This window comes from Archocentrus centrarchus, chromosome 23 (assembly GCF_007364275.1).
Source record: "Archocentrus centrarchus isolate MPI-CPG fArcCen1 chromosome 23, fArcCen1, whole genome shotgun sequence".
NCBI lineage: Eukaryota > Metazoa > Chordata > Actinopteri > Cichliformes > Cichlidae > Archocentrus > Archocentrus centrarchus.
Window position 1 is genome coordinate 9678357 of NC_044368.1, and position 144179 is coordinate 9822535.

At 41.5% G+C, this 144179-nt stretch overlaps 4 protein-coding genes across 11 annotated transcripts; 2 read left to right on the plus strand and 2 right to left on the minus strand.

Moving 5' to 3' along the window:
• The first annotated feature begins 3438 nt into the window (after nt 1–3438).
• impdh1b (IMP (inosine 5'-monophosphate) dehydrogenase 1b) lies at nt 3439–22137 on the plus strand. 7 transcript variants are annotated; one of them, XM_030719991.1, is made up of 16 exons: nt 3439–3980; nt 11603–11701; nt 11887–11964; nt 14880–14928; nt 16094–16195; nt 16282–16356; nt 16741–16947; nt 17061–17148; nt 17241–17440; nt 17754–17844; nt 17974–18069; nt 18541–18684; nt 18813–18957; nt 19056–19199; nt 19294–19377; nt 20273–22137. In XM_030719991.1, exons 1-16 carry the CDS (start codon nt 3769–3771, stop codon nt 20292–20294), a joined length of 1836 nt encoding a protein of 611 aa, XP_030575851.1. In that variant the 5' UTR covers nt 3439–3768; the 3' UTR covers nt 20295–22137. The 7 variants fall into 7 exon arrangements, with proteins under 7 accessions (XP_030575851.1, XP_030575853.1, XP_030575852.1 ...); XM_030719994.1 differs by lacking the exon at nt 3439–3980 and adding an exon at nt 9518–9770; XM_030719995.1 differs by lacking the exon at nt 3439–3980 and adding an exon at nt 10448–10649.
• Nucleotides 22138–22550: 413 nt separating this feature from the next.
• prrt4b (proline rich transmembrane protein 4b) lies at nt 22551–43680 on the minus strand. Of its 2 annotated transcripts, XM_030720250.1 has the most exons (5): nt 43585–43638; nt 39472–39550; nt 37024–38168; nt 31868–31993; nt 22551–25150 (listed from the first exon to the last, which is right to left on the minus strand). In XM_030720250.1, coding segments are annotated over exons 2-5 (3297 nt in total). In that variant the 5' UTR covers nt 39474–39550; nt 43585–43638; the 3' UTR covers nt 22551–23126. The 2 variants fall into 2 exon arrangements, with proteins under 2 accessions (XP_030576110.1, XP_030576112.1); XM_030720252.1 differs by lacking the exon at nt 39472–39550 and having other exon boundaries at nt 43585–43680.
• Nucleotides 43681–53656: 9976 nt separating this feature from the next.
• Nucleotides 53657–56948, plus strand: LOC115773703 (uncharacterized). Its single transcript, XM_030720579.1, has 3 exons — nt 53657–53806; nt 54817–55442; nt 56333–56948. The coding sequence occupies exons 1-3, from the start codon at nt 53781–53783 to the stop codon at nt 56692–56694; spliced, it is 1014 nt and encodes a 337-aa protein (XP_030576439.1). The 5' UTR covers nt 53657–53780; the 3' UTR covers nt 56695–56948.
• Nucleotides 56949–62719: 5771 nt separating this feature from the next.
• Nucleotides 62720–63323, minus strand: lepb (leptin b). The gene is made up of 2 exons (XM_030720468.1): nt 63174–63323; nt 62720–63037 (listed from the first exon to the last, which is right to left on the minus strand). Exons 1-2 carry the CDS (start codon nt 63321–63323, stop codon nt 62720–62722), a joined length of 468 nt encoding a protein of 155 aa, XP_030576328.1.
• Nucleotides 63324–144179: the final 80856 nt, after the last annotated feature.

A 144179-nucleotide genomic window follows, 5' to 3' on the forward strand; every position in this document is an offset into this window, starting at 1 on the left:
AGGGTGTATCTGTCCAGGGTGTACCCTGCCTCTCAACCTATGACCCTTTTGATTTTGTGTTTTATAAATAAAACTGAATTAAATGAAATAGTCTGCCTCTGGTGCAAGCTTTAAAATGCAAAATGGTTACAAATTAAGGACATGGAGTGTGAACATTAGTTATTTTTTGTCTTTTTGTTTAGCCATGCCTTATTTACCACCTGATCAGTTACTCTAGCCACAATACTGCTCTGTCTCTCCTGGAAAAGCTGTTCATTTATAATTTGTAGGAAAATCCTCTGAGACAAATTTTGGATTTTCAATGCATGAAAATAACTTTACTCCATTCATATAAGGTCAGCAGTTTGAAGTAATGCACATCATAGTGTTTCATAGAGTAGTTGCTCATGTGTTCAGTCTTATGACTCTCATTTATTGCAGCCAGTCAATGACTATCCACACTGTGCACATGATATCCATTATGATAAATGTAATCAAATGAGGGACAACTTAAAGTCATGCACATGTGAGATTAAGAGTGTGATCCTTCTAGTTCTTCAGCAACCCTTTAATGCCAGATTCCACATGGTAACAAATTTCCACTTTCTTGTTTTTGAGTTTAAACAATGTTTTGATAGTTTGTTTACATGTACAGAACTTTCTCAAAACTTTGCTTTTGTGGTTCAGACAATGATTTCATAAATTTGTAATTTTCCCATATGATGCCAGTCACTAGTGGTTTTCATTTAGCTTTTAACATTTTTCAAGCTGGTTTCTCTTCAAAAATGCCTTTTAAGAATGGTAAAAATGTTCAATGTAAAAGGAAAAAAAGCAATAAACTGATATAACAAAAATTCAATTTGATCAAATCTTAAACTGTTCAGATCAAACACAAAATTTTTGAGTTTAGAAGAATTTGCAACTAAACACTCTGAGACAATGTAGCTCTTTGGGGACAATAAACCATTCTAAAATCCACAAAAGCAAAGTATGACATGAATAATGGACATTTTCTATTGTTTTACAATAAAAAAAAGTTAGAAAATAACACTTGGTTGTCAAAGATAAACATCTTGTTACATACTGTAGTGTTATATAAATTTCAGGCACTAAAGCACCTATGCACTACACTCAAAGAGGGCAGCAGGATCGCTGCACAAATCCATTCAGAATGCAAACCAATTATGTTTAACTTGTGTCCATCATTCTGAAAGTCAGTTTGCTGATTTGTTTGGGTGGTCTGAGAGGAAGTATTCACCATGTGCTGAAGATGAGTGTGAATTGTAAACGGGGGATTTACAAGAGCCTCAGAGAACAGGCTAAGAGGATTTTCCATCTTAATGTCTCACCAACTGTCACAAACAGTCAGTCACCTGGAGGTGATCCTTTGAGGAGAGTGACTGCCTCCGTGTGTGTTTGGTCCAGGTGTAATTCATGTTGAGTGGACCTAAGACTGTTTATACATTCACATTATGGAGTTATCTTCATAAAGACAAAATCTTGAGTAAACTCAGCAACACTGGCATTTAGAATATATCTTTAGATTTAGAATATACAGTAGTAATTTCAATGTTTTATATATTGTGTCTCTGCTGCTATAAGACATTAAAAGTACTACGGTCATGTGAAAAAAGTTTTTTACAACCTTACCCCTTCCATAGCAATTAAGAGCCGAGTGCTACTGAGCACCAGCAAACGTGACTATCTCTATGAAAGCAGAAGTTCTGACAGTTTACTCTTCTCAAACATCAGATAAACTGCAAAAATAAACCTTAAGAGCTACAGCTCAGACTCTACAGGTCATGACTTGTTTGGAAGAGAAAGCCTCTGCTCTCTAAAAAGAACATAGCAGCATGGCTTAGTTTTGCAAGGTTGCATCTGAACAAACCGCAAGACTTCGAGAACAATGCCCTTAGGACAGATGAGACAGAAGTGGAAATGTTTGGCCATAATACACAGCGGCCATGTTTGGCTAAAAGCAACCACAGAACCTGGACATCCTTCAGTCTTTGAATACTTCACAAAGGAGATCATGGTCGACTCAAAGCATGAGGCCATCTGTCCAACAGCTAAAACTTAAGACAAAATTGGATCTTGCAGCAGAACAATGATCCCAAGCACCAGAATGACTGAAAAAGAGAAGAATAAAGATGTCGCAGTGGCCCAAAGTGCAGACCTTAATCTGACTGAATGCTGTGGTGGGACCTTAAGAGCGCTGTGCATAAACATAAACACTGCTTCATTTCAAAGAAGTGAAGCAGTGTGGGCTCCTGTGAAAACATCATTATCACATGACTGTATATTCTTTATTGCAATTTCTGACAATTTTGCTCACCTACTTTTTTTTTTTGCTTGTTTGTTTAAAGGGTCAGCACCCATCACAGTTTTAATGAGATTTTTGATTTGAGCAGTTGAAGCAGACATGAGGCAAGTCCCCATAAGATACAAATCACACAGTTTAAGGTGGTCATGTTAGGGTTAGGTTAGGGCTAGGAAAGAAGTGGTCATGTTATTGTTAATGTTATGTTAATGCCCTCTGAAGTCATGGATAAAGGAGTTTTACAAAGGTTTCACCAGATACACAACATTTAGATTGGACTATGCACGTGACACAAAATTTATTTGAGATCCACCCTTTGCTATTTGAAAAACGACCAACTTCATAGTGGCAAGACAAACCTAATGCACTTGCAGCTATGTGGGATAATGATTTGAAAGCAATATACTTCTGAAACCATTCAGAGCAATTATGCAACACTTAAACTTGTGCAATCTATGCTCTGCAGTGTTCAGGTACAAATAAATGTTGGTTTATATTGCTAGTCTGACCTCGGTCTGACTATTTTTTTTTTTTTTTTTTTTAGCAAGGAGAATGATTACACAGAAGCTTTTTTTTTATATACAGACTGATAGCTCTGGAATGCAAACTATTACCTTCTATGAGGCTGTCTGTGCCAAACATTTCCATAAATGTTGCTGTGTGTTTGCGTTTTTACAGAATGTGTTGCTCTCTTTGCCAAGCAATTCGCTCTAGTGCTGTTCAGTCTAATTCTGAAATCCTCTTTGTGAACGTGACGTGGTGCCGCTGATAGAAAGCAGTATTAACCAGTGCATAGAGTGAGCAAGACTTAAAGAGAGCTCCACGGAGCACTCAGCAGGACAGTACCACTCATTCCATTCAACCTGTATTCAATGCTCAGGGCAATGACTGGGCAATCCCAGACATGAGGACAGTGCGGGGCTGTCACTGTGCTCTTCCATAATGTCCACTGCCCTCCTCCCCGATGACAGAAAATCTCCAGTAAGATTTCGAAGACCTTTGCGCAACAGCCACTCCACAACAAAGTGCTGCTTCTGGCATCATTTCCACAGCAACACCCTCTCAGCGGGAGAATCTCCAAGGTGACGCCCTCTATTGACACGCCTAGAGGTGGCTGGAGCCTTTTTGTAGGCAGGTGCATTTAGTTCACAGACAGATGGTGTAGTCTGAGAAGGATTTTTCTGTTTTTACCTCTGTGGGAATACCTATATCCAGATTCATATCATGGCTGGAAAGCAGCATTCCAGAAAATGGAGCAGACACAATGGAATTCAGAATAAATTATTTCGAAACAAATGAAGAATTGGCATTTGGAACTCCTTAAATTTACTAAACTTGGGTGATGACATTCACATAAATTCAGGGTGTTTTGGCCTAAATGTTACCTTCAACTCTTGGATATCTTCTCTGATACTGTAAGTTAAAGTTAATCGCAAGGCTGTTGTTCTGAATCTGACCTTGGACAAATAATGGAGGGGTTTGGGTATGAGCACTTTCGAGAAGGAGAGAACGAGAGCCAGCAGGTAGACTATCAAAGACTTGTAGGAGACACTCAGTGCTCATGTACAAATGTTTCATCCCGGGAAGGGGAACGTTATGTCCGGCAAAGCTCGCACGGTCATGAAACGGCAGCTCAGAGATACAAAGCCACACGGATCCAAGCTGGCCTAGGCCCAGAGAGGTAAGTAACTGGGAAAGAATTGGAGGGGGGGGCACCTTCAGGTAAAAACTAGACAGTATTTTAATTAAAATACAACTATTTTTTATGTTTATAATAAGGTTTACTTATATTAATGTTTATATTGCTATTTGTTATTGCACATTTCTCTTCTGCAAGAGAAAAATGACATTTTAGTTACAGTTACCCTTAGTGTCATAGAAAATCAAAAAGATAATGTGGCTTCCGTTCACTTTCACAGGCTGCATGCTTCCAAGGTTACCAATGTAAATTACCTTCATGTAGCTGGGTCAGTTTACATGTCCACACACACTTTGCAAATGTATTTGAAGTTAAATCCTGTGCTTTGAATGATGAAGGCCATGTAGATAACATTGAATTTATGAGCAGGCTCTAAGACAACGAAAATGGCTTGTCATAAGTTTTCAGATGCTATTTTTAACCTGGTCCTTCTGCCCCTCGTATACACACACACACACACACACACAGACAGACAATTCTTTGATGCACCGTCAAAGCAGGCGTGAGCAGCATGCTGCGGAGAGGATAAACAAGGCTAAAGCAAGTGCTTAGAATAGCCACAGAGCGTAAAAGAACCACTGACCCATATCTGTAATGACCCACATTTAATTTACACAAACACAGAGTGGGAAATGGATCCCCCTGAGTCACCTTGGCACTAAAATCTAGCAACCCTCATCTTAGATTAACATAGGACAAAGGAGGACTGTGGATTTCAGGCAATGCCACGCGATTCTGTATTGTTTATTGATATCTGTCTGTCTCTGTAAATATTCTGTGAATGTGAAATATCTACACAGTGGTGCTTTAAACTTTTTCAACCTTTTTTCTGTATTTCTGCATGAATAAATTGAATAGTTTTGCAGTTTGTGGCTACAGATTGCTCTCTGCTCATCCCTCCTGGCTGATTTTTCTCTTGTTTTGCTTTTATTTACTTTTATTATTTATTATTGGTTCCTTCAGGTTACACAACTAGTCCAGCTCCTCCAGGATGACACACCCATAAATGTCGTCACAAGAAGGTTTGCTGTGTCTCCCTACACAGTGTGGAAGTGATACTTGGCTGTTACACAAGAAAAGCTGTATAAGGCCTTAAAAGGGCTTCGACCCATGGCTCCTATGTGCGAGGAGGAGCACTGTCAGTTCTGCACAGTGCTGGGCTGTGGGCACAGGTGCTGCTAAAGGACATCAGAACCTCGTGCCATGCTGGAGGTCATTTTGTAGGTCTCTGGCAATGCTCCTCCTGTTCCTCCTCACAGAAAACAACAGATAGCAGCCTGCAGCTGGGTTTAAGCCATTCTGTGGCCCTGTCCAGCACTCGTGTAGTGGCTTGTCTCCTGGTATACACTCTTGAGACTATGCTGGAAGACACAGCAAGCATTCTTGTGATGGTATGTATGGATGTGTCATCGTGGACGAGCTGGACTATGGGTGCAACTTGAAGGGGCTCCATTTTATGCTACCAGTATGACAAGGACACTGGCAAAAAAGCAAAACTAGAGAAAAATCAATCCGTTTTTGAGAGTTGTTGCCCTTTCAAATTGTGAGCTTCACAACATGTTTTTAGGATTGTATCTTTACATAAACATGAGTTTGAGGACTTATAAAAAAAAAAAAAAAATTCTTTAAACTCATCAGGTTGGAAAAAGTTTTAGAGCAATCTCTATAGTGGCTGGACTCCACCAATCAACAGCAGGACACATGGAGGACAAATGAAGGAAATTTAGGGCCATTGTTCACCACCCCCGGGAATAGTTGTCCAGCAAATATTGCTCCAAGAATAAGGTGTTTAAATGGTAAATGGACTAGCTCTTATATAGTGCTTTTCTACTCAGTATGAGCACTCAAAGCGCTATTACAACATGTTTACATTCACCCATGCACTCCCATTCATACAAGCACTTCCATGTTTTGCTAAGCTAAGTGCTTTTTAATTAACTATCATTCACACACATTCATACTCCGATGGGACGGTCGGAGAGCAACTTGGGGTTAAGTATCTTGCCCAAGGATACATTGGCATGTAGCCTGGAGTAGCCAGGAATTGAACCGCTGACCTTCTGATCAGTAGGTGACCTGCTCTACCTACTGAGCTACATCACAAAGGAACTCAGGATCATTTTAAACTTCTAAAGCCCTATCTCACATTTGCTTATTTTAATGTTCATGAGTCCACTATTGGGAGAACACTGAACAACAATAGTGTGCATGGCAGGGCAACAAAGATAAAGTGATTAGCACTCTGCAGTGTTTGTTTTTTAAGACCAAAGATGACACAGACAAGCCATACACTATTAGAGTAATGTTGTATGAATAGAATTTTTATTTTTTGTGATTTAAATGAGAAATTGTAGGTTTTTAGAGGACAGAATACTGCACACTTTGTGAAACACAATGTGGGAGTGTCATTGTTTGGGCCTGATTTGGCTGCTCTGTTTAGCTGCAGCATGTTTTCACTGATGGAAGAATGAACGTAAGGACATCTGAATGGAATCTCGACAGAATGAGGCACACACAGCAAGACGACAACCAGTTCTAAAAAACAGTCAGACGAGAAGAAAGTTAATGATACGGAACAGTCGAGTCAAAATCCTCATCTCAAGCAAACAGAAATGTTTGGGGAGGCTCCTAAAGTTAAAGGCAACCCCAAAAATCCCAATTCTGAAGCTATTGGTACAGAGGAATATGGAGGAATCCCTTTAAACTGATGTGCAGTACTAATCAACAATTACTGCAAACATTCAGTTGTAGCTATTGTTGCACAAGAGTCACACGACCAAATGCTAAAAGCAAAGGTTCACATTCTTTTGATAAATTCTTTTAATCGGGCTCTTTTCATCCACTTATCTGAAGATTTAGTTCACATTTGTACAGAAATAGAGACATTTCTGCAGGCTTCACAAAGTTTGTAAGAACTGCTGTAGGCTTGACTTATGTAAACATGCATGTAACACACACCGCCGCTATGTTGAATGCACAAGTTTAAAATGAATGAACCACTAACTTCTGACATACAGTTCTATCACCCAGTTATAGACGATTAGCCGCATATTTGGCTGTCGGGTGCATAAGTGCCAGCAACAAGTGCTTAAAGTGATCATAATTCGGTATTGTACACTGTTTACTGAATGTCTGGGATACATTCAATAATAATAATAATAAGTTGACACATTCTAGAGGCTGGTGAAGTCATGTATGGGCAAAATGTTTTGACTGCACCAGACCTGTGTTGGGTTACTGTAAAATGTTTCCTTCTTCCCTTTCAGAGCATACAAGATAATTACATATATGTCATATATTTAAGTGTGCAAAAGTGATTTCATGCCAAACATTCATGCTGCTGGCTTGATGGTGCCACATTACTTTAAAACTGAGTAACGTGAATGTACACAGGTTTATTAAGCTGCTTAGAGCAGCTTAATTTCCTACTTCTGAGTAGGACATCCTCCCATACTAGCTGAACTTGCTTTTCTTCTTGGAACTGAAAGCAGCTAGGTACACTATGTATACACACTTCATGTCTACTTTTTAATATTACATTGCATACAATAAGGTATTAGAAAAGAGAGTGAATTTTTGCAAGCATTAGAATTTTGCATTCCTTAATAATAAATACGGAAAGATCATTTCATAAGCACAAAAAGGGCCTTTCCTTAAGTCAGCATAGCCAGCCTGAGCTACAGTCTGTTGAAGTACATGCCGTTTGTTCGTACACTTCCTAAAAATGCTATCATGTGAACAAAGTGTGGTTTGTGCTGGTCTTTCAGTGCACTTAATTCTGTTAAGAACCTTTACATGTGACCAAAATGTAGCCAGTGTTGCTGCTTATATTCAACAAAATGTTTCACTAAGTTGAGGACATTAAGGCATTAAAAGTCTTGATTTAGGGACTCAGTGTACTCATTTGTGATTTCAAACTAAAGAACTGCCTAGCCACCTGACTTTCACTTTTACGTCGTTGAATTTCATAAGCACGCACTACTGAGAATCCTTCACCATTCAGGGTTCTCTGGCTGCATAATTCTGCCATGTAGCTGCAACAATTAGTAGGTAACAGATGGAAATGGTGTACAAATGCGCTATATTTTGCTAATTACACACAACTACTTTTAGGAAACATAATATTTGTTTCCACTGTTTTGCTGACGACATCCAGGTGTATATGCCCATCAAACTGAACAGCAGAGATCCATGGGAACCCCTGCTGAACTGTCTAAGTGACATCAAGTCCTGGATGAGAAACAATTTCCTAAATCTTAATGAAAGCAAAACCGAGGTCATATGCTTTGGTAAATTTGACCCCTCAAGCTACTCCTCTGGCACTCCGAGTCATTTGGCTCCTCACTGTCGTGATGCTGTGAAAAATCTGGGTGTCATTTTAGATAGTAGTTTTAAAATGGAGAAGCAAGTAAGTGCTGTTACCAAAATCAGTTTTTACCAACTCAGAGTTATTGCCAAGGTAAAACCTTATCTCCCGCAGCAGGACCTGGAAAAAGTTATTCATGCTTTTATTACTTCCCGCCTGGACTACTGTAATTCTCTGTACTTTGGCATAGATCAATCATCTGTGCGCCGCCTGCAGGTAGTCCAGAATGCGGCAGCTCGTCTTTTAACCGGTTTAAAAAAGCATGAACACATTACCCCAGTCCTGTCATCCCTTCACTGGCTCCCTGTCCGTTTTAGAATCGATTTTAAGATTTTATTGCTTACTTTTAAAGCCTTAAACGGACTGGCACCTTTGTATCTGTCTGAGCTGCTTCACTGTCACACCCCTGTAAGAGCTCTGAGGTCATCGAACCAGCTGCTCTTACAGAGGCCTAAAACTAGACTAAAACAGAGAGGTGATCGAGCTTTTGCAGCAGCAGCACCAAAGCTATGGAACGATCTACCTCTCCATATCCGCACAGCTCAGACGATACACACATTTAAATCTCTATTAAAAACACATTTCTTTTCCTTGGCATTTGGCTGCAGTGCTACCTCCTTTTAGATGATTGTTTTATGGTATTTTATGGTACTTGTTTTAAACGTTTTAATTTTTAATTTTCTTATGTTATTTATTGTTCTTAATGTTTTTATTTATTTATTTTTATTTTATTATTTTATTTATTTATTTATATATTTTTATTTTTATTTAGTATAGTCCTTGGGGTTACAGATCTTGTACAGCACTTTGGTCAACGTCGTTGTTTTAAATGTGCTTTATAAATAAACTTGACTTGACTTGACTTGATTTTGCAAGCAATACAAAAAATTGGGTTCTTTTAGGGGATGGTTTTTACACTTAATTTTAAACACTGTCACGCAGTGTTTAAAATTTTGTTGGGAGCAGACTGACAAACTTAGTGATAACAGAACAGTCTGATTGCATTTCAGTATAGTAAAGCTGTCACGTGATAAGAAAAAGAAGACGAAAACTTTTGACTCCAGTGGTCCTGGTTTCAGGGTCCCAGGATATAGAGGGTTAAACCCGCCTGTAGGGGAGAGGGGATGTGACGCCACTGCTAATATAAAACACCAACACGCACTGGTTGAAGACCGCGACAGGCAATCACTTCTTGTTTGGCTTCACTACTGACTTTTACATCTTGGAGCCACAAAAGGCTGCTGTTTTATTGTATTTTATTTATTTATTTTTTATTTTAAATCCTGTTTATCCTTCGAGGTAACGGGAATAAGCTGCATCTGTCGCCGCTTTCTGTTTAAATTTCTCTCGGTCCACAGCTGGAAAGTTGCCTCCTTTTTGGTCGGCGTGGGCATCCGCTCAATGAGGTAGCTAGATAACTGTATCTAGGAAAAGATGTTAACCTTAGCAAAGAAGGTGCATTGCTTAAATCGCTTTCAAAATATAAAAAGCTTGGTTTTTAGAGTGCCGGGAGACTTTTTTTCCATGAGCGAAGCCAAAAAAGCCGAACAGCTAATGCTAAATGCTAACGGTTTCCCCCACATGTCTGCAACGTATGGTCTTTGATGCCGTGAAAACTTCGGGTTGCGTTATTTTTATTAACACGCAGTTTTATTGTTTAGTGAGCAGGATACCTACTTGTTCACGCAAACGTAATTTTCATGAGGCAACATTAAAATCCATGAGAGTACCTAAAATTAATTGTGACGCTTGGGAAAACATCACTTTAACGACTGATTTAGTCACTGTTGTTTAGTATATGTGCAAGCTGGCTGTGAAAACACTCGTGGTTATAAGACTTAGACTAGTTGGTGCTATTTTACTATTACTCCAAGCTAATAGTTTTACTCGACAGACTAGCTAACGTTGAGTGACTGTGAACATGTTAAATAATAACCGCGTTATTCCTATAACTTTAATATGGTTAGTGGTAATTAGCTGCAAGTACACAACTCAACTTTACGTTTCTGAAAATGTTAGATATGGTCTTACAATCTTCATGCACTCGCATGCTTTTGGAAGATATCGCAGCATATATTACTGAGCACCAAACTCGCTTCAAAAGTCAGCCAAAAAGGCATCGCTTCTCTTGACAGAAAGGGGTATATATTGGATATAGGAATTAGACTATTTACCACATATGAGGACCAGTCTTTGATTCGGCGTGGTTTAACCACGCTTTTGGCCACCCTTTAGAGTCACATTTCCCGTCGGTTTACCTGTTAGCTAACGTTTGCTAAGTCTTGGTGAGTACATACTTGAAACTAATTCTTGTAACACTTGTTAAATACTGTGATATGGATGGTCGAGTGTTAAAATGCATTAATCAAGTGATTAATGCATTTAACCATGCTTCTGAAAATTAAGAGATGCGTGGGGCTTATTAGCATGGATAAAATTACACGGATGCTGCGTGGCCGCATCTCTATACAAACAAAGGCAGGTCTGGCATGCTATGTTTTTGCTAACTGGTGTGCAGCATGAGTAGCTAATGTTTGCTAGCAGCTGATAATGTAGGTCACTAGGGGAGTAAACGCTACTGCTCGAGTAGAGATGGCACTTTAGTTTGAGGCGCCTCTGACATTTAATCCAGAACTTTTAACTCTACTATATTTGCATGTAATTCCTGAAAAATCAAAAGTGTCCATGATTAGCTAAGGTACAGCGGTTATATGTTAGTGGGTCACTCGGCCATGTTTTTCTTCTTACGCGGTCGTGTGGGGACTAAAGCACCGTTACCTGCTTTGTGTTATTCCCCTGTGCGCTTTATTTGGTATTAAAAAAATAACAGATTTAATATTTGTAATACAGAAAAAAAAATGCTTTTTCTCCAGCACAAATTATTTCTACACATGCGAGCTTTATTAAAATTGTGGTATTTCCCTTATCAGTAGCGTGGGTTTAAAAAGTGATCTTAAATAGGTCCAGCAAGGTTGTAGGTTTAGTTCAGGGTTATTTATGGAGGAAACGGATGTATTTTCCACTTGTCACGCAGGCGCGCTGACCCGAGGCTTGCGGGGGATGTTGATGTTGCTATGGTTATGCCTTCCTGTGAGAAGGTCACCAAAAGCTCTACCTGCACTGTGGATGTGCAGCCTTCCTGCAGAGCATCATTACACCTTCCCTAGATAATCATAATGTTTAGTGTTGTCTTGAAAACAGCTGATTGAGTTTGCCTATTTTTTTTGTCATTTGGCAGCATGGCGGATTACCTGATAAGTGGTGGCACAGGTTACGTCCCTGATGATGGGCTCTCGGCACAGCAGCTCTTCTCTACTGGAGGTGGTCTTACATACAAGTAAGTTTCCCTTCATTGCAAATGTTTTTGTTTTGGTTTTTTTGGTTTTTTTTAATGTTTTTTTTCTTGAAAATACCTGAATTAATTTCAAAGTACAGTTTCCTCATTTTTAAATCCTCTGCAAAGTGGTGGGTGGAGTGTAAGCACCAGTGCTTTGTAATGGCCAACGCATTTTGAACCGGCAGATCTGACCAACAGTGTGTTGTCTCCGATGGTCAAACGGCTGAAGAGCTATGCTCTAAAGGAGATGGGTTGACTTACAAGTGAGTAAAAAAAAAAAAAGTCACCTTCGAACTGAAAGTCCTTAATCTCTCTAAATGGTGAATTCATAAAGGGGAAGCAAATGATTGTCCTTCTACAGCAAATTTATTTTGACTGCAACAAACCATACCAAAACTCTCATGAACTGAGGTGCATGAAGGCAGAAGGTAGATATAGGGCTTTGTGAAATTCTTAACTTGATTTGGGTCATGGGAATGAAATTTGCCTCCAGGGGACATGGCTGCATTATTAACTTCAACCAATCAAGGTGCACGACCTGTCAGCTTGTGCACTTTAGCACAGATACTTTTGATAAAAGTGCTATTTTTTAACCTCTTGCAGTTCTCTCCCCTGCTTGGCATTCTGATGACAGGCTGTATAGATGAGCTCATGCTGCATTTTTCCTGTTTTTTTACAGTACTGTGCTTTTACCTTTTTAAAAAATCTATATTAGTCGTTAGAACCACTGCGTTATAAGCAGGAATATTACATGTGCAGGGAAAGGTTGCAAATGTGACTGCCTGAATTGATATGTGAATTTCAGGGGTAATTGGTGAGGACAAAATTCAGATTAGTCATTTAACCTCCTAATAAATGCAGTACAGACAGATGCTGATTCAACATTTATAGTTCCCCATGTGTAAAATATTTGATTACAAACTGCAGATGTTTTCTTGGAGAAAATAGTCACGCAAAAAAACTGATACACAGGTGCAGGAAGACAGAATCAGCTTTTTTGAGTAGCAGCTTCCTGCTCTACAAGATGCAGCAATCTTGCTCTGAACAAGACATGAAAGAGATTTTTAGATTCAGACACTATTCAATACGTCAGATTCATTTCTGTACACGTCTGTGTTCCAGTGCAGGTTTCTGACACAAACGGGCTGTTTGCTGTGGTTAAATATGAGGCCACTGCCATTTAGACAGAACTGTAGGCCTTAATTAAACCACATAATTAAAGCTATATAAATGTGTGTACTTTTGTCAGTTGGAGTGGAGTGCATACTTTCAAAATCTTTCCATTTGCGAATTTAGTCTCTAAATCACCACAAAACCCTAAGACTGTAAATATTAAAACTGGTAAGGAGAACTTGTATGGCAGCATTCTCCCGCAGCCTGATAATGGAGTAAATTTAACTAGTAGTCACTGTTACCCCCCAGGTGAATCAGCCAAATTGTGGAAATGTTGTAAGCACGATGACATGATCTTCAGATAATGACATGTTGTATTGTATTTTATTTTATTTTATTTTTTTGCTTGACAGTTTTAATAAAGGGAGGTGACTCAGATAAACAGATGTTACCTGTAACAAATCCTTTTTAATATAACAGGTGTTCCCTTTTAATATAATAGATGTTTTTGGGTGTTGGCACAGAGTACTGTAAGTACTTTTGTACCGAACAGGGTTATTATAGTTAATTAAAGCTATTGAATAAAAAACAGTCATTCATGTAGTTTTTCGTGGACATACTATTATAACTTTTCACTGAAATATAAGGAACAGTGATTAAATAAAACTTGACTGATATAAAAATTTTTATCTGTCACGCTGTATTTTTTTTTTTTCTCAAATTGGTGCACGTGTTTGAGACAGAGTTGCGTTTGCAAATCCTTGTTTCACAATGTCTAATCTTGTAGGTTCTTCTGATTCCAAATTCCCCAAACATAAAAGCAACCCGTATGATGGCAGAGAGTAATACTGAAACCGATGAAACAAAACAGCAAATGAGTTGTGAAATCGAACTGAAGCAAAATCTTTTCAGGCCAAACCTGAAAACAAAGACTTAAAAATGTGATGCAGATAAATTCTATGATGATACAACTGTATAATAACTTCAGTGCTGGGGGAAAGAGCTGGCAGGTGAAGACCAATTGTGGTTTTGCTTTGAAAGACTCCCATTAGCATCACAGATTTGTTTACATTTAACATTCAAATGAAACCCATAAGGTATGACTGAGCCATTGTTTTCTTTAGGAGTCAAAGACAACACAGCAGTCCCTAGTTACTGCTGACCCCAAGTCAGAAGGTGTAGTCTGTTTGCTGCAGCTGAGGTTTGTGGCTCCTGCTAAATGATAGCAGATGTGCCTTGGACTTTTTGCTTGTGGGATTTGCGCTCTTGAACGAGGGCAGGCAAAGCCCTCTACCCTCATACTCCTGTTCCCATTTAGACTCACTTTACTTGTTTCATTTATTCTTGCCTCATAGTTTCCTTCAGCATTCACTGGATGTATAAAGCTTTACTTATTCCTCCATATTTCCATTTGTCCCCTGCACTTTTTTTTTTCCCCCCACACAGATCTCTAAAAACCCCAGAAAATACAGACAGACTCAAGCTGAAAAATAAACACATCATGTCTGGCGCTCACTGCTTCACTCGTCTTTGTTTCTTATTGTGTTTATACAGGCCAGGAGCTGAAAAGAGGTCAGCAGTAGCTTTTTTACCAAGTAGAGTACGCACCCAGCTGCACTTGGTGTCTGTACTCAGCCACAGTGCCACTTTGTAATTTTCTGGAAGCCATGATGAGGTGCAAGAGTGTCCAAAAATGGGCTTTAAACTGCAGGGTTGTCCTTGCTGAAAATATTACACAGAATGAAAGGAGTAATTCTGAAATCACCAACTAAAAAAAAAAACATATTTGGATTATTATAAGACATGATCTTATTCACATTCTTTGCTAATCTAAATAGTTCTGTTATCTCTACCACTTAAAATTTTAGCCCATCTTTGTTCAGTACACCCTGTTTGTGTTGAGATACTCCTTAAAATTGTGAAATCTTTTAATTACCCTGGTTTTCTTGGGCATACTATTATGGATCTTCACTAAAATATGTGGGTCACTGTTTCTTGGAAATTTTTATTTTTTTTATGAAGTGTGGTGTTTTAGACCTCAAAATGCATTTTGCTTCTCTTTCAGCGATTTCCTGATTTTACCTGGCTTCATTGACTTTACCTCAGACGAAGTGGTGAGTAGAGTACACGTGTGAAGGAGGTGCACTTTGAGTCATGTTTTTGCCCTTTAAAACTGTCCGCATCATTTGGTCTCTTGCTATTTTTGCCCAATGTGGTTACCCACTGGCTGCTCCCTCACCCTTGTGTTTACATTTGTGTCTGGTTAGTTGCTCATCTAGCAGCAGATGATGGGAGAGTTAATCTCGTGGCTTCAGAGGAAATCCCTCTCTCCTGCTTCGTCCATTTCTGAGGGATTTAATTTAGTTTATCACTAATCTTTCTGTTTCTTTGAGAGTTAGAGGTATTTGCCTGCCTGCCATGTTGTGTTGGGCTACTTGTCTTCTCCGCAGAGTCTTGGTCTGCCCTAGTTTTTCCTCAGGATAGTAAGCCTATTCAAGCTTAAATGATACAAATGCTTGCACAACCTTGAATAGTAAATGAGCCTGAATACTTTTTGAGGGATAGGAACATGAAGTAGTGTGGGTGGGTGGGTGGTGGTTTGGGACATTCTTTGAGGTCGTGGTATTTCTGACATGCTTTTCTGCCTCTCTGTTGAATTTAGCAGGTTAGTGCAGTTGTGCTCTTTAAATGGTGATGTGGTGTGAGGTCTTTTCTCTGGCCTTCACCAACCTCTGAGAAACAAAGCAAGCAGTCTTTATAGTTTATGTCTGTGTCAGATATTGTTGAGCTAATTTGCTGGTTTTCCCATGTGCAAGGAATGTTATTATTGTCAGTCTGTCAGTGGACAGAAACAGAATGTGCTGGCTGTTGTGGGAACTGGTGATAAGTAAAGGTAAACCTGGTCATTAGAGACTGTAGTGTGGCTCATCTCCATTTTTCCAGACAGTGTCTGGTTTCTACCCCTGATAAGAACAACATAGTTTCAGTCCATCAGACTTTCAGTATTGGTACAGTAAATCATAAAGTGTATATTTTAATTTAGAGGCATTTCATATCCTGCATGAACTAAATCTAAAGCTCAAGTTGTTATATATATTTTTTAACTTAAAATTTTCTCCATTGGTTACAACTGTTATAAACATTTGCTTAAATTAACATTATGTCCTTTTGGTGGCAGATCTGGAAGGTTAGAAACAGTGGGAGCATAGGAACTTGGGTCATTCTGCCCCCTGGTGGACCACAAGCAAAACGTCAAATCCCCCGTTTCTTGTCTTTCAGGACCTGACGTCTGCACTGACCAGGAAGATCACATTGAAAACCCCTCTCATTTCATCCCCCATGGACACTGTCACAGAGTCAGCCATGGCAATTGCTATGGCGGTAAGAAACTTAACATCTTTTTTTTTTTTTTTTTGCAAATTGTTTATTTGAAAAGCCAAATCTAATTTGTTTTCTCAATTTGCTAGCTAATGGGAGGCATTGGCATTATTCACCACAACTGCACACCAGAATTCCAAGCCAATGAGGTCCGCAAGGTCAAGGTAAACCATCACTGTGTACAAATAATTATTCAAATTAAAGGGACTACAGTACTAACCTTAACCAACTTAATTCACCTGTCATGTGAGCCATACCCCTTGACTCTTCTTGTTGTCTCATCTTGTCCCTATGTAGGCTATGGTAATGGTGTTGTGTGTGTGTGTGTGTGTGTGTGTGTGTGTGTGTGTGTGTGTGTGTGTGTGTGTGTGTGTGTGTGTGTGTGTGTGTGCTTTTGTTAATTTTCTTTTTTTTTTTTTTTTTGTGCTGCTGCTGCTTATTTCCTTTTCTTTTTTGTGTGTGGTGATCTGGGCTTGTGCTGCTTTTGCTGCATTACAGAAATACTTTGTAAAGTAACAATTGCTATTTTGGTTTCTTTTGGTTTCCAGAGGTTTGAACAGGGTTTTATTACAGACCCAGTTGTTATGAGTCCACGCCACACAGTTGGGGATGTGTTTGAGGCCAAAGTAAGACACGGTTTCTCTGGTATTCCTGTCACAGAGACAGGAAAAATGGGCAGCAAACTGGTGGGCATTGTCACCTCCAGAGATATTGACTTCCTTTCTGAGAAAGACCATGGCAAACCTTTGGAGGAGGTGTGTATTCTCATAATTTTTAAGAAACTGTTATTTAAAAAAACAAAAAAAAAAAACTGTTGCACTGCCATTACTCACTTGATTATATTTCCCTTGACCTTCTCTTCTCTCAGGCTATGACTAAGAGGGAGGAGCTGGTAGTGGCTCCTGCTGGTGTTACACTAAAAGAAGCCAATGATATTTTGCAGCGCAGCAAAAAAGGTGAATTATAGAAAAAGTATTTGATTAGATTTTGGACTTCTTTCTCTTTTAATGTATTTCTATACCCTGACTGCTGCTTTCTCTGTAACCAGGCAAGCTTCCCATTGTAAATGATAATGATGAGCTAGTGGCAATTATTGCCAGAACAGACCTAAAGAAGAACAGGGAGTACCCTTTAGCCTCCAAAGACTCACGCAAACAGCTACTCTGTGGCGCTGCTATTGGCACCAGGGAGGATGACAAATACAGACTGGACCTGCTAGTGCAAGCTGGAGTGGATGTCGTCGTACTGGTTGGTGTTTTTATTTATTTATTTATTTTTTTTATAGTTGGAATTTGGTTGATGCATTAAAACTGGTCACATTTTGACCCCATCCTGCAATAGCAAAGCGTAATTTCTTGAATAAGTTTGGTTGTTTTCATCTAGTTTTTGTCAGTCTTACTTATGAGAAAGTATTTAAGTTTATGTTTTAGGGGTTTTATTTACTAAAGATTTAGATTACTTCACTACAGATTGTAAAACTAAAATTTGTGAATTATTAATATTCACAAATTTAAATAAAGGGTACAACAAACAACTTTTTTTTTTTTTTTTTTAATTGTAGGACTCTTCACAAGGCAACTCAGTGTATCAGATTGGCATGATACATTATATTAAGCAGAAGTATCCAGACTTACAAGTGGTGGGAGGAAATGGTGAGTCTGTTGGGAAGGGGAGTGAGTATTATGTTGCTGTTCCTTCATAAACACTTACATAAACAACACAATAAACTAGAATTTTGCACACATTTCATGACTGTTTTCACTCTTGCGTCTTTCCTACAGTGGTTACAGCAGCCCAGGCCAAGAATCTGATTGATGCTGGTGTGGATGCTCTGAGAGTCGGCATGGGCTGTGGCTCCATCTGCATCACACAAGAAGGTAGATCACTTTCCCTGTTTATTCAGTGCAGTGACCAAGAAAATAATATTGGGACCATGATAGAATGATACAACTTCACTGTAGTGGCAATAATTGTGATTTAAAAAAAAAAAAAAAAAAAAAATCACTGCTTGCTATACCTGTTCTTTTTCTGGCTGTGCGCTAATGCCAAGAGGAAAAAAGGCCATCAGTTGCTAGTGGAAACAAATACCCTGAGACCACTCCTAGTTGTCATGGTGATTTGCCAAGGCCTCTGTTCTGTGTTGCCATGGGGACTGGTCTCATGTTCAGACTGGGTCATGTTTATACCAAAAACAAACGATTAAAAAAAACAAAACAAAAAAAACAACAGAGGTGTGTTGCAGCATTTTGGCCAGTTTGTGTCCCAAATTGTGCATCATCATCATCATCTGTGTTTTTTTAATATGATCTAACAGTCATGTTGGATACGTTTATTTTCCTTTTTGTCAGTCATGGCATGCGGACGACCCCAGGGGACCTCTGTGTACAAGGTGGCAGAGTATGCTAGGCGTTTTGGTGTGCCAGTCATTGCTGATGGTGGCATTCAGACTGTGGGCCATGTGGTGAAGGCTCTAGCTCTTGGCGCATCAACTGGTGAGATTAAAGAGATGGTGACATGCATTTTTGCTGAAGCTAAGATTTCATACAGGGCTTTAGAAATATCAAGACTTCATTGCAGTAGAGCTGTCTGTCACAACAAAGATGATTCGCTCTCATTCCAGTTATGATGGGCTCCTTGCTAGCGGCCACGACTGAGGCTCCTGGAGAATACTTCTTCGCAGATGGTGTGCGGCTGAAAAAGTATCGTGGCATGGGCTCCCTGGATGCAATGGAGAAAAGCACTAGCAGTCAGAAACGCTATTTTAGGTATGTATGAGGTCATTAAAAGCACATTTACAAGTGCAGCTGCTGTAATCTTGTGATCCAGTTGGCTGAATATTAATTGGGTGATGTGCTGTTCACAGTGAGGGTGACAAGGTGAAGGTAGCCCAGGGTGTGTCAGGCTCAGTTCAGGACAAGGGCTCCATCCACAAGTTTGCACCTTACCTGATAGCAGGAATCCAACATGGGTGCCAGGACATTGGGGCAAAGAGTCTCTCTGTCCTCCGGTGAGTACACATGTTTGTGTGTCTGTGTTATAAGGTTATGATACAGATGCTTTTATGTTCTTTATGTGTGACAGTGCTTCTATGTTCTTGTCAGTTCCATGATGTACTCTGGAGAGCTGAAGTTTGAGAAGCGTACCTTATCTGCACAGGTGGAGGGTGGTGTTCATGGACTCCATTCGTAAGTAAAAAACCCACAGGAGAATGTCTTTGCTGCATCTAGTTATATTTGGTTACTTCCTGTGACCACTGTGTTGGAGTATAAACTGTGTAAAAGAGAGGCAGCGCTTCCTTAAACTTTCGTTCTTGTTAAGGAGCAGCAGACAGCAAAAATTTACGTAGCATGTAGGATGCTGCTGCTCAAACATTTTTCTAATGAGTTTGATTTCAGTCACTTGGGAGTTTGTGTAGTATTAAAAAATTAAAGAGGAACACTTTTAAATCAGTATAGCATCAAGTCAATTAAACTTCTGGGATATTGATCTGGTCAGTTCAATAGCAGAGAGGGTTGTTAATCAGTTTTAGCTGCTTTGGTATTAATGTAATTAACAACAGGTGCACTGAGGGGGGAGGGGGGTGTGTGTGAAACAACCCCCTAAACAGGAATGGTTATACAGGTGAAGGCTGCTGACATTTTTCCCCTCCTCATCTTTTGTGACTTTTTCACTAGTTTTGCATTTGGCTTGGGGTCAGTGTCACTACTGGTAGCATGAGGTGATACCTGGACTGCACAGAGTTTGCACAGGTAGTCCCAACTCCTCCAGGATGGTGCATCAGTACATGCCATTGCTGGAAGGTTTGCTGTGTCTCCCAGCATACACCTACACCTACTGAGTACCATTTTGAATTGCTGCAAGTCCAGCATATTTCTTTTTCCTATCGAGATCTGATGAAGTGTTCCTTTTTTTTTTTTTTTTTTTTTGAGCAGTGTAAGCGATCCCATTAAGAAAAAAATGGGACGCTAAAGCATGATTGACAAGAAGCTACTGCCATGTCCTCAGTTTCTCAGTCACCCCAACTTATCATGAACTGGTTTCCATTTGCTGATTTGATGTTTTTCTTTTTTGCCTCCGCAGATTCGAGAAGCGGCTTTACTGAACAGGGGTGGTGTGTGTGTGTGTGTGTGTGTGTGTGTGTGTGTGTGTGTGTGTGTGGATCACCCGGTGCACAGGACATACTGAATCTCAAAGTGACCAAATCTTAACTCACCACTTCTGTTAGAATACACACCACCAACCACACTCTCTCTGCCCCCTGCAGCGCCATATCCACTGTTGCTCTCTTTCTGATCTCAACTGGTTGATGTGGGGGGGGGTATTGTAGTGAAGTGAGAATCTTCACAGTGACACCTAATTCTCCAAACACATTGGATTTTGCACTTAAGAAGTGGAGCATCAGGGTTTTTGGAATAACATACCCACCTGTATCACAAGTATGCAGACCAATCCCAGTTTTGTGTGCGTGTTGATGGTAGTGAGTGAAAAGAGTGGATGAATTAAGAGTAGTGTGCTTGAATTTGTGAGATATGTGTGTGTGTGTGTGTGTGTGTGTGTGTGTGTGAGGACAAAGAAAGTGAAGGTGCATTATGTTTGTCCTGTTACTATTAGTTGACAACACCCATTGTGCAGGCCCCATCAGCATCCCTTTTGCCCCCCTCCCCTCCCCTCTTTTTTTTTTTTTATTTTTTTTTTATTTATATATTTTTTTTGAGGTCTACCAGCAACCTGTGAGTTGCCTCAAACATCCCACTTACTAAACAGACTAGGTCATGTGTGCAGGGAACAAGACAAACACTTGTCTGTGTAGTGTGCCAGTCAATCGCAGCAAACATCATCACAGGTATACGCTACATGAAGTAGCCTCTTACAGTTCAGCATTTGTTTAAGTGTATTGTGAAGTCACAATATTGGCCATGGTAGTCATCTTGTCAACTTTGTCTCCTTCAACGTCAGCAGTAGATGGAGCTCAGACCTCCCAACATTTTATCTTCATGGATACTCATACTGACAGACTGAGCCAAATAGCCAGTTTCCCATCTCCATGTGTAGTGTTAATGTGTTGAGCAAGGAAGGGACCAAAATCTGAAGATCAGGTATATTTAAGAGAGAAGACATTAAAATGTGTCAATCAAAAATAGTCTGACAATTTCTTTGCCCATAGTTTGAATACTTTTAGATAAAACAGCTTTATATTAAACCTGTATAGACTGGGGGGGGGGGGGCTTTTAAATTGAGCATGAAGGGTTTTTGATATGCATTTTTTTTTCCTTTTTCACTAAGCCAGAGATGGCTGTATTTATATTCTGCTTTAATTGCATACATACTGCCGAGTGTATTTACACTTCCTTTGACACTCTTCTTTTGTAAGTTAAAAACCAAAATTGGTGCAACAAGTCACTCCTCAGTTTTTTTTTCATTCCTACTCTCTTCACGTTGTGGCATAGTTTCTCTGTGAGTTTATAGCATCTGATTTAAGTGTCTTTTCACCGGAGATATGCCTTGAAATGGGGATGGATAACAGCTGCAGTGTGACTAAGTGAAATTGCATTGAAATGCATAATGTTACAGACCTTCTTGACTCCTTTTCTTAATTTAAAACGGTATTGTTGTTATTTAGCTTATGTAGTAGTAGGCTTTTCTAACACTTTCATACAGGATGTCCTCCCCATTCCCCCCCCAATAAGATGTCCTGGATTGTAAGAGTTGCTTTCTTTAATATGCTAATGTACAACACCCACACAGGGTTCACTGACAAAGATCTTGCAGCTGGGCTGAATTGCAAGATAATGTAAGTGAAAGTATATGGAGGATTATATACCTGTAGTTGGAAATGACTGCTGCTGGTTTTCAGTTTCCTCACCTTAACATTGTAATTCAGGTTTATAAACTGTCTTAAGTTGTCAAGTACTGAGTCCTGTTGGTCCATCTAAAAAAAAAAAAAACATAAATGCAGATATTTGTGAAATGTTTTTTGCCTTTTCAGCATGAGTTGCCAAAACACAGCAGTAACTTCTGCAACCACCGATCCAAATAGTAAAACTCCTTTTTATTTTATTTTTAGATGGACTGAAAAGACTCAGTATGTAGTAAATCTGTTTGGGGAATTTGAGGACTGTCATGTCAGAACATGTTTACAGTAAAACACTCAAGAGAGGAAAGTTGCTTTTGCTGTTCAATATGGTCAAATAAATAAATTAAATCAAATATGGTCTTTGTATGTTTTTGTTTTTTTTGTATGAGATGCAAGCTTCAAGATATCACTTTGAACTTCAAAGAGAAGAAGCCAGATTACTATAAAAACAAACTTTATTAAACAATAGGTTGACAAAGTTATATTAAAACATAAATAAGTTAGTAAGTTGGTCATTAAGATACTGTCTGGATTGTTTATATAGAAGCATGTGCTAAATTGTGCATAATACCAGTAGAGGGCACTGCTGCATAACTGCAAATAAGATGTGTAGCTTATTGGTATGAAGTTCTTTTTGTTTTTTTTAAGCTTGAGAAACTTTATTTAAATCCCACTCATGTAACATTAGGTTTTTGTAGAATTTGAAACCATATGAGCTCAGTAGTATGTAATAAGTGCTTAATTCACTCACAGTACTAGCTATCGGAATGTTGGAATGCAAGAAAATTGTTTGTACAAATCAGTTCTTGTTACGTTACCACTCAATAGACGACTATGTATCAAACTTCACTTGCTTTTATCAAACATGTAAAAGTTACAAATTACTGTTTGGCTTTAGACATTCTTGGCACTTAAACCCTCACTGACTTTTACCACATAAGAAAGCCTTTTGAAAACTTTATTTTGGCAGCTGTAGATCTTCATACACCATCGATTTGTAAAATCCTTGACAGTCAGCTTGCTGCACATAGTAGTCACCCTAAAGTCCTCAGTATAACCCTTGATTGACCAGACTCTCTTTTATAAATCAATAGTCTCACTGCAGATGCTCAAAGCGTCGATTTGTCGGCAAACACTGATGAATTCCTCCTGAACAGATCGGTCTGCGTCAGTCGACACGTCTAGGTCCAGGCTCTCTTGTGAGGCTGCTCCCAATGTGTGATAGTGCCTCTGCAGGTTTGCCTGGGCCTGGTGGCCAGAGGATGCCACATTACCCGTGCCGCCTTGTTGGAAAAGCTGTCGTGCATGTCCCTCTGGGCTTGTGCAGAGGATCAGCGAGCTTCCAAGAGAGGCTCGGTAGAGGGAAGAGGAGGAAGAGCTGTCCCTCCAATGGTCCGGTGATGAACAGCTGGAAGAAGAGCTCAGGGAGGGAGATGGTGGAGCACCTTCAACACCCTGAGATTCAGGTGGCTGGGGTTGAGAGGCTATCTCCACGCAGGAGGAGGTCCGATAAAGGCCAGGGTCAGTTGAGACAGGATCACAGAGGCTATTGCTGGGAAGTGTCCAGTGCTTGTTAACTGATTGGTCACTGCACTGAAAAGGCCTAGCTGGGCTGAAGAGGCTCATGGGAAACAGGGCCTCACTGAAGAGTGCCTCATCTATGCTGCGACGCAGGTTGATAGGTGAAGGTGGGCGAAGGTCTGCGGTGGAGTCACTGGTGAATGAAGATGCCCCCGAGGGCTCTCTGCCTCCTGTATCTTCAGGTTTTTCTGAACTCTGCAAACCCAAGTCCAGGTCTCGGTAAGCCAAGGCCCGGTTACTGTGGTAGAGAAGGTCCAGGCCATTCAGACTACTGCCAAGCCTTTCGTCCATCAGAGTGTAAAGAGGGAGGCTCTCGGTCTCTCCGAGTCCAACAGTGTCAACAATAGCAAGCTTCTCTTGCTGACTCAGAGTCCACTGGTAGCTCCCAGGCAGGATGGGTGACTTGGATGCCAACAGTTCAGTCCAACAACTTCCAGCAGCTGGAAGGTGGTCAGAACAATAAACTGGCTGTGCAACCACTAAGGCCAAGGTGAGACAAACCCCAAGCTCGCAAAGTCTGCAGCTAAACTGAAACGCCCACCATGGCCAAGGGTGGAAGACCTCCTCTCCACCTGCAACGCCCATTGCATTGAGCATTGCATATAACTGAAGTCCTGCACACGCCAAAGAAAACAATGCTGAAAGACACACCGTTACAGCAGCTCGATCCCACTCGCGGCTTTCAGCAAAGGGGCAGCGGTTGTAGCGCTCAGCTGGTGTTGGAGATGTATTATTTAGGTGATAGATGTGCTTTGAGTCTGCCCGCACGTAGATATAGAAGACAAAATAAGCAGTTGATAGAAAAGTTGCCAGTGCCACAAAGGCTCCCCGGGAGATGAGTGAAAGAAAGAGGCACAGAGGAGGCTTTTGCCGGTAGAACTTTAGTAATGTAACTGGGCCGAATGCAGCGGCAAAATGCAGGACAACCAGGCAGGCCAGGAAACAGGGTCTCTGGAAGGCTGAATAGGAAAGCTGCATCCTTGAGCGCATGGAAAGGAGAAGGAAAACCAGACCGAAAGCTGCAGTGAGGCAGGGAAAAGGTGCTTCGTAGAGCATCAGCGAAGCCTCTGTGGAGGGTAAACGGTCTTCGTGGCCATAGGCATCATACAGGAGTGAGAAGGACCTGGTACAGCCAGCAGCTAATAGGAACAGGCTTACCAGAGCAAAGTAGCCACAACCAGATGGGCATCGCAGTGGTAAGCAGAGCAGATTGAGTGCTGAGGCTAGTGTAAGCATTGCAAAGATGCAACCAGCGCCGTAAACATGCGCCTCCCAGGCCAGGCCCCACGTGGCCATGGCACTGTTCCAGTCCGTGTACAAGGGCACCAACATCGGTGGAGCTGGCATCAGAAAGGGGCTGTTTGACTGGTTTGTGGCAGTGGTGTTTTCTGTGGGCCTAACATCTGAGTAGGTTGTGGAATCCCACGTGGTGGAGAGGTTACAGTGTTTTTTAATGACGTCTGTAGAGGAGGTCATCCAGTCTTCAGTATACAGAAGTATATGTGGAGTTTCAGAGGGAATGTCTACAGGATAAAAAAAACAAAGAAAAAAAAAGGATAACATGATTTTTATCAACTTTATTTTGAACAGCTGGTAGAAAGGCTAATATTTGAGTGAATACTTGGAACGACAGGAAAAGAAGACATAGCAGTAGCTGTAAACATGCACTTTTACACTCTCATATCACTTGAAAATGTGCTAATAGTCCTCCCATGAAAACACCCAGAAGCATTTAGTCATAAAACCATCTGAATCAGAAAACAAATGGCTCTGGTCCAGGATGGTGAAAGACTGATGTTCTCCTAATGTGCTAATCCTGTATAAAAGCTTGTAAGCAGTTCAAACCAAGCGAGACCCAAAAGAAGAGGTATGCATGTGTGGCTAAGTGTGGGGGTGTGTGTGTGTGTGTGTGTGTGAGTGAGATCAGCCCACTCAGAACCGCAGAGCTAGTTCTTGCGTTACGTAAGCCATCTGGAGTTTCCATGCAGCTACAGTTAATTATGATTTTGTTAGACATGTTTTAGCACTGCAGAGGAAGTGGCTTGGCTTTGGAAATTAAGGAGTAGCCAAGCGTATGTGTATTCGTGTGAAATTCAGAGACGTCTGCAAAGCTCATCTACCCTGTACATGTTTATGCACTTCAATTACTTGAATGAGATGTACACAAGGCACTTAACACAGCATAATGTCTCACAGATGGGCAATAAGACAAACATTTTTCAGTCTTCTAGTCTCTACATCACTGAGTTTCACATCCTGGTGCTTGTTCTTTTTCATAAAACATCACCAACCCCACGTGCATGCTACAAAAAAGGACCCTTTCTAACACTGGCAGCTTATAAGGAATATGTATTCTAATGCAGCTGAAGAGAAACAGCTTCTAACTGCATATCTGGGATTTACACACACACACACACACACACAGGATCATTAGTCATTCTGCTGCAGGCTTATCAGAGACAATAACTCCACCATAAAAAGCCAGGTGCTAAAAGAGACCACAGAGACAAACAGGTAGATTAAACTGACAGCATATTAAATCACACAGCAGGCAGATTTAATGAAGTGTACACTCATAAATATATTTTGGAATCATTTACATGTCAGAAAGTAATGTTATTATTGATTAAAAATTGGCTAAATACAGATAAAAGGCACTCCCATTACTTTTGTCTGCAACAGTAATTGAAATGGATCTAGCGTTAACTGGAGAATACATCATATATGGCGGTAATTTTACGTGCCTGTTTAAGAACATGAATGTGTAGACGTCAGAGCCACAAAACCCCCAAATCTTTGCTTATAGGCCAAAGATGTCTAATTTTTTTCCTGAGTGAAAATAAAAGTGGAATTCATGTGGTTTTGCATTTTTCTTTTAAGTCTTTTATGGGTTATATTCTTGTGTTTCCCATCCCACCCTGTCCCGGTCACCTAATTCGCGCTTTTGTTTTCGATTTCGCTTTGACTCCTGGCTTCAGAAGGGGAAACTCCCATAGGTGGGCTTGTTATTTTTGAGCGGAGACAGTTTTCGCTTTGACAGCCCTGAGCTTTACAAGTCTCTTCCCATGCTTTATGTTTTGTGCTTTTCCTGGTCATTTTCCAAGTGTATAGACCCAATGTATGGCAGCTGCAGCTTCCAGATGGAAAGAGAATGGTTGACAGTTTTTTTTAAAAAAAAAAAACTTCTCTCATTATTTTTTTCTTATTTTTTCCATAAAGTCTGTGCCTAGGTGTGTTCATTTTGGTGTGTGTATTCTTGCATTTACATGGATTTGTAATCAACTTGTGAACAAAGCCATCGTCAGATCCTCATGAGTAGAAGAGGAGTTTCTACTCGTGAGGATCCACTTGGGCTGATTCAAAAGCACCTCTCTGCTGCTCGCCTGTGTTTGTTTTGTCATTTATCTCCTGACCTCAGAGCTGAATCGCAGCCCAAGGCTCTGATGAAAACATCAAGCTTGAGGAAATCCAAGCTGGCTCTGCAGGCTCCCCATGCATCTCTAAGTGTGATGCAGCAGTTTTATTTCATGCTCTGAGCTGTTCCTGAGCAGCGGGAGGAAAAAACAAGGATTGATTTTTTTTATGAGTGGCTTTATTTTTTGCCCTGATGCACTGTTTTTTTTTTCTTTTTCTTAATTAAGACTTGGTGAATCTTTAATAGCAACATTCAGGATGGCTCCCTTACACGTCTCTCTCATGATGATCATTCAGGATCGGTATCATGCTGTATTGTTAAGAGCAGGAAAGAGATGTAAACGTACAAGTCAGCAGTCAGCACAGTCACATTTACCACACATTCACACAATTCTGCTCTGCTAAGTACACGCTGTGCAGCCATTAAGTCAGTTAAGCAAAAGGACTAAACATCCTGTTCCGTTCTCACATTTAATTTGCCAGGAAAAAATAAACTGAATTATAAACACAGAGTCCTGATGTGTGTGGAAAATAAACCACCTCTGTGACAAATAGAGCACCTTTGGACTGCTAGTCTGACAAAATGAGAAAGCTAAAGATGCAAAAGTCAACCTCATGATGCCATGATTGGAAAAGTCAGAGCTCACCAGTGTCATTAGAAGTCATTGTCTGGGAATGTGTGATGTCTGTAACACAATATTCTAGTCTGGACAAATAGAGCAGACTGACAAGCACTGCTAGTGCAGTGCAGCAAGCACAACTAAAAATCAAAAGCTCAATCAAGGCCAGCAATAATTCTTTCTCCACTACAATGAAATAATATATAATGCTAATAATGTAACTGGTTAATTCAAAGTCTACATTGCATCAGTGCAAAATGCAATAAATTAATCTCAGTCTCATTATTCTCAAATAAAAATAAACTAGAATTATGTTGTGAAATTAATGGCACTAGTAGCATAGAAAGGGTCTATGTGCTCTCAAAAACCTGCACCACAAGAGTCCGACTGTGTCATCTTTTAATAGCAGACAGTAGCTGTGTGGGAATGTGGTTTGAGTATTAAACAAACACACAGCTGCAGACATTTTGAATGTGGGGGCCACTGATAAAGTAGGTGTAGTCCACTATATGCATTGTTTCAATGATCTGTCTGCCCACTTGTTTGCTTTCCAGGGCAGTGACTTGGATTCCAGTGAAGCAGACCAAGTGGAAAATGTGATGGGTATTGAATGATTGCCCTGTTTTCTTTCCTCATGTCAATAAGTGTCCCATCTGAGCTGCTGTCCAACTGAACATCCTCAATGGGGTTTGGTATGTGCTGGTGGCTTTGACACTTGCTCCACCACTGATTATCTGACACACTCTAGCCTTTCATGTTGGTAACTTTTTAGACAGGCAGACCAGAAGAGGGCTTTTTGTGGACTCAGAGGTCATAACTATCGTTACAAACAAAATACAATCTCATGAAAGTTGTTTGCATCGCAGATACAAAACGAGCCGCTCTGTGAGACATATGATGGTGCTTTGAGCTCACTGCTAACAGCGGCATGCTGCCGTAAAATGCTTGCAGTGGCAGTACTCACATATTTTACAATTCAGCATTTTTGTGTTAGCATGCTAACATTCAGTAATAAAGACATGTCACTGCTGAGGCTGGGAACAGCAGCTGTCTTGGACATGCCAAAATAATGCCCAGCGTAAGCAGCAGGATTTGGGGCTCAGTGAGGCAACTTCATAGTGAACTCTGGCTTTACAGTGTTGCAGAGGTGGTTTCTTACCATTCTGCCTCACCATGTTAACTTATGCTACAGACCTAACCAGCTATGGATCAGGGTATGCTTAAAAACTATACACCATCTTATTACTTGTGCATCAAGGTCCAAGTGGGTCCTCTGTGAATGGTGATACTATTTTCCAGAAAACCGATTGGCCAGCAGGAGGTAGTTTCATATCCGTTGATCTTAAGGAGGCTCTTAATTTTTTGCCTCTCTCTATTGAGCATCAGTGAAAAATATTGATCCTTAGGAATATTCTTATTCCTCACTTTTTCCTTCTGGTTGTAATTTTAAATCAATTTAATTGTGGCAAGCCTCAACTTAATTTAATCTTTTTATTTCTTTGCTTGCTCTCAGAGTCTTTAACACCACCAGGGTTGCATCTGAAACTCCATTAAAAAACATCTAAGCATCACATTAATTTAATGGAATACAAAATTGTAATTGCAGTCAGGTCTTCCCATGTATTAATAATGAGGTTGTGTCTGTTGACTTCCAGCCTGTATTTTGTCCAGCATTCCTTCCTGAGTTTCATTGCTTTATTTCAAGAGTTTATTGATATAGCCCTTTTGCAATCAAAGCATGAAAAGCACACACACATCCACAGCATAACCGCACTCATAACTCATACGTGCCAATTGGTGGGACTAGACTGGCCTGAAACAACCCACTTGAAGCTCAGATAGAACCTCCACACGAAGACATCAAATCTGAATGAATGGGTAATTTTCACATCTTCTCTTCATTATATGACGCTTATGTAACAATAATTAGTTGTCTTCACTGAAGTAGCAGAAGCAGATTTTTGTAAATGTGGCCACAGCAAGCTGTTTGCAGTTAGCAATAGATTGCATTTTGAATATACTGTGAAACGGGGCAGGTTGCTTATGGTTTTCACAAGACAGTGCCACAAGGGAGGAGAAAGTTTAGATTTATTTGCCCTGCTCTCACCCGAGCTCTAGTGGGAGAGGCTTACACTCAGGATTATACGCAACAAAAGTGCTTAAATCATCCAATATGTTTTCAAATCCACAGATGGGAACCTCTTGGTCAGGCTTAGGAAAATGTAGGGGAAAGTCACCAAAGTTTAGAGGATTCATCCTTTGTAGACTAGAAATATTTCATTCAGAAGCTGCTAAGATATTTCAGTCAGATCCAAAGTGGTCAGCTGACCAATCTACTGACTGGCATCACTGTAGCCTATATCAGGGCCTCCACTGATTTCAAGTTAAACCCTCTTTTGCTGCAGTTAATATATAATTACTAACAGCACTTTAAGCTGGATAAAATAAAAAAGCCAAAAGCCAAATCAATCAGCAAACCCACAGTGGAAACACTATTAGTACACAGGACTGTGTTTATGTCTTCATTGCTTTCAGCCTTACTAATAAATCCTCAAAGGTCTCACCTGAGGCACCTCACATGTATCCCGGCTAAGATAATAAAGTAGAGAGGGTTATTCTGGTGCTACATGGACTACAACAGCCCCACACCCATCTTTAATTGGCCGCATGTTGTTTCTGTATCATTAAACTAAGGGATCCGTGTAGTTTTCATCTGATTGCCTTCATCTTCAATTTGGCTCACTTCAGAAAAAGCAATTTAGTTGGAGCTCGTGGAGAAATCGGATCATGCATACTAAGGAAGGGCCAGTTGTGCTGAGGCATTTAACGCTGGGGATTCTGTCGCTTACTGAAACAGTTCCACACGATGCCGTGGGCCTGTTTACGTAAACAGAATAGGTTTTATGACAACAGTAAACGGTTTATGTGCAGCAGATAGTCTCAGCAGCACATGATTTATTATTTTTTTTTACCCATTTTGCTTTTGGGAGAACACAATCAAATATTAGATCTATAGACTAGTAACATTATTATTTAATTTACTTACTCGCACAGCCATAATCAGCAGGTGGCACATTTGAAGTCTATTTTTGAAAATCACTTGACAGTATCTGCTATTCTGGGTGAGGTAATCTGGGTTACAGCTGCTTCATGAAGTGGGCTGACAGTGAATCTCTTTACCAAACATCTGACTAGAAATCAGTTTTATTATGATTGACTAATAATTAGGAGACTAATATATGCATTTTACATTTATACCGTGCCACACTTTTATAATAATAGATGTGATTTTTTTTTTGTCAGTGTCAACAGATGCAATGAAAAGGGCTTTGATCCTGTTGCAGTGTGTTCTCTAAGCATTCTTATTGTTAGTGTTGCTATTATTTTGATCTTCTTTGCCAAGCAGCTTCATTAAAAGCATCTCAGTGACCTGCACTGCTGCATTTCCTAGCAGTAATTAATGGCTAGTCCACATATATTCCCCAAAATGCTTTTAGTGTTTACAAAAGTCAGACTTCACATTTTTGAGCTGTAAAGATTCATGCCATTAATAAAATCCAATGAGGCGTGGAAAGCTTTGAAATAGAAACAGATGTTTCTAATTTATTTTTTGAAGAGATTTGTTGACAGCATAGTTCCATACATATGTAGCACAAATTACTTAAAAAAAATCTATAATATATACAAAGTGGAGTGCAAATAATGCTTTTTTTTTTTTTTTTTTTTGCATTACCATTATGTAAAGAGCTGCGTTGCTTTGTAACATTTCCAGAAAGCATCTTTTGCATTAGACCAATGCAAAAGATGAGTAACAACAATAATCACTGGTCAGCAGAATCCATACTACTGTGTGTTTTAATTTGTGTAATTGAAGATATTATCATTGGATCAATAATTATTTATTTGAAAAATATCTGTTCAGTGGTTGGGCATTGGTCCCTATCTGTTCTGCTCTCAGGTTGGATGAGCACTTTTCTTCTCCATTTGGAAGCAATTAGCTTCAGGCAAGAGATAATTGTTTCTCCCAGTCTTCTGACAGATTCATACATACTCAAACAGTTACAGGACAGCTTCTCAAACTAACAGCATGCAGTCTTTTTGCTTGTCCTCCCAACAGTATGGCAGTGCAAACACGTGCTTCTAGAATGGATTGGAGTTTGAAGCAAGTTGGTGTTTGTTTACATCTCAAGGGATGTGTTTGCTCACCTGTGGTCTGTCGTAGAAGCTTAGTGGATGGTGTGGAAATCCCTGCCAAACTCATTTCAGCGTCATCATGTGTAGCTGAAGGAAGCACACCTATCTCATCCTCCTTATCCTCTTTGCTTGGCAGATCTGGGGAGACACGTGCAGTTTAACCTAGGAGTGATCTCAAAGTGGTCAATTTAATTTAAATAGCATCGGCATCTCTAAAGTAGTCTGAGTTAGAGAGATTAGCAAATCTGGAGCTTACCCAAAGGAAACTTAACCCTCTCTGTTCTCTGCTCACAGCACATCTGAGGTTTAACACGGTAGAAAATGAAGAACTATATTTCTTAACCCAGTTCTGTCAGAGATCGGCCTATCACCCACTTAGTTGTAGCCAGCCATCCATAGCACAGCACAGTAGAATAGGCCTCTGTGGTCTAATTATATTGGCATCCTTATGTGTGTGTGTATGGGTGTGTCCTGGTCTACTGCAAATCCAGACTGTTCCTAGAGCTACTAAGTTCCTTGAAAAAAAAAAAGCAAAGATGCAATAAAGATGGCAAGAGATAGAGAATGTTAATAACTACCCAGCAAGGCCATATCATTCTTTTCCCTTCAGTTCAGAATGGTTGACTCATGAAATGTTTTCATAGTTAGCCACCCACACAGGAATTGCGTGTTACAGCACAGTGCAACAGTCACAAAGGCACAAGAAAGGATTTGGGGCACTGAATGAATCAGTTGGGAAAAACTGATGCACTGACTGTGTAATGAAGCATGGGATACCAGGTACAGTTTTAGGCTACAACTTTGGAATTAATATTAATGAAAATTACTAAATAAAGTGGAGGATAATGAGTTATGAAAACTCAGAACAGCTACAAGTAGGCGATGCAAGCTTCTATCTTAGAAACTAATCTAGGTCAAGTAGATAGTACCCGAGTCAGCTGTTAGTTTAAAAAGTCTCTAACGATAAATCTGTTGCTTCACTGTTCTGCACAGCGAGAGCTAAAGGAGATAGAGAGTAATGAAAAAGGCACATATTGCACCACAAATTCATATTTCAAGTATTTGAGCTCTGGACAAAGGAATCAGTAGAATAAAAAAATTTGAAGAGGACCTATTAAACATTTCTTTTTACATCATTACATTCTGTCACTATGTTTGATGTTAATATTTAACATGAGCACTATTTAAAATAATGATGTAAAGGTCTGTAAAAGTAGTCCTTGTGAACTAAAACCTAAGGCTCCAGGCTCTAGATGCTGGTTTGTGTGCAGGTTTTCCCCAGATGAGCAGAGCTGTGTCTCTGGCTGTGACTGAAATGAGGAGCAAGACTTCACAAGAGCCGGGTTCTGTTTTTGGAAGCCAGGCAAGGGGCAGCCAGTCAAAAGAAAGCAATCTGTTAAGGATGGAAGTGTTAAAGAGATGTAAACTGAAAGGCCTCATTTCAGTGGATTTGTCACACTTACATGTGACATCAAAAACATTTTAATATTAGAGAGAGATACAGTTTCTATGTATGTGGAAAAGTCATATTTTTTTACTCTTACTATACATTTATTTAGGAAGATAATTTTATCTTATGTGTACACCATGGCCCAAATCACTACAGATCTGCAGTACAGACAGCAGTGCAGACGCCTGTAGCAATAGATTACATTACAACATCAAATAAGATCTGCCACAAATAAGACAGAGTTAAGAGAGAGTGCACTCACTCACTCACTCACTCACTCACTCATTTCTGTAGCTCATCGCAAACATTACTGATGACCAGCTTTTTACAGAGACTGCTGAAAGTGCAAAATAAAAACAAGGACAGTTGAGAGGGAGGCATGAGCTAAATATGGAAATGCTAAATCTCCACTTTACTTATTGAACAGCTCAACCTTCCACATTAGTGCTGAGTTATCATTTATGCCTCCACCTAATTAGTACATCCATAATTTCTGGTCTTCATGACCTTGAAGTCTCAAGCAATTGTTTTTCAGTCACAGTAGACAAGGATGTCTCAGTGCCTTCCTCACCACAGGGTACAGCTCGATATAGCTCAATTTATTTATGTGCAACCAAAATGAAAATAAACACAATTAGCAGTAGTGTCGATTTTAGTGTGCCACAGTTACACAGTCTGCAGTGATGCAGGAGCTCCCCATCATCCTTGGCTACCAGAAATGATAAACAGATGACAATATTGCGCTCCATTGCTCCCTACTTATCTATGAAAGCCTTGCGTGAGTTGATGAAAAGAATAAGTGCACTGGTTTGTACAAATACACTGATAATTAGTTTCATAATAGTGGCATAATAAAGTTGTTCATCTCGATTTTTGCTTCTAATGTAGCTTGCGCAAAATTTCATCATGCTGCTGCTAATTTGGTTCATCTTTAATACAGTTACACAGGAATTCGGAGCATCTCTTACTTTAAAATCAGTCCGGGTTAGAGTATTAAATGAATCTCATTGCTGAATACATCTTCATCAGTCAGTTCTTTTTGTAAGGTTTATTATTATTGTGTGTCAAATCCTAAAAACAAACCAGGCTGGTAAAGCCCGTATTGTGAGAAGATTAGCATGATATTTAAGCCCTAGCCGTGTTCTCTATTTGCACTAAAGCCCATTTTCCATGTAAAATCCATAAAAGGGCATCAGATATTCATGTCACATGCTCTGTATCCATTTCCATAATCAATTACTCTGTCATTGGCCACGCTTTAGCTGTTGGGTACAGTGCTTGGATCACAGAGACAATATATCCTTGCAGGTATTAATGGAGTGTGCTGAGGGTCTAGTCTCGCCAATGTCTATTAGTACAGGATAGAGTAATGGAAAGAAAGCAGGATAAAGGACAGCTTTTTGGATGAAAATTTGCAGCAGCGGCTTTAGAAAACCAACATTTTCAACCCCCAGTTCTCTTCCACTCTTTTTTTTTCCACTCTCTCTTCTCATAATTGACCTTGCTATTGCTGTTGCATTGCTGTTTTATTTTTATACCTGACAGCCTCCTCAAGGACAATGCTCCCTGGATCAATGTAAAAACCCACCCCTTTTTTGTGGTAAAGGTGTCCAACACCTGAAACAATTCACCCTGTGCAGCTTTCAGATAAATTACCTCATACAGATAATGTGTGATGATATAGGGTTGCTGTGCTTTCCGTTTCATATTAATTTCCACCCGTATCCTTTGGCAGTGTGTAATCATTTAAAAACTGCATTGCTCCAGTTCAATCCCACATCAAGCAGACTTATTTTACTGCTTTCCATTTCTCCACGAATGATCAGAAGCTTCTCCCATCCCTGTCGGGACATTTTCAACCTTTTAAGCAGCCGCAGCCGACATTTCTATCCATGAAACAAAGTGACAGGGGTTTCTTTTTGTACAGAGAAAAAAAAAAGGCAAAAAAGAGGAGGGAGACATGGAGGAGACTAAATGGCAAGAAGCATGTTCAGCATCCATGAACAGCGACTGGCGAGCGGATGGTCCCACAGGAGAGGTGGTGGTTTCGCTGAGAGTGCGCTTAGAATACTGATACATGAACATGGCAGCCCTCCCCACCCACCTCCTGTGCTGTATCCCACCACACCATGCACAGCTGAAAACAAGTGCAGACAACACTGATCACCGCAGACAAAACATAATAACTGTCAGTTTCAATACCCGCAGCCAAAGCAAGACTGGGTGATACAAGATTGTGAAGGGTTGCATTCCAACACTGCTGTTGCAGGGAAAAAAAAAAAATCATGGAGGAACTCTGATCTCGAGATTTTTGCCAAAATAAGACTGCAAACTGCAAATATCACGATGAAGCTCAAAAATCTTTTCTCGGTTTTGTAAACAGCACAGAAACAACTGCGTTTCAAGGTCAAAGGCTGATTTTGACCTTTTGAACACGAACAATGAGGCTTTGAAGTGCTCAGAAATGAAAACATTTACAATTTTGTTTTTAATGTTATAACTGCTTTGCCTAATTGATGAAAAAAAAATACTTGTGGGCTAAAATCATTTTGTACTTTACATAAAGATTAAAAAATTACATTTGAAGTATATCAAAGTATAATCTCATCTATATGCGCAAACAGAAAAGGGTTATGCCCTACACAAGCTAGGACACTGCTGTATGTATACATCCACATCCACAACTGCTGAGAATAATCGACTCATCATTTCCTGGCCCGACCTTTGACCCCACATGATGAATGTGTCTGTACTTGGAAGAGGATCTCCCTCCTAGGACTCGTTAAGTATTCAGACACCAGACTGCCACCAGTGGTTGGGGGATGGGCAAGGGATAAGGCGGTATTGCCTCAGTGTTGTGTCAGGGTCTCCTGCAACATAAAGGCTACCAGAAGCTGCTTTAGATCATCTTTCCTTTTTTTGTGCATGTGGAAAGACCTCCACCCAGCCCCCACCCAGCCAGCAACCCTCGTAACATTTAAACAAAATACCCTCTGCTTCCATTTTCCAGCTTAAACGTAAGCACTGGTGAACTTGATCTGCTGATGAAAACACATCATAGGTGGCTAAAGGGATAGTTAGAGGGATAGATAATTATTTTGTAGTAGGGTGGCCCAAATTACTCACTGGATGCAATTGTGCAATGTAAAATTAACTTAGGGTATGGATGGAAACAGTAAACAACATCCCAGCACTTAAAATATCATTTTAACCACCCACAACATATTACTCAACACATTCTGATGTTTCTTTCTCCTTTGATGCCTTGGAAAGATAATAAAGATGTGTCATTTTGTCAATGGTTTCAACATTTTTTGGATCGCTTTACTTGCAAAGCAGTTCCCATTTCTCAAGACCACCATCCCACTGGAAATTAGATTCAGCAACCTAATATTAATCCACTTACTAAATACTGAATAATATCATGTGATGTACCTACCTGGTAATGCATTTTAATATACCTTTTCCTTCTTCTGTGTCCTAAATTTAACATTGAGTTCTGCCTTGTATTGATTGATTGTTCACAGGGATTCATCTGGATCTGAGTTGTATGCAAATTTCTGACCTTTGACTTCTTACCATGTCAGACACATCATCGATCAAGTCAAACTGTCTGCAGCCTTTTGACAGCTATTTATTGAACACTAACGACCTGTCTGCACATGATTGATCACATCTATCGAGTCAATCCAGCCACTATAGATTTAACTTTGCTTACCTCCTATTGGAAAGTTAACCTTTTGGATCTGAGTTGTGGATTCCAGGACTAGTTTATGATCGGTCCCCGGGGCAGTAGACATTACCCCTTGCTTTTCCACCGTGTCCCATGACCTGCTCTCTGAGAAGCCCAGCTCAGTCCGGCTCTGAGTGCTGTGGGCTTCTGATGTAGCAAACTCTCCAGTTTGGAGGGTATTGCTAACTGATGAATCTTGTGGTTCTGTGATAAATATTGTTTCTGGGGTAGCAGGGTGAGTAGCAGGCCCCAGAGTGTGTCTGCTGGTCAGTGCGGTCTCTACAAATCCTGGGTTTGGTGTTGTGGTTTGGGCTACTGCCCATGTCAAGGCAGTGGGGACTGTAGTTTCTGGTGCTATTGTTGAATAGACCTCTGGAGAAAAATCTTGAGTTGCTCGATGATCGCTGTGTTCCTCTTGAAGGTGTTGTGCAGTGGCACTCATACTGGGCTCAGCTGCCCATGTTGTGTCCCGTGGTGGGTGGGTATGTGTTGCATTTTGTTCAGGAGCCTTAGTGCTGGTGGGACTGTTGGTGAACAGAGTGTTTCTGATAGAGATGCTTGTGGGAGAGTAGGAGTCGGAAACAAGAGTATCATTGTTGCTCAGAATTACGCCGCTGTGTGGAGAATCTGATGTCCCTGTGGGAGGTGATTCACTTCTTATCTTTGTCACGCTTGTTAGGAGCCCCTGAGTTAAAGTGGTGGGTGACGGAGACGCTTCAAAAATGCTCCCTTCTCCTGATCCTGAGTCTTCTTGGATGTGATCACTTGATTCTGTCAGCCCCTTGGCAGCTGTGGTCACTGCAGCTACCTCGCCTTTACTATCTGAACCCCCATAAAGGGAGATACCGAACGGCAGTTTGGGAAGGGAAGGGAGCTTCGGCAGAGATGGGACCCACCAATACGAACTGGCTTTATTTTCAGGTGGGTTTTCACTTGATACCGTTGATCCCCAGGCGGCCTCTTCATCAGCCACAGCCTGTCTGTGAAGTAGCAAAAAATACCAAAAGAAGAAGGCCAAGGTCCAGTGGAGGCGAAGCATGCTGTCAACAGTGGTGCACAGATCGGTCACATGTTGTTCTTCATTCTCCTGCTCCCTGAGATGGGTTTGGAGGGCTTGCCAGCAAAACGGCCTAGAAGACAAGAACACACAGGACACCAGTGACACACTTTTCATCCGCTCTTTGACAGCTAAATTTGAGTTGATGAAAACTTGATAGAATTTGCATCTGTTCACATTTTTGGAAGGCTGAGGTTTTGTTTCTTAGAGCATGACCTGCTTTTTTAGCTCTTTTTCCAGATTGTAAAGCAAAAAAAAAGTACAGAAATGATGCCACCCATTACAGGGGACTGCTGAAGTTAGCAGGCTTAAAAAATATGTCAGCCACCACAAATCACAACAAGCGCTTACGTATTATGGACACCCCACAATTAGTGGTGTTCTGTCAAATGTGGTGGTCAGTATTTATGCCATGCTGTTGCTCATGTGCTTACTGTGTCACAGTGGTTGGGCTGTTACAGGGACTGACCAATTAGAAAAGGAACTTCCTTCCATATACATCCTATTCCACAAGGAGTGGCTGAGAAATAATGTATAAGAGTTGGGTTGGGGGAGGTTAGACTCTGAGAAGAATAGAGAGTCCACTTATTCTTTTGTGGAGCGTTGAATGGTTCAAAGTCACTAGCCTGTTGCCTCAGTGAAAAGACTGGAGCACCAAAGGAATTTCCCCTGCGAGAACAACAACCTGTATGCATAGCTGTACTTAAGTCCCCCCTCAATAACTCCCAGCTTTGGTCTTGCTCTCTTTCAATCTCTGATTTATTTGTTCTTTAAAGCAGCGGAGAAAGGTCTGTTTGTGTGGGAGTGAAAAAAAAAAAAAGCATCAATATTCACTGAAAACCACTATCACAGTGAAGCGTCTCTACGATGTTCTCATTCTTCTTATCAGTGTCATTTCACACTTCCTCTTCATTGTCAACTTTTCTTTTTCACTATGATAAGTTTATTTACAACTCTCTCTCTCTCTCTCTTTTTCCCCTCAAAGAAATGCCTGTTAACTCTGATCTCTCAAGTTTTGCTGCTTTCTTTTGCACGCACACACTTGAGATCAATAAGACAGGGCTTTGTCCAGTCATCTCCCCCTCTCTTCCCGCCTGAAGGAATGAAACAAACCCGAACACACAGTCAGATGCTCATATATGAAGACTAACAACCAGGGGGGTCAAATATAAAGCTTCCCACACACTCCCCGCTTTTAGCATTTTGACGGAACAGAAGGAAAATCTGATTCCAGGAAGGGAAGATTGTTTTTAGATCCCTGTCTGTTTGAGCATGCCCCAGCCAACCTGCATACAGTCGCATTTCATGCATACAGTGATATGATTGTAGATGAATTTGGACCTGACTCTGCATGTTAGCACCACTTGTTCGCCTACATGTAGTGTTCTGTTGTAGATCCACACGCCCACGCGCGCACACTTTCTTGAATTCTTCAAGACATTCTGACAGCAGTTCCTGCAGGATTACAAAAAGGAGAAAGCATCTAGTTGAAGCATGGGGCAAATTGTCTTTCATCCCTAGTTGCCCTTTTTGTTGATTTAATTTATCAGTCATCAATTATTTAGACAGCAGGGAATATGTATAATTTATTTTGGTTAACATTCTCACATTTCACTTTAGTATCACTTTCATTTAGTGTCCTGCAGTGTGGTAAATGGGAAACTCATGTAGAGTGCTTATGTTAGTGTATGACTGCACAATTCCCGAATAAGCACGATTTGTTATCTATGATATCTCCTTTTCAGTGCATTCACTGGAAGCACTTGTGCAATTCAGTACTTAGTTTGCTCAATCTTAAACTAAACAAAATAGAAGTTTAGTTAGTTAGAAGTTGATGTTTTTGTTTCTTTTAGTCATGAAAATTTTCATTTTCAAAGTCAGGATTATTTTAATATCTCCAGTAACATATTTAAATTTACTTACTAACTTTACTCTACCCTCTACCCTATCCTGACTTAATATTTGATTGGCTGACAGACTAGGAGTAGCATATTCCAAAAGTAATCTGGCAGTGAACACATTGCCTTCAAAAGTTTAGTTGCATGTAAACAGATGAATCTACATCTAGTATTCACTGTGCTCTCTTTAGCTTTCTTTTTCTATTTACTTTTTGGGGTAAATTATTAACGCTCAAGATTCTAAATGCTCCAATGTGTTCATCTGCAGTTTGGTCAAAAAAAGACCAAAAAAAAAAGAAAAAGATGAGAGAAATGAAAGAAAAATTAAAAGCAGTACATTAAATCACTTGAATACTAAAACAATAAGTAATACTTTATAGCAGTTTAGAGGCGAGGTAACTTCAGAGTCAGGTAGTAGTTCTTTGTGGGTGACACATTTCATATACACACTCTCACATGACCTTATGAAAACTGATGGCAGCAGCTTTAACATGTAAACAAAGCAGCCTGTAAGTAATGCACAACCACAAATTGTCAGAGTCAAATTTAAACAATCTCATAATCTTGCTACAAAACCACTAATTATTCCAAAATCCCACTCAGCTCGAGCTTTAATGTCATTGCGTTTAACATTCCTGTTACATTCTTCCCCACATCAAATGCATACCTCCTGTAGGCATTGTCTGGTTTGACAGGCAGTCGAGCAAGTGGAAAGGAACTATAAAAAAGTGGCTGTGGGGAATATGCAAGTCCCTATTATTTTGCTGGCGTTTTGTCTCACTGCTCTTGACAAAGATGAGGGGGCCTGGTGCTGTAGTGTGCTCAACGGAGCAGAGATAGAGGTAGAGACAGAGAGAAAAAGACAAGGGCAGCCGAGGAGAAAAAAAAACAAAAAACAAAACACCATATTGACATTCAATTGTGACATTGTTAGTTCAGGAGAGTAAACTCTGCGGCAGTCTCCTTGATGCTCATTTTAGTTTGCTGGCCAGAACCTCTTTTATTAACTCTGTCAACAGACTCCTGGCTTTCATTTTTAGTCTCTGTGTGTCTGTGTTTACAGGAAGCACCCACTTGATATTTTCTCCAGGATCATTAGGAATCTGAAACTCACGTTTCTCAGTGAAAATATCCTATTTCTCAATTAATCAAAACTATGGCGATACAAGCCCCACTGTTGTGAATGCATTCACATTAGGGCAGCCTTGTTAGAATTAATGAAAAAAAAAATGTATAAGAAATTGGAACCTTGTGACCGTAGTAGAGGCTTGGGTTTCTCCTGAGTGATTGAAATGGAGAGGCTGTACAGAGGGGGGAGTCACAAATGGAGACGAATTGACTGCAGCCAATGTCATTACTATTTAACAAACCCTCTATAAGCACGGGAAGGTCTGACAATCAATGACATAGTCCAGGATAATGGAGTAATTTACCTCCCTGCAAATGGCTACTGTTGTGGGTGATAGTTGTTTTTTTTTCTGAGTCTGCTGTGTGGGTGTACATATTTACAAGCAGTAGTTTTCACTCTAGTATTATTTCCATGGTTATGTGTAGGTGCAATTGCATATGAGCGCACGCGCGTCCTCCTACATGCTGTTAGGTCCTCTGTTTTTCAAATGCTCCCATCTAAAGAGCTAACTTAAATAAAATTCAAAAAGGCTTTTAAATATTATTCAGTGTCACAAGGCATCCATATCAGAGAGGCACTAAACAACCAAACCAAAAATTACAATCTGAATGTGTGTCTGTCAGTTCAAATGGCATGTATCACAAATTTGTTTCATTGTGCTTTAGATCCTCATAAATATTCTTCTACTGTGTGACTGTTTAGTTATTATCTTTCAGCACTACTATATGCTCTTTGTTCCATAATAATTAAATGGTATAACATGCTGTAACAATACTGAAAACTAAAATATGCATCAACAGACTTACTGAACAAATTCTGCTTCCATAGTGGCAGTTACGTTGCTTTGATATGCCCACTGCGTTTTTTTTTTTAAATAAGCAACCTCATAGTTGCTTAAAAATAAGCAACTATGAGGTTTATTTTGCCTGTAGATTAGTGACACCATCTGCGTTTAGACTGGTTGGCTCCTAATGCAGATCGATTACAGTATGGGGATGGTGCTGTTGCTTGCCTTGTGATAAGACTAATACAAACAATCATTCAGTACTTCTTATATACATATATTATACATAAAACAACTCTTACATTCCTATTATACACACATTCACATGATGTGAGCACCAGTATCGTGCTCAAGGACACATGCAGACTATGGGAGTTCAGGTTCAAACCACTACTAGTTGCCCCTTTTAAATTTTTGTGTATCTTTCCTCATTTGTCATAATTTCTACTAATTTTTCCTTCTGATGTGCTGAATTGTAACCAATATGTTAGCAGCAACATGTGCACAAATGGAATTGTGCAACCAGTCAATAGTCCCTGGACATTATTGACCATCATGACGGCTGTTCTCATGTCTAAGTATAGCTATACCCATATACATGTGTCCAAATGAGCAGCATTATAAGCTGGACTCCCAACCCGTCCTGTTGTCTTGACAACCAAACAACATCCTGAGTCATTCTATTTACAAACCAGATTAATTCCTTGCTATTCTCACCTGCAGGGTTTCCATTTCTGCATGCAAGAATCCTCTGATGACATTACAGGAGCAACACAGGTATGAAAATCTTCTCAGCTTACGTGTCATTTTGCCATTCTTTTTTTTTTCTAATCTAATCTTCTAATGCACTGCACGTCTTTATAAATCCCAATTTGACCACTCCTGAGATATATTACTCATGATTGAGAATGACATTGTGCTGGGTTAATGCTTGTATTAGCTCTAGAGCTGATGAATGCAGTGAACCTGCTTATTATAGAGGACACTCTCAAACGCAGACTTTCCACAGGCTGCCTTTGCCATGGTGACAGCTGAAGCCAAAGACGTCTCGTTAATCCCAGGAATTTGAGCACCTTCTGGATTACGCTGTTTGGCTTCTTGAAGCGTGCTACACTCACATGTAAATGGGCAGCCTGACACACACACACACACACACACACACACGCATGCATACTCAGAAACACACACACACACACAAACAATCGATCCATGCAAGACCATTTGCTGCTTTGCTAACTTCAAATCACACACATCTTCTGTACATCCTAACAAAATGAAAAGAGCGAACATGGATACAATTGCTAAATGAAATCACACGAGTGAAAAATAAAGATGCTAGTATCTTTAAATATCAGATTTATTCAGATGCCTCATTGACAGGAACACACATACACTCATGCACAACACAAATAGATTTACCCTCACTGATCCCCTTGATCCTGATGGATCAACACACCAACATCAACCACGACCCCCTCCTTTTATATGTGCTTGATAAAATCCAGAATGTTTGTGAGTATCAGTGCGTAAAACTGCAGCTAGAGTGTGTATACCAGCATGTAGCTGCATCACAGGAGCCATACCCACACATCTCTAATTATTGGTCAGGACCAGCTGATTAAAATACACATACAGACAGAGAAAGGAACTGGAAGGTGAAAACATGTCAGCTGCTTACCTGCAGATGTATGAAATAAGATCCACAGCCAGCGGTGTGCGAGTGTGTGTGCTGCAGGCAAGATCGTGTTTCTGAGCCTATGTAGGTTTGCCTCTGTGGAACAGAGTTCCAGTCTCCTACCCTCCCTCCCACTTTCTCTCTCTCTCTCTCTTTCTCTCACTCTCTCTCTCTCTTTCTCTCACTCTTTGCATCTGTAGTCCACTGTGTGGCCACCATCACAATGCCTGTGGTCACACCTCGCTGGACAAATTGTTCATTAGCGGAGATCACTCACAGCCCTGGACAAACACACATGCTTAAAAATGACAGACACAAGCCTTTACCATGCATGTGCACACGCACACACAGACACATTCTAAAAGCTAGTAACATTTATTTGCTGCCGCTTTTTAAATCCAGAACTAATATCACATGTGCTGATGGTGACTTTTTGCAGCCGCACAAGCACACAGACCCAAAGCACGTGTTCAGACTATGTTGATTTGTCAGTGTCCTCAAACTGTCCACAAGCAATATCCCTATGCGATCTCTTGTCCTTGTAACTAAAGTGTGAGTAGGTTTAAGTAGCAAAAATGACAGCAGGTGAAACACAATCTCTTGTGTAACAGTTTCACACTTTGTTGAACCGTTCAACTACCTCGAGCTCCTCTGTAATAACATCACACATCACTCACTGCCTATTTGCTGTCTACAGACACATTAATGTCAGCATGTGTTTTGTTAGTATTATATAATTTCTTTGTATATATGTTCTTGGCAGGATATACTCACCTGGTTCCGTGATGATGCTGCTACATTCAACATGTAGAAAAACACAAGAGGAGCGGGAACAGATTGTAAACAAGCAAACAAATTACATCAGTAATTAATTTGGCTTGTAATCTTTTGTCACGTTTATGTCCAAAGTATTCTTTAAAATGAGCTTCTGTTTTATGTACATAACAGCATGTGCTCTGCTCATGCTTCACTGATGAGAGAAACTAAAATACGAGTAACGTTTCTTACACTTTCCCTTTGTGTGTATGTATGGTAGCTCCCTTGTTGTGGGAAGTTTGCAATTAGTACACAAAAAGCAGTTGCAGCCATCGTCAAGCACATGCTGACATCCTTTTTTTTTTTTTACTGGAATCAACAAAAAAGTGTCTGGATACGCACGTGTTCCTATCCAACAGTTATCAGCTATTGTGGAATGTGTTTGGTGCCATGCATCATTGCAGCAGTGTCTCCATCTCTGTCTGTGTTTATGCATCCACAACTTGTTTTAAATAAGGTGAGAATGAGGCCAAGGGAGCAAATTTTAGCTCCATGTATAAGTGTGGCAGAAAGGCCTCAAAGCAAAACTAATAAATTATAGGATTTTGCATTAGAATCTAAGTTTCTTATAAAAATGTATGTCTTCCTTTATCTGTTTTATTAGTTTCTATTAATACCAATTGTAAAACAGCTAAAGTCATCAGTTACATAAGGTAAGATGAGTTGCACCTTTAGCCCAGTTTAGAGCATTGTTTTGTGACATGGTCGCACTCTCTTACCTCTGATGACATCTGAGGTGACCAGAGAGAGGATGCTACTCTTGTTCATTACCTTTGGTACAACATTCCCCAGTTTTTTGCCTCAATGATCCCCAGGAAATGCCTGAAAATAGAAACAATCAGCCCAGTCCCAGAGTAAGATAACCTTAATAACATAAGTGACCTTGAGTCTCCTTGCTATTTTTTACCATCCTTACTTTAACCTGGTTTGATCAAAGACCAGTTTCTTTACAAGTCCTTATCCTACTTAAAATTGCATTGTTCTATTTTTTTTTAAATAATGTAACTGGACTTTTCCATAGTCTGTTATTCTGACCAACTGTGTGTATAAGGGACTGAGAAAGTAACTGCATCTCACATGCTAAACTGGACTGAAGAAGGATCAAGCCCACCCATTGTAAAGTATTAATACACAAGCTACTAAACACATATTTTAGAGATGGGTTCATGTCATAGAAGGAATCATGTACCAATGGTTTAGGTTGGTTGTGGTAGTGTGAGAGAAGCAGGGATATTTTCTTGGTACACTTTGGGTCCCGTAGTATCAATAGAGCATTGTTTAAATGCAACAACCTACCTGAGTATTTTTGCTGACCATTTCCATCCCTTTATGATCAGTGTACCCATCTTCTGATGACTGTTTCCAGCTTGATAATGTGCTATGGCACAAAGCTCAGATAATCTGCCACTGGTTTCTTGAACATGACAATGTTCAAACAGCCTCCATAGTCATCTTATCGCAATCCAGTAGAGCATCTTTGGGATGTGGTGGAATGGGAGATTCACACCATGGATGTGCAGCCAACAAATCTGCAGCAGCTGTGTGATGCTATCATGTCAATACAGACCAAAATCTCAGAGAAATGTTTCCAGCATCTTGTTGACTCTATGCAACAAAAAATTAAGATAGTTCTGAAGGCAAAAGGGGGTCCAACTGGAAACTAAAGCGGCTGGAAAGCACATTTTATGAACATGTTTCTCTTGCTGCCAGGAAATTGTGACAGGATTTTTCTAATCATTTTCTACAATTTTACTAATAAAATGTGAACCAATGAAAATAATCATTGTTTCAGATTTATTTTTCCATTATTGTTAAGTTTTTAAGCTTCTATCAAGTATCCTGCTGTGATACTGAAATAATCTTCCTCTTCCAGTTAAAGATAACCTCTCAATATCATGTACTTTAACACATATTCCTGTGACAATGACAGTGACTTTTAGTGTGTTAAAGGGACTGGCTGCTCTTTTTCCAAGTCTGGCTTGTGTTTGAAAAGACAAAAAAATTCAGCGTATTGTGTGTGTGTAACTTCAAACCGATGTCCTCTCCTTGACCAGTCAGCTGGCTCCAGCAGACGGAAAATGCCACACAATAGCTATTTGTGAGAGTCAAAGAAAGTATCTTTGTCTAAAAAAAAAAAAAGAAAACAATTGGTACTCTCAGTAGTTTAGAGGCTCTCCCATCTGCATGCCCCATGCCTAGGTTTCTCTGTTTTAATGCCAAGGTCAAGATCCCAAAGCTTCCTAAACCTTTAGCCACCCAAACAATTGCTAAACTTAGATTTGTTTTGTTTTTTTTAACTTGTGCTTAATTAAAAGCATGTCTATGCATGTTTTATATGCGTGTCTTTCTGCCATCATATGAATCTTTAATAATGATGGTTCACATTTTTCTTACTGTCAGGTACAATTCACTGATGTGAAGAAAAAAAAAAAGACAGAGGCGTCTGTCACTAATGGTGGGCTTAATATAGGGAACAGCGGGAGTCGTGGTGTAAGTATAACCTTTGAAATAATCTGTAAAGACAATCTGACTGAGGGAACAATCCAATATACGGCTGCACAATATGCATAGTAACATGCAACACAACCTGATGTATTCAAGCTCAGTGTGTGTGAGTATGTGTCTTCTTATGAATATGTTCACAGACAGCTTTTGCTCCAGATTTCATATGGCTGATTAGATGAGGATCAGCGATGACCTTGGTGGACAAATCATCAGTATTTACTACAGGCCTGCGGGATAAATAATGTGCTATCTTCCCTTTCACTAGAACGCCCACAGAATTATAATGTATGTCCTCTACGAAGCATTTGCGACCATCAGAAGAGCTTCCAGTTTAAAGGTATATTTAGACTCAAAGTGAAGTAGTTGAGAAACTCATTTTTTGTAAGCAAATTTGGTTGGGACAGTCACGTTTGTCTGCTGCAAGCTAATATGTACTGGCTGAGTGCAGGTATTAATGCTAGTTAGCAAACAACATGTGCCATATATGCTAAGTTTTGTGTCTCCATGTAAGTGTGATACCTCAGTCACATAGATGTCTATAAAACACTGATGTAGTCCCAAGGACTGAAAGGTGAAGCCAGTGTAGTCAGGCTGATTTTATAGAAGTCTGAGAGAACTGTCCAACTGCTCACTGCATTTATGAGGAAATTAATCACTTTCTTAAACTGTTTATGGTCACACAAACTAGTTTAAAGTCATAATGTAACACGTCTAATTTATAAAGCGTAAAACAGAGAAGTAGGCCAAGGATTACTATATGAACTCAATTTGTCAGGCAGATCCAGCCTTGCTTGTACTCTGTATACTTGTACTAAGAGACACTGTTTAGCTGTGCAGCTTTTTCCCATTAAGCAGGTTATAGTTTGTTTTTAGAAGCTAAAACTAGGATCCCAGTTGCTATCCCAGTAAATTATTAAGTTAGCCAGCTTGTGTTAGCATTAGCCAATCATGTTTACACTTGCATCCATCATCTGGCTTAAAAAGTGCAAGATGGAAACCACCAAAGATGCCAGCTAGAGGCTTGAAAACAGTAGTTGTAATCATCATGTTTTTTATATACCTTTTTTTTCAGGCTGTGCTCAGAACTTTTAATTCTCCCATTTTAATGTTATTATCCAACAGACTACTTTCCCTCCTGGAGCCATACCGCTCTATGCCCCATCTGTTCACAACTTTTAATCTCTTTGACTTAATTAGTTAATTTACATTTAACAACAACTGATTTTATGGCCACTTGAAGGCACTGCAACAAGGCTACTGTTAGTAAAGACTTACCTACCTATCCGAGCATAAACGGAATAACTTTTTAAAGTGGCGAAGTCACTTCAAATACTTCAAATATCAGCAAATACACACAAACTGGTTCTGTGCAGTTTGTTACACAGTGTGTGTGTTAGGTAAAGGCACAGTTATATTTTCCAGGGAGTGAAGAAAAAAAACAAAACTGTGTGACTCTCAAATAGGGAAACAAAAAGGACCGGTGGGAGAGGAAGATGAAAGATTATTTTCAAAGGTAATGACTGCTCAGCAAGTGACATTTAATAAACTGGAAATGTAGAGCTTTCTTGTAAAGTTATTATTTTTTCATCCGATATTGGCTCTATACATAATGCATTGCAGAAGTTATGTTTTTCATATTGTGAAATGTCTTGCATAACAAAGTGAAATCCAATAATTCTGTATTATTCAGAGGTTGCATGAAAATATTAGTCAATTTAGTGGAGGCTAAACTGGTTAGTTTGCAGTATTATGGTGCATAGTCATGATGGACTGGTGCAGAGTGGACTATGGTGTTCATGGTCAATGTTAGTTTACTTAAAGGGGTGCAGACATCACTTTAAATTCAAGGTGATGACACTGATTTGATTCTTACTTTATTTAAGTTTACTTTATATTCTTTAGGGGTGGGAAATCAGCTCATGTAATGTTGCTTATCATTGATTTCTGTTTGCTAAATCCACAAAGAGCAGAGAATCTCAGAGCAGCAGCAGCTCTGGTCAGCTGATCACATAAAGAAAAATCTGCTGGAGCTCACAATGAAAATTACTGTGGCTCATTTCGAGGTGATTCTTTTCCCCCTGCCCCACCACTAAACCCAATCTTAGGGTTCCACCACCTGCAAAATAAGAATTTAACCCCTGGGTATAATGTGGACCATTTCTCCATAAAATGTCTAAAAATGGCCAATGGCATGATTCATTAAACTGTGTCTTTACATTATCTAGTATCTAACGATGTCAAAAACCCAGAAAAATCTCTAATTATATCTGACCTGTCAAATGGTGTCTTTTCTCCTTTCCCCCTCTGGTTAACTATTCCAGAGAAATAAGAAAGAAAAGACAGAATTACAGCACTAATGTGGTATTTTTGCAGCAAGGTTATCCAGCAGTGAGATGATTTATTGATGCAGTTCAGTGTGATCTAGCTTGATGCAGCTCACTATGATTTGCAACAAGCGGCTCACACCAGCCGCTAAGTAGCAGTAATGTCTTAGAGGGTTTCCTGTTCTTTAGTAACATTTTGGCTTTATGAATTTTCAACATCTAAATGAACAGAACAGTAGATTTAAATGCAAATCAACAAGCAAGAAGCTTTAAATTGGATTTGCATACTTGTGTTTGCTGCGAGTGAGGTGTGGTTTGGCATCTGGAATCAGTGACTCCATGTTTTACTACATCAGCTCTGTGTACCGACTGGAGATTTGACATTGTTTCCATGCCAGTGAAGAAGACTGAGCCCTCCAAACTACCTTGGTTCTTGATATGTAATTGGTTAATGAGGACCGATACCACACATGTACTACTACATCCTGGCATGGTATGAATGCAAATCAAACTCTTCAAAAAGCCTGAAAGCTGGAAGGAGATGCGTGGGAGGGTAAGACTGATAGAAAGGAAAATGAGTGGATTAAGAAATGAGAGCTAAAGGTTCTTATTGTTTAACACAGTTTTCTTGGAAAAATGATATTGAATGAAAAAGGTTGCTAATTCTGTTAATCATGGATTAAGTAACACAACTTGCACCGTGAATGAAGTGACAAACATGATCATTACACCATTCCCCTCAGGCCTACAGAGCATTTCAGTATCTTTCAGCTCATTGGTTCTGTTGCTCATAACTTTAATGTTTGGTTCACTCTTATTATTCATTAAGTCATTACTCTTGCTTCTAGCAGCATCCTGCAGCCTGCCCACTACCAAAAAGCAGACAGAATTAACAACCAAACAAACTAAAGAGCTGGGTACTTCCCTGGGAGGCTGGCAGCAACCAAAAAAGGAGAGCAAATATTGACCAAAGGACCAGACATGTCTGTAATGAATAATTATGTTGCTCAGGTTGTTTTTTTTAGACATTTGGTAAAATGAGCCTGTATAGTTAATAAAAAATAAGGCAGGCTTCTACCTAGCATCCGCTTTTAACTCAGTGTTGCTTTTTGTTTTGGTTTTTGTGATCAGTTTAGCTTCAAATGATGTTGCCGTGTGTGTTCATGCTCAAAGTAAAAATGCCGCAATGTCATCCTCACATAATGCATGGTGTAAGATCTCCCTTTGCATGAAAAAATTTGGAAGGCACACAATGCTGGGAGAAACCATGACAGAGATGACTGAGAGAGAGGACTAAAAGGAAAAGGCCTGGAGAAAAAGCAGGAAGCTGAAATGGAATTTCCACACCCTGATGTGGGTGGACGCCTCCAACCCAAAGAACAGAGAGGGCACATTCTCCCTCTCTTCACTTTTTTCTTCTCTGCTTTCCCCTCTCTCCCAACTTTCTCTCTTCGCTCAGACAATAGAGGCCACAGTGAAACAATTCCAAAAGGAAAGGCTGGGGATCTGTATGGCCACAATGGGGTGTGGGGGGGGTGGTCTTTTTTCTGTGTAGAGACTGTTATGGGGAGGGGGAACTTATAGAAAATCAGCAGGGATGGGGAGGGGGGTCTAAGAGGAGGACATTAGATGGAAACAAGAGGTGTAGGGTAGATGGAGGCCAGCTAGTGATGAGAATACCACAGACACATGGCCTAGGGGGCGAGGGTTATGTTTTTGTGGGACTCAAACATTTTTCTGCCTGACTGAACCTGAAAGTGATCATGCTGAGCCAGGGAGAGCAAAGCAGGCTTTTTCTGTTGCACACACATTTGTGCACAGCGCACAAATTAAACCTGCATTAATCGATATTTTTATAACTGTGGCGTATGAGTAATTTGAAAAGAGTCAGCAATTGATTGAGTAGAGAAGTATAACTCAAATCTGTTGTTCCTGACAGCTGTGTAGTTATTTTTTTATATACCTTCTTTATATACCTGGAAATACATATACACATTACTGACGTTTTGGGCCTAAAGTTTCACAGTTTCATGGTTTAAATCAACCTCCATTTCCAGTCACAGCAGGAAGCTTTGTTTTCAACAAACAAGCTCTAATGAAATCGCGTGCCGCAGGAGTCTATTGGCAGAGCTGGAGACTAGCTGGTGAACATAGATGTGCATTTAGCAAAATGAATGCTAATGTTGCTCCATGTTTACTTAATATGCAAGTAAGAAACAGTTTGCTAACTTGTTTCCCAAAAATCAGATGGCAGTGCCTAAAAGTAAACAATTTAAAAAAAAATATTGTTATACCATCAGATAAGAAACCAGGTATTCAGATCAGTGTATTTATATTTTTAATATTATGCAGATTTCCAGCATTTCTGGCATTCTGAATGAGTTATTAGAGCAATTGAGGTTTAATTCATTTTGTTTTCTATTTACATGGACTATATGATTACCAATAAAACAAGAACAAGTGAAAAACATTAAAAAGGCAATTTTAGATGATCATTGCTTAGTTTATTTTCTTATATTGTAGTTGCATTGCACTCATAACCAGGTAACTCAAAGGCTAAATAATCCACATGTAAACACGCCTAAGGGTGAGGGCAAACAAAAGCAGAAATCCTGGAAAATATAAGAGTATTGTAGTTGTGTGTGTTGGTGGGGTAATGACTGCATAAAACCACACTGAACTACCAGTTGGACTGTCTGTAAACTTGCGCTGTGCAGCGAAATGTTTTTCAAACCCCCACAACTTAGAATTCGGGCAGCGATGCCCAAATTCGTGATATCATCTGATGGCATGGTGCAGCCACAAAAACAATAAGAACAAAAAGAAAATAACAGAAGACTTTTGGGTTGTAAAAATAAAATTTAGGTTTTGAACCAGCTAGACAATACATATATAATACTATGATACTGTGTGGGATATGACCATTTTCATCTGAAAGGTTATTACAGGATGAATTACATCAAAAGTACTGAAAGGCATTGATGGTACACGATACATTGATGTGCTAGCTTGCTGGATTGGTATTTTTCCACTGTCTAGAATGGCTCTAAACAATTAGAGTTTGCTGTCAGCACATTGTTGTCAAAAATAAATGAAGACAACACATAATAAACATATATAGCAGTTTATTTTGAGAGACATGGAGGAAGAGGACCCAAATGCAGGGTACACAGAGAACAGAGTTAAAGTTCAACATCCAAATTTATAATAATAATTAAAAAACAAACAAACAGGCAAAGGTTATAACAGGGAATCATCCAATGTGCAAACAATCAAAAATGATGAGCAGGCTAAAGGCAAAGGCCTGGATATAGCCCAGAGGTCACACACAAATAAATCAACACACAAGCTATACTAGGAAGTCCTGGATTTCTTGACTACAGAGAGCTGACAGTGAGCAAATGGAAACTGGGAGTACTCGTGCACAAGCTGAAAGGGGAACTGGTGAGACAGATTTAGCTCAGGTGACATATTATGGGCAGGGCAAACAAAAACACAAGGGGGAAACCAACAAACACAGGAAGCAAAACTGAAAATAGTGTAAAGAGACAAAGAAGTGAAAAATAAAACAGGAAGTTACCAAACAGAAAACCAACATCATGACACAAGCGAAAAAAGCAGCACATACAACTACGCATGCACAACATTAATAAGAAATGAGCCTGAAAGAAAAAGTTGAATAATAAGGTGTTATTGCTATAACGAACCCATCTGCTTAAAATCATAAGAGAGACTTGCACATAAAATCCTGAAAACAATCAAATATGGCTTGATCTGTTAGAAGTGCAAACACACACACACACACACACACACACACACACACACACACACACACACACACACACACACACACACACACACACACACACACACACACAAAAGGCAACCAAAAACAAAAACCTTGCTGTGATAGTGCTCACCACTGCACCACCACGTCGCCCTACAGCAGAAGGCAGATTCTCTGACCCATATATGGGTCTCTGGCTCCATCTTGTGGCCGTCAAACGTCTTGGCTGTTTGATTAGAGTGTTGGAACAAATTAGCCTTGTGGCCTTCTACTGTTTCCCTATTTAGATACATGACGTCTGTAAGGGTCAGTGTGTCCTCGCTACATCAAACACTTGCACCAAGCCGCCGCGTCCTCGGGGCTAAATACCTCAAGGTTCCGATATTAAAGGGTCAAACAAACATGTTTATAAAATACCCATTTTTATATTATTCATCATTAACAGATGCTGCTTTCACAATGTAGTTGCTCCAATAGGCGACTTTTTACGAGCTTCTTACAGGATGAATGAACAAGTTCTTTTGACTGCCGCGGGCACCTCGTTGTACAGGAGTGCTGCAGTGCGCGCATAGAAGGCGCTCACGGACGACTGCGGGAGTTACAGGGGCGGCGAGAGCCGGTGGGAGAGAGGCGGACTCTTGACTGTCAGTCCTCATACATCCGGGCTTATCCGTTGCTACGATATAACCCTGTGCCGTGGCAGATCTGGTCGTCTGTCAGGAGTAATTTTTCAGAATACCAGGAGAAGGGCACACCTAAGCCTCACAATGGGAAACCTGCTGTTCTCCACAGGGTAAAAAGATATATATATGTACATCACGTTGCTTTGTGCATGCCCTGCTTTTCCGCTCTTTGCATGAATACCCACTCAAACAAAGGTAGGCAGAAGATGTGCGGTGTCCTCCCGTGACCCGATAACACTGAAATTATCGCTCAGGCTTTACTGCGTTCAGTGGGTACGTGGGTGAAAGTAAAGCAAGTATGAAGCTGTAAAACTATCTGCGGATCGTTTCATTTTTGCGGAAGCGTGGTCCCCAGTCTCTCTCATTTTCAAGCAATATGGCAATCAGTGGACCGGCATGTAGCTGTGCGCCAAGGTCACATATCCGTTTTGCCAGCATGTGACCAAGCTACAAGACCACCAATAAAGTGCAAATTAAAAATGTGCAATACTGACTTAATCTAAGGTGGATACAGCCAAAGGTATTTTTTAAGTGCAAATAGTAGGAAGTGAAAAAAAAAGTTTTTGTGAACACTGAAATAGATCCCTCGATGAAATGAGGCACAGTGTATTAGTTGCATCAAATGTTTTCATCATCAAAATATTTACTTAAATTAACCCATTTTTAAATGCATATAAATATATTTAAATAAAAACATATTCAATGAAATAAATTTACAGTGAAGTAAAACAAATGCCCATTTGGCAGTTCAACCCCCCCCCCCCCCCCCCCCCCCAAAAAAAAAGAAACTTCCTTCCAAAGTTAAAACCACACAGATGACTTTATTATAGTCATTTTGTTTGTTCATAATTGCAGTCCTATGATGTGGATTCAAGCATTATTAACCCTGAAAAATCCTGCATTGAATTACTGTTTATGATAACAGTGAGTGCAGATAATGACAATAATCAGTCTTATAATAATAATATAGTATATAATATAATAATAATCAGTTCTCTGGGTCTTGGGAGGTTATGTTTGGAAATCCTGAGCCAAATAAATGTTACATTTTGCTGTGATTGTGCTGTTTCTCTGTTGGACTGTGGAAAGTATTCATGCTTAAACCTGGCCTGTTTTTCAGTCTCTTAAGGACTGATGCAACCAAGTCGGATCAAGTCAGCGGAGGATGTTTTACAGCCAGAACGATCTGCAGTGGTATAACCTATTACTACACTCCGTTCACTGGTGCTGGGTGTGAGGCAGAATGTCCTGCCAAAGATTTTCAAACCTCTGCAGCTTCCTGCCCCATTTCACCCTCTGCAGAAGTCTCATCTTCTACACTGGTCTCAGATTCACCTTCAAACACATCTGTCTCCTCCCAAAACCAATCGTACTCTGCCTCCACCTCCCGTCCACTTCTTCTTTTCTTCTCCTGGCTTGGAGCCCAACCAGGGGGAGTGGCTAAGTACAGGGACCTTTATCTGGACCGTGGCATGGATGTCCTCCTGGTTCAGAGTAGTGTAATGCACTTCCTGTGGCCTCGATGGGGGCTCAAGTATGGACTGAAGGTTTTGAAAATTCTGGAGGAGCCTCAGTTCACAGACAGGGTGGTGCTGGTTCATGCTTCCTCCATTGGTGGCTTCACATTCACTCAAATCCTCACCCACATTGTTCAAGACCCGAAAAAACACGCAGGCCTGGCACAGAGGATGATAGGGCACGTCTATGACAGCTTAGTGGTTGGCACTCTGGAGCACATGGCGATAGGTGAGTGAGAGTGATCCGGCATAGTCCCACTTGGGCGCAGGTTACTTCTGTGTTGGAAATGTGTGTCTCTTTGCATAATTTATTAGGCAGCTGATCCACTGCTCCAGTTTGTCAGGAGTCTAGACCGTTCTCTGTAGCAGCTTGTTTTTGTCTGCTTTAGGGCAGCATCTGGAAACAGTTTATCCATTCAATAACTGATATTTATATTGGGTTCTAACTAAAGTATTCCATCTGGTGTTCAAAAAAACAAACAAACAAAAAAAAAAAGGGTTTCACACCGTGAAGCTACTGTACTGTCATCTAAAACCTCATTCATTTCCATTAAGAGTAGCATTTTAGGATTGTATGTAAAAGATTATTAAATCCATTGTGACTTCACCCATTCAAATCCTTGATTTTCACACTTTAGCCAACACCGTCCTGCTTTTTTGAAGCCAGAAGCGACCATATTTAGATGAGAGGGTAGATTAACCAAAGTTTCAGCTGTGCTAGCAAGCCTAGTTAGCAGGGTGCATCCATAATCTTTATACACCTGTGATCATACACTCATCATGGGCATGGATGTCATGGTAATTTTGCGTTTTTCGTGATTAAAGAAAATCAAAAATAAATTCAAACTTGTGCACCCATTTCTTGTTTTTTGAAAGTCATTCAGTTAAGTATAATTATTCCACCTTGGTAAAAGAACAGTTCAAAGATATTAAAATCCCATTAAAAGCCCAAAATTACCATGACAAACATACCCATGATGAGCGCATGTAAACTTCTGACCACAACAGTTTGTGCAGCGCACAGACAAATTGGTTGATACAGGCTGGCAACCCACTGCACAGTGTACATGTAAAGCCTTAAGCCTCTTATTTATTTATTATCTTTTGTTTTTTAATCAGGCATCGGCAAAACTCTGATGCCACGTTTGGAGTGCTTCATCAAAAACATGGCCATGCTGTACTTCTGGCTTTTCAAAACCCACACGGCAGACTTCTATGAGACCAGCATCCAAGTTTTCCACAACAGCCCAGTTACTGCTCCAGCTCTGTTCTTCTTCAGTGAAAATGATGCAATGTGCAACACGGCAGTGCTGGAAAAGCTGATTGACTTCTGGAGAAAGAGGGGAGTGACTGTGCACAGCAGAAAGTGGAAGAAGTCGATCCACGCGGCCCACTTGCGATGTCACCCAGATGATTATCTCTCCACTCTGCAACACTTCTTGAACTCGCTACCCATTTCCTCCTGCAAAAAAACAATGTAAACAACTGAGAAAGTGAAGATATGTTAAACATAAGATGCATTGTGATTTGCAAGTGAATGCACTTTGATATTTTTATTTATTTTTTTTTCTTTATCAATATTAGTAGAGAAAATATTTTCTCCTTCTTTTAAATATTCTGTTTGATTTTGTTGTTTGTTATTTAAAACATTAACTTATGTTATTTGCCCCTGAGTGCTTATGTCCTGTAGCATTTATTTAAAAACCAAACTAAAAAGCTTTGGTTGATAAACTGTTGGTGCTTTTACTAGAGATGTAGTTTCTGCACTTTAAGTTAAATAAAATATTTGAATTGTATTGTTTGGAACATGACTTCTACACGTGGTTTTTTCCAGTACTTTTTTCAGGAAAAAATCCTCAGAGTTTAAGACGTGGTTACAAATAACAGCTTTAAATTCCTTTATTAACTCTATTGGACTGGGCTTCCAAGGTCTGACTTAGACTATAAAAATTCCTTGAAAGTTTTGTAATTGGCTTATTATTTAGGTAGTTTTAATTATTTTGTATACATATACATTTGTGTAGTTTGCGAATAAGGGAGCAGTCCAAAGAAGCTCTAGTTTATTTTATTAGTATGGTAATTAATACATGCATATGACTTTTGCACTTTTTTGTCTTTATTATCTTCTTTATTGGTTTGTGATGTGGTTGTTGAAAGAACAAAAAGCAATACAATTAGATTAACATGGGCAATAGCTGGACTAGTGAGTGAAAAGGCTTGTTTTCCTTGTAAATGGGTACAAGTTAATGGGAAGTTTATCTCAAGCAGATTTAATTTAGTTACCTGTTTGTTTCTTGAGTGAGAGTAGGGTACAAAGGTGCAGGCTGGAGAATGGTAGCCTTTCAGAGGTCCAAGTAGATTTATAAAGGCATAACTTGTTACCTGGTGCCTTACTTAATGTGGAGCAAACACCATTTGGTACATATAGAAATTACAGGGCTTCCCCCCAAAAAATCTTTTCCTAACTTTTGCCCTATCTTTTGGTTTCAATAACAGCCATTGTACAAAAACATTATGCTCCAAAATACTGAGGATGTTGAGGAAGATGTTAGCTTTAAAAGTAAGAGGCTAGAGTGAAATCTTTGTGTTACTGTATACTGAACTGACCATGTCTTTATTCAGATCCTATTTTACAGTCACTTCCATTTTATTTTGAGTGTAAATGAAACAGGTGTACACTTACACTCACGTTACAAAAGCACAATCACCCTTGGAAATAAATGGTTGTGTCTTTGTACAGGCCTGCTCACTCTCTTGATATGTACACAGACACTCTGCATGTACACACACACACACACACACACACACACACACACACACACACACACACACACACACACACACACACACACACACACACACACACACACACACACACACACACACACTCTGCTCCCATTTTCCCATCTCTGCTAAACTCAAACATATTTACACCAATGACATTTAACTGCTTTGTAACCATCTTTAGAGTCAGTGTTGTCTATTTTCAACTCTTCCTATTTATTTTAGAAGAACACAGAATTAAACATTTACAAAACTTCATTATTTTTGCTCAGACTTGAAAAGCACATGTTTTATAGATCAGTTATATAGTGTAATAAGTGATTTTATAGCTGCTTTTATTATGAGTGGGTGTAGAACAGCTGATTCTCTATAACTTAATTATTTTCACTTAATATGAATTAATAATTATTAAAATAACTTCAGTCTTCAGCCATGCTTGCATGAAAGGGAGCTTAAAATTTTCCTTTGAGACTTCTTTCCTCTTCAGTGTACTCACTCCTGTATATGTTACATTTGAGGAATGAGGTGTGCTATAATATTTCACAGCTGTTTATACTGTATATCACAAGGCCAGCCTCATATTTGTTTATATACCTCATGTAGTACATACGTCAGATGTCTTTGGAGGTTTCCCGGCATTCTCTGTAAACTCTGTTCCACATCAACACAGATGTCATCTGAAAAACAGTCTTAGGTTTTTTCTACCACGCCCCTAGTAGCTCACAGTTGTTGTCTTAGATTGTGACTGATATTATGTGGATGGTAAATAAGAACCCTCGAAGGCACAGTGTTGGTTTGTAAATGTAATGGCAAATAAAATACACTTCTTGGTATTTTATGCTACATGAGAAAATGTAGTCAAACCTGTTATCATCTTTTTGCTTGAGTTGTTGCCACTGTGAACTCTCCAGTACAGCTGAACTTTAACAACTAACTTGTGTGTGTATAGGGATAGCTGAGCAGTGAAGACAGAAATGAAGGAGCTTTGAGTTTTACAACAGTCCAAACTTCTTCTTTGCTTTGTGCCTTTACAGCAGGGGATTAGTGTAGTGCAGGTCAGTCAGGCCAAAACTGAAGAAAATCTCAAGCGAAAAAAAAAAAAAAAAAAAAATCATAACTGGGAAACTCCAATGTAAAGTTAGCAATGCTAAACTAAATATAACCACTGAGAAAACAGGTCTGCAAAGGTATATACCACATATCAGTAAGGGCCCTAAAAGTACAGCCACTGTGGTCTGCCTGCTGATGTTATCTAACACAAAAATAACCCTCACTGCACTTCCTCTCTATAAATACAGTAGTCCCACTCCAAACAGCAATTAAATACTAATGTAATATCCAAAAATAGAATTTTACTTAGGCAACAACGCTAGCACGTGCTGCCTTCTGCTATCTGTGAACATGCTCCTCCTGAGTGCTTGAAAAGCCCAGTTAAGTTGATAAAATTATTAATGTATCTAAAGCGATTTGTTTGTCTCACATTTGCATTGAAGCTGATGGATGATCACTTGCAAACATTCCAGGCTCCGGTGGCTTAGGTAACCCTCCAATATATCTTCTACAAGGCCATATGTCACAGGTATTTTTCATCCTTATTGGTAGTTGCTACAATCACTTGCCTGGAAGTTGAGATCCATCCATCCATCCATCCATCCATTTTCTTCTGTTTATTCAGGGCAAGGTCACAGGAGCAGCAGCCTAAGCAGAAAAACCCAGACTTCCCTCTTCCCAGCCACCCCCTCCAGCTCATCACACAGAGGTGTTCCCAGGCCAGCCGAGAGATATAATCTCTCCAGCATGTCCTGGGTCTGCCCAGGGGCCTCCTCCCGGTAGGACATGCTTGGAACAGCTCACCCAAGAGGTGCCCAGGAGACATCCTAGTCAGATATCCGAACCACCTCAACTGGCTCCTTTCAATGTGGAAGAGCAGCAGCTCTACTCTGAGCCTCTCCCGAACTGACCGACCAAGCTCTTGCTGCAGTTGTACAGGGATTGAACAGCCTGCACCAATGGGCCAGATACCCCATACTCCTGCAGCACCCACCACAAGATACTCCAAGGAACACAGTCCAATGCATTCTCCAGTTCCAAAAGCACATGTAGACTGGATGGGCAAACGTCCACGCACACTTGAATATCCTTTGAGAGGATAAAGAGCTGGTACAGTGTTCCACGACCAGGACGAAAACCACATTGTTCCACTTGAATCTGAGGTTCAACAAATGGATGGACTGTCCTTTCCAGCACCCTGGCATAGATCTTACTGGGGAGGCTGAGGAGTTGTTGGAGTAGGGATCTTTAAGAAGGGTGGTCCCCCATCTTAAAGATGTGGACCACCATCCCAGTCTGCCAATCCAGTGGCACCGCCCCGGATCTCCATGCAATGTTGGTGAGGTGTGTCAACCAAGACAGCCCTACAACGTCCAGAACCTTCAGGAAAAGGGTTTAACCACCTCAGTGACCTCACCCACAGTGATGGGCGAGTTGTCCAGAACATACGATGGCATATCTGGTGATACAATTACAAAATCGGTCATTGGCTTGCGACATAGGATCTCCTGGTGCCACGTGCACTTATGGAGATCCTTATGTTCGAACATGGTGTTCGTTGTGGACAAACTGTGGTGTGCACAGAAGTCCAATAACAAAACACCATTCGGGTTCAGTTCAGATAGGCCATTCCTCCCAATCACGCCCCTCCATGTCTCACTGTTATTGCCCAAGTGAGTGTTGAAGTCTCCCAGCAGGACAATGGAGTCACCAGATAGAGCACCCTTGAGCACCTCACCCAGTGACTCCAAGAACGCTGGGCACTCTGAATTGTCATTTGGTGCATAAGCGCAAACAACAGTCAGGACCCATTTCCCAGCCCAAAGGTGCAGGGAAGCAACCCTCTCATCCACCAATGAAAACTCCAACGTGCAAACAGTAAGCCAAGGGGATAAACGAATACCCACCCCGGCTTGCTGCCTTTTGCCAAGGGCAACTCCAGTCCAGACTGGAACAGAGTCAAGCCCCTCTCCAGGAGACTGGTTCCAGGCCATGCACTGAGGTGAAACATCTCCCAAACGTTGCTCTCCACACCTTGTCCCACAAATATTTCTAGGACCTTGACTTTAAAAACAGTCCAAAAAGGCATGGACTGATTCCACTTTCAGAGGAAGGCCAAGTTATTTTGCATCTGGGTTGTATCAAGAATTGACTCCCTAATGTAAAATACTGGATCTATGAGAAATTAGTATTGATTTAAATTTTAAATCCTTATCAAGGATCATGGCTGCAACTCTATTTAGTCTACATACTATATACTACTGCTGTGATTATTCAGCACTGCTCTGTGATGACTCGTGTTAGATTTCAATACTAAGCACAGAGTTGTTGTAATTCTGTCATAGCATGAAGTTTATAACACTTTCAATTTAACTCTGTTCAGTGTGGATTAATAGTGGTAAAAGTAGGGGTCTTTGTCTTTTTTTGTATTTTTTGTTTGTTTGTTTCTTTTGTTAAATTAATTTCTAGATATGTTGAATTTAGCCACAAATGAATTACCAATGCCGAGTTTTGATCAAATTAAATTAATAAAATAAATACATAAATAAATGATAATTAATTGCTAATAATATCCCATTTTGGATGAGAATGGTCAACTTTTCAAGCACAGGAATTTTTCTAAAAAATGTATTTTTATTTCAAGTACACAAATTAGTTTGCCTCATGTGATAATTATCAACTAAAATGGAAAACACTGCACAATAAAATCACGAGACTGCAACGATGGTTGAAAACATTATTTTATAATGAAAATTAAACTTATTTTAATTCTATTTGCGGCTTACTATAAATTAAAATATAATGTCATTATTATAGAATATTCTATTTAAATTTAGATTTATAGAAGCTGTTGACACTGGCTTGATTTATTTTATAATCTGAAATTGTAACATCAAGTTTCATTGTTGATTTTTATATTGTTTTGATAAAACTTTCTTATCAAAATGACAAACAAATGATAAAATCTTAAATGTCTTAAATGTTTGACATTTTTTCACAGAAGAGAATCAGCCATGACAATATTTTTTATTGCAAAGTTTATTACAAAATAATTACATTTCATCATTGACCACATCCTAATAACCATTAGCTTAACATTTCTGCTCAATAGAACATTAAAGCAAACATTCATTAAAAAAAAACAACAAAAAAAAATCGCTTGCTGTGGCAATAGTTTCATAGCACCATACAATACTTTTGCATTAGTTTTATTTACTGCCAGGTACTCTATGTAGTGTGTTACACCCATATCAGTCACTCCATTTTCTCATTCTGACCCTCATGATACATATCACATCAAAAGACAGTCTAACTTAAAGTACTCTAAAAAAACCCAAAAAAAAACCATGTAATTTTTAATAGTAAACTTATTGAAATGTAATTCCAGGTGTATATTTGTTTACTGTCAAATAAAATATAACCCTATAAAACATTTGTTGTACAAAATAAAATGTGTCCTTTATAATCCTTTTGCATTATATTGAAAGTTGCTAAATTATTGAAATTATTTGCATGCTTTTCATGACTGTGATAGATGTCCATGCAATTGTATATATATAAGAAAAATGCATTGCAAAGACAAATTAACTCTTGTCTACACTGAGCTATGTATGCAGACAAGCTTCTTTAATTATGTCCTGACTTGATATGAATGCAATAATTTTAATTTTGTTAGCAGACCTTGAGTTTGCCTTTGTTGAGAAGAAGGTTCTCTAGGTAGTGCTGCACCTTTATCACTGTCATGTAAAGGTGGCTGTCTGGGAACAGACTGTCACTGGTCTTTACTGCTGGCTTGGCCTGAAGAGAACAGCCCATTGATAAGGCGAGGGAACGCACTCTTCCCTCCAAGCTGGAGACATCAGCCTGAATCTGGATGAGGAGCTCTGTGAAAGGGTACTGCAGTTCATTATCCAAAAGCCCAAGATCATGGCTTATACTAGTTAGTCCCTCGATGGAAGGAATGGGAACTTCTATCTGTGAAGCCGGTAACTAAGAATAAAAAGAAAATATGTAAGCTTAGTTTAATATTGAATAAAAGTGAGAAAATTTGGGCAGAAAACAGTATGATGAAAAGAGAACTAAGAGTAAAACCATATTAAAATAAAAGTAATCAATATACGTGTACCTTTAGTTTCTTAATATGGACCAGGGTTATCTGAGCAATGTTCATAATGTTGTGTATGGTGTTTCTGATGGAGTCTTCCTTTGTTTGAAAACTAGTGCCCTGCTGAGCTGCCATAAGTGAGACACAGAGAAGGGCCAGAAGGTTGTGCATCCTAAAAAAAAAGAATAATCTAATAGACAAAGGGAAACATGATTAAAAAAAATAATAATAATAATCAAAGTATACATAATAAAAAGAACTTATATTTAGCTTTTCTTTTACACTTGCCAAAAAATGGAGTATAACTTAAATAATTTGTTCCTCCAGATAGTCTTTATCATTAAGTTTAAAATATCGTATCTCTTACCTGTTTTTTTGAGATGTGAATGTGCTCCTGTAATCAGCCTCGTTGTAGGTTTCCCACATTTAAATAGTCTGCCCTGAACTTGCCTGGGTCTATTCTCCTCCTCTATCCTCCCATAGCTTAAACCTAAGCCTGACCCTTGGAGGTCAACTTCACAACATGCACTGATTATAAGGGAAATTCACACTAAATGCCATAGAGAAAAAAAAAAAGTTCACACTGACTCAGTCATTTGGAACTCACACATCCCATTTTCTCAGTTTTGTTTCCCCTAAGATGATCACTGATGATGCTAATATAAGCCATTTGTTGATGTTACGCTTCATTCTTAACTTTGAGGTACTGGAAAATGTGTAGGCAGACTGTAGCTTGAGCTGGCACCATGCGGTATGTACAACTGTATAAAAAGAATATGTATGTAGCCTTTTAGCCTTAAGTGAAATTATTATTGCATCAAAAACTGGAATTTTAACTCTTGTTGAGGAGGATAAGGACAGCGAGTCAACTTTATCAGCTCTTGTTTTGATTTTTGTGCTATTATGAATATTATTATGAATTATTATGAATCTTTGCTGGAAAAAAAATTGTTGTTATAAACCTCTCAGCTCATTAACTCCTAAGTGGAAACAAATAACGGCACATCTGTATATTTCAGAAGCTCGCGGTTTCCGGAGGTGTTTTTCATCCTCTTCTGTCTGAGGAACCAGATTTCCCTGCCAGTGTGTTACCGTGAGTCATCACTGTGTGTGTGGTAGGGAGTACATTCTTTTCTTTTCTATTTTTTTAGTTTTCATTCTGAATCCATTACCAGGAATGGTGCTGTTTGTTATCTTAAGACAGTACTTCACATCATTATGAATTGTCTAGCTGCAACGAGAAAGAGAATCAGGAATACAACCAGCGAGAGTTAAGTGGAACCATCTGCAAGACCTTTGGAGACTGAAACCTTTGGATCTGATTGGAAAAAAACCACTAAATCTCTGACTTCAACTATTTACAGAATACTGTCGAGGTGAATGGACCTTTTAGTTTGATTGCTTGCATGTTTTTTTTCTTTTTTGATAACTGTTTTCCATGTAGGCAAGCCATTTTCAGGTTCTCGGTAGTGTGCATGCTGGCTGACTGGCATAGATTACAGGTATAGAAAAGAGGAAAATGAGTCACCTTAATTAAAAATATTTACAGGTGTGCCAACCCTGTTACACCTGCCTTACAAAAAGGTGTTCTCTTTCTAAGTGTTGCGAGAAGCCTTATGCTGCCTGTATGTTTTATAGTGCCTGCATTCTCTTGCTTTGTCTGTGCTGTGATACATAAAAACTCTCTGCAGAAAAAGGCTCTTAACATGAGCATATAATTTGCTCTTAATGCGCTCAAGCTTCTCTGGGTGACCTGTTTGTGCAGGTGTGCTGGAAAAAAGAAAGGAGGTTTAGAGTGTGTCAGATATCAAAACTTTTCAAGGCATTTGCTATCTCTGGTAGTCTAAATATTTCAGTTCGGCATCTGAACGTCCCAGGTTTAGGAGAATATCGGCACTGCCATCAACATTTTGTTAAGCCTTGATAAAATCCTGTTAAACCTGCATGTCATTTTAGCTTACTTCTTAAAAACATCCTTTAACAGACTTGGATTAAATTAAAAAAAAAATAAAGGTATTCAGTCCAAAGCAGTTCTTCTACTCAGACTGAAACAGGAGAGTTATCCCTTGTTTTTAGGCACTTTCTCTCTCAGCAAAAAGAAAAAAATGTAAATACAAGAAAGTTTTAGACAACAGATTTTTAATGGGGGAATTCTAATATAGTGACATAAAGTTGCTGGTTTGAATTGGTGTCAAAGTGCTACAGTGAAAGTAGCCTGGCACTGTTTTTAAATAATAATAATAATGATAAAAACTTAAATTTATGTAGAGAAACTGAAAGGTCAGCATGAGCAACTCAGAAATGACTTTATTAGTTAGTACTGATTTGAAGTTAATGACATGAGACAAAAAATGTGCATGTTTTAGATGCTTCTGGGAATTTTCAAACTATATTCTCATATGGAATATATGGAATACCTTTGTCTGGAAGTTAACCAGTCCTTAAGGTGATCAGGTTGACAATTAAAAATATTTAGTATCATTTTTTTAGAGTTTTGGGGGAAAATGTTTTGATAATTTCAGGTTTTTATTCAGTGGAATAATAACCTGAATTATTATTCTGACTATTATAATAATAACCAGAATTATTGTGAGCTGGACTTCAAATTTAAGACACCGAGTGCTTTGCAAAGATGATAGTCACAGATAATGAAAGCTTAAAATTGAAAAAAATAATGATGTTGCATAATTAAGGTGTTTTTATGCAACTGTCTGACTTATTTTCTATCAAATATTTGCAAAGTGTACAAAATTAAAAGTAGCACCATGCAATACTTTTTGGTTAGTTTGTTTTTTCACAAGCACAGCTTGGTTGCAAAACTCAGAGGTCATACAGTGACAGTTCTCTAGTTGCCGACCTCTAGTTGTGCCAGAAGTACAAAACTCCCTTAATTTTAATTATTGTCGGTAATTTCAGGACATAGTAAAAATCATGATATCTACTGCCTATTGATCCTTTATATTACAGAAATCATATGGCCGCATTTAAATTATAGAAATCATATGGCCCAGATGGAAATACTTTGTTTCTGAAGTTGATGATGCAGTGAGGCAACAACTGGAAAGTGGGAGGAGTTGTAAACTGGAAAGTGTACTTCGGTCACTTCCAGTAAGCTAACATGGCGCTGCACCAACTAAATTTGACCCCCACCACCCTCACCCATCTTTTATAGACCAACTGACTTGTCTACAGAGGAAATAGTTGTGGTTTTAATACACATGACTAAAGAATAAGAATGATTGCAGAACATTTAAAGCCCCCAAAGGATTAGTCATCACAGACAGGATTCATAGGCTCCAACTTCAAAAATAAATCTTCTGGGCCCTTTTTGTCTGCTTTATGTGATATCACTTTCCTTAAGTGGCTCACTTTCACCCTGTCAGTAAACTGCTCTTTATAAAACCACTTTTTCCCATATGTTTTTATGTACATTTTAAGCCACACTAGGGTAAGAACTGCCATTGGATTTTGTAAAGATGATCATGGTCATCAGAGAATGACCTCCAATGAATCTGGATAGGATAAACTGTAATAACTATGAGGAATGTTTATCTTTTCATCTAGGCTATATCTGCAAATCAAATGTTAGTCCCATGAGCCTCAGTTTTACTTTGTGTTGGTGCCAAGCAGAGAACACCAGCACATCAAGACTGTGAGCATGTTAAAGTTAACATTTTTTTTTCACTGCCATGGCTACTACAGCCTCAGAGTTCCTATAGTACAGTTCCTTACTGAAATGATTTAACAAAATGATTTAACAAAAACTAAGCCAAACTGCGGGAGCAAAAATACATCCTTACTGCTTAACCCTTATATGCGTGCACTTTTTTGCTTACGTTTTTAGTGACCTGGGGTTAATCTGTACCCCATGGATTTAATCAAAGAAAGCATAGATATAACCATAAAATGAACGTTATTTCAACCAATAAATGAACACTGCATGCATCTAACCACCAAAGAAACACTGCATGCATTTAACCACCAAAGAAACACTGCATGCATTTAACCACCAAGCAAACACTGCATGCATTTAACCACCAAACAAACACTGAATGCACTTAATCTGAATTGGAATATTCTGCAAAACATTTATCATTAGCAACCTCATTCTGGATGAACATACCTAAAATTAAGTTACACAGTACCAGGTAGCTGATAAGACTTGGGAGCAAAAATATCCAGATATATGTATAGAAAGACTAGCTAATTTCATCTAAATTTGTCTGATATGAAACCTTTTCAAAATATTTTTTATTACGACAAATCACTGTTTTCTGTGTTCACTGTACAATAACCTCCTCAAGTCCAAGGTCAATGTCCTGTATTTCTAGCCATGCCAGATGTGCTGACACGTTTTGTATGTCTTACCCCTACTTATTCTCCCAGATCTTTTACAGTTGCAGCTGGATGTATATTGGATTTTATTCAAGTATTCTAGTCCTATCTATATACCTATCTGTGTATATATCCTACCTATATAGAGATACCACAAGGTAGCAGTGCTGCATCAAAAAGAGACACCTTTTGGCAATGATGGTCCATAAAACTGTAACTTTCGCAATTGAAATGAAAAGTTAATAAGTGGCTATTGATTGATGAGGGCAATGCATAAAAAAAGGACCAGTAAGGACCAAGGAACAAACTCCTAAAAGAATTGCTCGATAACGTTTACTCCAATAATATTATTTTAAAAAATTGGGACTTGGGGTACAGAATTACCCCAGGAACGCATAATAGGGAGGGTAAGTAGTAACCAGGTGAGATGAAACCAAAGTGGAAATGTTTGACCATAATGTACAGCACCACATTTGGAGAAAACCAAACACAGCATATCAGCTCAAACATGAGCACACTGGGCACCTTGCAATCCCTGAGTCTGCCGTGAACTACAGCACCCAAGTATTCTAGAGTCAAATGTGGCACAAATTGGGTCCTGATAAAGGACAATGATCCTGAGCACAGCAGCGAATCTACAACAGATTACTGAAAAAGAAAAGAATCAAGGGGTTGCAGTGGCCCAAAGTCCAGTCCTCAACCTGACTGAAATGCTGCAAACCTCATTGAACTTAAGCAACATTATAAAGAAGAGTGGGTCAAAAGTCCTTCATAATGATATGAGTGACTGATAAAGTCATACAGAAAACAGTTTCATCAAATTATGGGTGCTAAAGGTGGTTCAACAGGCTATTAAATCATGGGATGTATTCGGTTTTTCTTCTGCATTTTGGCTCAATTTTTGTCAAATAAATTATGTCAAGTTATGTTGTTCATCTGAGCTTGTATTTTAACTACTTTTAACTTTTGTCCTGATATGAAAGACCTTAGAAATCAGCCTTTTTTCCCCCTTGCCCTGATTGCATGTAGCTCTTGGTTTCAGATGTTATACAGAACGTACAAAGTTGTGATTCACTGGAGTGACGTTTCTTTTGTGAATGCGATGACACTCATATACTCATGCACACATTTCATTGTTTTCCTAACTCTACTTGTGTTATGCACATTTTAATCACATTTCATGTAACTGCTTTTGGGTATTGTGATTCCAGAAAAGTAGCAGAAACTACAGAAAGTTGAGGATTAAACTGTTAAAGGCAATGCTTTGCTGTAAACACAGAATCTGTGGGAATTGATGGAATGAACCAGAACTAATAGATGCGTATGATTCTTTCTTTTGCGTCATTTCCAGTGGCCTGAATAAGAAAACAATATTGTTGCCAGTCCTACCAGCAGCACAAATGACTGGAACAAGATTTATTTTCTGCTGAGTCAACTTGAATCACTTAAGAACTCTTCCTTGAGCTGGCTTCTAGGAATTAAATTTAATCACATCACTGAGTTGAAACTAATACTGGTCTGCACTTGGCCGAGACTGAGAATAAAAACACAGACCAGATCTTTGAAAGAATAGCAAACATTTCCTCTATTTTGTTAAACCAAACAAGGCGTGAGAGTGTCCATGTTTACAGCCTTTTACCGTAACCTTGGGGTGAACGCGTCATAGGGAGGAGACTACCGGTATGTATTTGGACATTTAACTGAATAGAGTTGCTTTAACCCTTTATGTCTCCTGTGAAAACTTTGCAGGAACATTTTCTGATTGCTTTTTGAAAATCTTGTTTGTCTTTGTAATGGAGATGCGGTGCGTCCTTGGTTTGCAGTTCTCAATCCATCCTCTGGAGGGCTATACTCACCCAGAGATGAGCTGTTTACCAGTTGTCGCTGACTCTCAGCACTGTGGAAAATTCTTCCTTTATCATCAATTTCCTTTTAAGTTTTAAATCTTCTATGAAACACATCATCTCATGCATTTAAGACCTTCAATTTTTAAGGGGTTTTATTTTTTAATTACAATAAACTACATCTAAAACAACTACGTGGTGTTTCCCAGAGGTTTAATGTGATTGTGATTAGAGTGTAGTCTACTTCAACCTCCTGAGACCCTGCATTCTTATATGGGGACATTGCAATTTGTCTTTTCTGAACTTTATACTGCAATGTTGACTTTACTGTGTTATGCTGTAATAAATCCATTGTCCCCATATGAGGACATACCTTTTTTAAAAGTTTGTAACAACTATGCAGCAAAGTAACATCTTCCTGTTCATAGATAAATCTCACTTTTTATATTTATCAAGTACAACTAATCCCAAATACCTAGGACAAATTAAAACTACATTTCAAACAAGAGTTAAGGTCTGAGGTGGTTCTTTCTTCATGTTGCAACTGTGCCACATTTCCATCCATCCATCCATTCTTTTCTGCTTATCCTGTTCAGGGTGTGCCACATTTATGAAGCCAATTTCATGACTGATGTGATTAAACCCTTATGCCACTTTTTATCTTTATTGATGCTGAGAGAAAAATACTGTATGTTTCACCACCTTAAAGACAAGAAGAATGCCACACATTTATTTTCCAAACATTTTATTCTGTGTAAATAAAATATACAGAATAAATGTGTATTTTATTCTGTATATATAGCTGCTGATATAAATAAAACTGTACAATACCAGACAAAAGAAAAAAATCTCTATCATCTCTTGCCTGTGGTTACCAATTTAATTTACTCCATTACAACTGAAAGGACCCAAAGTGCATCCACCAACCTACAGCCCTATCATGGATGAGGCACTGCCCTATTTCCCAAGGCTATGAGTGACACATAAATTTAACTGGGAATCTCCAGCTCCAATCAGAAGGTCAGTCAGACATTTGTTTGGTCATTTAGTGGTCACAGAGGTCCTGTCACAAAAGCATGTCACTCCTTCAGTCCATTAGTCTTTTTGATACTGTAACCACCCACAAGGCAGGAAGAGTGGATGACTTAGTCTAGAATTTATTGGTGTTCTTAGCACCTTAAAAATAGACATAAAACAAAGGTCTTGATATTTAAGGCACTGGATTCTCAATCCTCACCGATACATCTTGTGAAGCAAGAATCAGAAATCACAATCTCTCCACTTATCAATCAGCAATATGACAACAACTGCAGTCTAATATCCTGTGCTTATGAATGTGTTACTGAAATGGCAAAAACACAGCTCTACCACAATTTTATTTCAGTTTTATTTAACAAAGCACAACGCTTGACAGGGAACATTCACGTTACAATAACAAAGCTTCAGAAGTTTTGAGGGGAATATGAAAACACACACGCACACACACACGCGCACACACACACACACACACACACACACACACACACACACACACACACACACACACACACACACACACACACACACACACAGAGAGAAAGAGATGTGTGAAAGGAGAAGAAGGGTGCAAAAAGTTGATCACTTCTATAACCATAAGGGACAAGCTCATCAGCGTAACATCACTTAACATGTGCTCCTAATTGTAATTGCTCATGATACTGGAAAGAATGCCTCATGCTCCCTTGTGTGCTATATACAGGCATAAAAACGCTCCCCAAGCGATAAAGTCACATGGTCAGTGAAGTGCACAAAAAGCGCCTCAGGTTTTGACGTATAAAAAGTACATTGTGAAGGCTCTTGGGTTTGGCAGGATAAATAATCACGTTTATGTAACACATAGTACGTCACAGGCTTGAAGCTACACGTCCGTTTCTTCTGAGCTTATTTAGTCACGTTTACATTTTATGCACTTTCTGGGGTTACATTTTAAAATATATGTGCCAGTGAGAAAATGCAGTTAAAAATGTAATATTAGTTTCTTCTGCAATATAAATGCACTAGTATACCACTATACGGTAGCATTAAAATATGATGAATGATGAATATGATAAATGATGAGCTAGAAACACTTGTAGTACACTGGGAGTGTGCAAAGGATCAGGCAGTCATAAATGCCTTACTCATTCCTGCGGTTTCACAATGCACTTTGATAAATAATTGACAAAACAGAGATGACACAAAATCACAAAATCAATGTACACGTGAATGCACGAAGACAGCCTATTTTGGTCAATTTTTCTACTAACATCCAAGTGCAATTATATGTAAAGCAAATAAAACAATACATACATGGTATGACAAAATAAAAGTTTCCACATTTATCGTGGATCCAAAATATGAGAAGTCTCACCGGCATTTTGATCAACCATCTAAAACATATATTTTGGTCAAATATGAGAAAACAAGAAAAGCTGCTACCTGGATAATGCCATAAAAAGCATTTGTATATTGTTTTATTCAGCCAGATGACACTTCTCATAAGGAAAATTTACCCAGTCTGCCTGGTATGTCTAAATTGGCATACCATATGATTTTTTTTTTCTGAAAAGAAATTTGATATTAAGGCTTACTTTGGAAAGTGGAGCTTTACCAGAGTAATGAGTTACAGACATCTGTTGTATGCTTCTCAAATTCTTCCCATTTAAAAAGTTTCTGTTTCACAACCAATCAAAAGTCACACCTAACTTTGGCTCTTAAAGCAGCCCAGTACAGTAAATGAATAGTGTCCTTACTCCAAAACACCCAGGGTGAGATGAGAAATATGCACTGCTTCATCAGGAAGAAAAAAAAAAAGGGGTGTGGGGGGGTGTCTGCTTCAGATGCTAGAATCCAGCGCAGATACTTTTTGGGGTAAGGGCTTCCTGGCTACTGCCTTAGGAACAGCAAGCCCAGACCGCAAAAAGACCCACAAAGGACAAAATTTTGATCTCACAATCTTATGGCAATGTCCACGGCACCTAGAAAAAACAAAACAAAGAACCTTCAGGACATGTCATTCATGCAGTGATTTTCTAAAGAAGATAATTACAAATATTAGAGAAGACTACAAAGCACATCTCCCATGAAAAGTGAAGTTTCTGGATGCTGACAGAAAACATCTATCTAGTTACTCCTTTAACTGTTTTGGAATATTGTGCAGAAAGAGGAACAGCTGTGCATCTGTGCACACTAACAATGACCTGTGAATTACAGACTTTGCACTTGCCTTTCAGACATAATTTTAACACTCCTTAAATCAAATCAAGTGCAGAAAGGTAAACAGCAGTTAGTGGTTTCACTCATCATGGTCAGGAAGACCACTGGCCATACGCTTTCATGTTTGATTACTCTTAGTCAAAACCCAGTTGCCTGCTCAGATGCCTCAGATTTCATGAAGACTTGTTTTGCATGTTTAACTGCATGTCATGAATTTGTAAAGCATATGTGCATTGTTTTTTTTAAAAGGTGGCTGAGGTAGAAGCCTCTGGCAGATGGAGAATGACAAAAGTTGCAGCAAAATGTACAGATGATGTTTTCCACAGTAAACCGCAGGACAATGAAAATAATACAATAATTATCTCACAATTTTAATTTTTAAGAAGACTGTAGTAGACCTGAGAGTGGTTACATTTCTGTAACAGCTTGGTTGGTAAATTTTACTTGGAATAAAACATAATGTTGGTTTTGACTGCTGGCCAGTAGTGCTCTGGCAGTACACGCAACACTGACAAGACTACATTTAAGAGAATTAGATTGATTTCAACATATATTTGGACATTTAAAGTGTGATATGCTTTATATTGTAAATAAGTGGTTGGAAAATTTGACCTTATGCAGAATCTGAGGCATGCAAAAGTATTCCACCATGTAGATTTTGTATTGTCAGGCATTCTTGTTTTTTTATCTTAAAGTAAACTTGGGGATGGGGAGTAAACATATATTTCCTGCTCTCTGCATCCCCTGTCTAGCATATTTTAGCTGCACTTCATGCCAAAAAGATTTGGGTTTAAAAAAAAAAAAAAAAAGACCACAAAAAATCCACTCTGTGAAAACTAATCTGGCACACTCTGTGAATTAGACCTTCCATCGCCATGAATCAGACTCCATTTTAAGCCCTCTTTGTGGCCACTTTTAGTTTCCATGTGTAAGTGTTGTATTTTTCCTAATCTGGCTTTTTCAGGCTTTTTTTTTTTTTTAATATGTATATACAGGTTAAAAAAAATGCATCCATCTACAACCAGAAGCCTGACGTGGCTTTAGGAATGAAAACATGTTTGATTATAAGAATCTCTAATAATGATGCACACACCCTCTTCCCCTCATCCCATCAGCAATAGATGAAATTGTAAAAGCTGCAATTCTCCTTCAGATGGAAATGATTGGTGCAGAAGGGTAAATGTTATAAAGACTTTAAGTGTTGAATTCCTGATGGCACTGCAAGGGACAAAAAGTTAAATGAGCTTTCACTTCAGTGCAGGCAGGGCAACATGACACCCCAGTGGGTGAAAATTAAGTTATCATCCACACAGATGTCACAAGGGACAGTACCTGTAACTGTGGACCTGGTTTGCTCTTTGATGTTCTTGGTGGATTTTCAAAGAGCAACATTGTCACAGCTTATTGATGATGAAACAGGTGTGCAACCATCTTGTACTTCACTAAGTCTTTAGCCCTCAGGCCAAAAGGATACAGGTTGACATCTTTGCTTGGTTCGGTCACCTGACAAGATAAGACTTCATTGTTGGTCTTGAGCACCACATAGTTTTTGACCAATCTCAGTTGGACAGTAATGACCTCACACAATCCAGTAGTTAAAGGAACAATGGAATCTCATCTCCACATTCAAGATCTTCAGTAATCTCACACATGCCTAAAAGGAGATGAACTTTTATGTTTTCCTTATATTTAGAGGAAAAGGTCCAGCAAACATAATTTTCTTTTGAATTTAGTTTCTCAGAGCAAAGGTCAGTGCCTATATAGCCACCCACTAACAGGATGTCTGAAGTAAGCATTGTTATGTAGCTCACTTCCTGATGTTAACAACTACAGTCTAGTTATGTGAAGATTTTGAGTTGTTCTAACTGTTGTGGCCCCAATGAAAAAGAGCAATTCTACCTGAAAAAGATCACTTTTTCCACCCATCCCCAGTTTAGATAAGACATAATGTTAAGCAACCAAATCCTTTCAAAAATATTCTCACTTTCTGAAATGTATTATTAGCTTTCCCTGCAACCATGCATGCAATGTTATACAGTGTAATTCAGTGTTACAGGTAGTTGATTTAAACACGCCACACCCTTTTCAAAACTAAATAACTGCCTGCAGAGCCACCACCTGCTGATGCTCATAATTGCTGCTGCTGAAGGGTACAGATAGCATGGTGTACCTGGGTTATTCAAATAAACTTTTATACACAGTCTCATCGGCCAAGCCTTGCTTTGATCCTCTCATTTTCAACATTTACACATTTACTAACAACACAATACAGTGAAATACTGGTTTACACCACTGTTATATAAAGTTAGTCAAATATCCTTATTTAAGCACTTCCTGATTAAACCTTTGAGTTTTTAACCAGTCCAGCTCTGCTGAGGGTATTTTAAATCTCTTTAGAGAGACTATTCCTTTTGTTAAAAAAAAAAAAAAAGCCAGCTGTTGTAGTCAATTTAATTATCTATAAGCATTGTAAGGCTATGTTTTTAAAAAAGTAAGAAATAATATAAACATAATATGGTCAATTAACACAGCTCATATCATGCTGACGGCATTGCTACACCTCTTTTGGTACAAGCTTTGTTTAGTTTTTATAAACTTTATCCCAATAATAATAATAATAATAATACCTATTCAGTACAAATTAGGGGAGATATTCTGAAGTTCTGCAAATATGCAGCGGCCATCGGTATAGGAAAAAAAAAGGAAATATTCTTGGAGCTGTGTTTGTGGTTGAAGTTGTTTTCATGAACCTTTTGAAAAAAAACTGTATACATCAAAAATGAACTGAACAAAAGAGCCACCTCACCTACTGCTCAACAAATCCAAATCCAGAGAAAACAAAGAAAAAGTCTAGTGACACAGTTTTCTACACAAGCTAAACTATGAGTCTAACTCCATTCTATGCACAGGCCATAAAATTTCACGCTCCAGTAAAGAACAAGTTCATAAAACAGGGGGTGGGGGTGGGGTGGTTTCAAAGGGGCTTTTGTGGTGTGTGCTGAAGAGGCATGCACAGCACACGACCACATCTGGACGACGGGGCCTGTGCCTGTGAGTGTTACGTCAAGCCCAGGGCGGATAGGGACCAGCACACTGGACCATCTGCACACGTAGGCATCTGCCACACTTACCTCACCACATGCGTCATATGTGAGAGGGGGAAAAAGTGTCACAATTTCTGCTCTTCTCTAAATATGTCCTACTTTGTCCCAGCTAATCTTATATTGAAAGCGATGGAAGATAGGGTGTTTTGATCGTTTACTTACTTAATGAATGCAACGGTGATGGCTTGAATGGGCTCCAATTATCTCATTTCGTCAGTTTCACAGGCCCTCAACCACTATAAGCTCACCTTCTTAACAGAAGTTGCAGAGGCAAGACGACCTTTACAGTAAAGAATGATTAGTCCAGTGTTCAAAAACGACTGCATGGCGCCTCAAAACGATGGGTGAAAGAAGAGCGCTCTCCATGGTCCTGAAACGCACTGTGATCTGTCCACGGTACTGAAATCGGCTCTCCCTGCGTGGTGAACGCCCTGCACTGGAGCTCAGTTTGTGGAAAGATTGGAAAGTGGAGTTGGTAAAAATGAGAATAAAAGAAACACCAAGAATCAAAACTAAAAGGACAAGCAAACAAGCGCCAACACGTCCATTTGTAATCTGTAGATGAAATGATCGTGCATGAATTGGCACTTGTTGCCATATTGCATTGAAAGCAAAGTGGGCAATATTTGTATTCGTGCGCGCGAGTGTGCGCGAGCGCGTGCGACGGCGGAACGGGAGTGTTTGCTATTCCGTGCCAAAAAGAAGTAACGTTACTTATTCTAGGTTCCACGCGCACGACTGCCCCCCCCACCTACACACACACACACACACACACACACACACACACACACACACACACACACACACACACACCGCCGGCTATGAAAAGTAGCTTCTTTGCAAACGATGATCAGCCAGCTCCATTTCTATAGATAGCTCGATCTTAATGAAATTCGCCGGAATCGTTTACATTTCACTCTCCAAACTGATGCAAGATGTAGGGTGACTGGCATTGCAATTAGACCGCTTGCAAGTATCGCATTGATCCTTTTTATGGTGTTCCCAGTGTTTGAAAGATTACGGCCAGTCCTCGGAATTGTAATTATAGATAGTAAAATGTATTTCCTCCCGGTGCACACTCTCTGTCAGCGGTGAGTATATGCAGAATTGCTGTTGCATCGGAATAGCAGGGCTGTAGACAGAGCACGTCCACCGTTGCGGTTAATGATAAAGAATTGCAATCAACTCGGTGGAAGTCAACACGAAGACACTTTTAGTTTAATATCTTTTCCACCCCCCTCGCTCCTATCATCACACATCAAAACGTCTCTCCGGAGAAAGCACTGGCCACTCACGCTTCACCATCAAACTCGGGAGGGGGAGAAGGGGTGGGGGGTGAATTTCTCAATGGCTCTGTACACAGCAACACAGTCGATAACCACGAAAACAGAATGGCAGGTTGTTGTTTTACTCACTTCAACAATAAGCAAAGAGGATATAATAAAAATAGAAGGGGCTCACCCAGTCATCACCGATCCGAGGAAGCGTGCATCATTTTCTCTCCCCCCCCCCCCCCCCCCACCCTCCTTTTTTTCCCTCCAATAATCCCTGGGAATTTGAACGGCACCCATTGATATGCAGCAGTAGGGTCCCCCCATCACCCCTCCTCCTCCCTTCACCACCCCATCCCACCACCTCCACCCGCTCACCCTCCCTCCGTCATTTCTCTTGCCAGACGTCAGTCGCATTACCTCCCATTCATTTCGGTCTACACTTATTTTTATTTCTGTGCATTTCTTAATCTTAATCCATTTTGTCCTCCTCCCTCCTCTCCGAAAAATGCTGCAAAACCTCTAATGGAAGCCACTCAATTCCTCTAGTCTGCTTCTTGCTGGTGACCTGCATTGACGTCATTGCGTCATTAGGTTTCCCCTGGAAACACGGGAGAACCAAAAATAGAAGCACATTAATTCAGACCCCAAGCTGGGGGGAAGGGGTATGGGGGTAAGGGGTAGTTAGGGGCTGTTTTTGTCGACTATTTCGTTCAAATAATCCATATTCTGACCCCCGTCGGACACATACGCACACCCTTCTTGTTGGTTTTCCTTCAGTACTTCCTGATCTCCATCTAAGCATACACACATCCCAAAATAAGGAATTAAGCTAAATTATTTTAATTTATTTGGTCTATGTTCACCTTATCATGTGTGGTGCTTTTGGCAGCAATGAACTGTTTGCACCTTTTATTGTTTTTCTAGAGTATAATGTGCTACCTTAGGGTTATTTTCCACTTCTTAATATAACCTCTATTCTTCTTTAAAATCTTCTTCAGTGAATTGCAACAACTGAAACAGTAAATTGCAGGGGTATCTTATGATATTAGACGTATTTACATTGACATAACATTAAAATTGTGGTGATTTTAAATATTTAGTTTAATAAAATATTTATTTGCAATGCTTATAGTATTTAGGAGTGAGTTTAGAGAGTCATTTTGTAACTGGTTTTAACAGAATATGCAATTAAAATATTACTGGTAAGTTAAACTGTGTCTGACATGTTTTTGTTGTCTGATCATATTACTGCCACTTAAAACTTAGAGCTGCAATTACTACTGCTTCTGCATTTGAATATTATGTATATCTTTTTATATTCTATAATTTAAATGCATTCATATGCTATTTGAAATTGGTATTTATTGATTTCAATTAGTGATACCATACAAAATGTCACTGTACCTGAGTACAAGAAAATAAAGATGATTCTGAACATGAAGACAATGTTATTGTAGTTTGTTTTTATTTTTTGCTTTTTGTTATTTTGTGTCACATTTATGTTACAATGGTGGAAGCCCATATTACAGCAAATATTGCCAAAGTTTCAAAATATGTGGTGAGAGCATGTACAAGTAAGCTCGGGCTTCAGACCACTCTAAATGTTCAGCTTCAGGTTTTTTCTACTCTCAACTCTGTATGACGTCATTGAGAGGGAATATCCCTAATATGACCATTTCAGACACACAGCTCTGGCTGTGAGCACAGCGGCCCTACCCATTAGGGGCAGAAGAATGTGGGTTTAAAGGGAGGGTGGCCTTAAAGGGGACCTTTTATACTCATTTCCAGCTCCGTATTTTTATTCTTGGGTTTTCCTAGTGCAGCTATGCATGGTTCACAGTTCATCAGTTTATCCACGTTATGAAAGAAGTTGTTTTAACTACCCTCTCTCTCCTTTAAGCCAGTATTCTTCTAATTGGATGTTTCTCACAAACAGAAGGCTGGAGCAGCAGATGGGTGGGGCTTTTGTAGTCACAATCAGCTCTGTGCCCCAACATGATAAAAAGCAAAAATATCTCTGGTCCTCCCCTCCCCTATTAAAAAAAAAAAAAAAATACTCAGAAAATGAGCTGAACTTAGGCTTGTAGGGACACACTGGGTTAACCCCAACCTTATGTTTTGCAGATTGTGTACCCATCTTCTGATGGCTGCTTGCACCAGAATAATACATCATGTCATAGGTGTAAATTGGCCATAGGATCCTGTCAGGGTTGGGGTTAGAGTCTATCCCTGTTTTCATAGGATGAAAATCTGGGTTTGCCAGTCTGCCACAGGGCAATCACAGAGTGACAACCACACACACTCACATTTACACCTATGGTCAATATACACCTATAGCATCACACAGTTGCTGCCGATTTGTGGCTGCACATCCATAATTGGAATCTCCTGTTCCACTAGATCCCAAAGGTCCTCTGTTAGATTGAGATCAAATGATTGTGGAGGTCATTTGAATTCAGTGAACTCACTGAACTGATGAGATGATCTGAGCTTGGTGACAGTTTCCTGCTCTCAGCTGACCAGAGGGGCACCCGTGTAGTCTTCTGTTGCTGTAGCCCATCTGCTTCAAGGTTCAATATGCTGTGCACTCAGATATGCTCTTCTGCATGCCTTGGGTGTAATGAATGGTTATTTGAGTTACTTTTGCCTTCTTATCAGCTAGAAGCAGTCTGGCCACCTTCTCCTCTCACCCCTGGCATCAACAAGGCACTATCGCCCAGAGAACTGCTGCTCACAATTTCTCTTTTTTGGACCATCCTCTATAAACCCTAGAGATGGCTGTGTGGGAAAATCCCAGTAGATCAGCAGTTTCAGCCTGTCTGACACTAACAACCATTTCATGTTGAAAGTCACTTAATGAACTTTCTTCCTCATTCTGATATTCATTTTGAACTTCAGCATGTTGTCTTGAACATGTTTGCATGCTTTGAGCTGCTGCTATGTGATTGGCTGATTAGAGATTTACCTTAATATGAAGATGACCAGACTAACTGTCTAACAAAGTGGCCGGTGAGTGTATATATCAGGAAAAGCATAATTCAGCTCGAATACCAGATGGGCTAAAATGACTTTTTTTCAGACAGCATGAACTGTTTCACAACAGAGACTCTCAACAACCTCTATTTAAAAAAACAAAACAAAAAGAAAACACAATATAAGAAAGAACGTTGATTGAAAAAAATGCTGGTCCCATTAACCACCACTTTTTCACACTAAAAAGAAAGAAATGTTAAAAATCCAAAGACCAGAAATGCTTTAACAGTACAACACAAAGTCACTATTTTTCAAGTCAGGCTGGAAACTTTGGGGTCCCTGGGGATCTGGGTTTTGGTCAGTCAAACTTTGGATGACTAGGTCTGTATGAAGGATCCATACAGTAGAGCATTTCTAAACTGTAAAATCATGATTTCACTTTTATGTCAGGGAGTCTGAGAGACAGCATAAAGGTCACTGAATATCTTTATATCAGTTTGAGGCTAGTCTCTGCATAATGGAGGATTTAGATTTGTTGAAAAAAAAGATGAAGAAAAAAGAGGGAATACAATTTTGTGATATTCAGTCATTGTTCCTTCATTCACGCACTCAAGTTCCCTTCTTAATCCATTCACATATCCAGGGCAGCCACCTTTCCAGTGACGCAAGGCAGTCCTCTCATTTAATCGCTTTAGCTTCATCTATCTGCTCTGATGTTTGAGATCAAGTGACATGCAGCGCTGCATGCACCCCTCCCGTTTCCAATGCGCACCCACCGTGCACACAGGCACGTGCTCACGTGCACTCTCCAGCCTCATGAGATCCCGCTGCTGCCACGCACACTGGCACATGAGTGGTGATGCTGCATTTGTGGTATAGCATTAAACAAAGTTAAAAACAAACAAACAAATAAAACAGGAGTGCAAAATAGATTGATGATTTTTCTAAGGAAACAATTAAATAAAATAAATTTGTTCAAAATATAGTCTAAGTCAACAAATAATAATGCATGAGTGTTCATTTTTAATATTTTGAGCAACATTTGATAAAGGCTTCTACTTCACACTTACTGCCAAACTCAATTCCAAAAAAAAAAAAAAAAAAAATTATGGCTACAAAAGACAATGATGCAATTACTGTAGTTCTCCAACTAATCTTCTTATTTTATCATCCCAAATGAAATGCCTTGATGAATGCTCAATAATCCAGGTAAGGAAATCCCAGAAAGTTGAGTCCGTTCATCTGGATGCAAAGTTTTCACTGGGAGACATGTTTTATCACTCATCCAAGTGACTTCTTGAGTCTCAGTTGACGGCAGGTTTCCCCAGCCTTATGAAGAAATCACTTGGATGAGTGATGAAACATTTCTCCCACTAGAAATACTGCATCCAGATGAACAGAATCAGCTTTCTGGGATCCCAAATTAAATGGTATTCACGCATTACACAAGCCCGACATGTCACCATCGTAACCATAATGTGACAAATGTCCTGCACAACAATCTGGCTGTTGTTATTTAACCTCATTTGGCCAGTTTTGTCATTCCCAATGCAAAGTTGACATTGTTTGGGATGTCTTTGTCATGACATTACATAACCTGTCACAAAAGACATAGCAAGCCTAAATATAAAATCATTACTATTCAGCTTTAAGTGACAACAGCACATTGCACTAAGCTGCCATATGTGCTCAGCTCTGCTCAGATTGTGCTTTTTTGTTTGTTTGTTTGTTTGCTTTTGGTTTTTTTTACCTTGAGTTTTGCTTGACTTCAACTACAGTGGTACTTTTAAACTGGTAAACAATAGTCATATCACCCTATCCATAATCCTAACCACTGGTTAATATAAAATCTTCACAACACATACATCTCAAATGAAGTCATCATCGCATTTGACGCAAATGATATTGATACAAAATAAACATTAATAAGCAATAACTAAATAGATCAAAGTAGTAACTAACTCACTAAGGACCTGTTTTGCTTTTTATGGGTTTTTTTTGTATTATTATTTTAATTCATTACTCCTAAATGCAGCTTAATTTACTGTAACAGACATTTTCCGTGTTGTGGTTTTTATGTTGTGTTTGTTTGTATCGTTTTCTCATAAAAGGTAGGTTCTGCTCCCCTAGAGTACCTCATTAGTCAACTTTTCTATCATCAAGGCAACTCATTGTAATTTCTACAAAGTTAACAATCATTGCCACTTATAGATAACCGGATGCTTTGAACAACAGAATATAAACAATCCCTAACAAGTCACATTTTTGTCTTGGATTGTTGTTCCTTGATGGAAAAAGATGCTTACGATTTGTCTCTGGCTTCAGTGCAATACTTTACTTATACAGCGAATCTACATTTCTCAGTCTCTCCATGTTCCAACCACTCTGTTTTTGCTGTTGTAAAATTAATTCCTCTCTACTCCCCTTGGACCATATTGTGAGGGACATTAACGAAATATTCTTCTGAAACATTCAGCCAATTTTATAATGTTAGTAATTCTACCAAGAAGCCTGTGAGCTCTCTTTGGTTGCCAAACTTGAGCGACCGTGCAACTATTTCAACAGTCAACATTTTAAAGTCACTTCTAAGTTTAGCTGGCTTCAGATGTAGCTCATCTCGAGACTTTCTTTGACAAGTTTGCCAAACGGTTTCCTCAAGTTTGGTGTGATATTCTTTTGATCTGGTTTCCTCCTACAAATCCTTGTTTTCTAAGGTGACCTTCTCAATATCAAACCTGCACTTGATGGGATTCACATGAACTGGAGCGCTTTCCCCTCAGAAACACTATAATTTTCTTTTGACTGTTTCTGAAAGAGTCCTTCGTGGATTGCCATCTTATTGTGGTGGAGGGGTTTGTGTGTCCCAGTGATCCCAGGAGCTACGTTGTCCGGGGGCATTGCCCCCAGTAGGGTCTCCCATGGCAAATTGGTCCTCAGTGAGGGTCCAGACAAAAAAGCGATTCTAATGACCCCCATGAATAACACATCAAGGGAACGATTTACTTTGCCCAGTATAGGGTTACTGGGGCCCCACCCTTGAGCCAGGCATGGGGACGGAGTTTGAGAGAGAGCTTCTGGTGGCTGGGCATCAGCCCATGGTGCCTGGCCAGGCACAGCCCGAAGTGGAGATATGGGCCCGCCCTCCTGTAGGCCCAGCACCCGCAGGAGTTGAGAGCAATGTGTGTCAGGTGGTGGCCAAGGATGAACCAATATATCAAGGCTATCGAGGCTGGCTGTTGGGACATGGAATGTCATTTGTCTTGTGGTGAAGGAGCCTGAGCTAGTTGGAGAAATATCGGCTAGATATAGTTGGGCTCACCTCAGTGCACGGCCTGGGCTCTGAAACCAAATGGTAGCTGGATTAGTTCTTATATAGGGGTTTTCTACTCTACTTGAGCAATCAAAGCACTTTATTCAATATGCTTGCATTCACCCAGTCATTTCTTCATCATCTTTCTAATATTTGCACACTTAGATAAATACATTGGGAGCAACTCAGGGTTCAATATCTTGCCCAAGGATACCTTGGCATGCAGACTGGAGCAGCCAGGAATCAAACTGCAGTCAGGAATCAAACCAACAACCTTCCTTTTAGTAGATGACCTGCTCTACCTCCTGAGCTACAGCCACCCCAACCAGTCTCTTGGACTCTGTTCCAGTCTGGAATTGCCCTCTGTGAGAAGTGGCGAGCTGGAGTGGGTATTCTTGTGTCCCCCAGTCTTACTGCCTGTATCTTGGAGTTTTCAGTGGTGGATGAGAGGGTTGCTTCCCAGCGCAATGACAGTGAGGCCTAGATTGGCATGATTAGGAGGAATGGCCTGCCTGATCTGAACCCGTGTGGTGCTTTGTTATTGGACTTCTGTGCAAACCACAGTTTGCCTATAACAAACACCATGTGAACATAAGAATGTCCATAAGTGCACGTGGCACCAGGACACCCTAGGTCACAAGTCAATGATTAATTTTGTAATTGTATCGTCAGATCTGCATCTGTTCTGGACACTTGGTTGAAGAGAGGAGCTGAGCTGTCAAATGATCACCACCTGATGGTGAGTTGGATCAGGTGGTGGGAGAGGATGCTGGACAGACCTGGCACACCAAAACTTATAGTGAGGGTGTCAGTGTCAATGTTAATGTCAAATTTATTTATATAGCACATTTAAACAACTTGAGTGGACCAAGGGAACCAAAAAATAAAAAAGGCTATACATAAAAGACAAAAGACAAAAGACAACAAACAAACAAAAATCCAAACAAAATATAATAACTTAATAGATACAAAATGTCAAGATTAGCTTGAATTAAAAGCCGGAGAGAAGAAATGGGTCTTGAGCAATGACTTAAATGTAGAAACAGTCCCAGCAGTTCTAATATGGTGCAATAACTGAAAAAGCCTGGTCACCTCTATTTTTAAGTCTAGATCTAGGAATTTTTTAGGATCATCTGATTGGCAGACCTCAATGCTCTGACAGGAGTATGAACATGAATAAGATTGCACAAATACAGAGGGGCTGGCCCGTTTAAAATCTTAAACAATCAATAAAATCTTAAAATTGATCCTAAAATTGACAGGAAGCCCATGAAGTGAAGCTAAAACTGGAGTAATATGGAGTAAAAAAAAAAAAAAAAAACAAAAAACTGGAGTAATATGCTCACACTTTCTTGACCCTGTTAAAAGTCGAGTAGCAGCATTTTGGACCAATTGAAGCTGACGAAGAGATGACTGTGGTAAACCTACATACAAAGATTTGCAATCATCCAGTCTTGACATGATAAGAGTATGTATGGCTCTTTCAAAGTCATTATAAGAAACATAGGGTGTCACTTTAGCCAACAATCTCAACTGGAAAAAAAATAGTTTTCACCTCAGAACTAATCTGCCTATCAAAGTTAAAGGAGTTGTCAATGATCACACCAATATTTTTAACAGATTTATGGATGCATATCCCTAGGTGTCCAAGAGATGCTGCAGACTCCTTCAACTGTTCAGTACAACTAAAAATATCAATCTCTGTTTTGCTTTCATTAAGATGAAGAACATTCATGCTTAACCAATTCTTTAGGTCATTAAGGCAGTTTAAGAAAATCTGCAATGAATTGGGAGCATTCAATTTCAAAGGAAAATAAATCTGAATGTCATCAGCAAAACAATGAAAGGACAGGTTATACTTCCCAAAAATTAATCCCAGGCGTAGAATATATAAAGAGAACAGTAATGGGCCCAAAATAGATCCTTGTGGCACACCACAGCAAAGAGAGGCTACAGAAGAAGAATATTCACAGAGAAACCTCTGTCACTCAGACGGGACTTAAACCAATGAAGGTGTGCTGGACATGCCTGGCAGAGGCCCCAGTCCACAAGCTCTTCAATTCCCACTTCCAGCAGAACTTTGACAGCATTCCAAGGGAGGCTGAGAACATTAAGTACAAATGGACCATGTTCCGCACCTCCATTGTTGAGGCTGCTGCTCAGAGCTGCACCTGCAAAGTGGTTGGTGCTTGTTGTGGTGGTACTCCGTGAACCAGATGGTGGTCACTGGAGGTGAAGGGAGCCATCAAACTGAAGAAAGGACTCCTATTGGGCTTGGTTAGCCTGTCGGACTTCGGAGGCAGCTGATGGGTACCAGCAGGCCAAGCAGAATGTGGCTCAGGCGGTGCCACGTTAAAAAGCTTGTTGGACGGTCTTGAAGCAATTCTGGCAAACAATCAGGCAACTTGGGAGGGGAAAGTGGTGCTCTACTCACACGGTATATACTGCGGGTGGGGTGCTGCTGACTTCAATTGAGACTATAGTCGGGCGGTGGAAGGAATACTATGAGGACCTCCTTAATCCCACTGACACACCTTCTGTAGTGGAAGCAGAGTCTGGGGATGAGGGGGATGACTCGCCCATCCTTGCTGGATGAGATTCACTCTGAGTTCCTGAAGGCTCTGGATGTTGCAGGGTTGTCTTGGTTGACATGCCTCTGCTAAGTTGTGTGGACATCTGGGGTGGTGCCACTGGATTGGCAGACTGAGGTGGTGGTCCCCAGCTTTAAGATGGAGGACCGGAGGGTGTGCTGCAACTATCAGATGATCACACTCCTCAGCCTCCCCAGTAAGGACTATGCCAGGGTGCTGGAAAGGAAGGTCCATCCATTAGTCAAACCTCAGATTCAAGAGAAACAATGCGGTTTTCGTCCTAGTCGCGGAACACTGGACCAGCTCTTTATCCTCTCAAGGATGTTCAAGTGTGCATGGGAGTTTGCCCATCCAGTCTACATGTCCTTTGTGGACTTGGAAAAAGCATTCAACCACATCCCTTGGGGTATCCTGTGGGGGGTGTTGTAGGAGTGTGTGGAGTGTCTGACCCATTGTTGCAGGCCACTCAGTCCCTGTACAACCGCAGTACAACTCATTTTTAGAAACTGACCTGGATGTCAAAAATGAAGTTTGTCTTATGTGACTCTGAAACAGGCTACTACCAATACAGGCAAAAGTAAATACTTAAATAATCACCTACTTCAATTTTTAAGCCTTCACAGTATATTTAAGTTTTACAAATAAAAGATAATGTATAAAATAATAATAAAATAATAAATAATAAAATGTAATAAGAATAATAAAGATGCTAATTTAATCCTTAATTATGTAATGTACCACACCTGTTGTTTCTGCAGTTTCAAACATCTGTCATGCTACTCTTTGCTACTCAGATTTTTACTGCACTACAAACCTCTTAAACAATTTTTTAAAAAGAACAAAGTAAATCAAATGAATATATACAAAATGCAATAATGTTTGCTTAAAAGTAAATACTGCCCAGAGAGTGAGGTGCCTTGGTGGAAGTTTACACTCTGACTGCTTCTTGTTTATTTTTAGGTGATTGGCAGCATCATATTTTTCCATTCCTGTGCCATCCTGCAACTGCTTCCTTCTTGGTCAGAATGTGGAAATTTCTGGTATGTTGACAATGTGTACGTATTTAAATGGTTTAATTTTGGCAATACAGGGTCAGTATTAGGGAAAACCACTGGACCATTTCCTCTAGCCACAAGTACTACCTTTGTGATATTGTAATGCTTTTATTGAGATTATGTAGTAATGTGAAGTGATGAACTAGCATTTTTCTGTATGTAGTGTCATATAGCTTTGTTGTACATCATGTAAAAATCAGGATTAAAAATTAAATGAAGCTCATGATGTTATGAGTATCAGTATCATGGAAGTACAGCAGCGTAATACCACAGTAAATTGTTCCCATGGTATTGGTGCAATTGTAACTATAATATGTGGACTTGTGCTCAACGGCCCTAAGACTGGCTTGCCAGCATCTGATTTTACCATAGACTACCCTTAAATGTAGCACCTGACAATCAAAAAAAAACTGAGTTTTTGATGTCTTTATTGAAATACCACAATGAGACACATAAAAGGACATAACAGCTTAGTGGGACTAGGCAGCTTGCTGCATTGATTGCCGTAGTCTGTGAAGCTCATTTTTTAAAAATCTATTTACAGTGCTATATTTGTACCATCATGCTTTTTCATGATGGTACAAATGAATTGCATTGCTTAATTTTATTTTATTTTATTTTTTTAATTTCACAGTCCTGTTGATTTTCCTTTGGTGGAAGGACAAAACAATACTAACGATGCATCTATACATCAGCAGAATGCTGGTATTATGGGTTGATATTAATCTTGTTGTCTGGCTTTGGCCTGTTGGCATATACCGTGACCTTTACTGATGGCAGGGTCACATCAATTTTGTGCTAAATGTTAATGTGATGAAGAGGTGAAAGACTTTAAAACACTTCAGTTGTTTTTGTAATGATTTTCATTGGGGATAAATAAAAAAAATTATGATTATAAACAATTATTTTGGCTCAGAATGTGTGTTCCTATGACTGCTCCCTATTTAAAGTCAACAACTTTTATGATTTTTGTAGGTTTTTTTTTGCTTTTTACTCATAGCTTTACATCATAACTGAACACGTAATCATAGTTTGAGTTTGGAAAATATAAATATTTCCATTTAAATCCCAAAGCCTATTATTAATCAAGGAAATAAGCTTAACATGTTCATGTCTTCTAATTAGTGCTCTGAAAAACCCCAACAGATTAGTATTGTGTACCAAAGTGGTGAATTAGGTGCTAAACCATCATATTTATGACTGTAATTTTAAACCTCTATAAACACAGCTTATATAAATACTTGTAATTCTGTCAATTCCCACTGTGTCACTCTGTGTGCATTAGACAGATAACAGATAAAGGTTTCTCATCCATTTAGACCGACCACATTAGAAGTGCAAGATGAAAAGACCAGTTAGCTAACTGCAATTTTTTTTCCTCACCTCACCCCATTTACCTCAGTCAATATCTAATCATCCTCTTCCTCCTTCTGATGTTTCTATTGATTCTCCAGACAAGTTTTACCATGCTCCTTAGCATGTATATTAATGATCTATTGCTTTCACTCTCTCTCTGTTTCCCACACAAGCAACTGTCATGCTGCTGGGTCAAAGACACTTTGAAAGGGGTGTGTGTGTGTGTGGGTAAGTGGGAGGGTGCACAGTTCAGAGGGGCTTAAATATTGATGTATTCTACAAATCTAGAACCCAATGTGTCCGGTAAAAATGAGGAAATATGTAATTTGCTACAACCAGATTTTCAAATTGTAGCTGCTTCACCGAAACCGCTGCCCTAAAGGACAGACAACGGGTGATTGTACTGCGCCACAGCACACTGCACTAACTGCTAATGCCATCTGCTGGCCAAAGATGCAAACTACAGACGGAGGGTTCAGTCACATTCACCTGATCAAACGCCTTTCTGCAGGCTTGTCCAGCTTTTCTGTGCAATTATAACCCATTCCCTGTAATCTCTACTTTGCGGATCTCAAGACTTATCGGTGAAATTTATGTGCAATTCAAAGTGTGCAGCAGTTTCTACAAGATGAAACAAACAGATGTGTCTAACATGGTGCTAATAAGGCCTGGTGCATCTGTGTAGTACAGAATTGTACTTAATTATCACTGCTAGTGGCAAATAAAACCATCACAGTGAAGGCTGTATTCAAAGTCTGAAATGAGTGTTTGAAATATCCAGTAAATGAAATACAATTTGCTCGAAGAGTATTATGAAATGATGTCTGCTCTTTCTGTAATTCAAGATCTAATCCCAGTAGCTGCATTTATGAATGAATGAGCTCCATCACCCCTTGGTACTTCTTGCCTCTTTGGAATTTAAATGTATGCAAAGATCAAAGCCACCCTTCGGGAGGCAGAGGTGGTGCAATAAGCAGAAACCCCTAGACTATTTTCACAGAAGTCCCTCTTCTACTGTAACTCCCTTGCAGCCTTCTATGCACAGTACAGAAAGACGCTACTCCAAACTTCCACCAGGGGGCAGAAGTGCTCAGGAATGTTTTTTTCCCCTCTCTCCCTCTTTTTTCCTAATCACTTTCCCTTCAGCGGTTCTGTCTGTTCAGACTGTGCATGCATATGCATGTGTGTGCAGTTTCACTCTGATAACAAGTCCACATTACGCTTGTATGTAGCTCTGAAGCGACTTCACAAGGTCACGACCTCCCCCAGTTCTCCCCCTACTTATGGCTCCACTGCTGCACTGCATTATTAAGGTTCAGCTACATCACACATCTCTTCACAGCCGCACATGTACCAGCTTCCTATTTATACCAGATTGTTAATGGCTGTTCTTATTAATTTCACAGGGAGGTGATCAAACAAAGTCTTATCTGGGTGGAGCAGCAGATGTCTGGTGTAACCTTTGCAATATTTTCAAATGGACACTTAGTAGGCAACCTTGGTGTTGAGAGGGAGAATGAAATCAGGGCTGTGTAGGGTTGGGGTTTTATGCCAGTACAATCAAGCAAACAAGAACAGAGTATATAAGATGCAGTGAGAGTATAAAATTGAGTGAGGGAGGGTGGGCTGATATCAAAGAGGCCTTTGTTCAAGTCTCCCCCAGTAGCTGTATGAGGATCACAGCCAGAGAGCACTGGACCTTGAGGACCTTGAGAGGGGGGAATTGAATGCTTACGGTGCAGAACTCTATCTCCAAGGCTCTGTACCCTCAACTTTTTCATTTTTTATCATTAATTATTTCTCGCTAATTTCCAGGATTAGAAAGAGGGAGTGAGAAAGGGCATTATGGGTCTCTGGAGCCTTAGACCTGTATGTGTGTGTGTGTGTATGTGTGTGTGTGCGCGCATATTATGCCCTCATGTACACCTTTATATATATATATATATATATATATATATATATATATATATATATATATATATAAATTACAAGTAAAAGAAGCACAAATTGGACATTCTTGGTCAGCAATGTAATTTAGTTACACCTGAGGTTGCTCCTTGAACCATCAAACTGTTTCCATTAAATTTCAGAAGTTCACTGTAGCCCACCAGCATCCTTGTACGGTGGTTAACACTGAGGTCGAGGTTTTATTTTTCCTCGACTGCTATGTCCAGCAAGCTTTAAAAGCTTATGAAGATTTGTCCTCTCCTTTTTATTGCCTGTTTCCTTACGAAATCCAGAGTTGAATGTGAACTTTTTTTTCTCACATTTTTGCAGTTTGAATCTGAATGTTCAAGTCTTAATGGTGATCCATGGCTCCAAGATTTCAGCTGCAGTTGAAAGAACATCTTTATTCATGTCGGCATAAAACGAAGGATGAAATCTTTATTTTAATATTTTTATGAATTTATTTTTATTTTCAGTTTTTAAAGAATGTTTTTAGCTTGTTAAATTGTATTTTCTTTAACCAAAAGTGTATCTTTTTTTTTTTTTTATGCCTTACAGGAGACCGTTTCCTTTCTTTTCAGAGTGGTTGAAGGACTCACTTAAAAAACTCCCGCTTTGTTTAATTCATTACAGAGAAATGTTGCTTTTTGTTTTTTTTTGTCTGGCTATAAAATTACTTGAAAAGGCTGCTCTGTTTTTTTTTTTTTGACTTTTACATGATAATAACAAAATAAAAAAATCTAAGGCATATGATGTTTTTTAGGGAACAGAAGTAGCATTTGCAAGAGATGGTTCTCAGAAAGACAGCAAATTCATAAACATAAAAAGTATGCAAATTTAGCAGCACTGGGGGGTTAAACAGCTTCCTCTGGTATTATTAGTGTTGTTACAGACAGGATTCAAGGAATACAAGTTCTCCTCACCCTCCCCCCCTCTTTTTGGACAGAAGGCTGGGATGTATTTAGCTGAATCATGCTTGGCCTAATGAGTTCTTAATGTTCTTGGGCAAGAAAGACATTTTGTTGGATTTTGATGGACTTATGAGCAGAGAGCTGTTTGAAATGGCAGACAGATCACACACTTATTGCCAGGATCAAAGCGAGCAGTAGATCTTTATCCGAAAAGCAATTTTTCCCAGCTTCTATAAAATAACATGCCAGAATAGGGTTTTCTCTGTCTAATCACCACACAGGAAGGGGAGTTATCTTGCACATAGAGAAGGTGATAAATTTAAGAACAATTCCTGAACCTTTGATTTCTGAGTGAGCAGATCCAGTAATGTTCCTGTGTCCTTAGAAGAAAGGCTTAGCTTCATGAAAACAAAGTTGGTCTGAGTCACCATACTCTCTGAAGCATTTCTGCCATGATAAAGATATCGACCAGGATGACAATATGAACAGGTGAATCTGATATCACTTTTACAGTGGCCACATATGCAAGATTTTTAGACCAACACGTTACAAATAGCTCTTCACCACATCATTAAATAAACATCTTCTGGAAGAAGGCGCATTGAAGCTGTTTTGGTGGAACATTGAGACACAACATATTTTATGGTTGTACTTTCATTAATTTATCACCTGTCTGTTTCACAGTGTGCTCTTTGTGCTAATGAAAGTTGTCAGTAACCTAATGGCTCACCAGCTTCTTTCCCAGTGTGAAATCATAGATTGCGCTGAGCATCTTTGATAATCTGCATCACATTAGCTTACCCTGACCCATCGCTCTGGCTTTCTCAGGGCTGCAACACTCTGAGGCTGAATCCACCACTTGCTAGCAACAGTCATTACTAGCACTGAGGAACTTTCTTAGGCTGAGCTGGAAATGCATTACATTACAGCATTCATTTGTTCTCTTTCTCCTTGTAGCTGAGCTTTGGGTAGTCTTTCTCGCTCTAAAAAGGCCAGTGAAAATTGTAGCATTAATGTCCATTTCTCGGATCTTTTTGACGCTATAAATCATTTCTCCATACCACAAAGCTTGCACTGGCCTATCAGCTCTACCAGCTGTGATGTAATGAAATGGAGGAAAAGAAATGTTTGACCATAGCTGGGCTCCAGACCAGGAAACCACAGTTTGGCATTTTAATTTTGATTTCATACTGGCCAAAAAAAACAGTCCAGCAGGGAATATCCTGTAGCAATGCATTGTCTTAGTGCACTAATCTATACAAACGGGCTGTAATGTCTCGGCTAAGTTTCCTATCGTTGATCTTTGCATCATGTTTTTTTTTTTTTTGAACAGACAATCGAGTTGTAGTTGATAGTGACTCATCTTTTGTGTAGTGCCAGATGTATATCAGAAAATGTCAAATAAATGGGTTTTTGACCTCATGAAGAAGTCTTTGCCTTCCCTCTAAAACTATTTTTAAGGTAGATTTTGATTTGTGATAGAGACACCCGTGTGTTGCAGAGTTCAGCTGAACTTCCAAGTACAGCGTGTAATCACGTTGTATTTATTCATTTAATTAACGGGTTCACACCTGTGTAAAAGAAGGAGCACAACGTGCTTCTCTCGCTGCACAGGTGAAAGAACAGCAGGGCCCTATAAAGATGAATGGGCTTACCTTAGTGTGGCTCTATGATTGCAATTTTTAAAAAATGTGCAGTAGTACATCTAAATGGCAGAAAATTAATTAATCATATGCACTATCATTGTCATCATCATCATTAATATTATTAATACTAAGTTTTCTAATCATGTCTGACTGGGACCTAATCAGGGATATTCCGTGCTCAATATGGGGCTTTTGGAGGGACTGTGCATGTCGCCATTATTGATTATGGAAGTAGGATGCTGCAGTTCCTCACATTGCTGTGAGGTGATCATCCGATGGAGGTACATGCTGCAGGAAGATGCTTTTGCTTCATAAAGTTCATACTGGGCACGAGATGTATGCTTGTTAAACAGATGTATAGAAAAAAATCTCAAAAATGACTTTTCATCTGTGAATGTATTTATCAGCTTGGCAAAACTGTATTTTTCACTTCTCTCCTTCATGACCTCTCTTCTCTGCTTCTTGTACACACGTGTGTGTGTGTGTGTGTGTGTGTGTGTGTGTGTGTGTGTGTGTGTGTGTGTGTGTGTGTGTGTGTGTGCCCTGCCTTTAGGCAAACACTGACACAGAGAGCAGAGAAGAGAATGATAGAGAGGAGAAGCCCCTTGTGCAACGACAATTACACCAAAATCAAGTTTTCCGCTCTGCTAATCTCGCTCCCCTGTCTCTTCAAGTACAGATTAAAAAAAAACAAAACAAAAAAACCCAACAAGATTTTAAAAACTCTAGGATCTTAATAATTTAGAATCATTTCTAATTCAGTATCTGGTTTAGGGACCATCCCTGTATTAAACTCAGTTAGTTGCACTGGTGCACCCAAATATTTTTCAGTATTTCAATATAAATTTTCACTCAAATTTGCAAGTAAAGTGCTCCCACTGAAGAGCCCTGCCTAGATGAGCTGCCTCACTACGTGACACAAGTGTGCAAAGCTCATTTGAAATGGAACCTACTTTTTCATTAATGTAAAGCTTGTTCTTATGGTGTTACCATTTATCATATTGAGATCAGATCAACTTGCATATTATCCGTCTTCCAGTAAGCTCGGCTTTATTTCTCATCAGTTGGTAATAACAGCTCTTGTTGACAGCGCAGCGTAGCACATCCATCTGCTTCTGACCAGGTCCCGTGGCTTCTGTTATTTTTGTAGTGATGGATGAACCTGCCTTGTTGCTTCTTGTTGTGCAGTACAGTTCACCTGATGCCTTCAATGCACGTTCCAGTTCAGTACCACCATTAAAACTGCTTGAGCTCAAGCAGAAGAAATGTTAATGTGATTTGACTGGCACCCGCTGACAGCCACTAATGTCACCATAGCTAATTGGCTACATTAGCTTTGGCCACTGACATATTGCAGCATAAAATATTCTGCATACTTTAAGACACATTTTGTAGCACAAAATAGTTAGAGCAGTTTATAAAGTAAACTGTGGTGAATTTGAGTAAATATTACATTCACTGTGGGATATGTTGGGGGGGGGGGTTCTTTCACAGTTAATTTCTGGAATTTTAAGGTCAGTGGCTCTGTATAGAGTTTTTTTTTGTTAAACTAATGTTGGCAGGGCACTGAAGCGCAGGTGTAAAATTAACCCCCACCTATTTTTAGCGGATTTGTGACTTTTAGTTGTCATGTTAACCCTCCCATCTCTTTCCTTTTGTGTCTTTGCCTCTACAGCTTCTTTTTGCCTGCTCTTCCAACAGCGTGCTGACATTTTAGCATTAGTGGCTCTGTCAGAGTGTGAAAGAATCAACCCTTACTGTCCCCCCATAACACCCCAGGATAGAAGTCTGTCTGTGAGGTATGTGTGTTTTGTGATTTCTCTCTGCACCAAGCAAAGTTGTTTTTCAGTCAGTACTGTAGCCTGCTGTGTTGCACTGGGAATGAAAGCACCTTGTGGACTTTCAGCTCTTCTAAATCCACTCGAGATGATTCTGTAACAAGCGTGTCAAAGTTCAGATCAGACAATATTCTTGCTCAGTCCTTTCACAAACCCACTGTTCTGTCCAGTTGCATCACTTTGCAGCCATTCATGCTCTGTCACCCAGCCTTGTCTCTGCCTAAAATCATGTACTGGACCAAGGTCTAAGGCATTGTAGGTCATATGCAGAACAAAAGGAGGTGGCTGCTTATAGTGCAGAGCATTCATTATGTAATTCTTATATGGAACAGTTCAAATAATGAGTACCCAGATGGACTACCTGAGGGCAAAAGGGTCCATATTTATGTAGTGATACAGTGCTATTGATAAAGGTGTATGCGTGGACAATTTTTTGTTAGATTAGAAAGTATTGTATCTGTGTCAAGTATTATAAAATTAGCATGTTATTGTTTGAGTGTTAGATGGGAAAGAATATAATGTGTTTGGGCGCATGGCCTAGCCTGCCTGGTGTGCTTAGTGTCAGGATACAGTGTGACTGCATAGAGTAGGCTGGCATGGCTGGGCATGCCCCGTGCACCCCCACAGGGCTTTTTGGAAAGTGCACATCTCAACAAAATGTCACTTTAACTACTGTTAGCCACCCTAAACACAAGCAAGTGCTCTTTCTGCCTTGTACTCCCTTCCCTCTCTTGTCCTTTTCCACTCATTCTCTCATTCCCATTTAAGGACACACCTGAATCATCCTCTTGAGAAAAAGAGGTGACTCAAAATGCCAGAAGACATGTTCTGTACCTGACTGCTGGGCGTGCAGTCCATGAGGTGGTCACTGCTGTACCATAAACAGTATATACAAATGTGTTTATTGCAAATCTTATCAAATGTGTCCACATGAGTGAATAAAGTTTGTGCATGAGTGAAAGTCAGTAATCTTGTTGTATGTTAATAAGCAAAAAGGCATATATTGCCTCAGTTCAACAACTCAAATGCTACATGCATAGCTATGCAATTTTAATAATAAGTATTTTACAAGCTGCAAAAGAGGTGCCAGGGGCCAAATGGGGAGATGAGGGAAAAGTTACTTAGTCCCTGAAAATAATTTGACGGTAGTTATTACAGGCTTATTGCTGTGGATGACATCTATTTCTCTGGCTTCTGACAGCACATCATCTTGACTTTCCTATAATAGCTTTGGTTGGCAGATCAGGACTGGTGAGAATAAATTAGAAATGATTCCTAGAGCACAGTATTAGGAGCTTTTTTTTTTTTTTTTTTTTTAAATAGTGACACTTTCATGAAAAAAAGGGCCATGTAATCACTCAGGCTAGACTTTGATTAAGCGGTAAAGTGAGCTGGTGAAAGTGTGGATGTCATAGTGACAGAGCTTATGTGGTTTTGACAGTTCATCCTCCACGTCTTTCCCTAATTCCAATCTTTACTCATCCTTCCTGTTGTGCCAGACCCCTTTCATGTTACTTCATATTCTTCCTCTCTGTTTCTGCCTACCCTCTGCCATTATCACAGCCTTTGATTTTACTATCTATTTTGCCATCTTCTTTAACCTTACAGTAAATATTTAAGAGGGATCTTGTTTTGTGTAATCCATTAATTCTTTTGCACAATACTTGTTTTCATTTTCTTAGCTTTGCTGCAGTGCTTGATGACATGCAGTACTGCTACTCGTACGTGTTTGGTACAGTACAGAATACTATGTAACTGTAACAAAATGTGGTTAAAAATACAGGAAATAATATAATGTTCTTTTAAATACTGTGAGCACTTTACATGCTGAGAACAGTGCAAAGGTTTAGCTAGAAATGGACCACAATGACTCAATCACCAATGAGACTTCAGGAAATAGTTGATGAATCAACAGAAGGGTCAAATGCATCTCTCAGGTCCTGCGTCAGGTCTTTGCTGGATTTGTTTTCTAATTCTTTTTTTTTTTTTTTTTTTTTTTTAGCCTGTCATGTCTGGTAGATCTTGCAAGCAGAACTGTGATCTGAATGCGTTGTTGTGCCAAACATATTTGCTATTTCAAGATGAGCTCTATAGGTTCTCAATAGGCTCTTCTTGTTGTTGTTTTAACCCTTTATTTTATTTATCTGAGTTATTTTTCCACATACTATGTAACAGCCAGAGCTGACAGGCTGAAGAAGAGGAAAATAAAGAGAAGAAAAAGGGAGAGAGAAAGGGAGCAAAAAAAAAAAGGGGAAAGAGCACAAGTCTATTAATCAGATACTTCATCACTTTAACATATAAAAAAAATACTATCAATACTTGCAAAAATAAATTTGTGTGTGAAAAACAAAACTAACAAAGCATGTTACGCACACCAACAATTTTGTTGAGTTGTGATTGAGTGGGCGTTTGTGTCTGTGTCATGTTTGTGTCTGTGTCATGGAACGTACTTACCAATGAGGGCAAAACGCTGCAGCTCCACCCATCAGAAGCCAGAGGCAGGTATGGAAAGCCCCCAGAACCCCAGGCCACCAGCAGCCCACCAAGGGCCAGGAAGACCCCCGGCCACTCAGTCCAAAGACAACCGCACACCTACCCCAGCAGACGGGAGAGGGTGGTCTCAGACGGAGCCCCCCCAGTCGAGGAGCGAGGGCTCCAGGGAACCCAAGGCGATGAGAAGCCAGCCCCCCCCCAGCGGCCAGCCCCCTGCACTGGCCGGCGGCAGGGCTCCCGGGCCCACGGCACCCAAGGACCGCCCGACCCTCCACAGAGCCCCCCCCCACGCCGAAGAAGCCAACGCAGGCCCGCACCGCACCCCCAAGGGGGGCAGGCCAGTACCCACGCCAGAACACCCAGCCCCACCCAGGAACCCCGAGGCACCCCCATCCCAGGGGGGTAGGGGGGAGGAGGCAACCAGCAAGGAGCGGCCAGGAGGCAAGGCACAAGGCCCAGACCCAGGTCCAGCCATACATACAAACACACCCAGACACCCGTGTACACATTTATACACAGATACTCATACATGCCCATACATACTTACCCACACACAGATATGCCATACATACACATTCACTCACCCACCCATACTCACGGAGACGGTGACAAATACACAAAGACACACATTCATCCATAGCTACCCACCCTCTGAAGGCGGGGCAAGTGGAAACCACCCCAGGGCCAACAGCGACCCCAGGACGCCACCAGCCCGGTCCCCAAGGAACCACCCGACCCCTACCCCGGGCGAGACGCAAGAAATCGGGGTGTAAGATGACCCATCCACCCCTCCTCCTCCCCAACTTGTAGGTCTATGTGTTAATGTTTGTGAGTGAATGAGGTGTATAGGGTGCAGTTAAAATTGAGGGGACAGTTATGCCACAAGCGCCAACTGTTGGTCGTCAGCGCTTGCCCACACTGCCCCCCCAAAACCCTCCATGTCTAAAGTGCAAATAAAATTTGGAGACAGACAGTGACGAGGATCCGAGTGGGGCCACCTCAGCGGCCCATCTCATCAACCTCTGAGTAACATGCCTGCCCCAAAGGTCCTATGTGTATCAGGGTGTAAGTGTGTATGTGTTGTGAGTTATAATGACTAAAGTGCAATTAAAACGGAGAGGCAAGTGGTGGTGCAGCTCTCCACGTGGCCTCTCCATCCTACATCTGTGAGTGATGTGTATTCTGTGTGTGTGTGTGTGTGTGTTTGTGTATGGGGAGGGGGAGGGGGGGGGGGGCATATGACCAGGAAAAATCCTGGAAGAAGAGAGCCAGCTGGCCGCTGGCTCAATAGGCACCCCGACCTCCCACACCCCAGCACAGGGCAGGGGGAGGTGAGCCCGGGGCCGCGGTGACAGCATCCCGGAGCACTGCAGCACCCGAGGTTGGCGCCCTCGCCCCCACCGCAGAGGGCGGCCCGCTCCTCCTAGATGCCCATTCACTCAACAATAGACACAAACAGGCGACAGGACATACTGGCCTGGGCATGGAAATGCAGTGCCCAGTCCCCCCCAACCACCCCACCGCGGCCCCATCCCCCACCCCACCCCCCTGCAATGCAGGCACCCCAGGGCCCCAAAAGCGTAGACCGGACATCCCGACGTCAGGCCAACCCACCCCACCCGGCGGCGCGGCCGGGACAGCAGAGGCCCCCCCCGCGCCAGGGGGGGCCCACCGGGAGCCGGCGCGGCCCCAGTGCCGGGGCCCCAGACCCCAGCCCCCAAGCCATACAGGGAAGACCAGCCAACCGACCGAGGGCCGGCACCACCCCCCCAAGCACCCCGCCCACACCCCAGGACCGAAGGCAGCACCATCCAAGCCCCCACCACCATCTGCCAGGACAGGCACACAGACATCACCAGAAGGTCGCCCCAGGACCCCAGCCCCAGGAGGCTACCAGCTACCCAGGCCCCCGGAGTCCCCCCCCACCCCCCCACAAAGCACATCAGGAGCAGAGCCCGCAGCCCACCACCCCCACTAAGTAATGGAGCTGAGCAGTGGGAACCAAAGAGAGTCAAATTCCTCCAATTTGTTTTTAGAAGAAGCAGACATTCTCTCTAAACTAACATGATCTACTAATAAATTTCTGTACTGAGTAATACATAGTTTATTTTTTGTCTTCCAGTTCATGAGGATCATCTTCTTAGCGATGCACAAGGCAGTAAGAACTATGTGTGATATATTTAACTCCATAATTAATTCACTGACATCACCTAAGATGCATAGTCTGGGGGAAGTTGGGATATGACAGCTAAACCATGTGGATAGATCTTCACAAATCCTCTGCCAAAATCTCTGAACTGGTACACAAGACCACAGAGCGTGTAGATGATTATCCTCTGAATTGCTTGTACAGTGGGTGCATATGTTTGAGTGTGTAAGGCCCATTTGGAACATCCTTTGTCCAGTGTAGTATGTTCTATGGAGAATCTTATATTGTACAAGTTGTATTTGGGGTCTTTTAGTCATTTTGAAGATATTTAAACATATTTCTGTCCATAAATTTTGATCCAGGTTGACAGAAAGATCACGCTCCCATTTTGTAATTGGGAGGGAAACTGAATCATCAGTTTTTATTAATAATTTATATAATTTTGATAACAATTTTGGGGTACAGAGGTTAAGAAATTCTGTTACCCAAGTAGGCATTTCTAGATTCAATTGATTAAGGTTAAATCTTCCCTGTAGGACGGACTTAACTTGTTGATATTCCAGAAATCTACCGTTGCCAATTCTATATTTTGATATAAGTTCTTGGAACGTGATAAAATTTCCATCTTGGATAATATGTTCTAAGTTATTTATACCCTTATCACGCCATAACGGAAAATTCAGCATTTTCTTTTTCTGACAAATATCTGGATTGTTCCAAATGGGTGTTAGTTTACAGGGGATGAGTGAAGACTTAGTTATTTTTAAAAATTCCCACCAGGCTGTCAGAGAGGTATTTATACTAAGGACTTTATAGCAGTTATGATGTTTAATACTGGAACTAATGAAAGGTAAATCTGAGATTTTTATTTTTCCACAAAACGCCTGTTCTAGATCCAGCCATGGGTTGTCTAATGAGTTGGATTTGATCCACTTTGAAATATACTGCAATCTACTGCTTAAGAAATAGTAATAAAAGTTTGGTAATTCTAGACCTCCACTGTGTTTTGGCTTTTGTAAAGTTTTTAAGCTTATTCTTGACGGTTTGTTTTTCCATAAAAATTTTGAGATGTTTGAATCTAGTGACTTGAACCAAGGAATAGAAGGTTTATTAGGGATCAATGAAAATAGATAATTAATTTTTGGTAAAACCATCATTTTAATGGCAGCAACTCTCCCCATAAGTGATATAGGTAAACTGTTCCAACGTGTGAGATCATCCTCTATTGTTTTTAATAAGGGGATATGATTTAATCGTACCAAGTCTGAGAGCCTGGCGGAAAAATTTATGCCTAAATATCTAATATTTCCTGACTTTAGTGGGGTCCTAGAGGTTCTCTGGAAATTACAATTCAGAGGCAAAACTGTTGATTTACTCCAATTGATAGAGTAATCAGATATAGATGAGAACTTATCTATCAGTGTGATAGTCTTCAAAAGAGAGCCTTGTGAATTCCCAAGGAAAAGTAATACATCATCAGCATAAAGGCTAAGTTTATGGTCCATATTTTCAGTTTGAATCCCTTTAATATTTGCATTTTGACGGATTGCTGCTGCTAGCGGCTCAATGAAAATTACAAAAAGAGAGGGAGAGAGTGGGCAGCCCTGCCTAGTGCCCCTCTGCAGACTGAAACTTTGTGAAATGAGATCATTTGTCCTAACTCGCGCATTCGGAGAGCTGTGTAGTGTTCTGATCCAGTTTATAAAGGATGAACCGAATCCAAATTTTTGCAGAACTGCTAGTAAGAATTTCCAATTTACCCGATCAAATGCTTTCTCTGCATCTAAAGACACGATTGTCGTCTCTAATTTGTTAATAGAACAATAGTCTATTATATTTATCAGTCGACGTGTATTATTGGCTGAGTGCCGACCCTTGATAAAGCCTGTTTGATCTGGATGTACAATAAATGGAGTAATACTTTCTAATCTTTTGGCAAGGGCTTTGCAAATTATTTTAAGATCTACATTAATGAGAGAGATTGGCCTGTAGCTGGATGGGAGTGTGGGGTCTTTGCCTGGTTTAAGAAGCAGGCTAATGTTAGCAGAGTTTAAGGTTGGAGATAAGATGTGGTCATTCTGAATCTGAGTTACCATTCTGAAAAAAATGGGAGCTAGCTCAGACCAAAATTCTTTATAAAACTCGGCTGGAAAACCATCTGGGCCTGGGGCTTTATTATTTGGGAGATGCTGTAGGGCTTCACTAAGTTCAGACAATGAAAGAGGTAAATCCAGAGCTGCAGCCTGGCTGTCATTTAGTTTTGGTAGATTTATATTATTAAGAAATTCTTCAATTTCAGTATCAGATGGGTTAATCTGTGGTGAATATAAGGCTTCATAGAAGTCTCTGAAAGAGTTATTTATTTGTTGTGGGTCATGAGTAATAATACCAGTCGAGTCTTTAATAGAAAAAATAGCTGTTTTTTCTTTATTCAGTTTTAATTGCTTGGCCAGGAATTTTCCAGATTTATTTCCATGCTCAAAGTTTTCCAAACGCAGCCTCTGCAACATAAATTGTGTCCTTTTATCAATTATTTCATTTAGCTCCAGTTTCAGTTTCCTCAGGCTGATAATTGTATGTTCTTGTGGTGAAGCGGCATAAGCAGTTTCTAAAGATTTAATTTTTTGTTCTAATTCTAACACAAGTGCTTTTTCTTTATTTTTCCTATGCGAGCAGTAAGATATTATTTTGCCCCGCATTACTGCCTTTCCTGCTTCCCAAAGAACACATGGTGATATTCCTGGAATATCATTATATTCTAAGTATGCTGACCATTCCTTTTTGAAATAATTAATAAAATCTTCTTCTTTAAGTAATGATGTATTAAATCTCCAGTTCCTGATTGGTGGTGTGACTCTTTTCTGTGTCAGAGACATAGACACCGGTGCATGATCGCTAATAGTGATAGGGTGAATCTGAGTGTCTGTGATATCCATCATTATGGAGCTGCTAACTAAAAAGTAATCTAAGCGGGAATGAGATTTGTGTACTTGTGAGAAATAACTATAATCTCTCAAAGTAGGGTGATGTGAACGCCAAGCATCGCAAAGTCCAAAATCCTTCATGTACTGTTTAAGAATGTCTGCAGACTGCCAGTTCCTCTGACTCGCTGCTGTACTGAGCCTGTCAATATCTGCATTAAGTACCAGGTTGAAGTCTCCTCCTATTACAAGTGTGGTGTCAGAGTGATCTGAGAGTGAAGTGAACAAAGCATGAAAGAAGGAGGGGTCATCAACATTTGGTCCATATATACTAGCAATACATAAATCTGTATTCTGTATAGATAAATTAAGTATTATAAATCTACCTTCAGGGTCTATTGTACTGTTGCTAATGTTAAAGTTTATCTTCTTGTTAATCAATATAGCTACACCTCTTTGTTTGGAGTTATAGCAGGCTGAGTACGTGTGAGGGAACTGTGGAGAGGAAAGAGTGAGCACAGATGTTTTGGACACATGTGTCTCCTGTAGAAAAACAACATCTGCTTTTAAGTCTTTTAACCGATTAAAATTTTTAGTCTCTTTTCCCTCGAACCAGCCCCGTGCACATTCCATGAGACAAATCTGAGTGTGCTCATATTTAAACTAACTGATGGACTGTTGTGTGCTCACTAAGGATGTGTGTGTGTGTGTACATATGTTCTGTATGTTGGCGTGTGCCCTTTATATTGATGTGTGCGTGTGTATGTGCGCTGTATGTTGGTGTGTGTGCATCTGCGCTGTATGTTAGTGTAGTAAACTGTAGCATTGTAAGTGACGTAAACATATTGCTGAGTGCAGAAAGAAAAAAGACGTGTAAAAAGTGAACTAAGTGACATAAGAATGAAATTAGATGAGGGGAAAACAAAACAGAACAAACAACCAAACAAACGATCACGGTACTATGCTGACTCGTCGGCGTTAATGGTACTACTTAGACAGATTTAGACTATTTAATGGTACTGTTTAGATAGTTGAAAAAAAAACTCAGAAAAGAACGTTAATATGGACACAGATCACCTGATCGATCAGCTGAGCCATGGCGTGGTGTTTTTGTCTCGGTAAAGCTGTCCGTTTACATACAGTTTGTCCACGGCGATGACAGCCCGGGAGCCTTTTTCTAATTCTTAAGGACATGACTTTCAGATATTGTTCATCTGCTGTAGATAGTTTTTAAGCCTGTCACTTCTTCTTTTGTCCTCCACTTGCAAAGTTTCTTCAAGTTTTTGGAGGACACACTGCACACCAAGATTTGTTGAGTTTTTTGTTGTTGTTGTTGTTGTTTTGTGACAGGGTGCTATAACAAAGTGCCTGAAGATACAATTTAAAATTGGTTCTTTGCTAAGTTTTCTGTTATGTGTATACACAACAGTTTCAACCCTTGAGAAAGGTGCCTTTGTGCTTGAATGATTCATAGGTCAGTGATATGTGGCTTAACAAAACAAAAAACATTCCTCTGAAAATGGTCAGGTATAAGGACTGGACTGAAAATGACTGAAAAAGCAGCCAGCGTGCAAAGAATAACTGAAAGACTTAAGAAAGCCTCAAGAACTATTGCTCAAGACCACTTCATAAAAATGCAAAAAAGTCTTGTTCCTTGGAAGCAAAATGTAAAGAAATTAGGGGTGGCTCAAGAATATTTGCATTTGGTAATGCAGATATTGAATCAGTCAGTCATATGGCAGCAAGTCAGTGCAAGTCTCTGGAGCTTGAAAAAAGGGGCGACTGGACTTCTTTTTGTTTCTTGAAGATGTTTCAGCTCTCATCCGAAAGGCTTCTTCAGTTCTCAAACCAAAAGGTGGAGAGACCCAGTGGGCGTTGGTCCCTGGAGGTGATTAGTGCAAGCATTATTATGGGGACAAGGGGCTATTTAAGTGACTTTGAATGAGGCATGGTTATTGGTGCCAAAAACGATGCTCTTAGTGTTTCAGAAACTGCTGATCTACTGGGATTTTCCTGAGCATTCACCTCTAGGGTTTTCAGAGAATTGTAGCATATTTTTCTGATTTTTTTATTTAGGACGAAACTTGTCCTGTCCCCTCCTAGCATGTCTGGTCAGCCAGAGCAGACACAGTGTGACACGTGTGACATGAGAGAGCCGAGAATAAAGCTTCCAAAAAAGAAGCAAAGTGGAAAAATAAGCTTTTTCCATCCTGTGAAAGTGTATAGGGCTAAAATTAGGAGTGACCGAGGCGACAAGCAATGAGCTTGATGAAGTTTAACTGCTTTCCGTCCGTCTTGGTGAGTGAATGTTTGCGTGAGTTTTTAGCTAAGCCAATGCAGCTACCTCTGGTGTCGGCATGTCGGCCTGGTGCCAACTGAAGATGCTCAGTTTAGGTGTGTATCTGTGTTACTTACTTGAAAGGAGGGTGTATTTCATTTTTTACATAGGAAACTTGTCCTTCCTGCCCCCTCCTAGCATGCATGGTCCGCCAGAGCTGAGACACAGCGTGACATATGCGACACAAGAGGCAAGAATAAAGCTTCAGTGTGCACAGTGGTAAAAGCAGGAGTGACCGAGGCAGCAAGCAATGAGTTTGATGAAATTTAACTGCTTTCCAACCATCTTGGCTGGGTTTTATCCTTTGAAGCTCCCTGGAGTTGGACCCTGGAGCCACCCAAGGACCTGATTGTTCCATTTACCAAAGAAGGAACCCACCTGTTCCTTCTTCCCCACTTGTGAAATGTTTGAATGTGGCAGGACTAACATGCTGCTGTTGACTATTACTATTTGGTGAACCAAGGAAGAGACAACGGACTTAATACTTGACTAAATATTCAGGTGCCACTCCTGTTAGTTAAGAATAGGAAAGTCTACAAGTCACACAGGCTCACCAAAATTGGACAGTATCATATAGAAGAAGCATTATCTGGTCTGGTAAGTCTCTATCTGCTGGGGTATTTGGATGGTAGGGTCAGGGTAGGGTAGGAGCATAAACAACATGAAAACATGGATTCATCATGCATCGTATCAGTGGTTCAGGATGGTACTGAGCATGTAATGGTGTGGCAGATGTTTCCTTGGCACACTTTGGGCTCCTCAGTATCAAATGAGCATTGTTTAAAAATCACAGCCTATCTGAGTATTGCTGCTGACCGTGTCCATCTGTTTATGACCACATTGTACCCATCTTCTGATGGGTGTCACAGTCTCAAATCATCTTAAAACAATTTCTTGAACAAGACAATAGGTTCACTGTATTTAAATGGCCTACAAAGTCACTAGGTCTCTAGTCACTACAGCAGTTTGGGATGTGGAGGAATGGAGACTTATATCATAGATGTGCAGTCAACAAATCAGCAGCAACTGTGCAATGCTATCATGTCAATATGGACCAAAATCTCGGAGGAATATTTCTAACACCTTGTTGAATCAATCCCATGAAATATTAAAGCAGTTCTGAATGCAAAAGGCGGTCCCACACAGTACAAGCAAGGTGTACCTAATAAAGTGAGACTTTATCTACTGAGAATACAATTTTCTCATTGACATATTTTTTTTTTGTCATTGTTACTCATCATTTAGGTATAATAGGGAGGAAAAAAATCAATTATTACTTACATTTCCTTAATTGCAGATATGTTTCTCTCTTCAGCAGATGTGAAAACAAACTCTACACATATGTCTTCATTGTGAAGCCCAAACTACTTTTGTTAAAATGAAAATAACAAAACAAAAAAAAATAAATATGTTTGCAGAGGAATATCAACAAACAAGTGCATTTGGTGAATGTACTATACAAAGAAACATGAAAAAAATGATATAGTGAGCTAAAAAGAAGTAAATAATTGCTTCTTTAAAAACTGTCGTGATGAATGTGAATCACTGACAGCATCAGAGAGAAACTGAGAGCAAATAAATGTCAAGTATGTACATAAATAGAGAATTGTGAAACATATATGAGTATATATAGTTTAGAAGGTCAGTAAAGTATTTCTGGATAGGCAGATGGATGCTTTGGAGCAGCAACACTCAGCAAAAACATCTAAGGGCTGCTAAACTGAGCATATATCAGGTGATAGAAGTCACTTAACTCTAAACGTGCAACTTTCTTATAAAATTGTAAACAAGTGGAAATTATATAAAATAATATATTGATGTGCTCATTTTAATGAATACCCTCGTTGGTTAAGATTTGGATAGGGAGAAACTTTAAATAATGCATGGCTGAATAGCCATACTATTAAACCTTTGCTAGCTCAGCAAAAAATATAAATTCTTAGTCTGATAAGAAAATATGTACTCAGGGTCACACGGGATCAGAGTGCTTTGATGTGGTTGAGATATTGAGTTGTTAAAAAGCAAAGTTCTATATTTCTTTATTGAAGAGCTGAGACATATGATGGTATGGTGGGGCTGTTGGAGCATGCTCTAATTGTTCCCAGTAGATTTACTGAACTGTGGTAGTGTGAAGTGTGTTCAAGGGCGTATTGGCTGCTGTCAGGGTGCTTAGCATTTTTTTGCCAGCTCCAGCTCAGCGCATGCTAGTAAAATTTGAATTTTTGCTTGAAGTGATTGATCGCTTGTTTTTAAATTTAGTGTTGCTATCTCCTCTTTCCATGTGTCTTATCTGTGTGTCTGTGCACAGTGCAGAAGTTTGTGTGTGTGTCTTTATGCACACTGATCAAGCATAACATTATGACCACTGATAGGTGAAGTGGATAACACTGGTTATCTCTTCATCATGGTACCTGTTAGTGGGTGGGATATATTATGGAGCAAGTGAACATTTTGTTGATGTGTTGATGTGTTAGAAGCAGGAAAAATGGAGAAGTGTAAGGATTTGAGTGAGTTTGACAAGGGCCAAACTGTGCAGTGGTCAATATCTATCAAAAGCACTCCAAGGAAGGACTGGTGGTGAACCCGTGATAGGGTCAGGGGCAGTCATGGCTCACTGATGCAAGTGGGGCTGGTACATGTGGTCCAATCCAACAGAAGAGCTACTGTAGCTCAGATTGCCAAAAAAAGTTGACACTGGTTCTGATAGAAAGGTACTTCACAGTTTGTTGTGTGTGGGGCTGCATAGCCAGACCAGACGGGGTGCTCATGCCCACCCCTGTCCACCACCAAAAGCAACAATAATGGGCATGCGAGCATCAGAACTGGACCATGGAGGAATGGAAGAAGGTGGCCTGCTCTGATAATTCCTGTTTTCTTTTACATCACATGGAAGGCTGGGTGCATGTACATCGCTTACCTGGGAAACACCTGGCACCAGGATGAACTATGGGAAGAAGGCAAGCTGGTGGAGGCAAAGTGATGCTATGGGCAATGTTCTTCTGGGAAACCTTGGGTCCTGCTACCCATACAGACATTACTTTGATACATACCACCTACCTAAATGTTGTTGTAGGCCATCTATACCCTTTGATGGAAAGAAACCATATCCCCTGATGGCTGTGGCATCTTTCAGCAGGATAATGCACCCTGGCACAAAGCAAAAATGGTTCAGGAATGGTTTGAGTAGCACAAAAAGTTTGAGGTAGTGATTTGACTTCCAAATTCTCTGGATCGCAATCTAATCGAGCATTTGTGGGATGAGCTGGACAAACAAGTCCAGTCCATAGAGGCCCTACCTCACAACTTACAGGACTTAAAGGATCTGTTGCTAACATCTTGGTGTCAGATACACCTTCAGGGAGTTCATGCCTTGACGGGTCATGGCTGTTTTGGCAGCACAAGGGGGACCAACACAATATTAGGCATGTGGTCTTAATGTTATGCTTGATTGGTGTATTTATAGTATGTGACAGGGAGAAATATGGAAGCCATAAATCTGTTGGTGTGTTTTTGAAGAGATCTAACTCTGTGTGCTCATCTTGAGTTAATATCTGGGTGTGTGGGATGCATGCGACCAAGCACAGATTCTCATTCTTGACTCTGTTTGATCTTTTATCTCTAAAACACAAAGATTGAATAGGATTCTACGTGCGGGCTATGAAGAGATTAGCTCAGAGCCCAGAACGTATTGATCAAGATTATATTTGGAGTGCAGACCTGCAAGAACTGGCAAAAAAAAAACATTCATCAGTTGTTTGCGAGGCATTTAAATTGTAATTACTCAACAACCACTTAACTCTGCTTCCCCATTCTGTTTTTATACAATAGTGGATTCAGATTCATAAGTGAAGTTAGGGGTGCTCTTACAATGCTTTTGGATGCTATTTGTCGAGAAGAAAATAGTCACTTCAGCACAAACATGCAGCCTGAATAGAATTGCATTTCAAACATCAGCATACAGCCTTAATGGAACATACATTAAAACACAGTTATTTATGCTTTATGCAGATACCACCCAATGGATCCCATTTATGGATATTTAACCACTGTAGGATTAGAATTATCCCACTTGTCCAATTATTATTTTCACAGTTTCATTTGCATTCTTGCACCCCCCACCCCCCGACACACACACACACACACACACACACACACACCCCGGTCTTCTTTATTCTATATTTTTCATTTTCTTCCTCGTTTCTCGTTTCCTCTTTCTATCTCCACTTCATTTACAAGGTCATAGAGCTGTAATTAAATGAATTGGAAAATTGACAGTAATCATAATTTCTGTATGATCAACACACCCTACTGATGATACTACAGCCAAAACCAAAAGGAAACGCTTCCACTACTTCTATATCCTCTGTGTGTCCTTCTCTCTCTCACTCACTTGCTCATTCGCTCATTTGCTCGCTCGCTTACTCTCTCACTAATGATCGATGCGTCCTAATGTTTCAGACTTGCCTAAGTCTCTCCTATCTCTACTATGCAAACAAAATTACACACAGTAGTAGGGCCGTAGTAAGAGAGCAGACAGTTAATTTTCTTTTAGCCGCAGGCAGGCATCTGGAACCAGCATGGAGAAGCATGTAACAAGAAAAGGAGAAATACAGAGAGAGAGAGAGAGAGAAAGAGAAGAAGTTCGAAGGGATAGAGATGGTGAGAGAAAACAGCTGGTGAGGTCTAGCAGTGCTGTGTTTGCAGAAAACATAGGCAGCTGGTGACCCAGAAACATCCTCTCCTCTTCCCAGTGCCGAAGCACTGCTGCAATCACTGCAGTGAAAAGGAGAGAGTGACTACACATCCAGCCTCTACTCATAAGATAGCGGTTAATTTGCCAACCATAATGAAGCTGAAAATAAACAGAAAGAATGGCCAAAGAACACAGAGTTAAACTTAGAGCGCTTATGCAACTTCTTACATCTGTTCCAGCACCCAAAAAAATTATGCCCGATCTGAGGCACCGAAAAAAAATCTAGGCAGCCAAGGCTCATGTGGATCTTACCCCCTTGAGTTGTTTATTCATTGTACTATTTTATTTATGCATTCGTTTTTAAATAAACACAATGCAAGATCTGGGTTTTTTTGTCTCGTTAATATGCTGCTTAATTGCAAAATCAGAGGTAAACAGAAGGATAAATTGTATATCTGAGCCCGTGAGGGATTTGTGTAATATCTCAGCACCAGAAGATTATATGCCCAGATTGTTTACTTTGCTACTTATGCTTTATCTCATTTAAAAACAACCTAAGGTAAATGTTGACGATTTGATTCATTAAAAGCAGTCATACTTAATGCAGTGTTGTGTGAGCATTTAAAATTTGTTGGCTTCACTTCACTTTTAAGTCTGCGTTTGGGGTAATTCTGCATTAGCGTGTGCACTGATTATGTTATTAGTGCAAATTTGGATGATGATATTGGCCAGTCTACAGCAAACAATTACTTGCCTGATTGCCTGGCCCAAAACAGCATTAGTTGAAGCTTTTGATTTCTTGAATAATAAACACAAATGAAGAGGCTAAGTAGTTAATTTGAAGCTGCATTGCATGATTTAATAAGGTTTTCATAGATCCCCTATGGATTTGCTTACAGTTGAGCTCCTATAATGAATAATGTTTTTGCAATCTTTCCCTGTTTAGTCACAGTCAGACATCATAGCAGTTCGAGTTTTATCTGCAGAGTTTTATTCCATTTCTTATTAATGAATCATACCCAAAAACTCTGTTAAGCTTTATGAATCTTAAGAAAAACTTTGAGATGATTCATTTTCTATGAAAGCACACATTCGATTTAGCAATTAGATTGCCTTGATGCCGGCTGGGATGCCTGCACACATAATAAGCTTCATGAATGTGGTTGAGAGGTGGAGATTATGATGACAGACCCTGACATTAAAAGCTTAGGTGCAATAAATGAGAAAATTCAATTGAGATATTTATTTATAATGAATAGCAGAAATTCACATCAATTTATATGCGCACTTTCACTCATAGCCACTAGTGTATCTATTACCATGGCAACACTCTCCAGAAGCAAATTTGCAAATGCCCCCCCCTCTTCTTCTTCTTCTTCTTCTTCTTCTTGTTCTCTTCATCCATTTCTTCCTCTGACACTGTTATTGTATTGCATTTGTCTCCCGGTCATCTTCCATAGCCAACGGTGCAGCTCAGCAGGCAGGAACACTGTGATGCACAGGTTAATAATAAAACGCTGATAGGTGGGATTGAATTAGTGTGCACATAAAAGAAAGCACACACCTGCCTCTTTTCTCCACACCTTTTTTTTTTTTTTTTAATCTAATGTCCCCACTTCTTATTTCTCCTTTTCTCTCTCTTTCTCTCTGTCCCTTCCTTTTAGAAGTTTTCATCTTGAGGTCTTCTGCTACATCGCCCATGCTTCTTTGCTTTTCTTCTCCAAACTTCTTTGATATATGATTTTTTTTACCCCCCCCTTACATTTTTGTCTCTCACAGCATCTTTATATATGGGCAGTATCTCTCCCCTACAAAGACAAGTATCTTTATCTGTTATTCTTTTTTGTACGTGCTTCTTTTCGCACTCCCTCTGTGTAGGAGGAGCACACTCCTTTTTAGTTGAAGTCCTTATCAAGTGTGACTCACAATTCAACTATTTCTACAGTGAAGCTCGTCCTCTAGAGTTTTGTTCTTTTTCTCTGTCTTCTTACATATTTTATCTCTTCAGCATTTCCTCCAATTTTCTTGTCCTGGCTTTTATGCTTTCCAATCTTACCTCTCTTATTATCTCCCATAGTCGTCTTACTTTTTCCCCCCTTTTTACTCCCTTGCTCTTTGTCACACTGCTGTCCCTTTCTACTCTCCGTGCAAGTTCTGTAAACATAAACATTTTGTGTGTCTGCCATCAGAGATATCCGGGGCGAGTCTGTCACCAGAATCATTTCAATGCTAATTTCTGTGATAAATAAATTCACTCTGACAAACACAGTCCTCAGCTTCAGAGGATTGGACCAGCTCGTTTTTTATCCTTGCCTCCCTCTTTTCCCAGAGCTGGGGTATCGGGGATCTGAAGCCAGCCGCATTCTGTAAACACGTATGGGCACATGTACACACAAACACAGGCACACACACCTATTTATTCTAAGCAGAGCAAACGTACAAATATTGTAGGCATACACAATGCAGCACATTATGTACACAAAACAAAATTTTACACCAATACAGATGCATAGACACTCGGCTGTAAACACAAAATTATGAACAGAAACATGTACGTGTATACATGCATACCCAGCCACACTCTAACAGGATGTTTTTCATATTTTCAGAAGTGCTCTTTCTGCACACCTGACTGTCCATGTGCCTGTGGACGCAGGGAGTGTATGTGAAAACCAGACACATGAGTTGTTATAAAGAGTTACATCTTTATTTTGTGTGTGTGCTTGGTGTATAATAGAGAGATTCCAGGGGATTCCTCTGCAATGCAGTATTGTAGTGGGGAGTGAGCCCCCATAGCCCTCGGATGCAAATTCGTATAGATATTCAGATATAGCACAATTATATATTCCTACTGCAGCAGCAATGCACTTGTATCACAGAGATCCAAGGCACATGTACAGAAAAAAAAGCCCCACTGTGTGTGTGTGTGTGTGTGTGTGTAATGTGCGTATATTTGTTTCTCCCTCTGTTCTTTTTCAGTTCATCTGTGTTCCCTCCTTTTTCATCGCCTGCATTCTTCCTTGTGGTGCCCATGTTCCAAATGTTGTCTTCAGCATTCCAGTTTTGTACTTTTATTTTTTCAAACCTTTTTTTTTTGTAAAGTTTCTTTTCAAGTTTTTTGCCAGCAGCTCTACGTGATTAAAGCGTGCCTTTTTGTTCTGTTAGCCAGACCTGTGCGTCTTGTGTTTGGTGCATCATTTGTGAACTCTAGATTACAGCCTCAAAAAGAACAATAATGTGTTATGGCAAAGCAAAAAAAACAGATTTGTGAGAAGCAAAATTGCGACCTAGCCATGATGACTGTTGATGACTAACTGCAGTACTGCAGTATTACAGTAATTTTATATTTTTATATTTATGTACAAAAATCTTGAATGACTTTGTATGTAGTTTTGTGACTGTAACACCAATCATCTTCTTTTTGCTTTGCTTTATAAGAACTTTACAGTAATTCGTAAAAGCTCTTGCCATGTCTGTTGTGTCTTGTCATCATAGTAATATTGTGCCATTACCTGAGTGAACAGTTGTACTTTCAATGCACACATACCTGATCCATATAAAATCAAAGAACATGGCACTTCAAGTGTGCGCATTCATATACTGCATATGCACACAGATTTTTCAGCTTCATCATGCTCATTTTCTCTCACTCCCTCATACAGTACTGTTTATCTACCTTTCCCTCACCTCATGGCTATCTCTCTCTCCACCCCTTCTCTGCCTCTTACAGACCTTTGTCTTCCCTGTCTCATTCCCTTCTCATCATTACTTTCCCTCTCTATACTTTTTGCCATCTCTTGTCTCCATCTCCTTGCTTCCGTTTTCTCTCTCCTCCCTAGAGGGTCTGCCTCCAACACTGGGATCAGGGGGCAGGCACTCAATATCTTCCACCTTGTCATGCCGCGAGGAGGCCATCACCCCGGCTTTGTTGTGTTGACACATTGATTCTCTCTACCCTGCCGCGTAGAATGTGGACAGCAGACGCTTCTGTGTGTGCGTTTTGTTTTTTGATAAGCATGTGTCTGTGCGATTACTAGCAACAATGGTGCGCCTGGTATCATTTTCACCTTGTGAGTCTGCCTACCTGTCTGTCTTTATTTATGTGACATCTTGGGAAAATATAATCCTGGAAACATCTGCAGTTGTTGAAACTATCACAAAGGCAGGGCAGGTGTTTGCTTTGCCATTTCACACAAACTCAGGAGAATTCATTCCAGAGCTGCCCTTTCATACATGTAGCAGACAGCAGAAGATAGTCCCTCTTCAGACACATTTTCACCAGTAATAGAAATACTCTGTTTAGTTTGGATGAGGGAGCTGCCTGGGTAGAATGTGCAGGAGAGAGGCATGACACCCACTCGATCACTGTGAATTCATCAGACGATTATCTATTCTATCTATTCTCGCGTCAGATACCTCTCAACCTTTGTACTAAAAAGCTTGCAGGCTAAAGACTCATTTTCACATGAATCTCCATTGGGTCATATAGAGAAAGTTCAGGGCTGCAGTGCATGTGTAAAAACAGACCCCATCTATCTGCCTGACAGATTTTTGTCAACAATATTATCACAGCAGTGTAAGATACAGTTCAGAAAAGGTGTGGTCCCACCACTGAGTACTGAGTATTCATGATATTTAATTCATTTTGATTCAGTTTCATTTGTGATGTGCCAGTTAACAACAACAGTTGTCTCCATATTTGAGACAGATCCCCAATTAACAGAGGAGCCTCTGTGTACTCTGCAATGGTGGGAAGAGACCTGGCAGAGCTAGGCTCAGGGAGTGGCAGCCAACTGCACAACCAGTTGTGGGGAAGAGAGAAGACAGAAAAGAGGCCATAAACAGCAGTAATAATCTAGTAATTACTACTAAGTAGTCAAGGTCAAGCATGCGGAGCAGCTGGTGTGATCTTGTCGCAAGATGGGCTCTGTTTTTTTCTGCCTGCTTTGTGAAAATAAGGACAAATCTTGAAGTCTGACTGTTTGTGTTTGAGTGCTCAACCATGCAGTCAGCCTGCTGACCCCTCTGTACTATCCACAGGTGGTATATTCTACATAGCCATGTGGTACTTCTATAAGAAACGTGTTATATAATAGGTACCTTCAAACAAAAACATATTTTCTCTAATTTTTGCCAATCTGTGAGTAACAAAAGGAATTCCATGAAATGTGTATCTGGTTTCATGCCATGCTAGACTAGTTGCTTTGTCTTTATTCTTGTATTTTAGTTGTGTAGCTGTGTGGGCTCTAAGCACTCCCAAAATGTGGGCAATTTACATTTGAATACTTATCCTAAACCCCCCCCCCCCCCCATCACAGCTTACATCACTTTTAGGAGTTACATTATTCCAGGTAAACTTTTTTCATAACATATAAATAATTTAAGAATAGCAGGTGTTTTTAAACACTGTGCTTTGTACATAGCATTTGTAAAAAGGCACCCTGGGTGCTGACAACAGCTGTACATTTGTAGCAATAGTAAATCATCACACACTTGGAGGCTTGTTCCAGTTTTCCGTATAAGTTCATGCACTTATTTATTCAGTCAGTGCAGCTGTGGGAGCAATGCACTTCATCAGGTGTGCTTGTCAGTGTAAGTCAACTTACATTTATAGTTAGACTTCAGTGGGTGTTTGTGTGTAATTTTCAGTGGCTTTGACCAGGGTATCTGTTTTTTACTGCCACTGTCTACAGCCTCAAAATGTTAATTTAGGATACTGTGAGGGGAGCACCACTGGGAACTCTGAGCTGCTAGAAAATAAGTAGAGTATGTCTGAACTTATGTGACACAGCAACAATTCCTCGACCCACTCCAACCCCAAGCTATACTCCCTAATCCTTTACTGCCCCTCAGAGAACTCCAGAAAACTTGTCAGTTCAGCTCCTGAATCTACACTCCCACCTTGGATCAGACCTCAGGGATTGGCTGCCTGAACAGGAAAGACTAGATAAGCCTAGAGAATGGAGACCTTCACTTTCACTTGCAAAATGTCCCTGTTCACAGAGTTGGACTAAGAGCATAAACATATAACATTTTGATTGAAAGGGTAAAGGTGAGAAACTAACTGAGAGAAAGAAAAATAAAAAATGGATGGGCTGCAGCGGAAATAATCAATGTCTTTGAATGCATCTGTGGGTGAGATGAGTCAGTAAAGTGTGTGCACAATGGACATGAAGGCCACAGAGTCAATACACACTGGCTGTGGTAAAGCCAGTTGTGTGAACATTGACAGAGCAAACTGCGTTGTCCCTTCCTGCTGAAAGCACACTAGAGAGTAGAGCGTGGGCTAAACTCTGTGAACTTTATCACTTCTCACAGGTTTGCAGTTTGCTGTGCAGCTCTTGAAAAGGGTATATCTTGCCCCTCTTTTCAAACATGCTATTTAATGAAAAAGGAGGAAAGCAGTACAGAAAGTAATGGAAGAGAAGAAGCAGTGTATGAAGAGAAGTTTATTTCAGACAAAATCTGAAGTTAATAGGCTGCTGCTTACATATTGAAATTGCGCTCACTGCTATTCAGCATGAACAATATTTATTTTACATTCATTTATATTACATTTATTTTATTCATATAGCACTGATTTAGTGCTATATGGTGCCAAAGTAAAGACCCTACAATCACACAAACAATCACATGACCCACTGTGAGCAAGCACTCTGCAAAAGCGCAAAGGAAAAAAACTCCCTTTAACAGGAAGAAACCTCCAGCTGAATCAGGATCAGGGAGAGGCAGCTGTACAATGTGACCGGTTGGGGGTGAGGTGAAAGAAAAGAGTGCAGAGAGAGAGACACATTATGGGACAAAGAGTCAGAATTTAATAACTAATGATTAAATTCGGCAGTGGTATATAAACACACAGGGAATTAAATGAGATGAGTAAAGACGAAACACTCAGTGCATCATGGGAAAGTAGCTTAAGCCTATTGCAGCATAACCAAGGGATGGTTCAGGGTCACATGATCCAGCCCTAACTATGAGCTTTATCAAAAAGGAAAGTTTTAAGCCTAAAATTGAAAGTAGAGAGGGTGTCTGTCTCTCGAATCCCAACTATGTGAGCTGGTTCCATAGCAGAGAGGCCTGATAGCTGAAAGTAAATAAGGTGAATGAGAAGAAACAGTGCATTATGGGAACCCCCCCAGCAGACTAGGCCTATAGCAGCATAACTAAGGGGTGGTTCAGGGTCACCTGATCCAGCCCTAACTATAAGCTTGATCAAAAAGGAACGTTTTAAGCCTAATCTTAAAAATAGAGAGGGTGTCTGTCTCCCGAATCCAAGCTGGAAGCTGGTTCCACAGAAGAGGGGCCTGAAAGCTGAAGGTGTCATGTCCTGGGCCGGTGGCCCAGTGTTATGTTTTCTTGGTGTTTGTTATTTTCTCGGTTTCTATGTTGTCATCTTGTTCCACATGTTTTCCTGGTGTCTAGTCTGCGTCTGCGTCTTTGTCTCCCCCTTTCTGGCTTCCTGTTTTACTTTGATGGTCGTCTGTTCCTTGTCTTCAGTTTTGCTTTCCCCCCGTTAGGGTAATCATAATCACCTGTGTGCCCACCTGTTTCCTCTTCCCTCATCAGCCCCTCTGTGTATTTAAGTCTTGTGTTTCCCATGCTCCTTGTCGCGTCGTTGACGTTGTGTGTCCGTGTGTTCCTGTGTTCCTGTGTTCCCTGCGCCTGCCCTTCGTCTCCCTGTGCCTGCCTTCCAAGGTTTTTGTATTTTTGTGTTTCCCCGGTGGAATAAACGCCCTTTTAAGTTAGCTCTGGAGTCCTGCGTTTTTGCCCTTCCTTGCCCGTTTCCTCCCCGGCCATGACAGAACGACGCGACCATAGTAAAGACCCTGCAAGCTCCGGCCGCTACAACGGCACTCGCCTGGCGCTGGGGGGACCAGCTTTTTTGAATGGTCCCCGGCGACGCCGCTCACCGCCCCCGCCTAAACCGCAGGTCTGCCGCGTGGGCGGACTGTTTTTGGCGCCGGCCGCTCCCTCACCTGCCTCTCCGTTCGCTCGCCCCTCTTCCCTCTCACAGACGGAGCAGCAAGGGAGGAGGAGGGTTTCCCGGCAGCTGCGGGAGGAGTTTTTTCCGGCGCCGCGTGGTATAACGCCACGGCTATACCAGCCGTCTGCACAGGCGAGTCTTCAGCCTGCTTCCGTGGGGTGGAAGTTTGGCTCTCAGCAGCAGAAAGAGCAACTTCAGCCCACCGACACAGTGAGTGAGTCTGTTCTGTTCCCGAAAGTGACTGTTCCTGTTCATGACGTCATGTACTCTGCTGCTTCCTCCCTCTCAGAGGAGAGCAGGAAAATTCTGATCCGAAGAGTGGACCGATTATGCTTGGACTTGTTATCTGACCCGTGTAAGGAGGAACAGGAAGCCATCACCACCAGGCTTCAAGACCTGATTGCCAGTTTCCCTTGGCTGTTGGACTCCTTGCACGGGTTAGTGAAAGACTTTGTAATCACCACCCTTCACCTACAGCCAGCACCACAGACCACTGCTGCAGCCTCTCAGCCACTCCTGTCAGTTCCCTTAGCTTCTTCCCAGTATTCCCAGTCAGCTGTAGCTCCAGCTCCCCCTCAGTCGCAGTGTTCCCAGTCAGCTGTAGCTCCAGCTCCCCCTCAGTCGCAGTGTTCCCAGTCAGCTGTAGCTCCAGCTCCCCCTCAGTCGCAGTGTTCCCAGTCAGCTGTAGCTCCAGCTCCCCCTCAGTCGCAGGGTTCCCAGTCAGCTGTAGCTCCAGCTCCCCCTCAGTCGCAGGGTTCCCAGTCAGCTGTAGCTCCAGCTCCCCCTCAGTCGCAGGGTTCCCAGTCAGCTGTAGCTCCAGCTCCCCCTCAGTCGCAGTCCCAGACCCCTCAGTTAGCTCCAGCTCCCTCTGCTCACCCTGCTCCAGCTCCCTTAGCTCCAGCTTCCCCTGCACCCGTACCTGTTCCGCGGGTGGGGGCAGCCACGGACGGGCTGACTTCTGCACCCGTACCTGTTCCGCGGGTGGGGGCAGCCACGGACGGGCTGACTTCTGCACCCGTACCTGTTCCGCGGGTGGGGGCAGCCACGGACGGGCTGACCTCTGCACCCGTACCTGTTCCGCGGGTGGGGGCAGCCACGGACGGGCTGACCTCTGCACCCGTACCTGTTCCGCGGGTGGGGGCAGCCAGGTCCAAGCCTTCGCATCGGTCTTCTGTGTTAGCTGCAGCAGCAGGGTCTCAGTCAGCCTCAGTCGCTCTCCCTCGCCTTCAGTCAGCTCTAGCTCCAGTCGCTCTCCCTCGCCTTCAGTCAGCTCTAGCTCCAGTCGCTCTCCCTCGGTCCCCAGTGTCAGCTGTTTTAGTGCCCTCTCAGTCAGCTCCCTCTCAGGCCCCAGTGTCAGCTAGCTCTCACCTCTCTGTTTCCACGCAGCCAGATCTCCCTAGCCCTCAGGCTGCTCCCACGCAGCCAGCAGCGCTGTCTCGCACTCAGTCTGCTCCCACGCAGCCAGCAGCGCTGTCTCGCACTCAGTCTGCTCCCACGCAGCCAGCAGCGCTGTCTCGCACTCAGTCTGCTCCAGCCCCTGTAGCTCTCCCTCGCACTCAGTCTGCTCCAGCCCCTGTAGCTCTCCCTCGCACTCAGTCTGCTCCAGCCCCTGTAGCTCTCCCTCGCACTCAGTCTGCTCCAGCCCCTGTAGCTCTCCCTCGCACTCAGTCTGCTCCAGCCCCTGTAGCTCTCCCTCGCACTCAGTCCGCTCCAGCCCCGGTAGCTCTCCCTCGCACTCAGTCCGCTCCAGCCCCTGTCGCTCTCCCTCGCACTCAGTCCGCTCCAGCCCCTGTCGCTCTCCCTCGCACTCAGTCCGCTCCAGCCCCTGTCGCTCTCCCTCGCACTCAGTCCGCTCCAGCCCCTGTAGCTCTCCCTCGCACTCAGTCTGCTCCAGCCCCTGTAGCTCTCCCTCGCACTCAGTCTGCTCCAGCCCCTGTAGCTCTCCCTCGCACTCAGTCTGCTCCAGCCCCGGTAGCTCTCCCTCACACTCAGTCTGCTCCAGCCCCTGTCGCTCTCCCTCGCACTCAGTCTGCTCCAGCCCCTGTCGCTCTCCCTCGCACTCAGTCTGCTCCAGCCCCTGTCGCTCTCCCTCGCACTCAGTCTGCTCCAGCTCCTGTCGCTCTCCCTCGCACTCAGTCTGCTCCAGCCCCTGTCGCTCTCCCTCGCACTCAGTCTGCTCCAGCCCCTGTCGCTCCCCCTAGCACTCAGTCAGCCCCAGCTCCTGTCGCTCCCCCTAGCACTCAGTCAGCCCCAGCTCCTGTCGCTCCCTGTCCACTCCACTCTCAGTCAGTTCCAGTAGCTCTTCCTCGGTCCCCAGTGTCAGCTAGTTCCTGGCCTGCTTCCACGCAGCCAGTCGTCTCCCGGCCTGCTTCCACGCAGCCAGTCGTCTCCCGGCCTGCTTCCACGCAGCCAGTCGTCTCCCGGCCTGCTTCCTCGCAGCCAGTCGTCTCCCGGCCTGCTTCCACGCAGCCAGTCGTCTCCCGGCCTGCTTCCACGCAGCCAGTCGTCTCCCGGCCTGCTTCCACGCAGCCAGTCGTCTCCCGGCCTGCTTCCACGAGCAGCCCCTGCTGCTCAATAAAGCAGCAGTGTGTCCTGTTCCGCGGTCCCAGCCTACGCATCCGGTGCCTCACTATGTAGGCCCCGTTCAGCCCATGGGCTCCGCTCAGTCCGAGCCAGGGGGTCCCGCTCAGTCCGAGCGCTCCGCGCCAGAGGGTCCCGCTCAGTCCGAGCCGATGGGGGTCTCCGCTCAGTCCGAGCCGGTGGGGGTCTCCGCTCAGTCCGAGCGCTCCGCGCCAGAGGGTCCCGCTCAGTCCGAGCCCATGGGGGTCTCCGCTCAGTCCGAGCCAGGGGGTCCCGCTCAGTCCGAGCGCTCCGCGCCAGAGGGTCCCGCTCAGTCCGAGCGCTCCGCGCACGAGGGTCCCGCTCAGTCCGAGCCAATGGGGGTCTCCGCTCAGTCCGAGCGCCCCGCGCCAGGGGGTCCCGCTCAGTCCGAGCGCTCCGCGCCAGAGGGTCCCGCTCAGTCCGAGCGCTCCGCGCCAGAGGGTCCCGCTCAGTCCGAGCCGATGGGGGTCTCCGCTCAGTCCGAGCCAGGGGGTCCCGCTCAGTCCGAGCGCCCCGCGCCAGAGGGCCCCGCTCAGTCCGAGCCGGTGGGGGTCTCTGCTCAGTCCGAGCGCTCCACGTCGCCCGAGGGTTCCCCACCAGAGCCCGGGGTCGCCCGTCTCCGCCGCCGCATGCCCCGCGGTCGGCCTCCAGTAGGGTTTAATCCCGGGATCCGGGATTCCCGGGAAATGCGATCAGAACCATTTCCCGTTTCCCGGGAAACGTTAGACGGGAAACCGGGAAAAAAGTCGCGCGCGTCGATTTGACTTTCAGAAAGAAAAGAAAGCTTCAGAATGTTAAATTTAAGGAAATATTGAGAGAAGGGTTCGTTTAATGCGAAAAGCATTACTCTTCATTTCAGGCACGTTCAGCCTCCGTTTAAGGCTTCAGCCTTCATCTCAAGCATTTTAATAGAGGTATTACACAGTTGTGCTTTTTTCCTCTTTAATTTGTTGAAATCGTAGGCAATGTGTTTACCCTAAGGTATTTTGTATTATATAATTTTATATTATTATATATTGTTATATTGCATTATATAGCCTATAAAATATGCCTGCCCTGAACAATAAAGAAATATCTGTTTAACTTCGAGTGTTTCTTTTCCTCGTTTGCAGCCGCTTACTAACAATCATGAATTAGGATACGGGCCTAATGTGTGAAGAAATTATCATGAAATAGATTGCTTTAACATATTTCGCTTTTAAAATGGAGGTGAGTAAAATGTATATTTTTTAGGCTATAAGGATTGGCCAGTTTTTCAAAAGACGATTCACAGCGAACCTACTTTAACCCTCAGACACGGTGTTATAAATTTGTTGTTGCCAGAATGGCAATGACCAAGTCGTAGTGCATTACTCAAGGCCCTGTGTTATGCCATATTATAGTGTAGTACGGTAGTTAACTTTTCAATGACTATTACAGCGTTCCACTGGTGGAGATATAGCACAACAGATGTCGCCACGACAGCGTGGCTGAGCCTTTATCAATGCTGTGTGGAGATGAACCGTATTGTTTTGCACCAGCAATTGTAAAATAGCTTGGTATAATTCCATGTACAATGGAGGAATATTCGAATTATATTTGTTAAGGGAGTGTTGAGGAACGATACAACACCGCATAGCTCGAGCACTCCAGTGTCGAGATGTAGGTTTTATTGCGTTAATCAAGCCGACGTTACCCCCTACTGGGCATAACAGGACATAGCTGGAAAGCTACATCTACAATATCACAATAGGTTAAGGCCGACACAGGCTACAGAAGGCCTAATTAAAATAAAAAAATAAATAAACTTTTTCCCGGGATTCCCGGGAAATGGCTCGTCATTTCCCGGGATTTGATTCATGTCATTTTCGGGAAAAATATTAAACCCTAGCCTCCAGTGACCCCTCCTCGTCGCCGCCGCCGCTGGGAGCGCGGTCGGCCTCCAGTGACTCCTCCTCGTCGTCGCCGCCGCCGCTGGGAGCGCGGTCGGCCTCCAGTGACTCCTCCTCGTCGCCGCCGCCGCTGGGAGCGCGGTCGGCCTCCAGTGCCTGCTCCTCGTCGCTGCCGCCGCAGCTGGGAGCGCGGTCGGCCTCCAGTCCTGTCTCCTCGTCGCCGCCGCCGCCGCTGGGAGCGCGGTCGGCCTCCAGTCCTGTCTCGTCGTCGCCGCCGCTGGGAGCGCGGTCGACCTCCTTGAACTGTGTGTATTTTTGTTTTGGTTTTCACATGGACTCCCCTGAACTGTCTGTTTTCCGCCTTGGATGTCCCAGCAGACCTCCTGAACTGTTTTGCCTCTTCGCCTGGGTTTTGTTTCGACTGTTTTCCCCCTGCCGATTGCTGTTTTTGGTTGGTTTTTGCTCTTGGTCGGGGCGTTTCCTTGCACTGTTTCCGGCCTTGTGCCGTCGCCTTTTGTTCTGGTTCCTGTGTTTTTGTTTTTGTTTTTCTGACCCTTGTTAACCCCCAAGATTGTTTCGGTTTTTTTTTTTTTGGTTGCCTTCTGTCTTTTTTGGGGTGTCTGTTCCGGCTCTTGCCGTTGATTTTTGGTTCTGCTCTGTGGTTCTGTTTTGGGTTCCTGTGTTTTGTGTTGTTTGGTCCCTCCGTCCTGGTCCCCCACCTCCCGCCCTGGTCTGGGTTTGGTTTTTCTTTTGTTTGTGGCCGTCGGGGGCCGGCCTTTGAGGGGGGGGTACTGTCATGTCCTGGGCCGGTGGCCCAGTGTTATGTTTTCTTGGTGTTTGTTATTTTCTCGGTTTCTATGTTGTCATCTTGTTCCACATGTTTTCCTGGTGTCTAGTCTGCGTCTGCGTCTGCGTCTTTGTCTCCCCCTTTCTGGCTTCCTGTTTTACTTTGATGGTCGTCTGTTCCTTGTCTTCAGTTTTGCTTTCCCCCCGTTAGGGTAATCATAATCACCTGTGTGCCCACCTGTTTCCTCTTCCCTCATCAGCCCCTCTGTGTATTTAAGTCATGTGTTTCCCATGCTCCTTGTCGCGTCGTTGACGTTGTGTGTCCGTGTGTTCCTGTGTTCCTGTGTTCCCTGCGCCTGCCCTTCGTCTCCCTGTGCCTCCCTTCCAAGGTTTTTGTATTTTTGTGTTTCCCCGGTGGAATAAACGCCCTTTTAAGTTAGCTCTGGAGTCCTGCGTTTTTGCCCTTCCTTGCCCGTTTCCTCCCCGGCCATGACAGAAGGCTCTGCCTCCCATTCTACTCTTAAGTATCCTAGCAACCACAAGTAAGCCAGCAGTCTGAGAGCGAAGTGCTCTATTGGAGTGATATAGGACTATAAGGTCTTTGAGATAAGATGGGCCTGATTATTCAAGACCTTGTAGGTGAGGAGAAGGATTTTAAATTCTATTCTAGATTTAACAGGGAGCCAATGAAGAGAAGCCAATACAGGAGAAATATGCTCTCTCTTTCTAGTCCCTGTCAGTACTCTAGCTGCAGCATTTTGGATCAGCTGAAGACTTTTCAGGGAGCTTTTAGGACAGCCTGATAATAATGAATTAAAATAGTTCACCCTAGAAGTAATAAATGCATGGATTAGCTTTTCAGCATCACTCTGAGAAAGGATGTTTCTAATTTTAGAAATATTGCGCAAATACAAAAAAGCGGTCCTACATATTTGTTTAATATGTTCATTGAAGGACATATCCTGGTCAAAAATGACTCCAAGATTTCTCACAGTGTTACTGGAGGCCAAAGTTATGCGATCCAGAGTAAGTATCTGGTTTGACACCATGTTTCTAAGATTTGTGGGGCCGAGTTTCAGTTTTATCTGCATTTAGAAGCAGGAAATTAGAGCTCATCCAGGCTTTTATGTCTTTAAGACATTCCTGCAGTTTAACTAATTGATGTGCGTCATCTGGCAGTGAAGGAATCTACTCTGTTGCACCAGCTGAAAGAAACAGTCCAATAAGCTTTTTCAAAACACCTAAACTGCATTCCCTGTGCAGTCTCCTACAGGCCAAAACACACTGGATGAACAGAGGCTGATTAACCTGTTAACTGGCAGCAGCCCGCCTGCGGGCCTTTTGCAGTGCTTTCCAAATTTGAAGCCTCATAGCGTCACAGTAACGCTGCAGTCCGCTTATACGATGCTTTTATATGACAGACTAGACCCTCAGAATTGGATTGACACCTCATTTGGCCAATCACGTTATGAAATGGATTTTCCAGAGCCAATAATAAGCAGACAGCATCATGTGACTTCTCTGGACCTGCCCCAAAGGTTCTCCAGTCATTCTGATTGGTCAACTCTGACCCAAAATCCAAAACCACAGATGTATAGCCAATAAAATTCCTGACACGTTGGTATATGGCACTATGGGGTGTGTTTTCAAATGAACATAAACTTCCTGCGTAGTCAGTGCGTAGTCAGTGCGTCCTCCGTGCGTGAAACTGAGCAGGAAGTAAGAGTGTGTGCGCCGTCGTGCATAAACAGTGTTTACAATACTTTTTCTGACCAACGGATTGTCAGAATGCATCAAAAACAGGCTACATTTCTTCAACAAAGTGACTAAATGACTCACAAGAGTGGATTATTTATTAGAGGATTTCGTTGCTGATTTGACCGGTTTTATTGCAGAATCCCACAAACGAACAGCTGTTACTCTGAAGGCGATTCATGATAACGTGTAACTTTTTATTCTCAGCTCATCCTCATATTATATGCAGTTTAGATGTAAATATGTATGTAATGGTGAGCTTGACATGCACCATTACACAGAAAATATCACCATATGCTATTGTTACGCCACTTATATTGTGTGTGTGTGTGTGCTTTACATATGGAAATTTACAAGAGCAGTGTTGGGGGAGGGAAGGTTGTTATAGGTCTCAATAAGGCTTTCATGGGGTTTTATTACGACAGGATGAGGACAATGGCTCAGTGCTTTTTTTGACCAGTAAGTGTCTAAAGTTTTACAAAAAGCTTTATGCTTTGTGTAAGTTGTTTTGTTTGTGGGGGTGGGGGTATTTGTTTGGGAGGGGGTTGAAAGTTGTGTATCAGAGAAGGACTATTGGGAGGATTGTGATTTTTTTATTTTACGTGAATATGTAGTGTTTACATTTACTGTAACTTTTGATGAATATACAAATTATTTATTTTGGGTGTGTGAAGGAATCACTGAACATAGACTGGGTTTTTTTGTGAATGAAGGCCTAACATTTTCCTTCTTTTACAAATTAGGGCAACCTCTGATTTATATGTCTATAATTATAATTAATTCACACTATCAATAAATTTGTGTATAGCAGAGGATTCCTCAGGGTTCTATCTTTGATTAGAGCCCTCATTGATGACTGTACTGTTGAAGCATTGACGAATTACAGCCATTTGAAGTTTGTATATCAAAGGCTGGCTCACGTGCCATTTGGTACCTCCAAGTGGCACATGTGAGACTACGCCTGGAGATCAACACACAAAAACCTTTACAAAACAGTAGGTTTTTGTGCCATCTTGATAAAATTTGAAATACACGTAGACAAGACTTCATTCTACAGCATCATTATATTTTCCAGTCCATATCTTCTACACTCAGTGTATAATTACATAAAAAACAGACAAGAAAAATCTAGGAGAGGCAAAAATTGTCTAATTTTTTTGTGTTCAAAACTTAATAGCTACATACTCATTACAATTACAATTTTGTTGCAGCAGAGAACTGCGGCTAATCCAGGAGCCCCCCAGCACCCAAACAGCAAAAGCTGGACTTCTGTACAAAACCAGTAAGTGGGGGAGAGCTTAGGAAGTTGGTTGGACAGTATGTAGTAGAGGAAACACTGCCCTTAAACACGATTGAATCGCCCTCGTTTCCTGGTTGTCATTTTTATGTTGAGGCGGCAGGGGGTGCTACCAGTGTTGTGCCAAAAAGTGATCCGTATTTGACAGAAAGTGATTATCTGTATTTAAATGGCTGTTGTTATGGAAATTTATTTATCAAATGAGAGAGACAAGATTCCTTTACATGGTTTATTACTCGTACGAGGAGAAGTCACCCAAACACTAAGAAGTAAGTGAGTTCTGAATCTTACACAGAAACACAATGTACTTATACTCTTTTACACCCCCCCTTTTCTCTCCCTCCTTAACCCAACCATAGAGAAGAGGAGATCCTCCCCCAGTTACATGTTCCTGCATAAAGAGAGTGTCATGATCACTGCCACTTGGTGTTGGCTCTCACTGCGGTATTGTATCACTTCCTGTTCCTGTTCCGGAGCACAGTCGTGTTTTGCTGTTTGTTAGCTGTTAAATCTGTATAGCTCGATCTATCTGGATAACAATATATTTTAGTGTAATCTTCACCTACTTTATCTAGAGCACACTCTTTACTGAATCATCTGTGTTCACATTATTGACTTTATTTGTTTTTAGAAATTTGCTAGCTTAGCGCAGCTAGTAGCTTAGCTCTTAGCCGACTCACTATCAGCATGGCTTCTTCTCCTGTCTCTCCTGCACTTTCCTGCTCTGGGTGTCACATGTTTAGTTACTCCTCAGCCTCCTTTAGCAGTAACGGTACTTGTAATAAATGTAGTCTGTTTGTAGCTCTGGAGGCCAGGCTTTCTGAATTGGAGACTGGGCTCCGCACCCTGGAAAATCCTGTATCTAGCCAGGCCCCTGTAGTGGGTGCGGACCATGGTAGCTTAGCCGCCGTTAGCTCCCCCCCAGCAGATCCCGAGCAGCAGGGAAAACAGGCCGGCTGGGTGACTGTGAGGAGGAAGCGTAGTCCTAAGCAGAAGCCCCGGGTACACTACCAAACTTCTCATGTCTCTAACCGTTTTTCTCCACTCTGCGACACACCCGCCGAGGAACAAACTCTGGTTATTGGTGACTCTGTTTTGAGAAACGTGAAGCTAGAGACACCAGCGACCATAGTCAAATGTCTTCCAGGGGCCAGAGCAGGCGACATTCATGGAAATTTGAAACTGCTGGCTAAGGCTAATCGTAGATTTGGTAAGATCGTTATTCTCGTTGGCAGTAATGACACCCGGTTACGCCAATCGGAGGTCACTAAAATTAATATTGACTCGGTGTGTAACTTTGCAAAAACAATGTCGGACTCTGTAGTTTTCTCTGGGCCCCTCCCCAATCAGACCAGGAGCGACATGTTTAGCCGCATGTTCTCCTTGAATCGCTGGCTGTCTGAGTGGTGTCCAAAAAACGACGTGGGCTTCACAGATAATTGGCAAAGTTTCTGGGGAAAACCTGGTCTTGTTAGGAGAGACGGCATCCATCCCACTTTGGATGGAGCAGCTCTCATTTCTAGAAATCTGGCCAAATTTATGAACCCTAAAACCTGACTACCCAGGGTTGAGACCAGGAAGCAGAGTTGCAGTCTTACACGCCTCTCTGCAGCTTCTCTCCTCCTGCCATCCCCCCAAAACCCCATCCCCAGACCACCAAAAAACAAAGCTAAAAATCAGCAAAAAGCTATTTAAGCATAAAAATTCAAAAACAATAAATAATACAGCTTCATCAACTGCACCAAAGAATAAAACAATTAAATGTGGATTATTAAATATTAGGTCTCTCTCTTCCAAGTCCCTTTTAGTAAATGATTTAATAATTGATCAACATATTGATTTATTCTGCCTTACAGAAACCTGGTTACAGCAGGATGAATATGTTAGTTTAAATGAATCAGCACCTCCGAGTCACAGTAACTGTCAGAATGCTCTAAGCACAGGTCGAGGAGGAGGATTAGCCGCAATCTTCAATTCCAGTTTACTAATTAATCAAAGACCCAGACAAAGTTTTAATTCTTTTGAAAGCCTGACTCTTAGTCTTGTCCATCCTAATTGGGAAACTCAAAAACCTGTTTTATTTGTTATTATCTATCGTCCACCTGGTCCCCACTCAGAGTTTCTGTCTGATTTCTCAGACTTTTTATCTGATTTAGTGCTCAGTTCAGATAAAATAATTATAGTGGGTGATTTTAACATCCATGCAGATGCTGAAAATGACAGCCTCAACACTGCATTTAACCTATTGTTAGATTCAATTGGCTTCTCTCAAAATATAAAGGAGCCCACCCACCACTTTAATCATACTCTGGATCTTGTCCTGACATATGGCATAGAAACTGAAGACTTAACAGTATTCCCTGAAAGCCCCTCCTGTCTGATCATTTCTTAGTAACATTTACATTTACTTTAATGAATTACACAGCAGTAGGGACTAAGTTTTATTACAGTAGAAGTCTTTCTGAAAGTGCTGTAACTAAGTTTAAGGATCTAATTCCTTCATTATTATGCTCTTCAGTGCCATGTGCCAACACAGTGCAGAGCAGCTACCTAAACTCGGCTCCTAGTGAGGTCGATTATCTCGTCAATAGTTTTACATCCTCACTGCATACGACTTTGGATACTGTGGCTCCTCTGAAAAGGAAAGCCTCAAATCAGAAGTGCCTGACTCCGTGGTATAATTCGCAAACGCACAGCTTAAAGCAGATAACCCGAAAGCTGGAGAGGGAATGGCATCTCTCTAAATTAGAAGATGCTCATTTAGCCTGGAAAAAGTTTGTTGCTCTATAAAAAAGCCCTCTGTAGAGCTAGGACATCTTACTACTCATCCTTAATTGAAGAAAATAAGAACAACCCCAGGTTTCTTTTTAGCACTGTAGCCAGGCTGACAAAGAGTCAGAGCTCCGTAGAGCCAAGTATTCCTTTCACTTTGACTAGTAGTGACTTCATGGATTTCTTTACAAATAAAATTTTAGACATTAGAGAAAAAATTATTCATAAACATCTCAAAGATTTATCTTCATGTTCGGCTGCTTTCAGCACTGCTGGTATTTGTTTAGACTCTTTCGCTCCAGTTGATCTTTCGGAGTTAACTTCAATAGTTACTTCCTCCAAACCAGCAACATGTTTATTAGATCCCATTCCTACTAGACTGTTCAAAGAAACCTTTCCAATTATTGATGCTTCAATCTTAAAAATTATCAATCTGTCTTTATTAGTTGGCTATGTACCACAGGCCTTCAAGGTGGCTGTAATTAAACCTCTACTTAAAAAGCCATCACTTGACCCAGCTGTCTTAGCTAATTATAGGCCAATCTCCAACCTTCCTTTTCTCTCAAAGATTCTTGAAAGAGTAGTTGTAAAACAGCTAACTGATCATCTGCAGAGGAAAGGTTTATCTGAAGAGTTTCAGTCAGGTTTCAGAATTCATCACAGTACAGAAACAGCATTAGTGAAGGTTACAAATGATCTTCTTAGAGCCTCTGACAGTGGACTCATCTCTGTGCTTGTCCTGTTGGACCTCAGTGCAGCTTTTGATACTGTTGACCATAACATTTTATTACAGAGATTAGAGCATACTATAGGTATTAAAGGTACTGCACTGCAGTGGTTTGAATCATATGTATCTAATAGATTCCAATTTGTTCGTGTAAATGGGGAGTCTTCTTCACACACTAAGGTTAATTATGGAGTTCCACAGGGTTCTGTGCTAGGACCAATTTTATTTACATTATACATGCTTCCCTTAGGCAGTATTATTAGAAAGCATTGCATCAATTTTCATTGTTATGCAGATGATACTCAGCTTTACCTATCAATGAAGCCAGATGACGCACATCAATTAATTAAACTGCAAGAATGTCTTAAAGACATTAAGGCCTGGATGACCTCTAATTTCCTGCTTCTAAATGCAGATAAAACTGAAATTCTTGTACTTGGCCCCACAAATCTTAGAAACATGGTGTCTAACCAGATACTTACTCTGGATGGCATTACTTTGGCCTCCAGTAACACTGTGAGAAATCTTGGAGTCATTTTTGACCAGGATATGTCCTTCAATGCACATATTAAACAAATATGTAGGACCGCTTTTTTGCATTTGCGCAATATTTCTAAAATTAGAAACATCCTTTCTCAGTGATGCTGAAAAGCTAATCCATGCATTTATTACTTCTAGGGTGGACTATTGTAATTCGTTATTATCAGGCTGTCCTAAACGCTCCCTGAAAAGCCTTGAGCTGATCCAAAATGCTGCAGCTAGAGTACTGACAGGGACTAGAAAGAGAGAGCATATTTCTCCCATATTGGCTTCTCTTCATTGGCTTCCTGTTAAATCTAGAATAGAATTTAAAATCCTTCTCCTCACATACAAGGTCTTGAATAATCAAGCCCCATCTTATCTCAAAGACCTCATAGTACCATATCACCCCAACAGAGCACTTCGCTCTCAGACTGCTGGCTTACTTGTGGTTCCTAGGATACTTAAGAGTAGAATGGGAGGCAGAGCCTTCAGCTTTCAGGCCCCTCTTCTGTGGAACCAGCTCCCAGCTTGGATTCGGGAGACAGACACCCTCTCTGTTTTTAAGATTAGGCTTAAAACGTTCCTTTTTGATCAAGCTTATAGTTAGGGCTGGATCAGGTGACCCTGAACCACCCCTTAGTTATGCTGCTATAGGCCTAGTCTGCTGGGGGGTTCCCATAATGCACTGTTTCTTTTCATTCACCTTATTTACTTTGTTTATACTCCACTCTGCATTTAATCATTAATTGTTATTAATCTCTGGCTCTCTTCCACAGCATGTCTTTTCTCTCCCCTCAGCCCAACCGGTCGCGGCAGATGGCTGCCCCTCCCTGAGCCTGCTTCTGCTGGAGGTTTCTTCCTGTTAAAAGGGAGTTTTTCTTTCCCCACTGTTGCCAAGTGCTTGCTCATAGGGGGTGGTTTTTGACTGTTGGGTTTTCTCTGTATTATTGTAGGGTCTTTACCCGCAATACAAAGCGCCTTGAGGCAACTGTTTGTTGTGATTTGGCGCTATATAAATAAAATTGAATTGAACTGAATTGAATCCTGGGCTGTGTGCCCAGTATTTTGTGTTTAGTTCTTTTGGTTTCTGTTTTTATTGAGTCCTTGTTATGTTTTCCAGTTTGTATTGGGTTTTGTTCATTCATGTAGTTCCTGTCTTATTTTGGTACTGTCTGATTTCTAGTGTAGTGTGTTTAGCTTTCCTTCCTGTGTCTCCCTCCCAGGTGTTCCTTATCCCCTCGTTACCTAGTGTGTTTATATGGTCTGTGTTTCAGGCAGTCCCTGTCGCGTCATTGTCGTCAGTGTTTGTCTTTTGTGCTTGTCCTGCGGTCTTCAGTCAGTTTTAGTTTGCTTCCTTGTGTGTCCGCATCCCTGTCTCCAGCATTAAAGCTGTGTTTTTGAGTTTATTCCCGTGTCTTTGGTGTCTGCTTTGAGGTCCTCACTCCTGCCAGCCACAGCAGATCATGACAGAAAGACTAATCAAAAGGACAATAAAATTAAAGAATGTGACCCCATTAACACAGAGGGTAAAGTAAAATTTTCCATCACAGTTCCACCCTTTTGATTTACTAATCACACTACAGTATATAAAAATTTTACCTTTTAAACACATTTCATAAGCACATTAGACAAACTGTAACAAACTGTACACTCAACTAATTATTGTAGAACATGAACACTTGCACATCACATAACCTAATGAACTGTTCAGTGTAAAAACCCATGAAACAAAAAGCTTATCAGTACTTACAAACTGAAAACTTTACAAAAATGTATGAATAGTTTATGCATATCCCCAAAATGAATACTAAAAAACCATTACCAAGTGTTAGATCCCACAGGTTCAGTTGTGACAGTTTCTCCATTTAACAGGGTCCTGGCTACACTTTCAGTGGAGTATTACCCCAAATGATTCAATGTAGCACTACTTAAAGCTGTGGCGGGGTAACTCGCCTGGCTTCTTACCACCGTTAATCCTGACATCTGCCCTGCTCCCTCTGATTCTTCGGAATGACCAGTCAAGGAGGCGTCCTGCAGCTGGACCCGAAGTTCAGTCCCGTCAGATGTGGTGGCTTACCCCTATGGATCCGTGCACTTGTTATGTGCCGGGTTAAAATTTAAAGGCTAGGCAGAAAGCCCTAAGGACATATATTAGTTTTAAGTGGATTTGTAGACTAGTGTGATCAAATAGTCTCATGATAGTAAAACTCTAGGTAAGTTAGCTTTAACATCTAGCTCTGAGTGTACCAGTAAGGAGAGAAATAACTATCAAAAGAGCTCTTCTGACTTTTTAGAGTCAAATTTTATTATGCAGGTTCAGCTCAAGCAATTAGCAATAAATCAAAATCAATTCTTAATCCTTAAAATCCAGTAATTAACTCAAAATTCATAATTCAAAATCAAAGATTAGATTACCATTTCCAAACTCAGAGTGCTCTCAAGCAATTACTGAAGGTGAACTGAAGTACCTGCTAAGCTTACAAACATCTGTAGAAACAAACATGACACAGAATAACTATTTATGCCTTTACAATGTGGTTTCATGTGTAAACGTCTAATCCATTTCTTGGTTAATTAAACAAAAATGCAAAAGATGCACAATTCAAATGAGGCAACTACTGTTGTTAAATAGTACCCAATAAGAAAATGACATGAACCCATAAAATAACTTTTCCATAAACCTAAACACCCAAAGTAGAAAGAGCCTCACAAAAAGTTGACAAATTCACTTTACTGTCCATATGTAGTAATATCACAGTATTACTCCCCTTCCAGCTCCGTTTCAGTCTCCACTGTACAATAGCTGAACCATCTCTCACTATCTGGAGAAGTGTGCTCTAGGTGGTGTATGTGTCTCTCTTTCCTGATGTGGAATACTTCAGCATGGGTCTCCCGCAAGAGACCACCACAAGGCAATGGCCAAGGAAACAAAGGTGATGGTGAAGATAGTGCAAGTGAAGTGTTTCTCAGCACAGTGATAAGCCATTGTTGTCCTCAACGATGTTCTGAGTGGTTCCCTTCTCATTTGGGGGCTGTCCAAAGAAGGGTTTGCAGTGGCTGGCATGAACCCACATTGCTCTTTCAGCGACCTTCACTGCAGTGTATATAGTCAATGAGACCAAGAACAGGCCTTGCCACCTCAGAGCTCTCCAGCACTTCCTTCTGTGTTCTCCTGGTTCTGAAAAACAGCTTTTGACAAAGTTTGACAGTATGTTAACATATCATGCTCATACAACTCTGTAGTAAGATTTTGATTGTGGATGGGCTTCCCCCCATCCACGGCAGTCTCCCAAAAGGAGACTCGTAAGGAGAAAGATTTGTTCTTGCTCTTCTTCGGATGTACATGAGTACTAGTGACAAAGCTTTGACCCAGGAAAGTCCCATCTCTTCACGACATTTGGCCAGTTTGTTTTTCAAGGTACCATTCATAGCATTCCCCCTTTGGAGACATGACCTGACCCATGGCTCCATTTTACAAACCAAGGAAAGTTCTTCTGGTTCTTCTGGTTCTAGTGCTGGTTCTTCTTCTGGTTCTTCTGGTTCTAGTGCTGGTTCTTCTTCTGGTTCTTCTGGTTCTGTTCTTCTGGTTCTGGTGCTGGTTCTTGTTCTGGTGCCTGTTCTGCTGGTTCTGGTGCTGGTTCTTGTTCTGGTGCCGGTTCTTCTGGTGCCAGTCCTTCTGGTTCTGGTGCTGGTTCTTGTTCTGGTGCCAGTCCTTCTGGTTCTGGTGCTGGTTCTTGTTCTGGTGCCGGTTCTTCTAGTGCCAGTCCTTCTGGTTCTGGTGCTGGTTCTTCTTCTGGTTCCAGTCCTTCTGGTTCTGGTGCCGGTTCCCCTTCTGGTTCCTCTTCTTCTGGTGCCGGTTCCCCTTCTGGTTCCTCTGGTGCCGGTTCCCCCTCTGGTTCCTCTGGTGCCAGTTCCCCCTCTGGTTCCTCTGGTGCCGGTTCCCCCTTTGGTGCCGGTTCCCCCTTTGGTTCCTCTGGTGCCGGTTCCTCTTCTGGTGCCGGTTCTTCTTCTGGTGCCGGTTCTTCTTCTGGTTCCAGTCCTTCTGGTTCTGGTGCCGGTTCCCCTTCTGGTTCCTCTTCTTCTGGTGCCGGTTCCCCTTCTGGTTCCTCTGGTGCCGGTTCCCCCTTCTGTTGCCGGTTCTTCTTCTGGTGCCGGTTCCCCTTCTGGTTCCTCTTCTTCTGGTGCCGGTTCCCCTTCTGGTTCCTCTGGTGCCGGTTCCCCCTCTGGTTCCTCTGGTGCCGGTTCTTCTTCTGGTGCCGGTTCCCCTTCTGGTTCCTCTTCTTCTGGTGCCGGTTCCCCTTCTGGTTCCTCTGGTGCCGGTTCCCCCTCTGGTTCCTCTGGTGCCGGTTCTTCTTCTGGTGCCGGTTCCCCCTCTGGTTCCTCTTCTTCTGGTGCCGGTTCCCCCTCTGGTTCCTCTGGTGCCGGTTCCCCCTCTGGTTCCCCCTCTCGTTCTGGTTCCCCCTCTGGTTCCCCCTCTGGTGCCGGTTCCCCCTCTGGTTCCCCTTCTGGTTCCTCTTCTTCTGGTGCCGGTTCCCCCTCTGGTTCCTCTTCTTCTGGTGCCGGTTCCCCCTCTGGTTCCTCTGGTGCCGGTTCCCCCTCTGGTTCCCCCTCTGGTGCCGGTTCCCCCTCTGGTTCCTCTTGTGCCGGTTCCCCCTGTGCCGGTTCCCCCTCTGGTTCCTCTGGTGCCGGTTCCCCGTCTGGTGCCGGTTCCCCCTCTGGTTCCCCGTCTGGTGCCGGTTCCCCCTCTGGTGCCGGTTCCCCTTCTGGTTCTTCTTCCTCTGGTGCCGGTTCCCCTTCTGGTTCCTCTGGTGCCGGTTCCCCCTCTGGTTCCTCTGGTGCCAGTTCCCCCTCTGGTTCCTCTGGTGCCGGTTCCCCCTTTGGTGCCGGTTCCCCCTTTGGTTCCTCTGGTGCCGGTTCCTCTTCTGGTGCCGGTTCTTCTTCTGGTGCCGGTTCTTCTTCTGGTTCCAGTCCTTCTGGTTCTGGTGCCGGTTCCCCTTCTGGTTCCTCTTGTGCCGGTTCCCCCTCTGGTTCCCCGTCTGGTGCCGGTTCCCCCTCTGGTGCCGGTTCCCCTTCTGGTTCCTCTTCTTCTGGTGCCGGTTCCCCTTCTGGTTCCTCTGGTGCCGGTTCCCCCTCTGGTGCCGGTTCCCCCTTTGGTGCCGGTTCCCCCTTTGGTTCCTCTGGTGCCGGTTCCTCTTCTGGTGCCGGTTCTTCTTCTGGTTCCAGTCCTTCTGGTTCTGGTGCCAGTTCCCCTTCTGGTTCCTCTTCTTCTGGTGCCGGTTCCCCTTCTGGTTCCTCTGGTGCCGGTTCCCCCTTCTGTTGCCGGTTCTTCTTCTGGTGCCGGTTCCCCCTCTGGTTCCTCTGGTGCCGGTTCCCCCTCTGGTGCCGGTTCCCCCTTTGGTTCCTCTGGTGCCGGTTCCTCTTCTGGTGCCGGTTCTTCTTCTGGTGCCGGTTCTTCTTCTGGTTCCAGTCCTTCTGGTTCTGGTGCCGGTTCCCCTTCTGGTTCCTCTTCTTCTGGTGCCGGTTCCCCCTCTGGTTCCTCTGGTGCCGGTTCCCCCTTTGGTGCCGGTTCCCCCTTTGGTTCCTCTGGTGCCGGTTCCTCTTCTGGTGCCGGTTCTTCTTCTGGTGCCGGTTCTTCTTCTGGTTCCAGTCCTTCTGGTTCTGGTGCCGGTTCCCCTTCTGGTTCCTCTGGTGCCGGTTCCCCCTCTGGTTCCTCTGGTGCCGGTTCTTCTTCTGGTGCCGGTTCGCCTTCTGGTTCCTCTTCTTCTGGTGCCGGTTCCCCTTCTGGTTCCTCTTCTTCTGGTGCCGGTTCCCCCTCTGGTTCCTCTGGTGCCGGTTCTTCTTCTGGTGCCGGTTCCCCCTCTGGTTCCTCTTCTTCTGGTGCCGGTTCCCCCTCTGGTTCCTCTGGTGCCGGTTCCCCCTCTGGTGCTGGTTCCCCCTCTGGTGCCAGTTCCCCCTCTGGTTCCTCTGGTGCCGGTTCCCCCTTTGGTGCCGGTTCCCCCTTTGGTTCCTCTGGTGCCGGTTCCTCTTCTGGTGCCGGTTCTTCTTCTGGTGCCGGTTCTTCTTCTGGTTCCAGTCCTTCTGGTTCTGGTGCCGGTTCCCCTTCTGGTTCCTCTTCTTCTGGTGCCGGTTCCCCTTCTGGTTCCTCTGGTGCCGGTTCCCCCTTCTGTTGCCGGTTCTTCTTCTGGTGCCGGTTCCCCTTCTGGTTCCTTTTCTTCTGGTGCCGGTTCCCCTTCTGGTTCCTCTTCTTCTGGTGCCGGTTCCCCCTCTGGTTCCTCTGGTGCCGGTTCTTCTTCTGGTGCCGGTTCCCCCTCTGGTTCCCCGTCTGGTGCCGGTTCCCCCTCTGGTTCCTCTGGTGCCGGTTCCCCGTCTGGTGCCGGTTCCCCCTCTGGTGCCGGTTCCCCTTCTGGTTCCTCTTCTTCTGGTGCCGGTTCCCCTTCTGGTTCCTCTGGTGCCGGTTCCCCCTCTGGTTCCTCTGGTGCCGGTTCCCCCTCTGGTGCCGGTTCCCCCTTTGGTGCCGGTTCCCCCTTTGGTTCCTCTGGTGCCGGTTCCTCTTCTGGTGCCGGTTCTTCTTCTGGTGCCGGTTCTTCTTCTGGTTCCAGTCCTTCTGGTTCTGGTGCCGGTTCCCCTTCTGGTTCCTCTTCTTCTGGTGCCGGTTCCCCTTCTGGTTCCTCTGGTGCCGGTTCCCCCTTTGGTGCCGGTTCCCCCTTTGGTTCCTCTGGTGCCGGTTCCCCCTCTGGTTCCGGTTTCCCCTCTGGTTCCCCCTCTGGTTCCCCGTCTGGTGCCGGTTCCCCCTCTGGTTCCCCCTCTGGTGCCGGTTCCCCCTCTGGTGCCGGTTCTTCTTCTGGTGCCGGTTCTTCTTCTGGTTCCAGTCCTTCTGGTTCTGGTGCCGGTTCCCCTTCTGGTTCCTCTTCTTCTGGTGCCGGTTCCCCTTCTGGTTCCTCTGGTGCCGGTTCCCCCTCTGGTGCCGGTACCCCCTCTGGTTCCTCTGGTGCCGGTTCTTCTTCTGGTGCCGGTTCCCCTTCTGGTTCCTCTTCTTCTGGTGCCGGTTCCCCTTCTGGTTCCTCTTCTTCTGGTGCCGGTTCCCCCTCTGGTTCCTCTGGTGCCGGTTCTTCTTCTGGTGCCGGTTCCCCCTCTGGTTCCTCTTCTTCTGGTGCCGGTTCCCCCTCTGGTGCTGGTTCCCCCTCTGGTTCCCCCTCTGGTTCCGGTTTCCCCTCTGGTTCCTCTGGTGCTGGTTCCCCCTCTGGTGCCGGTTCCCCCCTCTGGTTCCTCTGGTGCCGGTTCCCCCTCTGGTGCCGGTTCCCCCTCTGGTTCCCCGTCTGGTGCCGGTTCCCCCTCTGGTGCCGGTTCACCCTCTGGTTCCCCGTCTGGTGCCGGTTCCCCCTCTGGTGCCGGTTCTCCCTCTGGTTCCCCCTCTGGTTCCCCGTCTGGTGCCGGTTCCCCCTCTGGTTCCCCCTCTGGTGCCGTTTCCCCCTCTGGTTCCCCTTCTGGTTCCTCTTCTTCTGGTGCCGGTTCCCCCTTTGGTTCCTCTGGTGCCGGTTCCCCCTCTGGTTCTGGTTCCCCCTCTGGTTCCCCATCTGGTGCCGGTTCCCCCTCTGGTTCCCCCTCTGGTGCCGGTTCCCCCTCTGGTTCCTCTTCTTCTGGTGCCGGTTCCCCCTCTGGTTCCTCTGGTGCCGGTTCCCCCTCTGGTGCCGGTTCCCCCTTTGGTTCCTCTGGTGCCGGTTCCCCCTCTGGTTCCTCTGGTGCCGGTTCCCCCTCTGGTTCCGGTTTCCCCTCTGGTTCCCCCTCTGGTTCCCCGTCTGGTGCCGGTACCCCCTCTGGTTCCCCCTCTGGTGCCGGTTCCCCCTCTGGTTCCTCTGGTGCCGGTTCCTCCTCCTCCTCCTGCTCAGTTCAGTGTGATGGCTGTCACACTTCAGGCCTCTGCTTGCAGCGGCCTATCTGGTCTGTCCTCCTACAGGGGAGAGCAATGTTGAAGTCTCTTCTGAGGTGGAGCTGTCTCAGCCGCTGCTGCAGCACAACCCGCAGACAAGCAATGAAGAGGTGGAGGTGGTGGGTGCAAAAAGGCATAGAGAGATGGAGGTATCACAAATAACATATGGAGGTGGGCCCAAAACCGCCACTCCATTAATTAGGGCATCAGCTGTTCTGCCACTTAAAACTCCGCTGAGAACTCGCTCTCCGCCGAGTTCTTTAACTATTTATTTTTTACTCCTACATTCCCATCTCCATTTTTCCAAACACTCAAACATTTAATTTATCTTTCATATTCAACCATTTTACACATTTTCACTTTTTTCCTGTGCATACTCTTTAACCCACATTACACATTCCAATTACAAAGAAGAAATATGGATCCGAATATCATTTGCATATGGCACTGTAGGAAGGAGGATTGACATTCTTACCTCCCTGGGATCCCATTTTTTCCTAGTGAGATGTCTCTCACAGGTTTTCTTCTTGCTACGTGTAAGGAAACAGAAATTGGGGTAAAAGATAAATTTGACAAAAAAGGTAAATTAAAATTGTATCTGTCACTGTCGGGGTTGAATAGACATTGGGGGACTGCCTAAAAGGGTAACACCTGTCGGCGAGCAGGTGGCACGCAGGCTGGCTGCGTGTAAAAGAGGTTAAAAACAAATTGTGTTATTTAACCTAAAGTGATTAGGCCTCCTCGAATGTGTTCTTTTTCTCCATTTTAATTATGTGGAATCTTTCTCACGAGATGTGTTACGGCCGTGCCTCTAAGGCAGGGTCGTTGAATCGAGGCAGCTGTCCAACGAAGGAGTGGAGAGTCGAGTTCGTCTATAATTTGCAAATGCAGGAGGACTGAAGCGTTTTTTTCCCCCCTTCAGCTTGATCAAAGACTCGTCACTCAGTTCCTTCGTGAAAAAGCTCACTGGATCCTGCCGACAATCGCCAAAATTGTTGTTATGGAAAATTTATTTATCAAATGAGAGACAAGATTCCTTTACCTGGTTTATTACTTGTACGAGGAGAAGTCACCCACACACTGAGAAGTATGTAAGTGAGTTCTGAATCTTACACAGAAACACAATGTACTTATACCCTTTTACGCGCCCCTGTTCTCCCCCTCCTTAACCCAACCATAAAGAAGAGGAGATCCTCACCCAGTTACATGTTCCTGCATAAAGAGAGACTAACCAAAAGGACAATAAAACTAAAGAATGTGACTCCATTAACACAGAGGGTCCTGAGAGAGGAAGGGTGTGTGTAGGTTACAGATAAGGCATCTGGTTTTTACAACCTACCGGTCACTCTATGGTCACACACTCCATAGCTGAACAACATATAAGTTATAGTAAAATTTTCCATCACACTGTAAATTACTTGTTGACCTGTAATCAGTGAAACATCATTCATGCAAGATATGTTTGACATATATCAGGTCATTGTGAGTGAGAAACAGCATTTCTATCACAAGGTAGAAGCTGCAATCAGTTTTTGGCAAAGTGACTTCTATATCCAAGTTTTTTAAATCAAGGTAAACACTGTCATTGACATTAAAAATGTCTTTAAAACAGAAATCTGGCTTAGAAGGCTGCAGAAATTGCAACAAACCTCACAGTTCTACACAGACATTTTAAGTGGCCAAAAGGACTGGATAGATTATAATGTAACACAGACTCCTAAAGATTCTAGCAAAACAAGGTATGTCTTCAATTTATATATAAGCCCTTCATAAATCATGTTGACTGCACTTCATTTACCAATATAAGCAAAGACATACATAAAAGCCCATAGCAACATTGGAATCACTTTATGGGAGACGATCACTTTTTGGCACAACACCAGCAACTGTTGAAAGTAACTAATAAAGTTACTTGTAATCTAACTTAGTTTACTTATTTCTAAAATTAAGGAATCAGTAAACTAAGCTACCTTTTTAAAGGAGTAATCAGATTACTTTTTCAAGGTACCATCGCCATAGTATTACGGTCATTATCCTCAAACATGATTTATGACTTTCACACCGAGGTGTGAAAACAGTAGCGCGTGCATGTGGGTCCTCGTGTGTGGGTCCGTGCGTGATCTATGATTTATGATTATGGCATGTAGGTGTGAAAAAAGCAATGCGTGTGCATGTACGTCCACGTACGCCTACATGTGTGAACGTGCACGTTCTAACAATCGGCCCCCACTCTCTCCCCCTTCCTCTCCTTACAATGGGTTTTATCCACAGTATTCCTGACTTCGCGCCACTACCCATAATTCATAGCGGAATCCGGTTGTTTACTTCCGTTTGCGCTGTTGTTCACGGTTGCAGGCTTACACACTTGCCGTTCAGTTTAACATTTTAACACTGCAGTTTTTTTACCTGGCCTAAATGGTACCACATCGGAGGTGGAGACATTGTAAGGATGTTTTAAAAAGCAGCGAGGTAACAGTGCCTCACCCATCACTTGTGTAAATGACATGAAATTATGGCCTGAAGTCAGCTACATCCACATCAGTTACCTTGTTTTTTCCGAAGGTGTTGATGGCGGGGAAAATCGCGTAATTATAAGAGCACCAGATTACCTTCAAAGCAATAAAATCAATAAAGTAATGCTTAACAAACAAGGCAACATTGTTTTCCTTAACCCCTTAACTGGCAGCAAATAAAATCACCTGAAACAACTACATAACACCCTCTGGTTATTATTGGCTCTGAACAACCCATTTCATAGCCTATTAATCGGCTGCGTCTGGTCCGCGGGCCGAATGAAGTGCATTTATATGGCAGGCTAGACCCGCCCATTTTGACTGACACCTCATTCGGCCAATCATGTTAAGAAATGGGTTTCCCAGAGCCAATAATACTCAGAGGGCGTCACGTAGCTTTGTCAGGTGATTTGGTGCAGCCAGTTACATGATTGGCCGAATGACGTGTCAATAAAAATGGGAGGGTCTAGCCTGCCATATAAAAGGGACTACAAACGGCCCGTCACCGGGCCCTTGCCAGTTAAGGGGCTACAGCAGCTGTAGAGCCGAGCCAGCGCATCGGCCAAGCTAAGCGCTTAGCATGGGTCATGCAAAGGGAAAGAGGAGTGGTGGAGACAGTCAGCTGTTCCTGTATCGCGATTAGGGAAATCATGCAGTGATGCTGCAGCTATTCTGTGGAAGGTATATCACTGAAACAAACACTGCCCTGGCTGAAGGCTGTGATCGGGGAGACACGCAGCTGTCATCTTGCTAACTGCTACGTGTTTACATGAAGGCAGGCATTGTTTAAGCTTTATGTAGGCTGTATACTGTAGTGTCACACTATAAATAAAATAACGTAAAAAAATAAGAGGCTGTACATTAAAGGAAAACTTAAAACATAAGGAAAAAATACAGTAATAGGATGTGCAACTGGGTAGTATAATGGTAGTAATATAAACAAAAACAAAAAAAACAAAACAAAAACAAATTTACAGAATAAAATAATTTGAAAAAATGTACAGACTGATGTAGTGACAACTAACAGCACAAGTTGAATCCGAGCTCATGTTCCAACTAATAAAGCCGCCTGTTACAGCACAAAGTAACCGAATTTTGTCTGGCTCTAACTTTGGGTAACCAGAAGTATAAAATTGAACAGTGGAAGTAGCAGTCTGTCATGGCAGCCTATGTATGCTCTTCCAGAAACCCGTGGATAGGAGAATATAAATATTTAAGACGAATAATACAGCATTAAAAGCGGTTTTCCAGTGACACCTTCACCAAAACAGTGATCCGCCGAACACTCATTTACCGGTCTATTTTTAATTTGATCTCATTTGCATGCCCCTGATTTTATCAGGGAAATCACCGCTTTTTGACCGTAGAGTATCTGAGCCCACAATCACTGCATTTTGCCAAACTGACATTAACACACGGGCATATTAAAGTTTTTCCCAGACTTCATCAAAGCAGCTCAATCTCCCCAACACGTTTGAATAAATACAATGTTAAATTAAAGCCGCAAGCGGCGATAATAGGCCCTCGCCGGCCGCCGCCCAAGCGCTGGTGCCGATTGGAACCGTGCTTTTCCGGCCGTGCCAGTTTTAGCGGTTTTTTTGGCTGCTACATGTGAAATTTTGAAATGGATGAATTGGCTAACTCAAGGAAAAAGATGCCATTTTCCGGACTTTGCCATGGCAACGTCTTACATATTACATCTATTTCACCGTAGGTTTTTTGTCCAGGGAGATGTGAAGAATGCGTGTACCAAATTTCAGGCATTTGTATGCATTTTTGAGAAAGCAAGGGTCATTTTTCCATCGCAGAAATTTCACATTTTTTCCCATAGGGATAAAATGGGACAGTTTTGTCATCGTCATGGCAACAGCGTCCAAAATATGACATAGGTGTGACTGACTTTTTTGATCAGGCTGACATCGTGAATCGGTGAGCCAAATTTCATGTATTTTGGGCAAAGTAAGCTTAAATTTTAGTATTGGAGAAATTTCACTTTTTCCCATAGGGATAAAATGGGGCATTTCTGGCTTCGCCATGGCAACGTGGTAGAAAATAGAGTATGGGTGTGATTGGCTTTTTTGATCAGGATGATATCATGAATGTTGACACAAATTTTCATGCGTTTCAGACAAAGAAAAATTCTGGACCTCCATACAAATTTTCGTTTTCTTCTGTAGGGGGCGCTATTGCACCTATAAACTTGATTCCCTAATTGTTGGTTCAGGCCGGTTCAGTAAACAAGTTATTAAATTTTGAGGCTGATCGGCCAAAGATTGTGCGAACGAATGGCGAAACAATATTGCGGCGAGAGACAAAAACGAAGACCAAATTCACGCGGTTGCCATGGCAACACCGTTGAATATTCTATAAAACCTCGCACATCTTTTGATGCCCAACTTGTGAAGATGTTCCTGAGCGATTTTGGTGCCAGTCAGTTTAATGCCCTAGGACAAGTTAATTCAAGTACGAGGTGTGCAAAAATGCTGAATCGGCAAAGGTCAAAGTTCAGTCCAAGATGGCCGACTTCCTGTTTGTCAGGCGGCAACTCCATAATGTAATTTTTTGTCGGTCTTCATATGGTCTTTTTGTGACGCGAATTTCGTCGTTCTACGACCAACTTTTTTTTTGCCCCTCCCATAGGAATGCAAAATTTGAAAATTCTAGGGGGCGCTGTTTCGCCACTTTTTTGAGGTTTTTAATGGCGCCAATAAAAAACAAAATGTTTCACCAGACCTGGCTTGCATGGAAAAATTGGTGACTTTTCGTATATGTTCAGGGGGTCAAATTAGCGATCGTTTACTCAGAAAGAATAATAAGAATTAAAGCTGCAAGCAGCGATAATAGGCCCTCGCCGGCCGCCGCCCAAGTGCTGGTGCCGATTTGAACCGTGCTTTTCCGGCCGTGCCAGTTTTAGCCGTTTTTTTGGCTGCTACATGTGAAATTTTGAAATGGATGAATTGGCTAACTCAAGGAAAAAGATGCCATTTTCCGGACTTTGCCATGGCAACGTCTTACATATTACATCTTTTTCACCTCCAGGTTTTATGTTCAGGGAGATGTGAAGAATGCGTGTACCAAATTTCAGGCATTTGTATGCATTTTTGAGAAAGATATGGTCATTTTTCCATCGCAGAAATTTCACAATTTTTCCCATAGTGATAAAATGGGACAGTTTTGGCATCGTCATGGGAACAGCGTCCAAAATATGACATAGGTGTGATTGACTTTTTTGATCAGGCTGACATCAGCAATCTGTGTACCAAATTTCATGTATTTCAGACAAACTAAGCAGAAACTTTAGTATGGGGGATTTTTCGCTTTTCCCCATAGGGATAAAATGGGGCATTTCTGGCTTCGCCATGACAACGTGGTAGAAAATAGACTAAGGGTGTGATTGGCTTTTTTGATCGGGATGATGTCAGGAATGTTGACATAAATTTGCATGCATTTCAGACAAACTAAAATTCTGGACCTCCATACAAATTTTTGTTTGCTTCTGTAGGGGGCGCTTTTGCACCTAGAAACTTGATTCCCTAATTGTGGGTTCAGGCTGGTTCAGTAAACAAGTTATTAAATTTTGAGGCTGATCGGCCAAAGATTGTGCGAACGAATGCACAAACAAATTTGCGGCGAGAGACAAAAACAAAGGCCAAATTTATGGGGTTGCCATGGCAACACCGTTGAATATTCTATAAAACCCCGAATAACTTTTGATGCCCCACTTCTCTAGGTGATCCTGAGCGATTTTGGTGACGGTTGGTTAAACGCCTTAGGACAAGTTGATTCAAATACGAGGTGTGCAAAAATGGTGACTCGGCAAAGGTCAAAGTTCAATCCACAATGGCCGACTTCCTGTTTGTCAGGCGGCAACTTCATAATGTAATTTTTTGTCAGTCTTCATATGGTCTTTTTGTGACGCGAATTTGGTGGTTCTGTGGACAACTTTTTTTTCGTCCCTCCCATAGGAATGCAAAATTTCAATCTTCTAGGGGGCGCTGTTTCGCCACTTTTTTGAGTTTTTTAATGGCGCCAAAAAAAAACAAAATGTTTCACCAGACCTGGCTTGCATGGAAAAATTGGTGAGTTTTCGTATATGTTCAGGGGGTCAAATTAGCGATCGTTTACTCAGAAAGAATAAGAATTAAAGCCGCAAGCGGCGATAATAGGCCCTCGCCGGCCGCCGCCCAGGTGCTGGTGCCGATTTGAACCCAGCTTTTCCAGCCGTGCCTATTTTAGCCGGGGTTTTTTTGCTGTCACATC

Excerpts from the sequence above, each read along its gene's own strand:
- impdh1b (XM_030719991.1), top strand. The coding sequence starts at position 3,769 with ATGGAGGGGTTTGGGTATGAGCACTTTCGAGAAGGAGAGAACGAGAGC. Across the intron at positions 3,981-11,602 it reads GCTGGCCTAGGCCCAGAGAG|CATGGCGGATTACCTGATAA; the intron begins GTAAGTAACTGG and ends GTCATTTGGCAG. Across the intron at positions 18,685-18,812 it reads AGCTCTTGGCGCATCAACTG|TTATGATGGGCTCCTTGCTA; the intron begins GTGAGATTAAAG and ends CTCTCATTCCAG.
- prrt4b (XM_030720250.1), bottom strand. Across the intron at positions 31,994-37,023 it reads GGTTAACTTTCCAATAGGAG|ATCTGCCAAGCAAAGAGGAT; the intron begins GTAAGCAAAGTT and ends GTGTCTCCCCAG. Across the intron at positions 25,151-31,867 it reads GCTTCTACGACAGACCACAG|ACATTCCCTCTGAAACTCCA; the intron begins GTGAGCAAACAC and ends TTTATCCTGTAG.
- LOC115773703 (XM_030720579.1), top strand. The coding sequence starts at position 53,781 with ATGGGAAACCTGCTGTTCTCCACAGG. Across the intron at positions 53,807-54,816 it reads AACCTGCTGTTCTCCACAGG|TCTCTTAAGGACTGATGCAA; the intron begins GTAAAAAGATAT and ends CCTGTTTTTCAG. Across the intron at positions 55,443-56,332 it reads TCTGGAGCACATGGCGATAG|GCATCGGCAAAACTCTGATG; the intron begins GTGAGTGAGAGT and ends TTTTTTAATCAG.
- lepb (XM_030720468.1), bottom strand. The coding sequence starts at position 63,323 with ATGCACAACCTTCTGGCCCTTCTCTGTGTCTCACTTATGGCAGCTCAG. Across the intron at positions 63,038-63,173 it reads TCCATATTAAGAAACTAAAG|TTACCGGCTTCACAGATAGA; the intron begins GTACACGTATAT and ends TTTTATTCTTAG.